The sequence below is a fragment of the Bos javanicus genome, chromosome 7 (genome assembly GCF_032452875.1).
Source record: "Bos javanicus breed banteng chromosome 7, ARS-OSU_banteng_1.0, whole genome shotgun sequence".
Taxonomy (NCBI): Eukaryota; Metazoa; Chordata; class Mammalia; order Artiodactyla; family Bovidae; genus Bos; species Bos javanicus.
Window position 1 is genome coordinate 42,098,167 of NC_083874.1, and position 144,179 is coordinate 42,242,345.

At 44.6% G+C, this 144,179-nt stretch overlaps 3 protein-coding genes, 2 non-coding genes and 1 pseudogene across 20 annotated transcripts; 3 read left to right on the top strand and 3 right to left on the bottom strand.

Annotated features, from left to right (window-relative positions):
* Positions 1-55,017: 55,017 nt before the first annotated feature.
* Positions 55,018-68,946, bottom strand: SH3BP5L (SH3 binding domain protein 5 like). Of its 2 annotated transcripts, none has more exons than XM_061423224.1 (7): positions 68,810-68,946; positions 67,759-68,367; positions 61,374-61,436; positions 61,076-61,204; positions 59,402-59,563; positions 57,429-57,602; positions 55,018-56,905 (listed from the first exon to the last, which is right to left on the bottom strand). In XM_061423224.1, the coding sequence occupies exons 2-7, from the start codon at positions 67,939-67,941 to the stop codon at positions 56,459-56,461; spliced, it is 1,158 nt and encodes a 385-aa protein (XP_061279208.1). In that variant the 5' UTR covers positions 67,942-68,367; positions 68,810-68,946; the 3' UTR covers positions 55,018-56,458. The 2 variants fall into 2 exon arrangements, with proteins under 2 accessions (XP_061279208.1, XP_061279209.1); XM_061423225.1 differs by having other exon boundaries at positions 68,820-68,923.
* Positions 68,947-70,865: 1,919 nt separating this feature from the next.
* Positions 70,866-86,807, top strand: ZNF672 (zinc finger protein 672). Of its 6 annotated transcripts, none has more exons than XM_061423219.1 (4): positions 77,859-78,185; positions 81,806-81,856; positions 82,672-82,778; positions 84,264-86,807. In XM_061423219.1, the coding sequence occupies exon 4, from the start codon at positions 84,488-84,490 to the stop codon at positions 85,883-85,885; it is 1,398 nt and encodes a 465-aa protein (XP_061279203.1). In that variant the 5' UTR covers positions 77,859-78,185; positions 81,806-81,856; positions 82,672-82,778; positions 84,264-84,487; the 3' UTR covers positions 85,886-86,807. The 6 variants fall into 6 exon arrangements, with proteins under 6 accessions (XP_061279205.1, XP_061279203.1, XP_061279207.1 ...); XM_061423218.1 differs by lacking the exon at positions 77,859-78,185 and adding an exon at positions 78,192-78,722; XM_061423221.1 differs by lacking the exons at positions 77,859-78,185; positions 81,806-81,856 and adding an exon at positions 70,866-70,968.
* A 497-nt stretch (positions 86,808-87,304) lies between these two features.
* ZNF692 (zinc finger protein 692) lies at positions 87,305-95,627 on the bottom strand. 10 transcript variants are annotated; one of them, XM_061423212.1, is made up of 12 exons: positions 95,510-95,600; positions 94,611-94,798; positions 94,296-94,327; positions 93,753-94,016; positions 93,162-93,210; positions 92,945-93,061; positions 92,440-92,661; positions 92,275-92,352; positions 92,100-92,178; positions 90,570-90,684; positions 87,933-88,032; positions 87,305-87,790 (listed from the first exon to the last, which is right to left on the bottom strand). In XM_061423212.1, exons 2-12 carry the CDS (start codon positions 94,784-94,786, stop codon positions 87,493-87,495), a joined length of 1,530 nt encoding a protein of 509 aa, XP_061279196.1. In that variant the 5' UTR covers positions 94,787-94,798; positions 95,510-95,600; the 3' UTR covers positions 87,305-87,492. The 10 variants fall into 10 exon arrangements, with proteins under 10 accessions (XP_061279196.1, XP_061279201.1, XP_061279197.1 ...); XM_061423217.1 differs by lacking the exon at positions 95,510-95,600 and adding an exon at positions 95,334-95,444; XM_061423213.1 differs by lacking the exon at positions 95,510-95,600 and adding an exon at positions 94,989-95,276.
* Positions 95,628-117,032: 21,405 nt separating this feature from the next.
* Positions 117,033-117,138, top strand: TRNAL-CAA (transfer RNA leucine (anticodon CAA)). The gene is made up of 2 exons: positions 117,033-117,070; positions 117,093-117,138. It is a non-coding gene; the product is annotated as a tRNA-Leu (tRNA).
* Positions 117,139-117,418: 280 nt separating this feature from the next.
* On the top strand, positions 117,419-117,490 carry TRNAE-CUC (transfer RNA glutamic acid (anticodon CUC)). Its single transcript has one exon. It is a non-coding gene; the product is annotated as a tRNA-Glu (tRNA).
* An 8,683-nt stretch (positions 117,491-126,173) lies between these two features.
* LOC133252038 (nucleophosmin-like) lies at positions 126,174-127,152 on the bottom strand (annotated as a pseudogene).
* Positions 127,153-144,179: the final 17,027 nt, after the last annotated feature.

The following is a 144,179-nucleotide window of genomic DNA, read 5'->3' on the forward strand; positions in this document are numbered from 1 at the left end:
AATACAAAGACCATCTCCGGAGAATTCCTGGCAACCTCCCTTCGATCAGGTTATGGAGCCCAGGTTGACACACAGCTTCCTCAGTGACAGTGGTGAGAAGTGTGGGGAGTGCCAATCCTTTCAACTATTCTTTGAGATAAGGTTGCTCTCAGCTAGGTTTGACATCTATAAGCTGGGAAAAAAGTTAACATCACACACACATATTCAGCCCAGAGAACTAAGCCTTCCCTTGGGCATTCCCTCTCAAACCTGGTGTTTTCCACAGGTTTCCAATGAGCTTCGAGTGTTGTTCAAAGCAAACATTAATAAATAACAACTGAAGAAAATCCCCACCCAGACACTCATTGACAAGACTCAAAGTCACCCGTTCCTTAGGCCCAGAGCTCTCGCTCTCCTCTCAAGCAGGATATTGATTGTTGGTAAACATTATCAATTTTTAATTTCGAATTACAATTGTTCATCGCTAACATATAGAAAAGAAACTGATTTTGTATGTAATCTTGAATCCTGCAACCGTGATATACTTGATAATTTGTTGTTGCTGCTGTTCAGTCAATAATTCATGTCTAACTTTTTGCAGCCCTATGTACTGCAGCATACCAGGCTTCCCTGTCTGTCACTATCTCTCTGAGTTTGCTCAAATTCGTATCTATTGTGTCAGTAATGCTATCTAACCATCTCATCCTCTGTTTCCCCCTTCTCCTCTTGCCCTCAATCTCTCCCCACATCGGGGTCTTTTCCAATGAGTTGGCTCTTTGCATTAGGTGGCCAAAGTATTGTAGCTTTGGAATCAGTCCTTCCAATGAATATTCAGGATTGATTTCCTTTAGGATTGACTGGTTTGATCTCCTTGCTATCCAAAGGACTCTCAAGAATCTTCTCTAGCACCACAATTCCAAAGCATCAATTCTTTGGCCCTCAGCCTTCTTATGGTCCAATTCTCATATCTGTATATGACTACTGGAAAAACCATAGCTTTGACCAAATGGATCTTTGTTGGCAAAGTGATATCTCTGCTTTTAATACACTGTCAAGGTTTGCTGTAGCTTTTCTTCCAAGGAGCAAGTATCTTTTAATTTAATGGTTTCTGTCACCATCTGCAATGATTTTGGAAGTGAAGAAAAGAAAATCTGTCACTGTTTCCACTTTTTCCCCTTCTACTTGCTATGAAGTAATGGGACATTCAAAAAGCTAAGATCATGGTATCCAGTCCCATCCAGCTAAGTTTACCACTCGAGCTAAGCTCAACCCTGACAATATTTGGCTTCTCAAACCTGTTTATTCTCCTGTTCCCTCTCCCACTGTAGGCAGTGGTACCATAATCCAGCCAGTCAGCCAAGCCAGAAACCAGATATTTGTCTTAAATTATTCCATCTCCTGCTAATCTTTCTGGCCCCTTAACTGGGGCATACAAAGTCCCAAGCTAGTTCCCCAGCCCACAGTTTTCATTTTTGTTGAGGTTTATCTTTTTTATGAGGGAAGAAGATCAAAGAGCTCTCTAGAACCAAAGGGGGTTAGCACATACCTGTTCTTTCCTTGGCTTCCGTAACCAACCTGTGGTGACCTCTCTACTCTCCACCCCACTCCCTCCACCTCCTCCTTGGCCTCACACTTCTGAATGAGCTCAGGCTTAGTTGAATAATGACAGTCTCCATGCTGGCCAGTTACTCAAATCACCGCCACTGGGGAGAGGGTGCCTGTGTCACCTGCCAAGGCTTTCAGTCTGGAAGACTAAGGTGAGACCAACAATGTTCACAGTGAGCACCTCTTACAGTCTAACAGAGGAAGGCAAATCCATGCACCATCCATAATAGAAGGCTCCACCAGAAGGGGTATCACCATAGAGCCAAACAACCTGTCTCTAGGGCCTCTAGCTCATGCTTCCCATAGCCAACACCCAAATATGGTCCTTCCTATTTGCTGCACCTACATGAGCACCCATCCATGGAAGCTCTCTACCCTCTCTCTTCCCACCAAAATTGTTCTTGGGAGCAACTTGAGATCTGCATTCACACCACTCTACGATCATGGTATCTCCCCTGCCAGGTAAGCATGCATTCACACCACTCTGAATCAGAGCCACTGAGTACCTCCCAGTCCCCAGGGACTTGCACAAGTGAGGCTTCACCTATCACTGTGGACTTCCACCTTGGAAGTTTCTAGGAGAGAGGAGCTCCTCTCTCCTGCCTTCAACAGAGACTGTTCCAGGTCAGCATACAGCAGTACTCAATGAGGTGAATACAGCTAGGACATAGCAGGTGGCCCAGGCCCTGAGAAGCAGAGGTGCAGGCTTGGTCTTGGCCCTACTCCCTGATCACAGCCTGAGACAAACTGCTCACCTGGCCAGGCAGCAGCACCCAGCGACACTGTGCAGGGAACAGCACACCCTTATGCAGAAAAAAGAGACACCGCATGTCCAGCATAGTCCTTTGTAAACTGTGGAGAACCAGAGCCATGAATGGTCTACCCTGTGGTGATAATGATAATGCTATTGTCAAGGGTATGGGAAAACTTCCTGAAATGATAAACACACAGATGTCACAGTGTTCACGTTACTTGAGCCCTTCAGTGAGCCCATGACTAATATCACTAGTGCTGCCTCCTTTGAGTCTCAGAACTGCAATGTCCTTGCTTCATAGGGGCAGGAGAGTGTGACAAATGTCATCTCTTAACAATGAAAACATCATGGTCATATTACTGCACACAGAGTGGGAAACCTATACCCAGGAGGGCCATAAGCAGAAATAAAGGCACTTGGCTTCGATATTTAAAAATAAAACAACCTGAATTCAAACTCAGCTCCTAGTTACTATCCATACAATAGGTGCTCATGATTTGGCCTTTCTAAACCTCAGTGTTTTCATCAGTACAGTGGCAATAATAGCAGTAGCTGCTACTTATTGATCATTTACTACATACCAAACACGACACTAAATATTTTACATCTTATTGGATTGACAAAAGAGATATGAGGTGGAAGCTATCACTAGGGAAATAATATCTTTCTTATGGTAATGAGAACCAAATGCAATTACAGAAGCAAACCATAGTTGGTGCTTTAAAAACTGCAACTAAATCCAGTCCTGTAAAAGACAGGGCTTCATAGATAGCACAGTGGTAAAGAATCCACCTGCCAATGCAGGAGACACAGGAAATGCGACTTCAATCCCCGGCTTGGGAGGGTCCCCTGGAATGGAAAATGGCAGTCCACTCCAGTATTTCTTGCCTGGGAAATTCCATGGACAGAGAAGCCTGGTGGGCTACAATCCATGGCATCACAAAGAGTCGGACACGACTGAGTGACTGAGCATGCATGCTCTGTGAAAGATATGGTAGGAGGTGGAGAAGAGGCAGAATAGGAGGTGCTCAAAGAAAAGAAGTACAAGACTTAGATGTAACCTTCAAGAAGATTATAGACAGTTGGGAAGTAAGTCATAAGTGCATGAACCAGAAAACTGAAACACTCTCCCTCCCATGGGAGAGTAGAATTTCTCCAAGGAGGAATACAGATAGATTTTTGAGGAAGCAAAGAATAAAGAAGAGGGAACTAGAGGAAGATGGGGGAAGCCAAGATATGAAAGCAGGTGGAGACTTTAGGGTCATTTGCTAGTGAGGGCATGAAGGAGAGTTTCACATTGTTGTTGTTTCATATTGTACTCTGCTATCTCAAGACAAACCATGAGTCATTTCCCTGGCCCATCTTGGCTCTTCACATAGTTGTAATCAGCTCTAGCTGGCACCAGCTACAGCACTTGTCTCCTCTTTTTCAGATGAGGAATCTGAGGCTCAGAGAAAATACAAAACTTAGCTGATCTGAAAGAGAGCTATCTAGATCTTCTAATTCCCTCTAATGCCCATTGTCCTCACCACTAATTGCCATCAACATCAGGAGAGCCAAAGAAGGCTCACTCTACCTTGCAGCTGCCCCACCTACCCAGTACTGAGGGGAATAGACAAGAGCTAGCTCTTACATCCAAGCAGGGCCTGGGAGAATGTACTAGTATTTCCAGAGATCACTGACCCTCCCTGGAGTAGATTATACCCCCTTGTCTCATTGATGGCACGCTTGGTCATATGACTTGCTAGCATGTAATCGTTTTCCATTCTCTCTCTCTCTCTCTAATGTTTTATTGTAGTAAAATACACATAAGATAAAATATATCATCTTAACCATTTTTAATTGTACAGTCCAGTGGTATTAATCACCATCTCTTTTCCCTCCAACATGACAACTAGCAATTCTTCAAATAGGATGTTCTTCATCAGCCTGTGTCCCAGGTTAAGATGACATGAGGAGAAATGTAACTGACTCAGATGGTGTGAGCAAGAAATACGTCTTTGACACCTCCAGCACCTTGGGGTTGCTTGTCACACCAGTAATACCTAACCTCTCCTGACCGATATACAGTATAAAACACTGTCGTCTCCAACTTGCTATCCACACTGCTGGCTAAAGACCATGAAAGTTCCATGCCGTAGCATCTACCTTGTACAAAAGTAGCAGATACTTTTCAGCTGTTTCCATTACTGGTCTGTACCCTGCATCTTGAGATTGGTAGATCAGGAAAGGAAACAGCTGAAAAGCAAGGGCAAATGCATACAACTGAACGAGAACATTTACTATCATGGCCATGTTCAAAAAGAAGGCTGCTGAGGACAGATTTTCTTCAGAAGGGAGTCTTTTGACATAGGGAGTCACATCCAATTTTCTCAATCTAAAGAGAAAGAGGAAAGCCAGGGTAGGGGGAAGCAAGTTTCTTAATGACTGGCTATTATCTCAGGCAAGGGATTTTATTGCTATCTATCCTTGATGACATGTGGTTAGACACATAGCAAAGAGATGTGATATGTCAACTTGTCCATTCCTGGCCTGAGACCATTCACCACTTGCACAAACCCTGGAAGCCTACCACCCAGGAGAACAAGGTCTTAGAACAGGGTCTTAGAACAGGATCTTAGAACAGGGTCTTAGAAGAGGTCTCAAGACCTCTGCTGCTTGTTGACAAGAGACAGATGGTGCTTGTACTTCTTTCAAGGACAGACATGTGTCAAGTGAAGGTGGAGGAGGAAATAAAACTCCACAAATACACTCAATCCCTCTTTATGGCACCCATTTATATACCTGGCAGTTGTCCAAGTCCTCAAAATCCCATTATTCCTGAGCAGGTACAAGGGTGAAAAATGACATGGGTCAAAGTTCAAAGACCCAGGGAAAGGCCCAGAGATGACAAGAGTCAGGCTGAGCATAGGCACTGTCCACCTTAAGGTGACCATGCAGCTCCCCTTAATCTTTGGGGCCCTGGTGGACCCACCAATATTTATTATGCCCTTTCTGAGAACCTGAGCATAAAGACACTATAAAAGTTTACAGTTTTCTTACCTGGAGTCTGGAGCCAGTGCGCCTGAGTTCAAAACAGCCAGAACAGCACCTGCAAGACTAGGCCTGAATAAGGTTTGGCTTTACCTGCTGCCACAGTGCTCTCAACCATTATTTCCCATGGAGTTCTAAGCCAGGAGCACAGATACATAGGACTAGCCTGAGCCTAGGACTAGTCTGAGCCTGAGGCTTGGAATAAGTGAGAGTCAGACCAGGCCATGGGTCCTCTGTCTGTGGAAGTCCCACTTCCTGGGACCAATGGGCCAACCATGAAGATCCCAACCCTGAGTCTCAGCATTTTTGTTTAGTTCAAAAGGTGGAGAGGAAATTCATCAAAAGCCACAGTTTGAGGGCCAAGAGTGAGGTGTCATTCCCAAAGCCCACCTTGCTCATCTGAGAAGTGGGTGAGTCAAAGCAAGAATGTATGCAGAGCATCTGGTGGGAAGGAGCAGGGCTGCAGGGCCTGGTGTGCAGGGCATTGTGCCCAATCCTGCAACACTCTCAGCAGCCCTGCAAGAAGACCCAAGGAAGTCAAGGTTACAGCGCAGGTCCGGGCTGGAGTCTGTGCCCCACATCAGGCTGTTTCCCTGAGACTATTCCTCAATGGAAACTAAGACTCTGGACCCAGCTGCCATGGGGACGTGAGAGGAGATGAAAAAAAGAGAAAAAATGTCACCTTTGCTGCTTCTCACTACTGACTTCCAAGCACTTTTCCCCCAATCACTAATTCACTGAACCAGAAACTGCTTTCTGGCTCCTATCATAAACATGAAAGGGGTTGGTAGGGGACTTGAATTGTGACTTGAAAGAGAGTTAGGATGGCGATGCAGATTTCCAGATGGTGGAGTAAGCCTAGATGTCAAAACTAAAATGTCTATGTGGGGGCTAGGAGTGAACTAGTCTGGGCAAGGTGGTGGGTACGTGAAGGCAGGCAGCAGGAAGGCATGTTGGGTTCAAACTATGAAGGTAACCATCTTGGTTTCCTCAGGCTGCCACAAGAAAGCTCCATCAACTCTGTGGCTTAAACAACAAAAACGTATTCTCTCACAGTTATGGAGACGAGAAGTCTGAAACCATGGTATCAACAGGGTTGGTTCCTTCTGGAGGCTCTGAGAAAGAGTCTGCCCCTGCACGTCTTGACAGCTAGTGGCTGCAGCGGCCCTTGGTTTGTAGATGCCTCATTCCAATCTTTACCTTCATCTTCACATGGAGTTCTTCCTGTGTATGTCTCTCTCCTCTTCTTATAAGGATGCTGCTGCTGCTGCTAAGTCACTCCAGTCATGTCCGACTCTGTGCGACCCCATAGACGGCAGCCTACCAGGCTCCTCTGTCCCTGGGATTCTCCAGGCAAGAATACTGGAGTGGGTTGCCATTTCCTTCTCCAAAGCATGAAAGTGAAAAGTGAAAGTAAAGTCGCTCAGTCGTGCCCAACTCTTAGCGACCCCATGGACTACAGCCCACCAGGCTCCTCCATCCATGGGATTTTCCAGGCAAGAGCACTAAAGTGGGTTGCCATTGCCTTCTCCTATAAGGATGCTGGTCATATTTAATTGTGGTTCACCCCAATCCAGTATGACCTCATCTTAGCTAAACTAGTAATATCAGCAATGAGCCTGTTTCCAAATGAGAGCACATTCTGAGGTATCAAAGGTTAGAACATCAATATATCTTTCATGGAAGGCATAATTCAACCCTTAACAGGAGCATAAGTTCCTGGGTTTTCCACTCTGTGCTCTAGGACCCTTCCCCAGATTCCTCCAGTTCTGTCCTTTCTGGTGCCGATTCAGGAAGAAAGCACTGCTCCCCTGGGGACACATTCATTCCTGTATGAACGTGCTCTCTCTGGGAATATAACTTGGTTGAGCTATTATGAAAAACAGAATGGAGGCTCCTCAAAAAAATTAAAGAGATAACTACCATATGATCCAGCAATTCAACTTTGGAGTATATATCTGAAGGAAATGAAATCAGTATCTCAAAGAGATATGTGCACTCTCATGTTCACTGGAGCGTGATTCACAATAGCCAAGACATGAAAACAACCTAAGTGTCCATGGATGGATGAATGAATAAGGAAGATTAGGCATGCAACATAATATCAAAAAGCCAAATAACTTGATTTAAAAATGGGCAGAGGCTAGTGGTTGGGAAGGAGAAGGCGATGGCACCCCACTCCAGTACTCTTGCCTGGAAAATCCCATGGATAGAGGAGCCTGGTAGGCTGCAGTCCATGGGGTCACGAAGAGTCGGACACGACTGAGCGACTTTACTTTCACTTTCCTGCATTGGAGAAGGAAATAGCAACCCACTCCAGTGTTCTTGCCTGGAGAATCCCAGGGATGGCAGAGCCTGGTGGGCTGCCGTCTATAGGGTCACACAGAGTTGGACACAACTGAAGCAACTTAGCAGCAGCAGCAGCAGTGGTTGGGATTCTGGGTTTTTGCTGCTGTGACCCAGGTTCAATCCCTGGTCAGGGAACTGTGATCCCATAAGCCACATAGCACAGTCAAAGAAAAAATTTTTAATTGGGCAGAGGAACTGAATAGACATTTCTGCAAAGAAAACCTACAGATGGCCAACATACACATGAAAAGATGATCAGTATCTCTCATTATCAGGTAAAGGCAAATTGAAACCACAATGAGATATAACTTCATACCTGTCAGAATGACTACCATCAAAAAGAACAAATAACAAGTGTTGATGAGGGTCTGGAGAAAGGGGAATCCTCTTCTCAACACTGTAGCATTGGTAGGAATGTAAATTAGTAAGCCACTGTGAAAATAGTATGAAAGTTCTTTTAAAAATTAAAAATAAAACTACCATATAATCCAGCAATCCCACTTCTGTGTATTTACTCAAAAAAAATGAAGACACTAATTTTAAAAGATACACACCAAAATGTTTGTAGTAGCATTATTTATAATAGCCAAGATATGAAACAACTTGAATCTCCATCAACAGATGGATGGATAAAAAAGATGTGGTGCATAGATATACAGTGGAATACTACTTATTGATGAAAAGAATGAAATCTTGCCATTTGTAACAACATGGTTGGACCTACAAGGTATACTAAGTTAAATGAGTAAGACTGAGAAAGCAAATACTATATGATCACACTTAAAATGAAACAAAACAGAAACAGGAAGAGAGAGAGAAAACTGGTGGTTACCAGAGGGGAATTGGGTAGAGATTAGGCAAAATAGGTGAAGGGGATTGAGAGATAAAAGATTCCAGTTATAAAATAAATAAGTGATTGATATGTAAAGTACAACATAAGGAGCATATTTGATAATACTGTAATAATTTTGTATGGTGAGAGATGGTTATTGGACTAGTGGTAGTGATCATTTCATACCATATTTGATTGCTGGATCACAATATTGTACAACTGAACTTATTATAACATTGTATATCAAGAGACACATATTTTACTGCAGTGTAGTTGATATACAATGTTATGCTAGGTGTTTCTTGACTTCCTACTTTTGCATTCCAGTCCCCTATAATGAAAAGGACATCTTTTTTTGGGTGTTAATTGTAGAAGGTCTTGTAGGTCTTCATAGAACTGTTCAGCTTCTTCAGTGTTACTGGTTGGGGCATAGGCTTGAATCACCATGATATTGAATGGTTTGCCTTGGAAACGAACAGAGATCATTCTGTCGTTTTTGAGATTGCATCCAAGTACTGCATTTCAGACTCTTTTGTTGACTATGATGGCTACTCCATTTCTTCTAAGGGATTCCTGCCCACAGTAGTAGATATAATGGTCATTTGAGTTAAATTCACCCATTCCAGTCCATCTTAGTTCGCTGATTCCTAGAATGTCGACATTCACTCTTGCCATCTCCTGTTTGACCACTTCGAATTTGCCTTGATTCATGGACCTAACATTCCAGGTTCCTATGCAATATTGCTCTTTACAGCATCAGACCTTTCTTCTATCACCACTCCCGTCCACAACTGGGTATTGTTCTTGCTTCCTGGAGTAACAGGCAAATTTGGCCTTGGAGTACAGAAGAAGCAGGGAAAATGCTAATAGAGTTTTGCCAAGAGAACGCACTGGTCATAGCAAACACCCTCTTCCAACAACATAAGAGAAGACTACACATGGACATCACCAGATGGACAATACTGAAATCAGATTGATTATATCCTTTGCAGCCAAAGACGGAGAAGCTCTATATAGTCAGCAAAAACAAGACCAGGAGCTGACTGTGGCTCAGATCATGAACTCCTTATTGCCAAATTCAGACTTAAATTGAAGAAAGTGGGGAAAACCACTAGACCATCCAGGTATGACCTAAATCAAATCCCTTATGATTATACAGTGGAAGTGAGAAATAGATTTAAGGGACTAGATCTGATAGACAGAGTATCTGATGAACTATGGACGGAGGTTCGTGACATTGTACAGGAGACAGGGATCAAGACCATCCCCATGGAAAAGAAATGCAAAAAAGCAAAATGGCTGTCTGGGGAGGCCTTACAAATAGCTGTGAAAAGAAGAGAAGCAAAAGCAAAAGGAGGAAAGGAAAGATATTCCCATTTGAATGCAGAGTTCCAAAGACTAGCAAGGAGATACAAGAAAGCCTTCCTCAGCGATCAATGGAAAGAAATAGAGGAAAGCAACAAAATGGGAAAGACTAGAGATCTCTTCAAGAAAATTAGATACCAAGGGAACATTTCATGCAAAGATGGGCTCGATAAAGGACAGAAATGGTATGGACCTAACAGAAGCAGAAGATATTAAGAAGAGGTGGCATGAATACACAGAAGAACAGTACAAAAAAGATCTTCATGACCAAGATAATCACAATGGTGTGATCACTCACCTAGAGCCAGACATCCTGAAATGTGAAGTCAAGTGGGCCTTAGAAAGCATCACTACGAACAAAGCTAGTGGAGGTGATGGAATTCCAGCTGAGCTATTTCAAATCCTCAAAGATAATGCTGTGTAAGTACTGCACTCAATATGCCAGCAAGTTTGGAAAACTCAGCAGTGGCCCCAGGACTGAAAAAGGTCAGTTTTTATTCCAATCCCAAAGAAAGGCAATGCCAAAGAATGCTCAAACTACTGCACAATTGCACTCATCTTACATGCTAGTAAAGTGATGCTCAAAATTCTCCAAGCCAGGCTTCAGCAACGTGAACTGTGAACTTCCAGATGTTCAAGCTGGTTTTAGAAAAGGCAGAGGAACCAGAGATAAAATCGCCAACATCTGCTGGATCATGGAAAAAGCAAGAGAGTTCCAGAAAAACTTTATTGACTATGCCAAAGCCTTTGACTGTGTGGATCACAGTAAACTGTGGAAAATTCTGGAAGAGATGGGAATACCAGACCACCTGACCTGCCTCTTGAGAAACCTATATGCAGGTCAGGAAGCAACAGTTAGAACTGGACATGGAACAACAGGCTGGTTCCAAATAGGAAAAGGAGTACATCAAGGCTGTATATTGTCACCCTGCTTATTTAACTTATATGCAGAGTACATCATGAGAAACGCTGGGCTGGAAGAAGCACAAACTGGAATCAAGATTGCCAGGAGAAATATCAATAACCTCAGATATGCAGATGACACCACCCTTATAGCAGAAAGTGAAGAGGAACTCAAAAGCCTCTTGATGAAAGTGAAAGAGGAGAGGGGAAAAAGTTGGCTTAGAGCTCAACATTCAGAAAATTAAGATCATGGCATCCAGTCCCATCACTTCATGGGAAATAGATGGGGAAACAGTGGAAACAGTGTCAGACTTTATTTTGGGGGCTCCAAAATGACTGCAGATGGTGATTGCAGCCATGAAATTAAAAGACGCTTACTCTTTGGAAGGAAAGTTATGACCAACCTAGATAGCATATTCAAAAGCAGAGACATTACTTTGCCAACAAAGGTCCATCTAGTCAAGGCTATGGTTTTTCCAGTGGTCATGTATGGATGTGAGAGTTGGAGTGTGAAGAAAGCTGAGCACCGAAGTACTGATGCTTTTTTGAACTGTGGTGTTGGAGAAGACTCTTGAGAGTCCCTTGGACTGCAAGGAGATCCAATCAGTCCATCCTAAACGAGACCAGTCCTGGGTGTTCATTGGAAGGACTGATGCTGAGGCTGAAACTCTAATACTTTGGCCACCTCATGCAAAGAGTTGACTCATTGGAAAAGACCCTGATGCTGGGAAGGATTCGGGGCAGGAGGAGAAGGGGACAACAGAGGATGAGATGGCTGGATGGTATCACTGACTCGATGCACATGAGTTTGGGTGAACTCCGGGAGTTGGTGATGAACAGGGAGGCCTGGTGTGCTGCGATTCATGGGGTCACAAAGAGTCGGACATGACTGAGCGACTGAACTGACTGTACTGATATATAATTATATATATTATCATATAATATATGTTATAATATAACATATTTTCATATAATATATATGATATATTGATATATATTTATATAACATATATATGTTACATATATATATTATAATATATAATTATATGTATAATTCTACTCAGCCATTAAAAGAAGGAAATCCTGGCATTTGTGTTGACGTGAGTAGACATTGAGGGCATTGTGTAACTTTATTTGGTGTCGAGGAGCACACACTTTTGAGGAGAAGGAGCTTACCCCTCCACCTTCTGACCTTGGACACAGTCTTTATCTGACACACCATAAAGCCCGGACACATCCCTGTCACAAAAGCTGTTTATATGTGGAGCTGAACAGGATGTAAAAGTCTCTGATGAGAGTGTTGCTGACTCAGGGTCTGTGCACTGTAAGGGGAGTATTCTCAACTGGTACTGACAGATGATCTAAGACTCAGACTGGATTCTCTGGACAGAAATGAATAAAGGAGGTTTGGTCCCTGCTCACCCTCTAAAGTGTCCAGAGTAGAAGAATATCTGAGTTCAAAGAAACTACATGCTCCATTCCTGATCACTCAAGGATCCTTATCTCCAGATACGTCTCCCCACTGGGAGATGGGGAACCCAGGTCCCTCTCTGCCCTGGTAGCAGCCAGTAAAATGGGCCACAGCCAGAGAAGTATCCCTGGGACCTGTAACCCTTTCCACAACTCCACCCGGCCAACAGTGGGAGAGGTTCAGGATGGAGAATGAGGGGGCTCAGCCAACTGAGGCCTCTCCTGCAGTCCAAGGTTAGGCTCCTCACTGGAGCCTCTTACACTTGACCATCCTCTATGGCCAACACAGAACAGATGTCTGAGATGACAAGCGTGGATTGGGTGACAGGGTAGGGTAGGATTGCCATGAGTTGGTATGGCTGGATGAGTCATTGTGAATACATGAGTGGGAAGAAGGAAGACGGGAGGGAGGGAGGAGGATGTGTTGCACGTGTGTCTGAGTCACCTTCTGTATCTGGGTCCGGTAAGTATTTGGAAGACTCTCCCTACACCACCCTTTCCCACATATGTAAACACAAACAGGAAATAGTGGTTTAATTCTGAACTCACATGTAATCAGCATGCCCTGGGTCCAACAGGCTCTGGGTATTTCTGACACCAAATTAAAGTGGCATGTGGGTAAGAATTTCACTAATAACACAACAGTGTGAAAAAAAAAAAAAAGCCCTGCAGACCAGTCAACTACTGAAAATTTTAAATGCCTCTGCAAATGGTCCTAAGGGCATAGAGTCAATGCAGAAACAGTTATTCTAGAAAATATACTAAAATTCAGTAAAACCAGTTGAAACATTTTTGAATCAAAATCCATGTCCGTCCCCTCTCCCAGCTCAGTGAGATGGAAATTTTATTCATCTGTTACAGCCAAGAACACAGAGCTCCTTCTCACCCCTGCTTCAGTCAGAGGACTGTCCTCCTGGAGGAGGCAGAAGTCAGCTTTTCTCATCCTCCCTTGGCCTATTTTTGGCTGAGCACTGAAGAATTGATGCTTTTGAATTGTGGTGCTGGAGAAGACTCCTGAGAATCCCTTGGACTGCAAGGAGATGGCATGAATCAATCCTAAAGGAAATCAACCCTGAATATTCATTGGAAGGACTGATGCTGAAGCTCCAATACTTTGGCCACCTAATGTGAAGAGCTGACTCACTGGAAAAGAACCTGATGCTGGGAAAGATTGAGGGCAGGAAGAGAAAGTGGTGACAGAGGATGAGATGGATGACATCACCAACTCAATGGACAATGAGTTTGAGCAAACTCCAGGAGATAGTGAAGGACAGGGAAGCCTGGAGTGCTGCAATCCATGGAGTTGCAAAGAACCAGACACGACTGAGCAACTGAACAACAACAAAGTTCTAGCAGAGTGTGGCCGAAAAGTAGATGCTTCTTCTTCACAACCAACACTCCTGTGATGGAGGCCTACCTTGAGGATACTCCAATACTGGGGCTCTGATCACTTCTTCCCCAACTTGTCGGGCAGGTATCCATGGCAAGAGGGGTAAATTGAGAAGTTCTGAGACTGATGCCTACCACTTCACTGAATGCTCAGCTCCTAATGCAGGAGTGTCACTCAGAGAGAAGCTTGACATTGTCCCCATCCCACGCACCAGAGTCACGGCTCAAAGATTTTTCCCAGTGGGGAGAATCATATCAGAGAACAAAGAAAGAAGCAGACCACAGAACAGATGTCTCCAAACGTCTCCCCAAAGAACTGATGAAGTGACTTTGTTTGCAACAGAGTGAGAAATGTTTAAACCTAAGTATGTTCCAAACAGTGAAGGTTGTGACGAAAGGCAACAGGAAAGCAACTGATGTATGTATTCATTGGAGATACAGGCTAAACTATAGATCCACTAGTTGACAGAGAGAACAGGAAAAGAGAAAACTGTGAAGAACCCTTCTGGAGTCAGAATAAATTGGAGACTTTGAGAACTGTTTCTTCAAAGGAGACAGAATTTGGTTTGGAGGAAGAGATATTTTGGGGGGGTTGGGTTTTTTAGGGGCATGAACCATCTCAAAGAATTTTAGTATTTCTAAGGGTTATTTCTAAGGACAATGATCTATAATGACTCACATTAAGAGTATCCTAAAGTATATAGGGATGTGCCTTAATTAAATAAACAAGAACTCTGTGTAACTTGAATATTATTTAACAGCTGAGTGGCCCTTGAGTGCTCTAAAACAGAGAAAAACCTCTTGTTCTCTTGAATAATCTAATTTCTAATATTTGCTTAGCAAATCTTTAAAGATTCTAAATTGTAATGAAACTAATAAATATACATGTTTAACATAAAAAAATAGTACAGAAAGTCTGATGAGAGAGAGAGTTTTTTAAAAAGATAGAGAGGGAGGGGTATAAGGACAGAGGGAGGAAGTGGTGGGGGAGACGGGAGGAAGAGGAAATGAGGGCCTCTAGAGATCTTTCCCACCTTTTAGGCTTGTCCTTGGAGGTAGCCACTTTTAACTGGTTCTGATTTCAATTCTTTCATGGTCACTTCTATATCTTTTGGCTAGGTTAAGTCACTATTTTTAATTAATTTTAGAATTGGTTATTTTTCTACTATAATAGATAAGAATGTAGGTCCTTTCACTGCTACTACCTCTGACATAGTTACACTGATATTTTAGCTGGGTTTTCAATTATATCTGACTGCAACAATAATCAACAAACAGCTTTCCACTAGCCATAGACAAATCCTCTAGCTCCTCTCTAAGCAAGTGAAGGTATCTAAATCTTGGCCCTTGTCTCTCCACCTCTACTCTCTGTTCTCTCACAAAAGGAGCCTGAATTTGGTTGGATCAATCCATGAGGCAATGTATTCCCAAGACATTATTCAAGATAATAGAGTAATCAGCCTGCAGAGTGTAATAGCTGGGCATAGTCATGAAAAAAGATAGTCACATAAAAACCACTATCATCCCAGGGAGACTATGGCCATGCATAAGGGGTATACTTTATGCTCCCTGAGGAGCATCCTTAGAGGCCTCCCCCTGTGGGGGTGGGGAAAAAAGAGGGGCAGCAGAAGTCATGAAAATAATCCAGCCAATCACTACACAAGTAAGCAGGCAAATAAAAATAGCAAACCCCTGGGATCAGAGGGTGAGTGCTCAGAGTTGCTACTGTACATTATCTAAAATGTGCAATTTCAAAAAGAAATATGAGACTTGAAGAAACAGAAAAGTATGATCCATGCGTTGAAGAAAAAGCAGGTAACAAACTGCCTGTATATACGTCAGTCAGGGTTCTCCAGCAAAGCAAAACCAATAGATTCAGTTCAGTTCAGTTCAGTCGCTCAGTCATGTCTGACTCTTTGCAACCCCATGAACCGCAGCACGCTAGGCCTCCCTGTCCATCAACAACTCCCAGGGTCCACCCAAACCCATGTATATTGTGTCAGTGATGCCATCCAACCATCTCATCCTCTGTTGTCCCCTTCTCCTCCTGCCCTCAATCTTTCCCAGTATCCGGGTCTTTTCAAATGAGTCAGCTCTCCACATCAGGTGGCCAAAGTATTGGAGTTTCAGCTTCAACATCAGTCCCTCCAATGAACACCCAGGACTGATCTCCTTTAGGATGGACTTGTTGGATCTCCTTGCAGTCCAAGGGACTCTCAAGAGTCTTCTCCAACACCACAGTTCAAAAGCATCAACTCTTTGGCACTCAGCTTTCTTTACAGTCCAACTCTCACATCCATACATGACCACAGGAAAAACCATAGCCTTGACTAGACGGCCATTCATTGGCAGAGTAATGTCTCTGCTTTTTAATATGCTGTCTAGGTTGGTCATAACTTTCCTTCCAAGGAGTAAGTGTCTTTTAATTTCACGGCTGCAATCACCATCTGCAGTGATTTTGGAGCACCAAAAAATAAAGTCTGACTCTGTTTCCACTGTTTCCCCATCTATTTGCCATGAAATGATGGGACCGGATGCCATGATCTTAGTTTTCTAAATGTCGAGCTCTAAGCCAACTTTTTCACTCTCCACTTTCAGTTTCATCAAGAGGCTTTTTAGTTCCTTTTCACTTTCTGCCATAAGGGTGGTGTCATCTGCATATCTGAGGTTATTGATATTTCTCCTGGAAATCTTGATTCCAGCTTTTGCTTCTTCCAGCCCAGCGTTTCTCATGATGTACTCTGCATATAAGTTAAATAAGCAGGGTGACAATATACAGCCTTGATGTACTCCTTTTCCTATTTGGAACCAGCCTGTTGTTCCATGTCCAGTTCTAACTGTTGCTTCCTGACCTGCATACAAGTTTCTCAAGAGGCAGGTCAGGTGCTCTGGTATTCCCATCTCTTTCAGAATTTTCCACAGTTTATTGTGATCCACACAGTCAAAGGCTTTGGCATAGTCAATAAAGCAGAAATAGATGTTTTTCTGGAACTCTCTTGCTTTTTCGATGATGGATCAGATGTTGGCAATTTGATCTCTGGTTCCTCTGCCTTTTCTAAAACCAGCTTGAACATCTGGAAGTTCACAGTTCACATATTGTTGAAGCCTAGCTTGGAGAATTTTGAGCATTACTTTACTAGTGTGTGAGATGAGTGCAATTGTGCAGTAGTTTGAGCATTCTTTGGCATTGCCTTTCTTTGGGATTGGAATGAAAACTGACCTTTTCCAGTTCATCAGGCACTCTGTCTACCAGATCTAGTCCCTTAAATCTATTTCTCACTTCCACTGTATAATCATAAGGGATTTGATTTAGGTCATACCTGAATGGTCTAGTGGTTTTCCCCACTTTCTTCAATTTAAGTCTGAATTTGGCAATAAGGAGTCCATAATCTGAGCCACAGTCAGCTCCCAGTCTTGTTTTTGCTGACTGTATAGAGCTACTCCATCTTTGGCTGCAAAGAATATAATCAATCTGATTTTGGTGTTGACCATCTGGTGATGTCCACGTGTAGAGTCTTCTCTCGTGTTGTTGGAAGAGGGTGTTTGCTATGACAAGTGCATTTTCTTGGCAGAACTCTGTTAGCCTTTGCCCTGCTTCATTCTGTACTCCAAGGCCAAATTTGCCTGTTACTCCAGATGTTTCTTGACTTCCCACTTTTGCATTCCAGTCCCCTATAATGAAAAGGACATTTTTTGGGGGTGTTAGTTCTAGAAGGTCTTGTAGGTCTTCATAGAACTGTTCAACTTCAGCTTCTTCAGCGTTACTGGTCAGGGCATAGACTTGGATTACCGTGATATTGAATGGTTTGCCTTGGAAATGAACAGACATCATTCTGTCATTTTTGAGATTGCATCCAAGTACTGCATTTCGGACTCTTTTGTTGACTATGATGGCTACTTCATTTCTTCTAAGGGATTCCTGCCCACAGTAGTAGATATAATGGTCATCTGAGTTAAATTCACCCATTCCAGTCCATCTTAGTTCGCTGATTCCTAGAATGTCGATGTTCACTCTTGCCATCTCCTATTTGACCACTTCCAATTTGCCTTGATTCATGGACCTAACATTCCAGGTTCCTATGCAATATTGCTCTTTACAGCATCAGACCTTGCTTCTATCACCAGTCCCACCCACAACTGGATATTGTTCTTGCTTTGGCTCCATCCCTTCATTCTTTCTGGAGTTATTTCTCCACTGATATCCTGTAGCACATTGGGTACCTTCCAACCTGGGGAGTTCCTTTTTCAGTATCCTATCTTATTGCCTTTTCACACTGTTCATGGGGTTCTCAAGGCAAGAATACTGAAGTGGTTTGCCATTCCCTTCTCCAGTGGACCACATTCTGTCAGACCTCTCCACCATGACCCATCCATCTTGGGTGGCCCCACATGGAATGGCTTTGTTTCATTGAGTTAGACAAGGCTGTGGCCCATGAGATCAGATTGGCTAGTTTTCTGTGATTGTGGTTTCAGTCCATCTGCCCTCTGATGCCCTCTCTTAGCGCCTACTGTCTTACTTGGGTTTCTCTTACCTTGGACATGGGGTATCTCTTCACGGCTGCTCCAGCAAAGCACAGCCGCTGCTCCTTACCTTGGACGTGGGATAGCTCCTCTCGGCCACACTCATGCGCCATCACATTCGCAACCAATAGGTTGTATATATATAAAGATTTATTTTAAAGAATTGGCTCATGATTGTGGAGGTTTGACAAATCCAAAATCTTCAGAGAAGGCCACCAGCTGGAGGCCTAAGTTATAGTTGCAGTTCAGAATTCCCTCATCTTCTGAGAGGTTGTTTTTTCTTAAAAGGCCTTCAACTATTGGATGAGATTCATCCACTTCATGGTAGGTAATCTGTTTTACTCAGTCTGAAACTGAGCAGACACTGTGGGACTCTCCCAGGTACAAAAGCCTTTCTGTGTTACCTGTTTCTTGTTTGTAGGGGAAAGGCTTCAGCTTCCTAGACCTTCTGTGAGTTAAAGTGGACATCTGCTAATCAGGGAAGGGAGGGGATGCAGAAAGGAGGAGCAGTCAAGGAACAATAGTACAGCAATAAAACAGGGTCCTGGTTCCTCCTAAAGAGATATCGTAACAATATATCTTTGAATTCTTCTACAGGTGCTAAAGCCCCCACCCAGGTTGAAGATGATAACTTCATACTGAGAATAGGATTCCTGGAACACTAGCCCTCACTCCAAATTCCACCTGTAAAAACACTTCCCTGAAAATCATCAGGAAGTTTGGATTTTTTGAGCATGAGCCACCTTGTTCTTCTTGCTTGGTCCTGCCATAAACTTTTCTCTTCTCCAGGCTGCAATATTTCAGTTTGTTTGGCTGCACTGTGCATCAAGCCCACAAATGTGCATTAGACAACAAATTTACTGATTTAAATGGTAGTGTTAGTCACTCAGTCGTGTCCGACTCTTTGCCCCCTCATGGACTGTAGTCTGCCAGGCTCCTCTGTCCATGACATTCTCCAGGCAGGAATACTGAAGTGGGTTGCCATTTCCTACTCCAGGGTTAAATGGTAATCTTACCCCAAAAAAATACCTTCACAAAAACACCTAGAATGTTTGACCAAATATCTAGGTGGTCCAGGCAAGTTGACACATAAAAATCAGACAGGGGCCTGATTCTTGAACAATAGCCTGGTAACAATAGGACAAGTGTTATTCCCCAGTGTTATTCAATAGATAATAATAAACTGCTTCAAAGATTGTAAAATATGAACTCTATAAGAAGTCTATGATAAGTCATAATGACCAATTTTATCATCCTGATTTAACATTATATATATTTATTTTATTTTTAAAATTAATTTTTATCAGAGTATAGTTGATTTACAATGTTGTTGCACTAGTTTATGCTGTATAACAAAGTGTATCAGTTACACACATATATATATTTGCTCTTTCTTACATTCTTTTCCCATGTAGATCATTACAGAGTATTGAGAAGAGGTATCTGTGCTCTACAGTAGGTCTTTATTATTTACGTATTTTATATAGAGTGGTGCATATTTGTCAATCCCAGTCTCCCAATTTATCCCTCCTCCAGCCTGACACATAAAATTAACCATCACATATCTCCCTATGGAAAGTGAAGTGAAAGTGAAAGTCACTCGGTCATGTCCAAATCTTTGCAACCCCATGGACTATACAGTCCATGAAATTCTCCAAGCCAGAATACTGGAGTGGGTAGCTGTTCCCTTCTCCAGGGGAATCTTACCAACCCAGGGATTGAACCCAGGTCTCCTGCATTGCAGGAGGATTCTTTACCAGCTGAGCCACCAAGGAAACCCAAGAATACTGGAGTGGGTAGCTGTGGGAGAGAGCAAATTAGCCAAGATGGCTCAGGCTCTCTCACCCCACGTTTTGTAAATAATAATCATGTAACAGTTGAAATCATTTATAGCACTGCACATGCACATCACAAGGTACTCACTTGGTAAGGAGTTACTTTGTGCTGTAGAGATATTTGAGCTCCACCTAGAAAGTGGCAGCATTACTGCTGTGTCACAGCTGTCTCTGTGGGGTCAGCTACAAGAGGAGGGAATACAGGTGTCTGCTGCTACAGCTGCTGCACCAGCCAAGAGAGAATAAACATGTCTGCAGTTCCTATGGCTCCTTGAGTCTTCTTCCAGCCTCTTGGCTCACGCCTTCCTACCCTGGGTTCAGTGAACAGTGTGAACAGCAAGACAATTGGTGTCACAAACAGGACCAGCAACTTGGTACCACCCCTTGACAACTTGGTACCCATACACATCTCCTTAAACCATACTACATCTCCAAATCAAGACAAACAAGGTCACACTTTGACCTAATACAACCATCTTACATACAACCAAAATCACCCTAACCCATTCTTCAGAAGAGGATGCAAAGTCCTTGGGCTATGTTTACTCTTCCCCTTGATATTCCATAATTTAAATACTATGATGTAATGTTAGCAATACTTAAATACTATTATATAAAGCCAATACATCCTATCTTATAAGAGGATAAGAAAGATAGGGAAGGAAACAAAGATATTTGTTTTATGTAAATATGTAGAGAGTCACACACACAAATTTATAACAAAATAAGGAAGAAATACTGATGACAATTACAGTCCTTGATTCTGTAACTGGTGTTAGTTACAGCTGGTATTTATAATTACCTTCTTCTATCACCCATTCAGTGTTCCCTTTGCCTTCATTGGGCACTTCAGCTGGTTGTAACTCTTTACCTGGTAGAGTGACCCAAACTTGCATTTCTGAATGGTCTGGACCATTAGTATTCCTGCCTGGTTTGACCTCTTGTATCTTCCACTGATACAAGGAAGAACTTAACCAAGGACATGTTAATACTAAGAGATGCCCCAAGAGATTCCAGACATATTCTTTGCTATAGACTGAATATGTTCCCCCGAAGTGCATAGGTTAAAACCCTAATGTTACCCAAAGACTGGGTTCATCTTTTGGCAGGTGTTATGCCAAATAACAGAACCAAGACAAAGCATGGGACAAGGAAGGATTTATGGTCACTTGAAGCTGGAGAAAGCATGGCAACCCACTCCAGTGTTCTTGCCTGGAGAATCCCATGGACACAGAAGTTTGGCAGTCAACAGTCCATAGGATCACAAAGAGTCAGATATGAGTGAAGTGACTTAACATGCATGCACACAGCAAATAAGGAGAACACTAAGACTCTCGCAAAGCAGAATCTCCCCAAAGAGCATAATTGGGGAAGTTTTAAGTTAAGGATACGTGCATATTTATGAAGGTACTTAAGAGAGAATACAACATAGAATTGGGGCAAAGGTCAACTGAGTCCAGGCTTTAGTTGATTGAAGTCTAGAGAATCAATGTCATTATCCTATCCTTCACCTGGATGAGGGCCTTAGTTCCTGCAGAACTCAAAGATATATTATTATGTATACCCCTTAAAGAGGAACTAGGACTCTATCATTGCACTGTTGTTTGACTGCCTTTTCTCTGTCCCTGCATTCTTTTGTCCCCTTAAGATTGCTAATTACTGAGACCTGTTCACAGGCAAGCATTAGGCTTAAAACAAAATGGCTTAGGCCAAATTAGGTTCTCTTATGTCAAATTTGCTGGCATATTAGGTTCTCAATATGCCAGAAAATTTGGAAACCTCAGCAGTGGCCACAGGCCTGGAAAAGGTCAATTTTCATCCCAATTTCAAAGAAGTGCAATGCCAAAGAATGTTCAAACTACCACACAATTGCACACATCTCACATGCTAGCAAAGTAATGCTCAAAATTCTCCAAGTGAGGCTTCAACAGTATGTGAACCAAGAACTTCCAGATGTTCAAGCTGGATTTAGCAAAAGCAAAGTAGTCAGAGATCAAATTGCCAACATCCGTTGGATCATCGAAAAAGCAAGAGAATTCCAGAAGAACATTTACTTCTGCTTCATTGAACTATGCCAAAGCCTTTGACTGTGTGGATCACAACAAACTGCGGAAAATTCTGAAAGAGATGGGAATACCAAACCACCTTACCTGCCTCCTGAGAAATCTGTATGCGGGTCAAGAAGCAACAGTTAGAAATGGAAATGGAACAATGGACTGGTTCCAAATTGGGAAAGGAGAACATCAAGGCTGTATATTGTCACCCTGCTAATTTAACTTATATGCAGAGTACATCATGAGAAATGCCAAGCTGGATGAAGCACAAGCTGGAATCAAGGTTGCAGGGAGAAATACCAATAATCTCAGATATGCAGATGACACCACGCTTATGGCAGAAAGCAAAGAGTAACTAAAGAGCCTCTTGAAGAAAGTGAAAGAGGAGAGTGAAAAAGTTGGCTTAAAACTCAATATTTAAAAAAATGAAGATCATGGCATATGGTCCCATCACTTCATGTCAAATAGATGGGGAAACAATGGAAACAGTGACAGACTATTTTCTTGGGCTTCAAAATCACTGCAGATGGTGACTGCAGCCATGAAATCAAAAGATGCTTGCTCCTTGGAAGAAAATCTATGACAAACCTAGACAGCATGTTAAAAAGCAGAAACATTACTTTGCTGACAAAGGTCCATATAGTCAAAGTTATGGTTTTTCCAGTAGTCATGTATGGATGTGAGAGTTGGACTATAAAGAGCTGAGCCCTGAAAAATTGATGTTTTTGAACTGTGGTGTTGGAGAAGACTCTTGAGAGTCCCTTGGACTGCAAGGAGATCCAACAAGTCTATCCTAAAGGAGATCAGTCCTGAGTGTTCATTGGAAGGGTGATGTTGAAGCTGAAACTCCAATACTTTGGCCACCTGATGCGAAGAGCTGACTCATTTGAAAAGACCCTGATGCTGGGAAAGTGTGAAGGCAGGAGGAGAAGGGGACGACAGAGGATGAGATGGTTGGATGGCATCACCAACGCGATGGACATGAGTTTGAGTAAGCTTCAGGAGTTGGTGATGGACAGGGAGGCCTCGCGTGCTGCAGTCCATGGGGTCGCAAAGAGTCGGACACGACTGATTGACTGAACTAAACTGAGGGAAGGAAATCAGTAACCTACATTCTCTCATAGCAATAAGAGGATAAAGCTTATGGCTGTTTCACCAGGTTCCCAGCCTCAGGGCACAGACTTAGATTGCTTTACATCATGGTATCTATTCCCCTCCTTGGTGGACAAACCAGCAATGAGTTAAGATTACAACCCCTTAATCATGGGCTTCCCTGATAGCTCAGTTGGTAAAGAATCCACCTGCAAGGCAGGACCCAGTTCGATTCCTGGGTTAGGAAGATTCCCTGGAGAAGGGAAAAGCTACCCACTCCAGTATTCTGGCCTGGAGAATTCCATGGACTGTATAGTCCATGGGGTCACAAAGAGTCGGACACAACTGAGCAACTTTCACTTAATCCTACCCAGAACTGGTCATGCTGGAGGCCTTGGGGATGCCCAACTCCAGCCTGGGGTCCCAGGAGGTCAACCTGCCTCAACCTGCCTAGGGATCTGGTCCTCCGAAGGTTGTCATGCCTCAACCTGCTCGGGGATCTGCCAGTCCAGGGGTCCTAGGAGGCCAACATGCCTCAACCTGCCCACGGATTCGATCTCCAGGAGGCTGTCATGTCTCAGCCTGCCTGGGAAACTCCATCCTGACCCAGGGACACCCGGCTCTTAGGTTGCAACAGTACTGGTAGGATAATCTTCAGAAAGACTCACCCCTAAGGAAGTCCACTCATGGAAACAGAAGGAAGCCTATTACTTGTGGGACCGTGCCCAGTCTCAGTAATAACTCAGGAGTCCAACGAGAACCCCACTGACTTTCTGGAAAGTCTAAAAGAGGCCCTCCAAAAGTGTGATTTTGAAGGACAAATTCCTGTCCCAATGCGCATCAGACATCAGGATAAAGTTACAACAGTTACAGCAGCAGGATTCTGCTGCCTCTTTAGATGAGATGGTCCAGACAGCCACTGATACATTTTATAACAGAGAACAGGAGAGGGAGGCCAAGGCCCAGGAAATGGAGGAAAGGAAAGAGACAAGCCATGCCCAGATGCTGGCCACCCTTTAGGGAAGCACTATGGCAAACCCCGAGTCCTTGAAGGACAAGGCATGAAGCAAATGCCTAATCTGTAGACAGGTGGGACTTTGGGCCAAAGAGTGTCCAAACCATGGCAAGTCTCCTAAAATGGCTTGCTACAAATGCCATCAATTGGGACATTTGGCTGCACTCTGCCCTCGGGACCAAGAGCCTCAAGGTCAAGTGCCAAGCCTTCCCTCGTGATGGTTCAACAGGACTGAAGCAGCCCACTCCAGTCAGCCTGCCTCTCACAGATAACCATCACAGAGCTGGAGCCAAGGGTACAACTGGATGTGGCAGGTAGGTCCCAGAATTTCTTGGCTGACACAGGGGATACCTACTCTGTCCTGACCTCCTACTCTGGAGCCTTCTCCTCCCAAGCCTGTACAATTCGGGGTGCTACAGGAAAAACAATTACAAAAAGATTCACCCAAGCACTTCTTTGTTGCTGGAATGCACAAATATTTTCCCACAAGTTTCTGGTGGTCCCTGACTGTCCGACTCCCTTATTGGGAAGAGATCTCTCCCTGCCTTTGAAATCTTGCAGCTATTGACATACTGATAGAAGATGCTTTAAAACTCTCTTTTGGGGGCAAACTATTTTTAGTGAAATAACTCCTAAATGGGAGAGGCCATTTATGGATGTCTGATCAAAGAATCCTTAGATATCAAGTAGTGCTGATGGAAAATCCAGGTCTAACTATATCCCCTTATGAGGTTCTTAACCCTGCCACTCTCCTGCCTACCCCCGAGGGCTCTCTCCCCTTTCACTCTTGCCTAGAAACTTTGGACCACTGGACAAAATCCCAAGAGTGATTGTCAGAAGATCCTCTGACCAATCCTGAGGAAATCTGGTACACTGATGGAAACAGCTTTGTCTTTGATGGAAAAAGAAGAGCCGGATATGCAATAGTCTCCAATTTTGAGACCACGAGGCTAAAAGTTTGACACCAGGTACTTCAGTCCAATTAGTTGAGCTCATAGCTCTGATTTGAGCTTCAGAGCTGGGAAAAGGAAAAAGAGTAGCCATTTACACTGACTCCAAGCATGCCTTTCTGATGCTACATGCACATGCTGCTATGTGGAAAGAAAGAGGCCACTTGACCACCCAAGGGTTCCCAATCAAATATGGTGATCAAATCCTTAGGCTCTTGGAGGCAGTCCATCCGCCCACTGGGGTTTCAGTTTCCCATTGTAAAGGACACCAAAAAGGGAACACAGAAGTGGCATGAGGGAACCAAGCAGCTGATCAGGCAGCTAAGAGAGCAGCCTTACAGAACATGCTGCAGTGCATGGGGTCACAAAGAGTCAGACATGACTGAGTGACTGAACAACATTGTGGCTGCATTTTTTATTTCAAATTCCAATTGTTCATTGTTAGTATACAAGAATGTAATTCTTTTGGGGGTTTCCCTGGTGGCTCAGATGGTAAAGAATCCACCTGCAATACAGGAGACCTGAGTTCGATCCCAGGGTCAGGAAGATCCCCTGGAGGAGGGCATGCAACCCACTCCAGTATTCTTGCCTGGAGAATCCCCATGGGCAGAAGAGCCTGCCAGGCTACAGTCCATGGGGTTGCAAAGAGTCAGACACGACTGAGTGACTAAGCACACACACAATTCTTTTTCATATGCTTTGTCTTCATTATGTTTTGATTATGGTAAAATATATAACATAACATAAAATTTACCAACTTAATCATTTTCAAGTGTTAAATACATTCTCATTATTGTGCAGCCAACCTCCTAAATTTTTTCATCTTGAGAAACAAGCTCTGTACACTTAAGCAATACCCTCTCAATTTACTTTCTTCCAAGTCCTTAGTAACAGCCATTCTATTTGCTGTTTTTATGATTTGACTGTCTAAGTACCGCATATAAGTGGAATCACAGAATACTTGTCTTGTTATGATTGATTTATTTCATTTAACATAATATCCTCTACATTAGTAGTTGACTTTTGTGTATTAACTTTAGTATCCTGTGATCTTGCGATATTTGCTTGGCTCCATGAATTGTTTTGTATCATTATATTTTTTTTGGTATGTCAATTCTTTGGAATTTTATTTATAGACAATTATATCTTCTGCAAGTAGTTTTATTTCTTTCTTTCTAATCTTTAACCTTTTTTTTTTTTTTATTTTGTTATTGCACTAGCTAGGATTTCCAGTACAATTTTGAAAAGGCATGCTAAGAGAGGACACTCTTGCTTTCTTCCAAGTCTTAGAGTATTCAATTTTCACCATTATGTATGTTATTAGCTGTAAGTTTTCTGTATATTCTTTGTCAAACAAAAAAGTTTTACTCTATTACTAATTTGCTGAGAATTTTTTATCAAGAATGAGTGCTGGATTTTATCTGGTTTTCTGCATCAATTAATATGATCATATGATTTTTCCTTCTTTAGTACGTTAATGTGATTAATTACACTGATTGATTTTAAGATGTTGACTAAGACTTGCATATCTGGAATAAAGGGCTTCCTAGGTGGTACTAGTGGTAAAGAACCTGCCTGCCAATGCAGGAGATGCCTGAGACCAGGTTCAATCCCTGGGTCGGGAAGATCCCCTGCAGGAGGATCCTGCAGGAGGGCAGGGAAATCCTCTCCAGTATTCTTGCCTAGAGAATCCCGTGGACAAAGGAGCCTGGTGGGCTACAATCCATAGGGTTGTAAGAGTCAGACACTGAAGTGACATAGCATTCTCACATGCACCTGGAATAAATCTAATGTGGTTGTGGTGTATAATTTACATTGTTGGATTTGATTGGCTAATATTTTATTGAGGATTTTTTGAATTTATGTTCATGAGAAATATTGGTCAATTATTTTCCTTTCTTGTGATGTCTTTATTTGGTTTTAATATTAGGATAAAGTTGGCCTCATAGAATATGTTTGGAAGTGTTCACAGTGCTGCTATTTTCTGGAAGTGTATATGGAGAATTGTTACATATTCTTTCTTAAATGTTTTTTAGAATTCACCAATGAAACCACCTGGGCCTGGTGCTTTCTTTTTTTTTTGAAGTTTAATAATTATTGTTCCACTTCTTCAATAGATATAGAACTATTAGTCTTATCAATCTCTCCTCTGTGAGATTTAGTAATTTGTATCTTTCAAGAAATTGGTTCTTTTCATTAAAATCATCTAATTTGTGAGCATGGAGTTGTTCATAGTATCTCTTTATTATCCTTCCAATGTCCATGGGATCATCAGTAATGTATGGCTCCTCCCTCCTCTTCTTGGTTAACCTGATTTATCAGTGTTACTGATCTTTTCCAACAACCAGGTTTGGTTTCATTGATTTTTTTCTACTGGTTTCCCATTTTAAAGTTTATAGTTTTTACACTAATGTTTATTATTCTTTTTGTTATGCTTGATTTAGGCTATTGCTTTTCTGTCCCAGTTTCTTAAGGGAAAATCTTGAGTTAATGATTTTTTCTAATATATACATTATATGCTGTAAATTTCCCTCCATGCACTACTTTCACTACATCTCACAAAACTTGACAAATTGTATCTTCATTTATTTCAAAATAATATTTTTGCTTTCCCTTTAGACTTCTTAGTGTTGTACACTGATTATTTAAGTGCTTTATGGAAATGATAAAAAAAAAAATTGGCAGACCCCTACCTTATTACCATAGCTTTTTATTTTTTGATTTTTTTAAATTGGAGAATAGTTGTTTTACAACACTGTGTTGGTTTCTGCCATACATCAAGATGAATCAGCCACAGGTATACATAGGTCCCCTCCTTCCTGGGCCCCCCACCCATCTCCCTCCCCATCTCACCCCTCTAGGTTGTCACAGAACACTGGGTTGATCTCCCTGTGTCATACATTGATACAGCCACTATGGAGAACAGTATGGAGATCCCCTAAAAGACTAAAAATAGAACTACAGTATGACCCAACAATCCCACTACTGGGCATATACCCTGAATAAACCATAATTGAAAGACAGCCATGTACCCCAATGTTTATTGCAGCACTTTTTAGCTAGGACATGGAAGCAACCTAGATGTCCATTGACAGATGAATGAATACAAAAACTGTGGTATATATATACAATGAAATATTACTCATCTATAAAAAAGAATGCATTTGAGTCAGTCTTAATGAGGTAGATGAACCTAGTGCATGACATAAAAGTTACCATCTTAATGATTTGTGTGCAGTACAGTTCTGTTAAGCATATCCACATTGCTGTGCAACCAATCACCAAAATTATTTCATACTGCAAAACTGAAACTCTGTACCTATTCAATAATAACTCCCTTTTTTGTCCTCTCTCCATCTCCTGGAAACTACCATTCTACTTTTTTTTTTTTTTAATCTGTCTACTCTAGGTAACTCATATAAGCAGAATCATACAGTACTTGTCTTTTTGTGACTGGCTTATTTTACTAACACAGTGTTCTGAAAGTTAATCTTTGTTGAAGCATGTGTCAGAATGTCCTTTTCAAGGTAGAATAATATTCCATTGTATGTATATACCACATTTCATCTGTTCATCTGTAAATGGACATTTGTGTTGGTTCTACCTCTTAGCTATTGTGAAGAGTGCTGTTTCTAAAATAGATGTGCAAATATCTCCAAGATTCTACTTTCAGTTATTCTGGTCATATATCCAGTAGTAGAGTTGCTATTAATCAGTTGCTAAGTCATGTCCAACTCTTTGCAACCCCATGGACTGCAGGACACCAGGATTCCCTGTCTTTCACTATCTCCAAGAGTTTGCTCAAACTCATGTCCATTGAATCAGTGATGCTATCCAATCATCTCATCTTCTGTCACCCCCTTCTCCTCCTGTCCTCCATCTTTCCCAGCATCAGGGTCTTTTCCAAGGAGTTGGCTCTTTGCATCAGGTGGTCAAAGTATTGGAGCTTCAGCTTCAGCATCAGTCCTTCCAATGAATACTCAGTGTTGATTTCCTTTAGAATTGACTGTTTTGATCTCCTTGTTGTTGAAGGGACTCAAGAGTCTTCTCCAGCACAATTCCAAAACATCAATTCTTTGATGCTCAGCCTTATGGTCCAACATCCATATATGACTACTAAGAAAGTCACAGTTTTGACTATATGAATGTCAGCAAAGTGATGTCTTTGTTTTTTTTTTAAGTTTGAAAAAAATTTTTTTATTATTATTTTTTTTTACTTTACAATATTGTATTGGTTTTTAGTACAGTGTCTATGTTTGTTATAGCTTTTCTTCCAAGGAGGAAGTGTATTTTAATTTCATGGAGTGGAGTTATGAGACAAGTAACTTTTATGACCCAGAAATGGTCTTTTTCACTGAATATTCCACCTAGGTTTGACATGCTATTGGATGGAGTATTTTAAAAGTACCAATCAGATCTAGCTACTTCATAGTGCTATTCAAGTCAAATATATCTTTATTAATTTCCTGCTTGGTTGATCTGTTACTTACTGAGAGCAGGTATTGGGATCTCAACCATAACAGTGAATTTGTCTATTTATTTTAATTCTATAAGTTTTTGTTTCACATATCTTTATACTACTTTGTAATATACATGTTTAAGACTGCTGTCTTCTTGAAGTACTGACTCCACTATCATTTTGTAGGAATCTTTTTTTATTCTTGAAAAATTTAATTATTCTTTGTCTAAAATGAATATAACTACCCCAGCTTTCATTTGATTAGTGTTAGCATCCTATATCTCTCCCTCTTTCATTACTTTTAACTTATCAGGGTCTTTATATTTAAAGGGGTTTCTTGTAAGGGCATAATTGGTTTTGGTTTTTTTTTAACCCAAAAGACAATTTTGTCTTTTAATTAGTATACTAAGATCAGGGCTTCCCAGGTGGCACAGTGGTAAAGAAATCACCTGCCAATGCAATAGACACAAGAGATACAGTTTTGACCCCTGGGTCAGAAAGATCCCCTGGAGAAGGAAATGCAATCCACTCCAGTATTTTTGCCTGGAAAATTCCATGGACAGAGATGCCTGGTGGGCTACAGTCCATGGGGTTGAAAAAGAATAGGACACAACTGAGCACACATACACACACACAAGAGCATTCACATTTAAAGTGATTACTGATATAATTGAATTAATGTCAACCATGTTTATAACTGTTTTCTATTCATTGTCAGAGGCTTCTTTATCTGTCCTCTCTGGTGTAAATAGAGTATTCGAAATAATTATATTTCATCTCCTCTCTCTCATTTCTACTTCCTCAAAAAATTAACTATAGAACTTACAATACACATTTTTAAATAATTTAACTCTACCTTCAATAACACTATTCCACTTTATGCCTATTTCAGGAACATGGTGGAGAAGGAAATGGCAACCCACTCCAGTGTTCTTGCCTGGAGAATCCCAGGGACGGGGAGCCTGGTGGGCTGCCGTCTATGGGGTCGCACAGAGTCGGACACGACTGAAGTGACTTAGCAGCAGCAGCAGCAGCAGGAACATGGATGACAGAGTTATCCACTTGCTAAATCATCTGATATACTGTTATTACTTTATTATTTTAATATTTATTTTATTTATTTTTGGCTGTGTCGAGTCAGTTGCAGCACATGGGATCTTTGGTGCAGCACGCAGGCTTCTCTCTACCTGTGGTGCATGGGCTCCAGGCATGTGGGGTTTATAGCTGGCAGCACATGGGCTCTCTAGTTGAGGCACACAGGCTCAGTAGTTGCAGCATACACAAGCTTAGTTGCCTTATGGCATGTGGGATCTTAACTCCCCAAGGAAGGATCAAACCCATGTCCCTTGCATTGGAAAGCAGATTCTTAACCACTGAACCACCATGAAAGTCCCCTTATTTTATTATATTAAACAAATTAGCTTTTAGAAAAATTACTACAAAAGATTTCTTTTTTAAAATATTTACTTATTTACATATTTTGCTGTGCTGGGTCTTGGTTGCGGCACACCAGACCTTCTAGTGTGGCATGCAAACTCTTGGTTGTGGCAAGGGAGACTGACCAGGGATTGAACCCCAGACCCCTGTGCTGGGAGCAGAGTCCTAGCCACTGACCTGCCAAGGAAGTCCCAAGTTTCTTTTCATTTAATATATTTCTCCTGCAGTGTTCTTGTTTTCTTCATGTAGATCCAAGTGTCATTATCCTTCATTATGCTTTATCATTTTCCTTCTACCTCAAGAAAATGCTTTTAACATGTCTGTTAGTGAATCCTCTCAGTTTTCAGTTGTCTGAGAAAGTCTTCATCTGTCCTTCACTTTTTAAAAATAATTCTGTTGATATAGAATTCTAGTGTGTTTTTTTTTTTTCTTTCACCACTTCAAATATTTCACTTCACTCTTGTTTGCATGCTTTCTGATGAGAAGTCTGCTGTAATTCTTTACCTTGTTTCGCTATAGTCAAGGTAGGTTGGTATGGCTTTTGTTTTCTTTTTTCCTGACTTCTTTCAAGATTTTCTCCTCTTTGATTTCTGCAGTTTGAATATGATGCCTAAGTGTACTTAATTTTGGTATTTACTCTGCTTAATGTTCTCTAAGATCCTTGGCCTTATGACTTAAGGTCTGCCATTAACTTTGAAACATTTTTCATCATTACTACTTCAAATACTTATTTTGTTCTGGTCTATTTTTCTTCTCTTTCTTCTGGTATTCCAAATATGCATATATTAAATGCTTTGAAATTGTCCCACAGTTCTTTGGTGTTGGGTATATTTTCCAATTCTTTTTCCCTGTTGCATTTCAATTTGGGAAGTTCCTAATGATCTTTCTTCAAGATCATATTTCCTCAACCCTGTCAAGACTACTGATGAGCCATCTTCATTTCTGCTTGATCATTTTCCCTTTTTATTCCTTCTGATATATTTTCTGTTTCATCTAGCCTTTCTTTTTTATCCTTTCTTAAGTTCCGCTCTTTTTTCTGAGTGATTCATCTGTTCCTGCATGATGTCTACCTTTTGCATGAGAACCCTTAACATGTTAATAACTGTTACTTTAAATTCTCTGATAATTTCAATGTATAGATCAGGTTTTGATGTTCACTGTACCCCTTTAGACTACATTTTTCTCTTTTTGCATGAATGTGTAATATTTTTGTAGAAATCTTAAAATGCTTTACCTAGGAATAGGAACTGAGGTAAATCTTTTAATATGAGAATTTATATTAACCTGACTAGAATTTGGGCTTTGGAGTTGGGTTTTGTTTAATGCATTCTAAATTTATAGGTACTAGAGACTTCAAATTCCACTAGTTTCCTTGATTTTGTAACCTTTGTTAGTTTGAGCTTCCCTAAGTATTCCTCCTCAGAGAGAGAGAGCCTTTGTCTTATAGTTCTCTCAACTGTAATTCATGATTAGTACATTAGAGCCACATTGGTGTCGTTGCAAGGTGGACTAAATCAAGTTTTAGTCTTTTAGTGAGCCTGTGGTCTTTACAAACATTTCTTTTAAATCTTCAAAACCCTCCCTCCTTAGGTGAGTTAGGAAAACTACACAGGGCTGGGGTGGGAAAAATGCCCTTTCCTCTGTTAGGGAAATTAAATAGTCTTGTTTAGGCTTCAGAGACAAAGCAGAGCAGGCCTCTGACCTTGCTTTTAACCTGCCTGGACACCACCCTGTGAATGACTGCGAGTGACTACCTGCTGTGAGGGCAAGCCTTGCAGTACCCTAGATAAGATGGGGGAGGAACTTTGAGATTGTTGAGCCCCTGGAGGGTGTCTGGCCAACCAAAGTCCAAGTTTAACAACATTCCAAGTTTTCCACAACAAAACAAACAATATTAACATGAAACCAGAGCTCCAATTTGCTCACAGAGTAATGTAGCTTGCTTGCATCCTGGGATGATAAACAGGAACCTTGAACTGCAATCTTTGAAGTCTCATTCATGGAGTGGAAACACTGCCTGGGACCTTTTCCCAACTGAGACTCCAGATGTACTGTGTCACTGGACTTTCCACCACCGCTTAAGTCCTGATGTTGGTCAAAACCCAATTTGGTGATGTGTCCTCTGCTGTTTCTATTTCTCTTTTCTTTTAATGTTAGTGCATTGAAAATAAGATAAGTAATTTTTAATAAATATTGGTATTGTTTATTTGTATATAATGAGTGGCTTATTTTGTTAACAAATCCTTCGAACCTGAGACAAAAGTGAAAACTTTCTGCAAAACACCCCCTGGTGGAAGAAACTCTGGTAATGTCTTTTCCCTAGATAGTAGCCTGTTATGTAGAATTCCCTGGGCAAACCTCTTGGGATTTCTGGAGGTGACACCTGCAAGAGTAAGGGGTCACCTAAGACTGTGACCCCAGGAGTTTCTCAGTCTCATACTGATCCACACTCAAATTCCAGCAATTCATCAAAATGACCGTATAAGTATTCCTACCAGGATATGGCTTCAGTGCCTTCTAGATTAACAGATCTTGGCTATGTTCTCTGTTTGCCTGTCTCTCCAGATTCCAGGTTGGAAATTTTCTCTGACGAGTCTAAGAAGAGACACTGATTTTCAGTTTGTCCAGCTTTTTCTTGATATATGGGTAAGAGTGTAAGGACTCCAAGTTCTGTACAAGTCTGAATTAACATTAAAAGTCTTCTAGGATAGAGATCTTAATAACAGTACATTACTATATGTTCAAGAAATTGGTTTTTTACTTATTTAATGACTCAATATGGTTCTAAGAATTTTATTAGTATATCAATTTGTTTTGCAATATTTTAGGCTTCTAAATCAAAATAGAATTACTAGAAGAACATACCTCTGATATGTATTTTCTTCAACACCACTAAGGAATTAACTCAGTTCTGACATTATCGACCTGAAGATAGCATCAGATCCCACAGGTTAAGGGCTCAGTCCTACAAAACTGCCCTCACCTCCTCTTCAGACACCAATCCTAAGTCCAGGTTGTCACCCATGCTTTTGAACTACCAGCTGTAGATGGGTTTCCATGGTCCTCCTTGGGCTCAATTAGTTTGTTAGAGTAGCTCACAGAACTCAGATAAATACTTTATGTACTGGATCAGAAAAGGATGTAATTCAGGAAATGTCATATGGAAGAGATGCATGGGACAAGACATGTGGGAAGGGGTGCAGAGCTCCCATGCTCTCTGGAATCTTCATTCTCCCCCAAACTCCACATGTCCACCAACTTGGAAGTTCTCCAAACATTGTTTGCTTCTTATGGAAGCTTCATTACGTAGGCATGGTTGGCCACTGATGGTTGAATTCAATCTCCAGACCCTTGAACTCAATCTCCAGACACTTTCTCACAGGTTTGGCGGGGGGGCGGTGCGGGGGGGGGGTGCGGTGTGGACCAAAATTTCCAATTCTCTAATCACATGGTTGGTTACCCGGGCAAACAGTCTCCAGCCTTAGGTTACCTAGGGGCTTTCCAAGAGTCACCTCATCAATATAACAAAAGACACCTTTATAGTTCATATCATTTAGGAAATTCCAAGAGCTTTAGGAGCTCTGTGCCAGGAATAGGAGGAAGACCAATGTATAGGTAGATAGATAGATAGATAGATATCACAATATCACAAAAACCAAAATCAATGTCAACTGAAAAAAATGCACAACCTAAAAGCTGAGAATTATGATTTATTCAGTAGACTTACTGAAGACTTTAAGTTCAAGATATAGCCCCTCAGATAGCTCTGAGGAGCTGTTCCAAAGAGGTAAGAAAGGAGCCAGGATACATAGGAGTTTTTGCTGGGGGAAAAAAAAAATGTAGGTTGAAATCCAAAAATTACTGCTAATGGCAAAAACACAGACATCTCAAGTTAATGATTTTACTGCTTTTCTATGTATGGGAAGATGCAAGAGCCTGGGCTCATTGAAATTATTCCTTTGATATGCACCTTAACTATCTGGGGTCATTATCCTGTTTTTCTCCAGTTCCCTTCAGTGTGCATCTTTGGGGCAACTGTGCTAGCTGATGGCTTTGTGGCCACAACATCTTTTGTTTATTGTTGTTCAGTTGCTCAGTTGTGTCTGACTCTTTGTGACCCCATGGACTGCAGCATGCCAGCCTTCCCTGTCCTTCACTGTCTCCTGGAGTTTGCTCAAACTTACGTTTGAGTCAAGGATGTCCATTGAGTTAATGATGCCATCCAACCATCTCATCCTCTGTCACCCTCTTCTCCTCCTGCCCTCAACCTCGCCCTGAAAAGCATCAGGGTCTTTTCCAATGAGTTGGCTCTTCGCATGAGGTGGCCAAAGTATTGGAGCTTCAGCTTCAGCATCAGTCCTTCCAAAGAATATTCGGGACCGATTTCCTTTAGGATTCACTGGTTTGATCTCCTTACTGTCCAAGGGACTCTCTGAAATGGTATTCTTTGTCCACAAATATATTTCCCAGATCTGGGTCTTTTAAATAACATAAACCATGCAGTACAGTTAGGTGGAAGTACCTCGCTAGCAGCAGTTTTGTTGCACACATTGCAGTGGGGTTCTGGAGAGGATGTAGGACTCACTCCTCCAAGTGTGCACAGATGCTCAGGGACCCTGGCTCCAGATCTACTAAGTCAGAATCTCTGTTGTTGACAAAAAGTTAATCAATCTACAAAAGAATGTAGCAACAGCATCTCAAAAAGTTCCAAGAACTGTTCTGCCCAATAGAAGTCAAAGCACATTTATTTAAGTTTTTTGAGACAGGGCTGTACATCAAATGATGTATTACTGACAATTTACACAATTCAAATCCACAAGTATAAAGTAGTGGGCCATGTGACCCCTTACAAAATCGACAAGTTAGCCTTTTTAAAAAAATAATATTTAGGTTTTTTTGTTTTTTTTTTTGCTATGCTGGGTCTTTGTTGCTGCATGGGCCTTTCTCTAGTTGCAGCTACTGCTAAGTCACTTCAGCTGTGTCCAACTCCATGCGACCCCATAGACGGCAGCCCACCAGGCTCCCCTGTCCCTGGGATTCTCCAGGCAAGAACACTGGAGTGGGTTGCCACCTCCTTCTCCAATGCATGAAAGTGAAAAGTGAAAGCGAAGTCGCTCAGTCATGTCCGACCCTCAGCGACCCTGTGGACCGCAGCCTTCCAGGTTCCTCCGCCCATGGGATTTTCCAGGCAAGAGTTGCAGCAAGCAGGGGCTACTCTCTAGTTGTGGTGCACCAACTTCTCATTGCAGTGGCTTTTCTTGTTGTGGAGTACAGGCTCTAGGATGTGAGGGCTTCAGGAGTTGTGACACATTGGCTCAGTAGTCGTGGCTCCCGGGCTCTAGAGCACAGGCTCAATAGTTGTGGCTCATGGGCTTAGTTGCTCCGTGGTGAGTAGAAGCTTCCCAGACAGAGGATCAAACCTGTGTCTCCTTCATTGGCAGGCAGATTCTCTAACACTGAGCCACCAAGGAAGCCTGGTAGTTTATCTTTTAAGTAGTTGTCTTCTTGATGCTAAGAGAATGGTTGCTCTTTAGGGTTGAGCAGGTATTTCTGTGGATGGGAGAGTTTGGTTGATGTATAAGTCAGATACACAATGCACAGTGACAGGAGCCATAAAATACAAATTTTATTTCACAGTGTGTTAATACTGTCCCCCACTTGATCCTTGGAAATGACAACCTCAGAGACATAGACCACACTAAAGCCACTTAACATCCCCAATGCAATGTTTGGACCCTGAAGACCACCCACTAATTTGGCCTAATTAGTGTTTCCCTAACTGCCTCATAAATGCCCCACTTAAAATAAATGCCTCTGCAGTTTTTTCTTAATAAATTGATCTCTGTCTTCTCCCACTTTCTCACTCGGTGCTTCCAGAACACCTTCTAGGTGGAAGATACTGCAGCAGTCCTGAGGATCCAGTGATGGGTGACAAACGGCTTTGCCCAGAGGAGAGACAGACATGATAAGACATAATGTTTCAGACATAGCATATGGCAGAAGGGATGGTGGGAGCACTTTGGAGGAGTTCAGTTGGAGAAGTCTGCAGAGAAGGAAAACCATTTGCCCTGCGTCTTGCAAGATAAATGAGTGGGACTACACCAGCCAGGTGAGTGGTGAAGGCCATTCCCAGGGGAGAAAACACCTTCTCTACTTGTCTCTGATGGTATCATAAGACATACGGCTATATACGTGCTTTGTAAAACAGCAAATGCAGAAGGTTACTGACAAGCTAACCAGGGTGCCTCTGAATTTGCAAGAACCCTCTGAACCCTGCTTTGGGACTCACCACCATATCTGAGCTATTCTATTAACAATACTATCCTGAAGCTTTATGCCTAGGACTAGGCAGCCTTCCCTGGCTGAGGGATGCCAGTCAAGGGGATCTGTTTGCTTTTGTTTGTTTATTTTTTTAAATTGAAGTATGTTTTTGTTGTTCAGTTGCTAAGTCATGTCCAACTCTTTGGACTCCCATGGACTGGAGCACACCAGGCTTCCCTGTCCTTTACTATCTCCCAGAGTTTGTTCAGATTCATGTCCATTGAGTTCCTGATGCCATTCAACCATCTGATCCTCTGTTGCCCCTTTCTCCTCTCGCCCTCAGTCTTTCCCAGCATCAGGGTCTTTTCCAATGAGTCGACTCTCTGCATCAGGTGGCCAAAGTATTGGAACTTCAGCTTTAGCATCAGTTCTTCCAGCGAATATTCAGGGTTGATTTCTTTTAGAATTGACTGGTTTGCTCTCCAGGGGATACTCAAGAGTCTTCAACAGCACCACAATTCCAAAGCATCAATTCTTTGGTGTTCAATCTTCTTTATTGTCCAACTCTCAACACTACTTGCTCCCATGGCTTGGTCAGTGGGCTCAGAGGTGTTGGGAATGACACTTAGGGCTCAGTGGTTCCCAGCATGGGCTCCTCCATGACAACCGAGGTTTCTGGAATGGCTGTAACAGGAGCTGAAAACTCTTTCTCAAGTGTGGAGACAATCATACCCTGACTCAGGAGCCCTCCTGGAGCACTCAGCATCAACCAATTTTTCTCTGGTTGTCACTGTGTCCATTCTGTAAGGCAGCTCCCAGGGACTCAGTCCCATCAGAAGCCCCAGCATCCATTTTCCTGTATTTTGATGACTGAAATCACCCAGTTAAATGTGAGCTGGGATTCAAGCTAGATGTGTCTGTCTTTGTGGCATCTATGGGGTCACATTTCCCAGAAGCTTCAGGAGAGACGGCGTCCCTGAAAGCCCACCAAAGTGAGGTGGAGGTATTTCAGCTTGTTTGGCCAGGATGGGGAGGAGGTGGGATGGAGGAGCCAGCCAGATGTCACTTAGGCTGGCTTTGACATCTTTTGACATCTTTTACATCTTTTAACATATTTTCACATCTCAGGTCAAATGAAGCCCAATTCCTTCTCAGCTTGATTTCACCTAGAACTGGAAAACAGATGGGTCCAAGCCGCCTGAGGGTCTGAGGGCCAGGCTGCAACCCTTCTGTTCTGAGGGCCTGGGGCTGGAGTCTGTGTGAAAGTGAAAGTGAAGTCGCTCAGTCATGTCCAACTCTTTGCGACCCCATGGACTGTAGCCTACCACACTCCTGGGATTTTCCATGGGATTTTCCTGGATTTTCCAGGCAAGAGTACTGGAGTAAGTTGCCATTTCCTTCTCCAGGGGATCTTCCTGACCCAGGGATCAAACCTGGGTCTCCCACATTGTAGGCAGATGCTTTACCATCTGAGCCACCAGGGAAGTCCAGGGAACACCAAAGCTCTAGCATGGACGTTTTGACTTAGAAAAGAATTCAACTGTGGGGCTAAAGGGCTCATCCTTTTGGAGGGCAGCAGACCCAGGGAGACCCAGGGCAAATCCAGGAAGATAAGGCAGATGTCAACAGATACCTTGTAAACAGTGTAGCTACTTGCCAGAAGAGATAGCCAGGAAGATAAACAAGGGCCAAGGAAAGGTGCCTAATGGACTTAATGCTCATTCAACAGGGAAGACTCATCCTTTTGCAATGTTGAGTGGTGGGGCTGTTTGGAAGAGATGCTGGGCTCTGTAGAAATGAATCCATTTACCACAAACCTGCCCCTTCCCCTCCTGTTACAGAAATGCCCTGCAGAGGGACGAGCATGGGCTCAGTTCACTGAGTCTTACAATAAGTATGTTGAGTGACTTGGGCATTTATTCATTCACTACCACACTAACAGGGGGACAAATAGTCCTGGTTTGCCCAGGACTGGGCTATTTCTGGGACGTGGGACTTCCAGTGCTTCCAGGACTGTCTTGGGCACACTAGGGTTAGCTTGTCCCCTACTTCCTGAGAACACATGATGGACTGGGCCCTGGGCCCCCATGGAGCTCTGTTCTTTTTTTAATATTTTTTTTTATGACATTTCACATGTTTCAATGCCATTCTCCCAAATCCTCCCACCCTCTCCCTCTCCCACAGAGTCCATAAGACTGTTCTATACATCAGTGTCTCCCCCGCTGGCCCGTATACAGGGTTATCGTTACCATCTCTCTAAACTCCATATATATGCGTTAGTATACTGTATTTATGTTTTTCCTTCTGGCTTACTTCACTCTGTATAATAGGCTCCAGTTTCATCCACCTCATTAGAACTGACTCAAATGTATTCTTTTTAATGGCTGAATAATACTCCATTGTGTATATGTACCACAGCTTTCTTATCCATTCATCTGCTGATGGACATCTAGGTTGCTTCCATGTCCTGGCTATCATAAACAGTGCTGCGATGAACATTGGGGTACACGTGTCTCTTTCCCTTCTGGTTTCCTCAGTGTGTATGCCCAGCAGTGGGATTGCTGGATCATAAGGCAGTTCTATTTCCAGTTTTTTAAGGAATCTCCACACTGTTCTCTATAGTGGCTGTACTAGTTTGCATTCCCACCAACAGTGTAAGAGGGTTCCCTTTTCTCCACACCCTCTCCAGCATTTATTATTTGTAGACTTTTGGATCGCAGCCATTCTGACTGGTGTGAAATGGTACCTCATAGTGGTTTTGATTTGCATTTCTCTGATAATGAGTGATGTTGAGCATCTTTTCATGTGTTTGTTAGCCATCTGTATGTCTTCTTTGGAGAAATGTCTATTTAGATCTTTGGCCCATTTTTTGATTGGGTCATTTATTTTTCTGGAGTTGAGCTGTAGGAGTTGCTTGTATATTTTTGAGATTAGTTGTTTGTCGGTTGCTTCATTTGCTATTATTCTCTCCCATTCTGAAGACTGTCTTTTCACCTTGCTAATAGTTTCCTTTGATGTGCAGAAGCTTTTAAGTTTAATTAAGTCCCATTTGTTTATTTTTGCTTTTATTTCCAATATTCTGGGAGGTGGGTCATAGAGGATCCTGCTGTGATGTATGTCAGAGAGTGTTTTGCCTATGTTCTCCTCTAGGAGTTTTATAGTTTCTGGTCTTACGTTTAGATCTTTAATCCATTTTGAGTTTATTTTTGTATATGGTGTTAGAAAGTGTTCTAGTTTCATTCTTTTACAAGTGGTTGACCAGATTTCCCAGCACCACTTGTTAAAGAGATTGTCTTTAATCCACTGTATATTCTTGCCTCCTTTGTCAAAGATAAGGTGTCCATATGTGCGTGGATTTATCTCTGGGCTTTCTATTTTGTTCCATTGATCTATATTTCTGTCTTTGTGCCAGTACCATACTGTCTTGATAACTGTGGCTTTGTAGTAGAGCCTGAAGTCAGGTAGGTTGATTCCTCCAGTTCCATTTTTCTTTCTCAAGATCGCTTTGGCTATTCGAGGTTTTTTGTATTTCCATACAAATTGTGAAATTATTTGTTCTAGCTCTGTGAAGAATACTGTTGGTAGCTTGATAGGGATTGCATTGAATCTATAAATTGCTTTGGGTAGTATACTCATTTTCACTATATTGATTCTTCCAATCCATGAACATGGTATATTTCTCCATCTATTAGTGTCCTCTTTGATTTCTTTCACCAGTGTTTTATAGTTTTCTATATATAGGTCTTTAGTTTCTTTAGGTAGATATATTTCTAAGTATTTTATTCTTTTCGTTGCAATGGTGAATGGAATTGTTTCCTTAATTTCTCTTTCTGTTTTCTCATTATTAGTGTATAGGAATGCAAGGGATTTCTGTGTGTTGATTTTATATCCTGCAACTTTACTATAATCATTGATTAGTTCTAGTAATTTTCTGGTGGAGTCTTTAGGGTTTTCTATGTAGAGGATCATGTCATCTGCAAATAGTGAGAGTTTTACTTCTTCTTTTCCAATTTGGATTCCTTTTATTTCTTTTTCTGCTCTGATTGCTGTGGCCAAAACTTCCAAAACTATGTTGAATAGTAATGGTGAAAGTGGGCACCCTTGTCTTGTTCCTGACTTTAGAGGAAATGCTTTCAATTTTTCACCATTGAGGATAATGTTTGCTGTGGGTTTGTCATATATAGCTTTTATTATGTTGAGGTATGTTCCTTCTATTCCTGCTTTCTGGAGAGTTTTTATCACAAATGGGTGTTGAATTTTGTCAAAGGCTTTCTCTGCATCTATTGAGATAATCATATGGTTTTTGTTTTTCAATTTGTTAATGTGGTGTATTACATTGATTAATTTGTGGATATTGAAGAATCCTTGCATCCCTGGGATAAAGCCCACTTGGTCATGGTGTATGATCTTTTTAATGTGTTGTTGGATTCTGATTGCTAGAATTTTGTTAAGGATTTTTGCATCTATGTTCATCAGTGATATTGGCCTGTAGTTTTCTTTTTTTGTGGCATCTTTGTCAGGTTTTGGTATTAGGGTGATGGTGGCCTCATAGAATGAGTTTGGAAGTTTACCTGCCTCTGCAATTTTCTGGAAGAGTTTGAGCAGGATAGGTGTTAGCTCTTCTCTAAATTTTTGGTAGAATTCAGCTGTGAAGCCGTCTGGACCTGGGCTTTTGTTTGCTGGAAGATTTTTGATTACAGTTTCAATTTCCGTGCTTGTGATGGGTCTGTTAAGGTTTTCTATTTCTTCCTGGTCCAGTTTTGGAAAGTTGTACTTTTGTAAGAATTTGTCCATTTCTTCCTCGTTGTCCATTTTATTGGCATATAATTGTTGATAATAGTCTCTTATGATCCTTTGTATTTCTGTGTTGTCTGTTGTGATCTCTCCATTTTCGTTTCTAATTTTATTGATTTGATTTTTCTCCCTTTGTTTCTTGATGAGTCTGGCTAATGGTTTGTCAGTTTTATTTACCCTTTCAAAGAACCAGCTTTTGGCTTTGTTGATTTTTGCTATGGTCTCTTTTGTTTCTTTTGCATTTATTTCTGCTTTAATTTTTAAGATTTCTTTCCTTCTACTAACCCTGGGGTTCTTCATTTCTTCCTTTTCTAGTTGCTTTAGGTGTAGAGTTAGGTTATTTATTTGACTTTTTTCTTGTTTCTTGAGGTGTGCCTGTATTGCTATGAACTTTCCCCTTAGGACTGCTTTTACTGTGTCCCACAGGTTTTGGGTTGTTGTGTTTTCATTTTCATTCGTTTCTATGCAAATTTTGATTTCTTTTTTGATTTCTTCTGTGATTTGTTGGTTATTCAGCAGCGTGTTGTTCAGCCTCCATATGTTGGAATTTTTAATAGTTTTTCTCCTGTAATTGAGATCTAATCTTACTGCATTGTGGTCAGAAAAGATGCTTGGAATGATTTCTATTTTTTTGAATTTACCAAGGCTAGCTTTATGGCCCAGGATGTGATCTATCCTGGAGAAGGTTCCATGTGCGCTTGAGAAAAAGGTGAAATTCATTGTTTTGGGATGAAATGTCCTATAGATATCAATTAGGTCTAACTGGTCTATTGTATCATTTAAAGTTTGTGTTTCCTTGTTAATTTTCTGTTTAGTTGATCTATCCATAGGTGTGAGTGGGGTATTAAAGTCTCCCACTATTATTGTGTTATTGTTAATTTCTCCTTTCATACTTGTTAGCATTTGTCTTACATACTGCAGTGCTCCCGTGTTGGGTGCATATATATTTATAATTCTTATATCTTCTTCTTGGATTGATCCTTTGATCATTATGTAGTGACCTTCTTTGTCTCTTTTCACAGCCTTTGTTTTAAAGTCTATTTTATCTGATATGAGTATTGCTACTCCTGCTTTCTTTTGGTCCCTATTTGCATGGAAAATCTTTTTCCAGCCCTTCACTTTCAGTCTGTATGTGTCCCCTGTTTTGAGGTGGGTCTCCTGTAGACAACATATGTAGGGGTCTTGTTTTTGTATCCATTCAGCCAGTCTTTGTCTTTTGGTTGGGGCATTCAACCCATTTACGTTTAAGGTAATTACTGATAAGTATGATCCCGTTGCCATTTACTTTATTGTTTGGGGTTCGAATTTATACACCATTTTTGTGTTTCCTGTCTAGAGAATATCCTTTAGTATTTGTTGGAGAGCTGGTTTGGTGGTGCAGAATTCTCTCAGCTTTTGCTTGTCTGAGAAGCTTTTGATTTCTCCTTCATACTTTAATATTTTTAAAATGTATTTCATTTATAGTTGACTTACAATGTTGTGTTATGTTTCTGGCATACTGCAAAGTGATTCAGTAATACATGCATGTATAATAGTTTGTACCTGCTAATCCCAAATTCCTAAGCCATCCCTTCCCCTCCTCCCCTCCCCCTTGGAAATCACAAGTCTGTTTTGTATGTCTGTGAACCTGTTTCTGCTTCATCAATAAGTTCATTTGTCCCATGATTCCACATGTAAATGATATCATATGGTATCTGTCTTTCTGACTGACTTCACTTAGTGTAATTAATCTCTAGGTTGCTGCAAGTGGCATTATTTAAAACATTTTTTATAGCTAAGTAGTATTCCATTATATATACATATATATACACACACACCACGTCTTCTTTATCCATTCATCTGTCAGTGGACACTTACGTTGTTTCCATGTCTTGGTTACTGTAAATACTACTACTGTGAACATAGTGGTGCACGTATCTTTTTGAATTATAGTTTTATCTGGGTATATGCCCAGGAGTGGGACTGATGAATGATATAACTCTATTTTTAGTTTTTTGAGGAATCGCCATACTGCATTCCATAGTGGCTGAACCCATTTACATTCCCACCAACAGTGTAGGAAGGTTCCTTTTTCTCCACACACTCTCCAGCATTTGTTACTTATAGACTTTTTAATAATGGCCATTCTGGCTAGTGTTAGGTGGTAACTCATAGTTTTGATTTGCCTTTTTTCTTTTTTTTTTTTTAAGAATTAGCAATGTTAAGCATCTTTTCATGTGCCTATTGGTCATCTGTATATCTTCTTTGGGATTCCCTGGTAGCTCAGCTGGTAAAGAATCTGCCTGCAATGCAGGAGACCCCAGTTCAACTCCTGGGTTGGGAAGTTCCCCTGGAGAGGGGATATATACTTAGTTGTTCTATTTTTTGCTTGCATTTGTTGTTGTTGTTGTTGCTGCTGTTGAGTTGTGTGAGTTATTTGTATATTTTGGAAATTAAGCCCTTGTCAATCTCATCGTTTGCAAATATTTTCTCCTAGTCCATAGGTTGACTTTTCCTTTTATTTATGACTTCCTTTCCTTTATTAGGTCCCATTTGTTTATTTTTTGCTTTTATTTCTATTGCCTTGGGAGACTGACCTAAGAAAACATTGCTACAATTTATGTCTAGAGAATGTTTTATCTATGTTCTCTTCTAGTTTTATGGTGTTGTGTCTTTTATTTAATTCTTTAAGCCATTTTGTGTTACTTTTGGGTATGGTGTGATAGTATGCTCTAACTTCATTGATTTGCATCCCACTGTCCAGCTTTCCCAACACCACTTGCTAAAGAGACAGTCTTTTCTCCATTGTATATTCTTGCCTTCTTTGTCAAAGATTAATTATCCATAGATGTGTGGGGTTATTTATGGGCTCTCTGTCCTGTTTCATTGATCCATATGTCTGCTCTTATGTCAATACCACATTGTTGTTTTTAAATTTTTATTTATCTATTTATTATTTTTGGCTGTGCTGGATCTATATTGCTGCATGCAGGCCTTCTCTAGTTGCAGTGAGCAGGGGCTACTCTTCATTGCAGCACACAGGTTTCTCGTTGCAGTGGCTTCTCTTGTTGCAGAGCACAGGGTCTAGGTGTGCAGACATCAGTGGTTGTGGTGCATGGACTTAGTTGCTCCGAGCCATGTGGGATCTTCCCAGACTAGGAATCAAACCCATGTCCCCTGCATTGGCAGGTGGATTCTTAACCACTGAACCACAAGGGAAATCCCAATACCACATTGTTTTGATTACTGTAACTTTGTTGTATTATCTGAAGTCTGGGAGGGTTATGCCTCCTATTTTGTTCTTTTTCTTCAGGATTCTATTGGAAATTCTGGGTCTTTTATGGTTCCATATAAGTTTTAGGATTATTTGTTCTAGTTCTGTGAAAAATGTCATGGGTAATTTGACAAAGATCACATCAAATTTGTAGATTGCTTTGGGTCAGTTCAGTCACTCGGTCATATCTGACTCTTTTCAACCCCATGGACTGCAGCACACCAGGCCTCCCTGTCCATCACCAACTCCTGGAGCTTACTCAAACTCATGTCCATCACGTCAGTGATGCCATCCAACCATCTCATCCTCTGTCATCCCCTTCTCCTCCCACCTTCAATCTTTCCCAGCATCAGGCTCTTTTCCAATGAATCAGTTCTTTCCATCAAGTGGCCAAAGTATTAAAGCTTCAGCTTCAGCATCAGTCCTTCCAATGAATACTCAGGACTGATCTCCTTTAGGATTGACTGGTTGGATCTCCCTGCGGTCCAAGGGACTCTCAAGAGTCTTCTCCAACACCAGTTCAAAAGCATCAGTTCTTTGGGGCTCAACTTTCTTTATAGTTCAACTCTCACATCCATACATGACTACTGGAAAAACCACAGCTTTGACTAGATGGACCTTTGTTGCTTTGGGTAGTATGACCATTTTAAGAATATTAATTCTTCCAATCTTGGGGCCCCTTGCTGCCTGCTAGATGAGATGCTGAGTGATTCACGAATCGTTCAATAAAGCCAATTAGATCTTGGAAATTTACCCAGTTGAATTTTTGCTATTTAACACTATCTATGGCCTAAAATTGGAGAAGGAAATGGCAACCCACTCCAATATTCTTGCCTGGAGAATCCCATGGACAGATGAACCTTGTGGGCTTCAGTCCATGGGGTCGCAAGAGTCGGACACGACTGAGTGACTTTGACTTGACTTGATGGCCTAAAATGGGCTTCCCAGTTGGTGCCAGTGGTAAAGAACTCACCTGCCAATGCAGGTAGACATGAGACACAGGTGTGATCCCTGGGTTGGGAAGATCCACTGGAGGAGGGCATGGCAACCCATTCCAGTATTCTTGCCTGGAGAATCCCATGAACAGAGGAGCCTGGCAGACTATGGCCCATATCACAAAGATTAGGATACAACTGAAGCAACTTAGCATGCACTCACACACATGGCCTAAAACACCCAGAACTCCCACTTCCAGGGCACATTGTAAGTTGTACTTCCCATGCCTTTAAAGTTAGGCCAAGTTACTCATTTTGGCAAATAAAAGGTAAGTGAAGTGCAATCTTAGGGCCCCCATATGCATTTACCACAACCCCAATACCCGCCTATTCTCAGGCTCCAGTGAGCACCAGAATCATGTGGAGGGCTTGTTTAGCAGGTCCTGGTGCCACCCCCAGAATTTCTGATTCAGTACGTCTGGAATGCTGCAGCCTGAGAACATGCATTTCTAACAAGTTCCAGGTGATATTTATGCTACTGGTCTGACAAATCTACTTTAGGAACCAGGGTTCTAGAACAATCCTCTTTGGGCCAGAGTCTCTGGGTGATATCTCCCTACTGAGGTATGTTTAAGATGAAGGACAGGTGAGAAGAGAATATTTTTTCTGTTCTCAGTGCACTGACATTTTCATGCACAAAATTCTTAAATCCCACAAGAACTCAAGAAAACAACACTGTTTTGATTAAAAAGTGGCTTGTTCAGCTTTGGCTGGGTTCCAGCATACAAATCCTCAGGCAATTAAATCCTCTTGGTGCAGAACTGCCAAGAGGTCCTTGGGCATGTCCTAAGGAACATCCCCCTTGGTCCTCTTCCGGTAATAGGATAGCTACTTCCAAGAAAGAATTCAAGAATTTCCTGGGATGGCAGCCTCTCTCCTCTACGTCTTCCATGGGCTCTGCCTATGTCTTGAATTCATCCTTGGATAGCAAGAAAACAGGCCCAAAATGTAGTCACTTATGCTAAGCCCCATGGACTCAATGTTTAATGTAATTATAGTTTCAGCCTCTCCCAGGAATGGAATTTTAAACCAGTCAACCAGGAATTATCTGGTCATTAGTGAAGTAATCTGCACTATGAACTTCCACAGCCCCCTAAGGAAGGTGATCTTGCTACAACCAGTCCATTTTTGCCAGTATGTCTTCCCTTTTCCCGCTCCCTCCTGCCTATAAATGTCTTTCATTTGTACAGCTCCTTGGAGCTCCTTTTCATCTACTAGGTAGAATACTACCTGATTCATGAATCATTGAATAAAGCCAGTAAGATCTTTAAAATTTACTCAGTTGAATGTTGCTTTTTCACAGCTCACAGGATCTGCTTTTCCATTACTGGATATCAAACACTGCTGGAGCCAATGGAGGGCAGGGCATGTCTGAGACAAGATTTATCAGTGATTTCCCTGACATCAGAGTCATAAATCTGGCCAGCACAGCTGCAGTAAATGTACAGAGCTCCAGGAATGGTCCCACCCCTATAAAACTTAAGCCAAGTCAAGATAAGGGAGGGCTATAAATCTGACTTGGCTCAATTAGTGTCCAGGCACCTCTGAGCACCATATCTGCTACCAGCTCTGTCACCTGGGGGTGTTGCCCTCTTCTTATCTCTGAGGTCCCTCCCTCCAGCTGAGTGCACACATATATCTTTGTCTTGCTTCCTCTGTTCTATTCCACTTCTTTCACTTTCTCCAATTCTTGTGGTTTCTCTAGTTGCAGTGTTTCCTCTTACCTCTCTCCATGTATGTGTTCAGATCAGTTTGCTATCTTTCAGATTCTGCCTTTTTACCTGTCATAGTCTCTCTGCATGTATCTTTAAAATATGTGTGTGTGTGTATATATATATATATATATATATAAACCAATTCAGAAAAAAAATAAATAGTATACTGAAGATGACAAGTTAACTAAATACCTGGCTGCAATTTTAACCTTGAGTTTGGTTTTTGTTGGTGCTGTGAATACACAGCCTTGCTCTCTAAGGGTGACCATCCTAAGGCCTCATGCCTTTCTTGACAGGTCCCTTCCAACTGGATAGCCACAGTCTATGCTAAGTGCAACCATTTGAGAGAGAAGCACTAGCTTGTAATTAGAAGTTTGGGAAATCCTATCCAACATGAAAGCAGGGGTTGCGTAAGGATCAGCTGGAAGAAGGCCAAATGGGAGGAGAGCAGGAGTGCACACTCCCACCCAGGAGTTTGGTCTTCCCAGGTGGCGCTAGTGGAAAGAACCCACCTGCCAATGCAGGAGATGCTGAAGACAAGGGTTTGATCCCTGTGTCAGGAAGATCCCCTGGAGGAGGGCATGACAACCCACTCCAGTACTCTTGCCTAAAGAATCCCATGGACAGAGAAGCCTGGTGGGCTATGGTCCATAGCAATGAAAAGAGTCAAACACAACTGAAGCAACTCAGCATACATACGCACACCCAGGGGTAAAGGGGCAGGTGGGCTTCTGGCTTCTCTCTCCAAGAGTGGGAGGCTGAAACCACAGCAGCAACACTGAGGTTAGAAGGAGGGAGAGGTGATGTTAGGTGAGGGCCTCTCATTTTCCCCCTAAATAGCAGCAAGTCCTAAAAGCCAGGAAGCCTTTCAGGCCAGGAGCTTCCACAATCACTCCTCCCACAGAATTCCTGCACCACCTCTGGAGAAGGCAAGAATGAAATTCCCTCCTGTTGGATATGGAGCAGACCCTGCCCTTCTAATGTTATCATGGAAATCATAAGGAGGGACAGGATGGCACAGAAAGCATGTGAGATGAAGCAGCAGCTGAGGAAAGAAGAGTTTGCCTTGTCTTGCCAAACTCCACAGCTCTGACCTTTATTCCATCCTAGATCACAATGTTCCTCTGTCCTAAATGGGGGAAAAAACTCATTTTTAAACCCTCTCTTCTGAACTATATCAATGAATAAGCGGATTCATCCCTTTTGGGCTGCAACCACCACCTGCCTCACACGGGGAAGGAGAAGCCACTGCCCACCATTCCAAGTTCCTTGACCACAGTGGACAGTCATCACCTCAAACCCAAAACAGAAATGTCCGGCATCTTTCCACTAACTCTGGGTTAGGCCCTAATCAACCCTAGTCTTGCGTTCTCATGCTGACCCCAACACATTCACTGTATCACATTCTCCACCAAAATATCTCTGACAGGCCCAATCTCCTTCACTGGCCATATAATTTCATTGTTTTTGATAACCTCAGAGATTATCTACCCAGTTCAGACCCACTTCTTGCAGACTGGAACACCAAATCCCAGAGAAGCTAAGTTGCTCATGCAATGTGCACACAGCCCCTTCTGGCAAAGGCAAGTCAATGACCGCCCTCTGTGGACAGTGTGGTCAGTGCCTCTCAGTATTGGGTTACATCTTCCCCCCTTTCACACTCAAGTCTCCTTTTTTGTGGGGGGGGGGGCGGCATGTGGCTTTCAGGATCTTAGTTCTCTAACTGGGAATGAAACCCGTGCCCCTTGCAGTGGAATCATGGAGTTCCAGCCACTGGACTGCAGGGAATTCCCTCAAGTATCCCACTTTAGACCATACATGACATAGAATCACTGTATTGAGTAACATATAATCACAATGTCTATTGTACTGTTACATACTGAGTAAGACGGAGTCAGGAAAGACCCCAGGGGTGACACTGGACCAGTCCTGCATTAAGTCATAAGAGTCTTGCGGAACTTGGGTGGTGGGATTAATTCAGACCTGGCTGGAAAGCTGGGAAATCAGAAAGGCCTTTGGTCAAAATTCCACATGAGCTGGGCCTCAAGCCACAGGCAGAAGTCTAATAAGTTAAGCAGGGTGGAAATGTATGCAGAGAATAGCAGGAGTATAAGCAAGCCTGTGGGGCAAACGTCTGGGGAAGAATGCCATGAGCCAGGCCCTGAGAATACCAACATGGGGGTGACACAGGCCCTGGCTAGAAGAACTCAGGCCAGATTCCAGAAGACTGAAGCATAGGGACAGGAGGACTGGAAGGTGGGGGCATGGGGGTGCGGTGGGTCTTCCTGCTACCACCTCCAGCCAAAGGCCAGAGGCTGTTTCAGAACTTGAGTATCCTCAGCTCGAATAACCTCCCAGAGCCTTCTTGACTGCATCCCTCTTTAATGACCTATTTTTTACTGCCCTGCACCACCTATTAGCTAAGTGCACCCCTGTCTTCCTTACCTGGATGTCTGACCCATGGTATATTTTCTGTGTTCCTAACAAGCCCTACCAGTGTTTGGCAATCTGAAAGATCCTGGTAAATATTTATTGTGCTAAGTTGCTTTACTCGTGTCTGACTCTTTGCAATCCTATGGACTGTAGCCCACCAGACTCTTCTGTCCATGGGATTCTCCAGGCAAGAATACTGGAGTGGGTTGCCATGCTCTTCTCCAGGGGATCTTCCCAACCCAGGAATTGAACTTCCGTTTCTTACATATCCTGCATTGGCAGGTGGGTTCTTTACCACCAATGCCACCTGGAAAGCCCAAATATTTCTTAATAAACCACATGTACTTTCGCCAACCAGTGAAATGGTCCCCTTGTTCCCTTAGTTCAGGCTATGGCACAGTGTGGGGGGAGAAGTCAATGGGATTTCCCAAGAGGGTAATATGGAAAGAGGGTAAGGGAGGGAAAGGGACAGGACACTAGAAAGGAAAATAAAAGAAGAGAGCTCTGAGCAGAAACACTAGTATTTCAATAGGCACAGAACATGTGGTCTCAAACGACAGGCCCATAGCAGACTTGGCCCAGCTTTCACCCAGTTGCTGATTCCAAGACAAGCCAGAAGGCAAGAGGCCCATGTGGGGACAGCCAGGGTTCAACTCGTGGGTATGGACCCAAACCCACACCCCACTGCTCCCAGTCCCTGCTGCCCAGTGCCCAGGAGGCGAACGTCATAAAGCTGCAGGACTAAATATAGTAATGCTGACAGAGCTGGAGACCCAAGAGCTCACTTTGCTGGCTTCCTGGTGGTTGCTGCCCCCTACTGACAGAGAAGGACCATAACAGCCCAAGAAGCCCATCTCCCCTCCACATGCAAGGCAGAGTAAGGAAGACTACGAAAATTATATCCAAATAGGGAAATCCAAACTTCAGTGGGATCTTTATAAAGGGCCTCCTGGTTTAGCACAAGATGGGAAGAGGGTTCCTTTGAGAATTTCATTGCATTATGAAGCTTCAGAGAACTGCTAACATGGATCACTGACCTGGCATTGTGCTGAACACATTTGATTTTCTCATCATACAGGTCATAAAATTGAAGCATAAATTTGAAAACTACCCCCTGGAGATGTGGAGTTTTTAGGACTATAGATACAGATCCCTATCTCCTAACTGAAGTATTAACAAAGAATAGATCTTCCTAGACCTACAGTGGAGGGTACATCCTGACAAACCCATCATACTTAAGTAGAAAATATCCTAAGTCAAAAAAGCACTTAATATGCTTAGTGCATTGAACATCATAGCTTAGACTAAACTACCTTAAATGTGCTCAAAACACTAACATTAGCCTACAATTGGGCAAAAATATCTAACACAAGACTATTTTATAATAAAATAGTCCATGTAGTTTATTGAACACTGCTGTTGTTTAGTCACTAAGTCATGTCCAACTCTTTCCAACCCCATGGACTGCAGTCTGCCACTCTTCTATCCATGGACTACCCAGGCAAGGATACTGGAGTGGATTTCCTTATCCAGGGGATCTTCCCGACCTAGGGACTGGACCCACATCTCCTGCATTGCAGACGGATTCCTTACCGCTGAGCCACCAGGGAAGCCCCTACTGTGTACTGAAAGTGGAAAACAGAACGGCCGTATGAGTATAGAATGGCTCTGTGTGTATCCGTCATCTACCCTCACGATCATGCAGCTGACTGGGAACTACAGCTTGTGGTCGCTGCCCAGCATCACAAGAATATTGTAACTCACACCACTAACCCCAGGGAAAAAAGTCAACAAAATTCAAATTTTGAAGTGCAGTTTCTACTGAATGTGTATAGCTTTCTCATCATTGTAGTCAAAAAATCAAATGAAATTATTGTAGGTCAGGGACCACCTATAACCTGGTATAGATTTGGATCACGGCTGCTGCTGCTGCTGCTGCTAAGTTGCTTCAGTCATGTCTGACTCTGTGAGACCCCATAGATGGCAGCCCATGAGGCTCCGCCGTCCCTGGGATTCTCCAGGCAAGAACACTGGAGTGGATTGCCATTTCCTTCTCCAATGCATGAAAGTGAAAAATGAAAGTCAAGTCGCTCGGTCCTGTCTGACTCTTAGCGACCCCATGGACTGTAGCCCACCAGGCTCCTCCATCCATGGGATTTTCCAGGCAAGAGTACTGGAGTGAGGTGCCATTGCCTTCTCCGTTGGATCACGGCAGGGAGACACAAAAGCACATTTATTAGGTGCTGGGTGCCAGGGAGACTGAGGCCCCATTGCCCACTTGAGAAGGCCAGAACTCCAAAGTCATTATCACTATGACCATGATGTAACATGGTACAAAAATGGAGAAGACTCCAGATCCCCATAACTTCATCTCTTGCTTACTTTAATATTCTTTGACCATCCTGATAGTTCTCAGCTTTTTCTTTTCACAGTAAAACTTCCTAAGAGTTGACTACACCTACACCCTCCACTTTCTCACCTCTAGTTCCTTTTGGCACCTTCAAAGGCTGAAGAGTTTGGACTTGAGAGCAATGATCCCCCAACCTTTTTGGCACCAGGGGACCAGTTTCATGGAAGACAATTTTTCCACGGACTGTTGGAGAGGTGGATGGTTTGGGAATGATTCTCATAAGGAGTACGCAGCCTAGATCCCTCACAGGCACAGTTCACACTAGGGTTTGTGCTCCTATGAGAATCTAATGCCACCACTGATCTGACAGGAGGTGGAACTCAAGCAGTAATGTGAGTGATGGGGAGCAACTGTAACTACAGATGAAGCTTTGCTCATTCACCTTCTGCTCACTTCCTGCTGTGTGGCCTGGTTCCTAACAGACCACAGACGGGTACTGGTCCATGGCCCAGGGGTTGGGGACCCCCACTCTAGAGTCCAACTGCCTCCATTACCTTCTATAAGGCTAAGGGCAGACTGGGCACCTCTCCTATGCCTGTATTCTCATCTATGAAAAGGCAATAGTGGTGATGTCTACCCCTTAATGTGGTCGTGGTGCTAAATGGGTCAGTGCATATGCCTGGTACATGGGATACACAGTGCACTCCACTACTGTTACCATAGGGCTGGGGGCACATTTGCCCTGCTCAACCGTTAGCGTTAACCTTCCTGTTCTCTTTCCACTATTGCCTCATCTGGTAGGTGATCTTGCACAAGAAAACTGGTAGGCAAGGCCAGCCCTTCTTTTGGGGGCTCCTTTGAATGAGGAGCCTTACAGGTCCCACACTGCCATAGACTGCACAGGGAAGCATGACCCTGGACCCACACAAGCCATATACTCAGAGCAGCTTTTCCAGTGATAAAGCAAGTGTTTGGCACCCAACTACCTTATCGAATTTATTTCTCAATTAAGTCAGGTCAGGAAAGGCAATCTTATCAAAGGGTACATGGAGGCCCCTAATGGCCCATCTACCATCTGAGAGCACCAGGGTCACTCCTCTGCCCTCCTGTCCCTTTAACTGCTGGCCTTCATCTTGCCACTTAAAGGTCAAGATACCCATTTCCCAGTCTCTCCCCTTCCTCCTCCCTGTTAGCATCTTCTCCATCCCTCAGTTGACTTGCTCCTCAGCTGGCTATGCAGGCTCACTTCTGGTAGGGCTCAGTTGAAAGCCTTCATTCACTCCACCTCCGCAGCTTTTGAAGTTCTTGTCTTTTCTCCAACCTGATTCCACTCGATATTTCACAGGCTGCCGGTCCAAATGTACTCAAACTCCTCCTGACCACAACAGGTCAAGCCCTGACTTGAGAGTCACCTTTTACCTATGTTAAATTTTAATTTCAGACAAATGACAATGTATATGTCCTAAACACTGCAGGGAGGCAAAAATACTGTTTTATCTGGAATTCAAGTTTAACTGGGCATCCTGTGCCACTACTGCTAAGTAGTTTCAGTCGTGTCCGACTCTGTGCGACCCCATAGACGGCAGCCCACCAGGCTCCCCCGTCCCTGGGATTCTCCAGGCAAGAACACTGGAGTGGGTTGCCATTTCCTTCTCCAATGCATGAAAGTGAAAAGTGAAAGTGAAGTCGCTCCGTCATGTCCGACTCTTAGCGACCCCATGGACTGCAGCCTACCAGGCTCCTCTGTCCGTGGGATGTTCCGGGCAATAGTACTGGAGTGGGGCATCCTGTATATTTGCTTAATGCCACAACCCTACTTGTCCCTCCCCTTTATGCTCATGTTCAGGATTGGCATCATCATCTCATCTACACCATCAGTGGCTGACACACCCACACCACCCTGCAGAGAGCCCTTCCTGGCTAGCAGATTGGTGGTTGTGGGGGTGGGGGAGAGTGTTGCCAGACACCACTGACCTGGTGTGCATTCACCCCAGCCCTGTGGCCATAAACCTTCCCTCCTCTCATGGCTGGAAATTTGATCCACCTCATCCTTCACCTCCCAAGAGATCTTCCCTGACTACTCCATCAAAATGCACCTCGCTTCACCCTGCTCCTCCCTTCTCTTCATCTTCACCCCTTTCTCCTCTTCCCTCCCCTGAAAGGGACAATAAACATTACTGTTACATAAACTATTTTATTTAAATAAAATCAGGGGCAGATCCTTTCCCCCCATACACACAGGCACATGCATGCACGCACGCACGCACGCCCACGTCCTCCTCCATTTTCCCTCCACCCATGGCCACCTCAAACCTGGCAGTTCTCATCATGACCATCCTGTTTTAACCCTGGGACAGAGACACAACCTCTATTTGAAGGCCCTGCCCCACCCCACCCCTGCCCTCCTAGTTGATGGCAGCAGCACACAGGCCTAGGCACAAATTCTCCTGTCCAGAGTCCAGCTCTCAGCCCTCCTGGGGTGGGACAGGAGGATCGGTTCCCCAAGGCACCCAGATCCAGTGTAGCTTCTCTGCCTTTCCCCCACACAGCATGGGAGTGCCATCAGACACCTGAAACTGCTCCCTATGGAGGGTGGGTTCCCTCACTGCAGGCCAACCCTGCCCTGTATCAGCAGAGGCTCTCCAGCCAAACCTGAGCATACCCCAAGGGATTCTGGACTAGGTATGGTTTGGTTTCGGGAAGAGTGAGGGAGAGGAATTGAGCACCAAATTCCCTAACTCCACCCGATAGAAGAATGCCAAGATTTGGTTCAGCATCCTCTACCCAGAAAAAGTAAACAGACCTAACTCCACAGCAGAAATGGGAAGAGCTTCAGCCATCAGAACCTCACTATATCTCCACCCCCTAACACGGACCCACTAGCACCTTGGCAATGTTGGACACAGCCCAGCTGGGAAACACAATGCACACGGGAGCCTGTTTGGAGTTGGTAGTGTTGGTTGACAGTGGGATTGGCCTTCACCTTCCCTGACACCAGTATCCCTAAAGTCCTGCTTTGAGGCACAGGTGGCTTCGGTCGTGAGGAGGGAGCACTAAAGGGATGGGTGGTGTCTTCCAGAGGCACACAGTCCCGCAGCACTTCTTACGTGTTACCCATGAGCAGGCTGGGACAGAGGATGGGCTGCTGGGCTGCTGGAGGGTTCCGCAACATCCCAGGAACCACCTGGGAGATGAGTAGGTGGGAGGGGGACCCATCCATTCACTCAAGCTGGGGGAACCAAGATGCTGGGACCCAGATCCAGTGCCCATCTTCTCTGATGGCTTCCCTGTGCTGCCCAGACAAATTTCCCTGAGGGGAAAAACCAGACAGAAGTCAGAAAGAGGGCAGCAGACAGACAGACTGTGAAGGACCAACACGGGGAAAGGAGATGTCAGAGCCAAAGACAAGCCTTCTGAAAGGGTAAGGCAAAGAGAGCTGCCACCTGTGGGGGGCAGGGCAAGGTGAGAAAGCCAGGACATACACAACAGACTCAAGACACAGCCAACCTGACCTCTCTGAGGGAAGCAAGGACCTGAGGAGAGGGAGCTAGGAACCTGCAGGGCCCTCCTTGGGCCAGTGGTGGTATGAATGCATCAGCCACCCTGAGTACCGGGCTACAGGCTGATACTGCGCTGGTGGCGACCTCCACGACCCCCACTCCGGGGACCTAGCTCCTGGCCATCGAGACTGGTGTGGTCCGAGAGACCCCGCAGGTGCTCCACGGAATCACACTTCTGCAGGTCCGAAGCCACAGTGCGCAGGCTCAGCAGGCTCAGCGTGTCGGTGTCCGGGGCAGTGCCAGGCCCCAGGCTGACGCCTTCCTCCAGCCCTCCACCCTCCGCCCCCTCGATGATCCCGCTGTCCGCATCCTCGCCACCATCAGGCCCAGCCTCCGCCCCTACTGGAGAGGAGCGCCTCTGGCCCGGGGTATGAGCAGGCTGGCCCCGGCGCCGCGCATGAATCTGCTCGCTGATCTGCTCCAGGTTGCGCAGGGCGACTGAGTAACGGGTCTTGGCCTGGGCCACCTGCTGCTCCAGCTCTGTCACCTTGGCCTTGTGCTCCTGCAGAGGGAGGGTCAGAGTCAGGTGACCCTTTGGGCAACTGTCTGAGGCCCCTGGAGCTACCAAGTCCTCTCAGACCCACTGAGATGTTCCTTCTCCAATCTTGGCTCTGCTCATCCCCAACCACTAATCTGCAGTGCGGAACCAACGCTACCCAGCCCCTCTCCACTCTTCTTCCTGGGATCCTCCTTCCCCAGCAACCTGCCCTGGTCCTACCTGGCATTCCAGGGTCTTTCTCCCAGGTCTTCTTTCCCACCCACTGCTCCCGTTCCCTATCTGGCCAATTCCTCTCCCCTTTCTCTCTGGTTTCCCCCAATTCTCACTTCTCCCTTACGTCCCTTCTCTGTCAGCATCCATTCCCCACCCCCACCTCCCATTCCTGTGGAGTCATTCTGAGCATACCTGCCCCTCAACACCGGCCTGGTGGATAGCCCAGAGAAACAGACTAGTGTCCCCTCTACCGGCCCTCCCTTTCTATGCCTGCCCCCTCCCATCCTCCGCCCCTCCCCCCACACTCAGCTACCTCCAGGATCTGGCTGAACTGGGCCTTGAGCTCAAAGTAGGGCCGGCTCTTGCCAATGGCGCGGCGGAGGGTCTTCTGCAGGGCCTGAACCCGAGCCTCAGCCTGCTGGCACAGCCGTGTCACGCGCTGGTGCTCCCGCTCACCACGAAGCCGCTCTTCCTCTGCCTCGTTCACCTGGGCCAGGTGGGGCGGAGCACACACACCACTGAACACGGACCCACACTCCTGCCCCTATAGCCTGCCCAGTCTGTCACTCCAAATGGTAAACTGTCTACAGAGCCCGGAGAGGGCACTGAGCTCCCAAGGCACAAGAGAACTGTGGGTCCTCGCGCCTGCCTGTTGTTACCTGCACCACCCGCCACCTCTCAACTGTGTTGCTGCCAGGAAGTGCTGAGGTCCTTAGCCCACTCATGAGCGTGCAGGAAATGTCCATCCATCTGTGACACATCTGCCACATCGTGGTCCTCAGAGCTCACCCTTGGGGGTTGGGGGGAGGGAGGAACCTCACTGGGAGAGCCACAGCTCTGCACTGGGTTCTCCAGGTTTCCATGTCCAAGCAGATAACAGGCAAGGGCTCCAGCCACCGCATCCACCAAGACCAAGGAGTCGACCTCACACACACACAGCTTCAGCAACCCCTCCCCCAGTGCTGTGTGAGTTCCAGAGAAGTGGAACTCCTGCTCTCATGTGACCCATAGGCCTGGACTAAGGAGCACACAAAAAAGCTTGAGAAATGACCACTCCCCAGGAGCTGACACTTACTCCTACAGAATAAATGAATGTGTCCCCTCAAACTTTTTTTTTTAGGTTTTTTTTTTCAATGTGGACCATATTTAAAGTCTTTATTGAATTTGTTACATTGTTTTATCTTTTGGTTTTTTTTTGGCTACCAGCCATGTGGGATCTTAGGTCCCCCAACCAGGGATCAAACCCACACCTTCTGCACTAGAAGGTGAAGTCTTAACCATCAGAGAAGCCCACCCCCACCCCCCGCCCGGGCCCCACAAAAAAAATTCTTGTGTTGAAACCCTAACCTTAATGTGGGCCCTCTAAGAAGTGATTAGCTCAAGAGCGGAGAGCCCTCACGAATGAAATTATCTGCCTTATAAAACAGGCTTCAGAGAGCTCCCCAGGTCCTTCAGCCATGTAATAAAATAGTGAAGACAGCTGGCCATATGGGAAGCAAGAAGCAGGCCCTCAGCAAACACCAAATCTGCCTGTGCCTTGATCTTGAGATGTCCTAGCCTCCAGAATATAAACTTTTGACGTTTAAGCCACCCAGTCTGTTATTTTGTAGTAAAGCCAATGGACTAAAACACTTGTTCTTTACAAGGTGAAGGTGGGAGACTACAGCTGATGCCAGGGATCACCCCACTCCCCAACCCCCACAGAAGCAAAGCGAAAGTCTCTCAGTCACATCCGACTCCAGGCCAGAATACTGGAGTGAGTAGCCCTTCCCTTTTCCAGAGGATCTTCCCAACCCAGATATAGAACCCAGGTCTCCCACATTGCGGGTGGATTCTTTACCACCTGAGCCACAAGGGAATCCCCATAGGAAAGACTGGAAATAATACACAAATTATACTTTGAAAACCAAGGTACGCTGGCAGAGCTTAAAAGCAAGAAAGGAAGAACATTCAGAAAATAGAAACAAAGGGTCACAGCTAAACATAACAAAGGAGAGTTGAATCCAGAGCATTCAGGAATGAACTTGAGTCACTCCCACATCTGGAGGCAAAGATTCAAGAAGAGCCAAGAAGGGCCTTCTAAGTCAAAAGGAAGTATGTATGGGACACACAGGAGGCCAAACAGAGCAGAGAGCTAGGACCAGACTTTTCCTAAAACAGAATCAAAACTGAGGGAAGGCAGGAGCAGGAGAGAGACAGAAAGGAGTGAGGAAGGTGACAGGATTCAGGGAAAGCAAACGAAGTACCAGAACTGGCAGAAGGGACCAGTGGCACTGCCTGGCTCACCTTGCAGGTGGCGTGGTTGAGCATCTCCTGCCATGTGGGGTCCAGCCGGTTCTTGTCAGCCATGACGCCCTGCTCAGCCACAAACACCATCTCCCGGGCAGCGTTGTGCATGCTCACAGCCCGCTCATATCGCAGTGCTGCCTTCTGTGTCTCCTGCTGGGCCTGGGAGGGGGCGTGGGGAAGGACCATCAGGAGACTGAGCTGCAAAAGACCCCTGGCTGCCCATGGAGACCCTCCCTGGGCAAGGACAAGAGAAGGAAAAAGGCCCACTGTAATGCTGGCTTCACCTCCCAAACTGCACTAAGGATAAGTGCTGAGGAAGCAAAATTCTACAAAGAATATGTTCCAAGGGTAAGTAAGAGAAGAAATATATGTAGAAATAGAAGGATACTGCCAGTGGAGGGCAAAGCATATAAAATCCAGCACTCTCCAAGGCTGCTGGTCTTTTGCCCTAGGAAGAACAAAGAAAAATCCACATCTTTTAGTTGGAAGGTGGTTAGTTGATGGTTCAGACCATCAGCTCCAGTCCAGCAGATAAGCTGAATGAAATAACCAGACAACTGCTTGGAGATATTCATCATAACCATAGTTACCAAACAAAATACTAGAAACAAACCTAAGTTTTCAGTTACAGGAAACTGGTTAAACAAATAATAGTACATCTAACATAAGAAAATCTTAAGTTCCTAAAAGCAATGGCATGGATGGGTAATTCTTGGCATGGAATCATGTCCTCAAAAAATAAAGAGATAAAAACAGTACATGTATGATCCCATTTTGGCAGGATATTTTTTTTTTTTAATTTTTTTTTAGAGATTATCTGTGCTGTATTAATTGCATTTTTATTTTCTATGTTTCATGGTGTTTTGATATCTTGGAGGCCTTGCTGGCCCTCCTAGGGCTGCCTAACTTCGAGAGACAGTGAACTACTCTGTGAGCACACTTTTTATATGCAAATCCACCAATCTGAAGCCCATCACCTCCTTTATCTAACTCTCTTAAGCCAGTATTTCCCCTGCTCTAAATCACTGAAAGGCTAGGTACCAGAAAACTAGAGACCTTCCCCATAGTCCAGAGCCTGCCTCTGTTATTCAAACTGGCCAATCCTAAATTTGCTCAAAGCTGCTTACACTGTCTTACCCACTCCTTCCCGTGAAAACAACAATAAAGGCTCTACAATAAAAGCTCTGAAATAAGCTTTCCCCTCACATTTTCTGCCTCCTCACCCATTCAGGTGCTTCCCCATGTAGTCCTGAATAATCTGACAGGCTCTATTCTCTTAGGAACTAAGTAATAAACTTTTTTAAGGTAGTTGTCTCTGTGTCTGTCACCTTACCACATTGACTAAAACAACTTTCAGGTACAAAAATCACAAAACATGCATGTGGTTGGATCTGGGGAGATTCTGGTTCTCTTATCTTGTTTTATAGTTACAAGTTATACTTATAGCCTTCCAATAGTGACCCCATATTATTTATACAAAGAAAAATTTAAAAAGAAGGAAATGGGGTAAATGAGTGGAGAAGCAAGCAAAGAGAGCATGAACCAAAGGGGATACAAGAAGAAAAGATAACTAGAAGGTGCTCTGTCTCACACCCCATACAGAGACAGGAGACTTCAGGGCCAGGCTCTGCATGCAGCCCCCACCCCAGAATGTGGGTCAGCTGGCCGCACCTCCTTAGCCAGCCGCCGAGCTTCATAGTAGGGCCGGGCCTTCTCGATGCAGCTCCCTAAGTGGGAGCCCTGCGTGTTGAGCTTCCTTGCTGACTCCTGCAGGATCCTCCGGTAGGTGGTCCTGGCCTCCTGGCAAAAGGATAGAGACACGGGCAGAGGGAGGCATGTGCCTGGGTCCTAACCCCTCTTGTTTTTCATACATGCCCCTTCCCCTGCCACTGTACTGAAAGAGGACAGAAAATGATGAAAGCACCTCTGGAACCAGCCCAAGAGTGTGAGGAAAAGGAGCATCACTCACATCCAGCTGCAGCTCCACTTGGTTGATTTCCTCACTGGCCTGGTTCAGATGCTCCAGCTCCTCCTGCCACAGAGAGAGGCAGAAAGTTAGAGCAGCAGAGGAAAGCAGCCTCAGATGAACCAGGCAGGGCAGGAACATGGGTACAGAGGGAAAGCCCAGCTAAGTAGGGAAGGGAAGAAATGGAACAGGTCATTGTCAAATGCCTTCTTGTCAGAGATCTAATAACATACTGCCTCTTGTAATCCTCACAATTCCACCTCTATATCATGCAGTAAATCCCCATTTTAAGGACAAGAGAATTGAGGTTCAGTATGGAAAACTCCTACACACACAACACAGTGGCAACAAGTCTGCGGCCATCAGACTGCACCACCACCTCCTCCTCGTACTCCAGCCAGGAGTCTCCTCAGAGCTAATGGTCTCTGTCCCAGGCAAGGAGAAACCCCTGGGCCCTACTCACCCAGCACATTTTTACTACACACTTATACACTCAGCACCATGAAACCTAGAATTTAGAGCACAAAGCAGCAGCAGCTCACAGCCCAAGAGTAAGCAACAGGCCCTTGGTCATGTGAGGAGCCACAGGAGAGGAGGGCATGGTAAGGGCTGGGAATCAACAGGAGAGCAGGTGACCAGGGCAGGCAGGATGTCAGGAGAAGCCAGAGAGGCTGGGGCACAGGGACAGGATACTCGGACTTCTCCCAATGGCAGGGGCAACCCCTCAGAGCTTGATGCCCCCAGTGGTTTAGGAAGGCAGACTTGGGCAATGTAGGGAAAGCTTGGAGGGGCCAGAGAGACAAAAGTGGAGGCTGTCTGTAGTACTCCAGGTGGGAAAGGAGACGGCAGATCCCTGGGAAATCCGGGATGCAAAAATCATTAGGACATCGTGAACAATTAAGGTCACGGGAAGAATACATGGTTCAAGAGACCTCTAACTGCTTGGGCGGTGGTGACAGGACCCCAGGTCCCCACATAGTAGATCCTATGGCAAGGAGGGAGAGCCTCAGGAAGAAGTTCACCAGACACACTGGCCTGAACTCCTCACTGGCCCCAAGCGCTGGCAAAAGAAGCAAAAACCACCCGTGCATTTCAGTGGCAGGGAGGGTGCTGGCCTTGAGTATCCTCCCCTCCCCTTGGTTAAGTTCCTGGGGCCCAGGGAGCCAATGACACTCCCGAGGAGGAGCAGTGCCTAGAGAGATGCCTGGTGCTCAGCTACAGCTTCCTCCTCCAGGCCCTGGGCAGGCCCGCAGTAGCCAGCCTGCTGTCTGCCTGCGCCCATGGCCATGCCCTACACTCCACCTGCACCTGGAAGTGAGGAACGCCGCCATCACTGCTCCTGCATACTTCATTTGGCCCTTTCAAAAGCCCATTGTGTGATCTCCCTTTAGTCCTTTTATTTCTGTACCTCACCTCAAGCTCTGAAAGATTTGAGTCAGCAAGTAAGAATGCAAGAAATCAAGTTATGTGCTCTAATTACAGTATAAGATAGAACACAAAGGAGGAAACATACAACGAAACCAGGAACAATGATATGAAAATACGCATACTCACAACAATGTAGACTCTGCCTCAGAGAGGACCACAAACTTGTTGTCTCTCAACTTTTCAGAACAGAGATATCTGACAGAAATATAATATGAGCCTTATCCGGAATTTTTAGTTTTATAAAAGCCACATTTGTAAAAGAAAGAAAACCACCAAGATAAAATTTTAACAGTACATTTCATTTAATTCAATATATCTAAAATAATAACAATTTCAACCTGTTATCAACATAAAATAATAACTACCAATATTGTAACTTTTTTTTTAAACCATGGCTTTGAAATCCACATGCATCTGACCTTAGAGCACACCTTAACGTGGACAGTTGGATGTAGCTCCTGTACTGGTCTGGGTAGAGCTAGAAGTGCACAAGATCCACTGATTAGTCACACAACTCAGTGCTCATAAGGTAACAACTGGCCACTGTGGAAAAGAGGCCGCCGGCATGGCTCAGAGGACCCCAGAGGAAGCCTGGGGCAGTGCCAACACCACCCTACATGCACACAGCTTTGAGTTTCACAGTGCCTTCCTGACAGGGATGTCCCCTTCGGCTAATGAGATCACCACAAAGAAACTGTCAGAAAAGACAATTCCTGTCTGGGTGAGAGGAACCAGGCCCTCTTTGGGCTCTGCTTTCTGTGGCTGAACTTGGTCCACAGGGAGTTTCAGATAATCTAAGGGAGGAGGTGACCAGTCCTTTCAGCAGTTCCCACTGGAATATTCTCTATCTCAACCCATTCACATTTGATAGACAAGAAACAATGGGGCAGGGAATCAGAAATGGAGTTAAGACCCAGGACCTGACCTATGATCTGGCTTTCCTGCTACTATTGATTACATTCCTAGGACTAATGATGTCCTTAGATGGATGCCTCAAAGACAGGAGTACCACCACCTAAGAAAACCTACAGTCTTGGTAAGATAGTAATAATTTGGGGGCAGAGGAGAAAGAGGTTAATAAAAGGCACCCTGTAATGTTCCTCTGAGCGAACCAAGGTCTAAGACAGGATCCCATTTGGTTCCACAGCCCAAAGCACTCCCAGACCCTGACAAGATCATCAGAGGAGTGAATGGCAAGTCATCGTCACTGAAAAGAAAACGGAAGACTTTGATTCTTGGTCTACAGAAGCAGGCATGTATGTCTTTCTATATCGAAACTTGTACCCACAAAGCACCTCCAGCAATTTAAAAAGGCTTCCTATTGACTCTGAGGTCTGCTCCTCAAAGTCACAAGGCTCTAACAGGACAAGAAGACTGGGGAGAGAGCAGGCTGGAGGGCAAAGGGTTAGGGGATGGGGGTAGCCAGGCTGAGGCAGACCCAGGGCAAAGCACAGCAGGAAGCCAACAAGCACCCAGGGCTCTGCTTTGGGTCACTAGCAACACATTCCATTTGGCCTGCTGCACCACGGACTCCTGGCCTGACTGAAATCGAATTCGAGGAGGATGAAGTCTGAGTCAGCATTCACCATCCATCAGTGAGCCTGCAGCCCGCAGGGAGGGTGACCTTCCCGGAGCACACCAGGCTGATGCCCAGGACGCCAGGCCACTCAATCAAAGGCAGTTAGGAGACAGATGCTCTTCCCCAACTTGTGCAAGCCATTAAAACACTCAAGCTCAAAATGAAGTATAATCTTATAAACTGTGTTGTACACCCGAAATTTATAAAATATCCTAAATCGAATATTGATATTTCTTGATTTAAAAAAAAAACCAAATCCACAGTCAGTCAGGAGGATTAGGGTGATGCAGGACCTAAAGACTTGGAAATAAAGTAAAAATGACCTCCAGAGCAAGCTAAACTAAACATTTCAGACAATCCAGAGATTGCAAAGTCACTCTGAGGAGGAAGAGGTGAATGAAAGCATCTACTTACCTGAGAAAAGAAATGTGTCCATCACAAAGAGGGCTGAGAAAGGTCATAGGAGAGAAGACCCAGGCCCATCCCAGTACTACCCTCCTCTATTCGTTCCTGCCACTGGGACCCTGCCTCTCAGAAAGCTAAGGCCCAGCCTGGATGCCTCAGAAAAACTGTGCTGAGGTCAAGGCACAGAGAGACATCCAGTGGACTTCCCTGGGATCAGCACACTTCAGGTAGGCCTACAGCTGGCAACCACCTGGTTTCCCTCCAACTTCCAGAGGATTCTAGACAACTTCCAGACAAGAAGGCACAAGCTGTCTGTTTGCCAAGAATCCCCATTCCCCACACCAGAAAGAGCCTAGCCCTAAGGGACCATTTCTGGGAATTCCAGAAAATACCTGAATAGGGTCTCCATCTTTGGGCTATCCTTGGATCCGTGGATTCGCCCAGGCCACCAGTCATAACTTCTCACCCCAGACAAGAGGGGAATATACACATCTGGCCAAAGCTCAGGAACGAGTGTTTCTAAACTTCCCTGGTAGGTATTGATGGATTTGTGGGTAGACAACCACTGAACGCACCAATCTATTTAAAGTGCTAAAATACAGGATCAGGATAACATGATCTTGCACACTGTCAACACTACAAAGAAACTCAAAAGACGCATACCCAATGTCTTTCTCATCTAGAAGAGCCCAAACCCAGATCTGAAGGCTACCAGCCTTCACTATGAAAGGCGTTCCTTACATCAAGCTGCCTCTCCCACACAGCAAGAAGATGCTGCATCTCTGCTGAGGCCAGAGCACTAGACCAGTCTCATCAGCGAGGGAGGCCTCTACAATAAGACCTTGCCTCCCTACATAACCTACAACATTCCACAACGTGCCTCCTGGTTTAGCAACAGAGACTAGGGTCCTCCTGTCCCTCTTGCTTCATTAACACTGCAAGCTCACTCAGGGCAAAGTGAATCTTACTCTTGCTCAGTATTCTCTGATCCTCACAGAGTTCACCCAATACAACTGTCGATGATGATGGAAATGTTCTACATCTGCCCTGCCAGCAACACCTGAGGAACTGCAATTTTTTTTTTATTGATTCTTAACTGAATTTAAGTATCCACATGCAGCTAGGGGCTACTTTATTGGACAGTGCAGCATGAAAGTTGCCCTTTAACACCACCACCTTTGCCTGTGTAGGCAATGGAAAAATACACAGGAGCAGAAGCGACTGAGCAAAGAAACCACAACTTATTCTCCTCTGCAGTTGAGCAAGGAATGATGCAAAGGGGAATATGAAGAATATCAACAGGCCCTCCTCCCTGACAAACAGAGATCTCTTTCTCAAAGCAAGACCTACAAACTTTCATCAAAGATAGGCAAGAGAGTTTGTGAAAGAAAAGAATCACAGGACAGGGTCAGAGCAGAGCGGCAAAGAGCTGTGCAAATAAGCTAGACCAAGCTTTCATCTTACAAATGAAGAAAAGGAGGCTCAAAAAGGTTATGTAACTTACATGAAAATCACAAATCATAGGGCTAGAGGATGCTTGAATCTCAGCCCAAGGCTTTTTTCACTACAACTTGTTTCCTAGGTGGACAATAAATCTATATAGAACTAGCAGGAGAAATTGAGTTGTTTTCAATGCAGTGCCCATGAAACAGAGCCGAAATAAATTACTGACTCATGCCAGTAAACAAATGGCTCACCACTGCTACACTATCAGCACAGACAGTTTCCCCACACATGTCCCAGGAAACTCCACCAAGAGAAAGAAGGAAGGATGCTAGGACTAGCTTTGAAACCTTCCTGACTCACTAAAGTAACCTAATAAAGGTCTGTTGACAGAGAAGCCCAGGAATGAGAGCGCTGGGAGGCTCTTGCTCACCTGCAGAGGTGTGAATCACTGCCACATCAGAATCTGGGGGATGCTACCATACCAAACAGCAGACTCAGGCCCCAAACATACAAGAGCACCCTGGCTCTCACCTGCCTAAACAGCTTCTCCAGGGAACTCTTCCCTGCCACTGTCCAGAAACACCACAATCCAGCCTCAGCCAGTCACGCATCTACCACGTGTGCTGCCTGTCCTCCTCCTCCTCCACTGCCTCCTTCACAAAGTTCTGCCCCTCTACCAACAAGTAAATGCCCCAAGGCAACAGATCAGCTCTTCCACTCATTTGATTGACCCAGCATCCTCAAAGCAAGAAATTTGTGTTATGAAGGATTGACCGTACCTGATATAACTCTCTGCATACATCAGATTTCCTTACAGGTCTAAGCCTGGTGCCACCTTTATAGGACATGAAAAGTCTCACCTTTCACAAATAAGAATGTCCCTGGGAGGCACTGATAAGAAAGCAGGAGAGGAAAAAAGATTCAAAACTGCCTCCAATCTCAAAGCCATCTTCTTTCACATCCCATTGACGCTGCATCTCTGAGTCAACAGCCCCTTGGCATATTTGGAAAAGAAACAGTTCTACTTTCTTCTGACCTAAAGTGTGCGTCCTACACCTGCTGCCCAATTTATCAGTAAAGCCAGAAGCAACACATCCCAGGCACTCAGGCCCAGCCTCTCTCTGTACTCCCACCGTACACAACTCTTTTAGCACTTGTGACAGTACACTGCGATGATTTGTTGACAATCCTTTCCTGCCCCAGTGCACTGGGAAAAGAGTAAGTCTAACTCCTCATTTATCTGACAGTTCTTCAGAAAAGCTAGAATCTAATTTCCCTATCCTCCCCCAACTCAGTCTTCTCACCTGTATTTTTTTTTTTTTAACTTTACAATATTGTATTGGTTTTGCCATATATCAAAATGAATCCGCCACAGGTATACATGTGTTCCCCATCCTGAACCCTCCTCCCTCCTCCCTCCCCATACCCTCCCTCTGGGTCGTCCCAGTGCACCACCCCAAGCATCCAGTATCGTGCATGGAACCTGGACTGGCGACTCGTTTCATACATGATATTACACATGTTTCTCACCTGTATTCTAGGATCCAGTTCTTCTTCTTCTCTTGGGGACAATTTGGCTTCACTGCTGTTGCTTCCACCTCCTCCAGGCTCCTCTGCAACTGGGCTCCGAGGGACTTCATCCTCTACAACCTCAGGCCGAAGCTCCCCCTGTGGGGTCTCCCGCCCCCCTGGAATCTGCCTGAGTTCAGCCATACTGGCAGGGAGAAGGCACAGCCCTAAGCATAAAAGAGGACTGACATGCTGGGACCAGGGCCCCAGCTTGGGGCTTCTTGGGCTCTGGGTGGCAAGAAGGGATTCTCTTCTCAGGGTGGAAAACGAGGGCACAGGAAGAACCTCACACTCGGTTAGAGGCCGAGATTCAAGCGGCCAGCGGGGTCCCAAGAGCTATAGCTTTGTATATGCAAAAGTCCTTCCCTGCCCGTCACAGGGAGTCCACCAGGAGAGACCCGGAGCAATAGCTCCGAGGCGGGGGGCAAAGGGGGCCTGGATCCTGGGCCGAGGCCTGCGAGGAGGAGCACCATTCGGGAGGGCGGAGGCAGGCGCCTCCAGGCTGTGGTGGCAACTGGAGAGAGAAGGCTGGGCCTGAGCAGAGGCTGCTGGCTAAGAGTCTCTGAGGAGCTGCAGGGGAAACAATGGCCAAGTACATGGTCAGAATTAGAACGTCGGCTACCAGCCTCCTTCCACCCCTCAGCCTCCCAAGGACTTTACTACCTTCCTCCCACACCTCCACATTCCGACCAACCCCCTCAACTTCTTTCCCGCGTCCCAGCATCTCTGGCCTAAGCCCCTCCCCCACCAGCGCCTTCCAGACTTCCCTCCGCATCCTAATCCTCTCCATCATTTCCCCCAACCCTTCCCCAGCCCCGCGTCATTCCACCCCAGTCTGGCTTTGCAAATCACCTTTTAACCCCCAGCCCCACCCCACCTCCTCTTCTCTCTCCAATTCTGCGGACAACCCGAGCCTCGCATCTCCAACCCCCGCTCTTCCTAAATCACAAGGACCCTGGCCGCAAGCCTCCTACACGGCCAGGCGCAAAGCCCGCCCTCTGTTCGACTTTACCTCAGTTTACCTTCCCGTGCGCGGATCTCCGCTGCAAACAATCTTCCCCCGCCCTCCCCGCAACAAGCTGGTCCAACCAAATACAACGAGGCCGAAAGGAAGCGGAAATACATCATCCTGTAAAACACTGCCCTTCTTCCCTTTCGCCCCTCCCTCTCACGCTCTCCTGCTAACCAGGTCACGTCTGGATTCCTCAACGCTCATCTCCGCCTGGCCTTCGGTTTCCGTACAAAATGGTGTCTCACAGCTCTGACTCTCACCTTACATTGCTTCCAGCCCATCCTCTACCACTGATAAATGAAACTTAAATATGGGAGGGTTGTGCAGAGAAAAACTACGGAGGATAATGAAAGTCGAGAGACCCTGGTGAGTAGGGAAAGGTTGGAAATAAAACGGAGAGTAGACAATTGCCTCAAAAAGAGTGCTGCCATCTTGCTTTACGGCGACGGGTTCTGGCTGCACCCAAAACCGTTTCCGGCCTCTCCCAGGAAGTCGGAAGTGGGCTTGTGGGCATCCGGCAGCTGTGGTACTTGTCTGTGGGAGTCCGGCTTCAGCGGACTGCGCTCCGGGGGAGAGGGGTTGTTTTTTTCAGAAATGACTCCCCTTATTCAAGTGAAGTCAGTGGTTCCCTTAGTTAGTAACAAAGTGTAAATGGCAGCTCTGATACGTAAATCTCTCTTGCCGGCGTCCTCCCATGGCTCCGGCGCTGCACTTCGCCATCACCTCCCCGAGCCAGGCTCTGTCCCGCTGAACATCGTTGCAGTGGTATCGCCGATTAATCCGTGAGCACTGATTAGAAGTTTAGTTATCTGAATTCAGTGCTCTCGTGCACTCTGTTCGAAAACCCACGAGGAAGAAGAGTTTGTTACATGGTTTTGTGTATCAATGAAAGGACCTGACCTAAAGTCACCACTTCCCAGTGTCACCAGGAGAGACCTGAAATGAAGGCTTCAGATTGGAAGGTTTACTTTTACTAAAGACTTAACTTCCTCTGAGGTGAAGAAATCAAATGGGCTGAATTTTCCTTCTCACTTGTGCACCCCTCCCTCCATCCCCTCACCCCATGAATAACCATGTTAAAAAAAAAATTTTTTTTAAGTAGACCCAAATATATTTTTAAGTAAAAGTTATTTTCTTCCCCCCAAATTGGAAATATTATTTTTTTAATTCCAGAATTGACTTTTCTCCAGTGAATCAGCGAGACCCTAAGTAGCAATTCTAAGTAGATAAATCTGATAGATAATAATGTCTCATATCATACTCCTTTTTGTTATTAAGGTGCCATACAAAAACCATGAAAATTACATATAGAAATCAGGAATTATTGTCTGCTAGTTTCTTTAATTTTGTAAAACTGGAGTTTCACTGTAATAATTCAGTTTTACCTACCATCTTATGTGTGTGCTATCCTGAATTTTCTGAACCTTTACTATTCAGCACTGCTATAATATCTATAATCTTTATATCTTGTTCCACAACTTCTTTTCCCTGTGTGTTCATTCCTTAGCAGTCATGAGTTTCAAGTTGTCATATATCTCTTGCGTTTGGTGGGAAAACACCTTGAACACACATAGTACCCAGACTGTCCCTAGATCACATCCTGAAGTTCAGTTGCCTCCCTGATGTCTCCACTGGCCTACCCTTGGGTTAACTCTCACTCACCGGGAGCAAAAGTGATATATCATCATGTATATGTGGTTGGTAAATCACCTCTGACTCTTTGCTACCCTATGGACTATAGCACACCAGGCTCCTCAGTCAGTGAAATTCTCCAGGCAAGAATACTGGAGTGGGTTGTCATGCCCTCCAGAGGATCTTCCCAACCCAGGTATGGAACCGGTGTCTCGTCTCCTACTTTGGCAGGCAGGTTCTTTACCATTAGTGCCACCTGGGAAGCCCCTCATCATGTATGGATTGTAGTGTAATCCGCAGAAGTTTTTCTGCTAGGTTTGGATAATGTTTCAGGTGGGAAGAGGTTAGGGAGCGCTGTGCACTGGCTTGTTTTATTGAGGCTGGTATAAACATTATGAGGTTTTTTTTTTTGTTTTTTTTTACAGCAGCACTATCCAATAGACCTACCTGCAGTGATGGAAATGTTTATATCAGCTCTGTGCCATATGTAAGCCACTGAGCATTTGAAATGGACCTAGTATTATTAAGTAAGTGCATTTTTAAGTTTAATTTAGATAGCTATGTGTAGCTATTGATTCCATTATTAGACAGCACAGTTTTAGAGCATGCCTTTCCTATGTAATCTTTTCCAGACAGGTAGTGAACCTCTGTCTATAACAAAACAAATGTCTCTCAGTCTCCACTCTCATTTGTCTCATCTCTATTTCCTCACCTCTTGTTTACTTCTGTAGTCTGACTTCTGCTCCTGCCACAGAAATATCAGGGATAAGCTCTGAGTATAACCAAGTGACTGATGTCTGACAATGGGTTGTTACTTCTCTCTCATCCTTTTTTAGCTTCTGAGTCACCCTTGTCCTGAGTTTCCTCTTTTTCTCTGACCTATTGGTTAATTCCTTTGAATAGTATGTTTACTGAGTGTCTGCTACATGCCAGGAGTTTGTTTGTATGTAGCTTATAGTCTGTGGTGTCATTTAATAAATTGGTGATATTCAACCTAATCAACTCAGAAATATGTTTTACCTTGCAACTTGGTATACATATATATATATATATATATATATATATGTAAATATATTCATAACAAAAGTTTCAAAAGAATTTCAATTTTCAAAAGAAGATTTTTGTTTGTGGTTGCAATAGGTCTTTGTTGCTGTGCATAGGCTTTCTCTAGTTTCAGCAAGAGGGGGCTACTCTTCCTTGAAGTATGCAGGCTTCTCATTTCAATGGCTTCTCTTGTTGCGGCGCATGGGCTCTGGGTGCATGGGCTTCAGTAGTTGCGTCATGCAGGTTCATTAGTTGTGGCACAGGGGCCCAGTTGCCCCATGGCGTGTGGAATCTTGCTAGAGGTGAAGTGAAGTCACTCAGTCGTGTCTGACTCTTTGCAACCCCATGGACTGTAGTCCACCAGGCTCCCCCATCCATGGGATTCTCCAGGCAAGAATACTGGAGTGGGTTGCCATTTCCTTCTCCAGGGGATCTTCCTGACCCAGGGATCGAACCCAGGTCTCCCGCATTGCAGGCAGACGCTTTAACCTCTGAGCCACCAGGGGATTCAAATCCATGTGCCCTGCATTTGCAGGTGGACTTCAAACCACTGGACCACCCAGGAAAGCCCAGGAAAAGGTCTTTACTTAATATGCAAAGCATATTAATATTTGTTTTACTATTTTCTTTTTAAATGCTGGTGAAGACCTATTCTGTTAATTTCATGAGCCACTCACAGTTTGGAAATCCTGCCCTAAATGTCAGTTCTTCCCAGGCCCTGATACTAGCCTCTGACCTTCTTATGTAGCCTAATTTCTCTGAAAGCCCTCACCCAAGTACATGGCTCTCCTACCCATGACTACTGCTCCTTCCTTGCAACTCTGTCTCTACCTAGAATCCCCACAGATCAGATTCTGAGATCCAGCAGCTTCTCAAACCAATGGCCAGCCCATGGCTGCCTCTCACTCACTGCACACAAGTCTGATGCCATCCCCTTTTCCCAAATCCTGCTACTTCTCCTATATTTAGTTGGTTGGTGAATAATTTTAATCATCAACCTATTTACTCCAAACCTAGATTACATCCTAAATGAATCCCACTGTCTTCACTCAGCATCACATTAAGTATCTCAGTATCTGGAGAAGAGACACCTCTCCATTTCATTGCCATTACTTCAGCTTAGAACCTCCTCACCTCCCATATAGATAATATACTCAAGAATCTTCTAAATTAGCTCTATAGAGTAGAGCTTGGAGCAATGATAACTAATTTCTGTATCCACACTGTTCAGTATAGTAGCCACTAGCCAGGTGAGGGGTGCTTGAGAACTTAAAATGTGGCCAGTGCAACTGAGAAACTGAAATTTTAATTTAAATTTCGATAGCCATATGTGATTAGTGACTAATACATTGGACAGCACAATTTCAATGTTCTCCCCATTACAAGTGTACCCCCTTCCAGTCCCTGACACAAATAACTAACCCCTGTTGTCTAATGAATGAAATATAAAAATATGAAAGTCATATAAAGATGTCAGTAACACCACCAATTACTAGGTAGTATCACAAGTCATCTATTTCTCAATGAAGTAAAGTTTTCTCATAAATTACTTTTAATTTCTTCAAATACTGCTACCTTCATGTTTAAAAACTACCCTTTTTTAGTTTGTTTTTTTCACCAATAGAAACTACCTTCTATGTTGATTTTTTTCTTACTATAAGTCAAATACTTAATAAATAACACCATCAATTGCTAATTGAATGTTTTAGTTGACTGATGTGTAGTGATAGAAAGCAGATCAGTAGTTGCCTAGGGGAGTGGTGGATTACAAAGTGGCACACAGAAACCTGTGGGTAGTGGATGTGTTCTCTATCTTGATTGTTGTGAGGATATAATTTGTGTGTCAGAAGTTTTCAAACCATACATTTCAATATCTGAAATTTTGTATGTCAATTATAAAGCTGTTTTATTTATTTTTTTTTTAAATCTGGCTGAATACTTGCTGCTCTTAGAAATACATAGTGTAGCATCCACTAATACAGATAGATAAAAGGGAGAGCCTTTACTCAAATCCCAGAATTATTTCTACCCTTGTTAAATCTACTGGGTCTTCCAGAAGTAAATTATTTTCCCTGACTTGCTCATATCACTTGACAAAAAAAACATCAAACACTTATACAATGTTTATCTTGTACCAGGCACCAAGTTCTGAGTAGTTTATGTCTATTCATTTGATCCTCATGACAACCAACTGAGGTATATTGTACCTCCATTTTTACAATTGAGGGACTAGAGGTTAAATAACTTGATCGAGTTTAGCAGAGAGTTGGAGAGAACAGATTGGAAAGCCAGGTTGGAACAGATAGGAAAGGGCATTAATGTCCTATCAGGAGAGTAAATTTTATGTAATGGTTAATACAAACCTTTGACAGTTTTTTATTAGGAGTATGACACAGCCAGAGATTATTTTAGGGAAATTCACCTGGCAGTTCACAGCTGTATTCCCCAGTGTTTAGAACACCACTTGGCATATGGTAGACCCTCCATAAATATCTTGAATATTTATGGAACCATGTTGGGAGTTGTCCCATTTATTGATATAAATTTGTAGGGAAAGACAAACATTTGGATTCAATATTTTCAAACTGACAAATAATGCCCATAACTTCATTCTTGACCTTCTAACTTTCTCTCACTACATTCATTATTATGGTTCCAATTATCATTTCCATCTATAATGACTCCCATAAGAAATAAAAATATAGCTTCCTGTATTTCCCTTCATTGTTTGAGTTCTTCCCTCCATAGCTACACAAAAGAAAGTTATGTAATCCAACTCTCTTTCACATGACAGTGTGTCAAACCTGTGTACAGTCATCATGTACAGGTTTCTCTTTTCCAGGTTAAATAGTCTCAGCCCATTCAATCATGTATTGTATCTGTCACCATCTTAGTTACCCCTCTGGAACTGACCAGTGTCACTTAAACACATGACATCAATACTGACCAATGAGTCCAGAAATATCCTAATTAGTCCATTTCCTTGTCTTGAAAAGCTTTGGAATTATCCTCAGATGGTAAAGAATCTGTCTGCCTTGCAGGAGACCTGGGTTCAATCCCCGGGTGGGGAAGATCCCCTAGGGGAGAGCATGGCAACCCACTCCAGTTTCTTGCATGGAGAATCCCATGGACAGAGGAACCTGGGAGACCACAGCACGTGGACTCACACAGAGTCAGACACAAATGAAGTGACTTAGCATAGCACGCAGTCATCCTCAACACAGTGCTACCTTAAAATGTATGGTACCTTACATCAGGCACATTTTTCATTTCTGCATCTGCCGCCTCTGTTCCTTCTGGTTCAGGTTGTCATCACCCTAGGCCTGTGTCTGTTTTCCACTTCCTTGCATCCTGCTGCCAGACATGTACTCCCTAATCCATGCTGCTCTACATGTATCAGCAGACATTCATTGAGTATTTGTGATGAGGAGGCCCTGTGCTCATGCTTCAGGGCATTGTTTTCAGGGCAAAGCCTTTCTCTTAACGATGGGGAAGAAGGGCATTCCAGCATAGGCATCTCCAGGTATATGGAGATGGCATTTCACTAAACTTTTAAAAATGGGTGGAATTCAAAGTAGAGTTGAATAGCATTCCAAAACCACCAGAACCTAGGGGGAGATGCATGGAATAGATTCTTCTTCGTATCCTTCCAAAAGAACCAACCTTGCTGACACTTGATCTCAGACTTCTAGACTCCAGAACTGTGAGAAAATAAATTTCTGTTGCTTAATCCACTCGGTTTGTGGTACTTTGTTAGAACTACCCTAGAAAACTAATACAAGCCCCAAACTAGAAATAACCTAAATGTTAATCAACTTTATTTATTTAGTGGAACAGGTAAATAAATATGGTATACTTACACAATGGAATACTATACAGCAACAAAAGTGAACTAACCACAACCACACTTAACAATATGAATAAACCTTACATGTAAAGTTAAGCAAAATGAATCAGATTCCAAAAGGGCACCTATAATATGATTCTATGTATCAATGAAAAGTGAAAGTGTTAGTTGCTCAGTTGTACAGGACTCTTTGTGACCCTATGGACTGTAGGCCACCAGACTTCTCTGTCCATGGAATTCTCCAGGAAAGAATACTGGAAGATTCCCTTCTCCAGGGGATCTTTCCCACCCAGGGAAAACCCCAACTGGGTCTCCTGCATTGCAGGCAGATTTTTACTGTCTGAGCCACCAGGGAAGTCCAAACTATAAATTAGCCAAAACTAATTTATGTTCTCAGAATTATGGTTACTCTTTACATGGGAGGAGAGACAAAAAATGAGCCAAAGCGTTTTGGGGGATTCTGGAAATATTCCATTTCTTTTTATTTTGAAATATTCCATTTCTTAATACGAATGCTGGTTGCATGGGTTTATTCAGTTGTTAACAAGCAATGGGAAGGGCTTGAAGGATCTAAGTGTACACAAACGACCGCACAGTTGCACTTTCTCACACACTAGCAAAGTAATTCTCAAAATTCTCCAAGCCAGGCTTCAACAGTATGTGAACCAAGAAATTCCAGATGTTCAAGCTGGATTTAGAAAAGGCAGAGGAACCAGATATCAAATTGCCAACATTCACTGGATTGTAGAGAAAACAAGGACATTACAGAAAAAATATCTGCTTTATTGACTACACCAAAGCCTTTGACCGTGTGGATCATTAACAAACTGTGCAAATTCTTCAAGAGATGGGAATACCAGACCACCTTACCTGCCTCCTGAGAAATCTGTGTGCAGGTCAAGAAGCAACAGTTAGAACCAGATATGGAACAATGGACTGGTTTCAAATTGGGAAAGGAATACGTCAAGCCTGTATATTGTCTCCCTGTCTTTTTAACTTACATGCAGAGTATATCATGTGAAATGCCGGGCTGGATGAAGCACAAGCTGGAATCAAGATCGCCAGGATCAATAACCACAGATATGCAGATGACACCATCCTTATGGCAGAAAGCGAAGAACTAAAGAACCTCTTGATGAAACTGAAAGAGGAGAGTGAAAAAATTGGCTTAAAATTAAACATTCAAAAAACTAAGATCATGGCATCCAGTCCCATCACTTCATGGCAAATAGATGGGGAAACAATGGAAATGGTGACAGACTTTATTTTGGGGGGCTCCAAAATCACTGCAGATGGTGACTGCAGCCATGAAATTAAAAGACGCTTGCTCCTTGGAAGAAAAGCTATGACAAACCTAGACAGCATATTAAAAAGTAGAGACGTTACTTTGCTGACAAAGGTCCATCTAGTCAAAGCTGTGGTTTTTCCAGTAGTCGTGTATGGATGTGAGACTTGGAGTATAAAGAAAGCTGAGCACCGAAGAACTGATGCTTTTGAACTGGTGTTGGAGAAGACTCTTGAGTGTCCTTTGGACTGCAGGGAGATCAAACTAGTCAATCCTCAAGGAAATCAGTCCTGAGTATTCATTGGAGAGACTGATGCTAAAGCTTCAATACTTTGGCCACCTGATACTAAGAACTGACTCGTTGGAAAAGACCCTGATGCTGGGCAAGATTGAAGGCAGGAGGAGAAGCAGACAAGAGAAGATAAGATGGTTGGATAGCATCACCGACGTGATTGACGTGAGTTTGAGCAAGCTCCAGGAGTTGGTGATGGACAGGGAAGCCTGGCGTGCTGCAGTCCATGAGGTCGCAAAGTGTCGGACACGACTAAGCGACTGAACTGAGCAGAGGAGAGGGGCAGAAGCTCTGGATGGGTGACAAGATATGTGGCACTAAGTGACCATGAAAGGAAGATTAGAACTGGTAAAGAATGATCCTGAGTGGCATCATCCGGAGCCTGATAGGCAGCCCTGAGGGCAGAGGGTCACATTCCCAAATGCTTTTCTGGAAAACAACAATAACAGCACATCTCAGTGGAACAAGACATTGAACAGAGAGCTCAGCCAGTATGCTTTTGTAGAGATAACTGGAAAGCCGTCTAGGAGTACCCCCCAATATTGGTAGTGCAATATTGGACGGGTCATCAATTCCTTGGCAGGGCTGTGGCAGGGATTAAGGTAACAGGTATCAAGTGTGGCCTCTTTGTAAGAAGTCATTAGCTAACTAACGGGACTTTCGGGCGGTGGCCCCCAAGGTCACTCCACCTCGGGGCACCCCTAGCCAGGCTGCGGCACCTGCGGGGATATCTTTCTGCGTCCACGCCTGCCCCTGTGAACCGCAGAAACACAAAAGTATACACCCGGACTCCGCCACTAGGCCCTGAGGCTGTGCACGGGGCTCAGAGCCCTTTCCTCTTGATTGGGCGGGAAGAGACCCCGGTGGGACGTAGGCAAAGAAGGAGGCAGGGATTGGTTGAGCCCAGGAAGAAGGTGGGGCCTTGACACGGAGGGAGGTGGACCGGGAGTCTCCTGGGGCTCCGTCTATTGGTCCCGCCCCCTTACTGGAATTCTGCCCCGTGCTGCTAAGGCCGAACCGTTAGTGGAGCCGTCTTACGTCTCGTAGTTTTCCCAGCAACCGGTGACGCACCGGCGTGAGGCAGGCCACTGGCCAACCCGGGAGAGCGGGGCTGGAGCGTGATCCTCAATCCCGAGGCACCTCCCAGTTCCCCCCACTAGGCCGCCCCGCGCTCCTTCCCTCCTTTCCCCGCCCCAGTCCCGCAGTCCGGGAGGCGGGGGTCAGCGACCCAGCTGAGTGGGAGCCGCGCGGTGTCCGAGGAGCCAGTCGGCGACCGGTGAGGGGACCGAGGGGCGGGGGGGAGGGCTGGCGCGGGGCAGCGATCCCCAATTGTCGCCCGGCTTTTTCACTCAGCTTCGGGCGGCCAGCGTCTGCCGCCGTGAAGAACGCCTCCGTAGCAACTAGTGACGCAGAGGCCCAGCGGAGCAAGGGATTGGCCGGCCCGTGTCCGCTGCTGCCGCGCGGCCTGCTCCTCCCAGGCCTTACCCTCCGTCTGTCCTCGCCAGTCTAACCGCTGTGACCTTCGTTGCTGGCGGCCACACGACGCAAATGTCGCCAGGCTGAGTCCGAATAAAAGGGCAGCGGCAGCCTCCGGGTCCCGACCATATTAAACGCCCCCTACTCTACACTACGTTTTTGGTGCCCTGTCTTGCCCTTCGGGTGGGCTGGCTCCTAGGGCAAAGAGTTGAGGTGGGCCCAGGGATGGGAAATTTCGTCCAAGGAGAATCTGACCAGCAACTCATGACGAAAACTAACTGAGGCGCCCGGGATTGGCTGCGCTGCGGAGAGGGGCCGGGGAAGGCGACCTGCTCAGGTGCGGCGTTCCTCATTCCTCGAATAGTTGTTTTCAGCTCCCGTTAAGTACTAGACACCAAGCCTTAAAATGAGTAATCAACGTCACTACTTACTCTAAGCCCACGGTGTTTGTCGAGGGTCTGCGAAAGCGCCACGCTTCTCTAATCCCATTAAGTAGGGTTCTTTGCGGGGTTGGGGAGCAGTCGGGGAGGGGAAGGACTTAAAGGTTTTGCAGAACGTTTAGGATGCTTACCAGGTAGGAGTCAAACCCCTTTTTCAGAGTTCCTCAAAACTGTCCTGGGAAGAGTAAATCCTAAAAACTCAGCAACTGCCGTTCTCAGACTTTACACCTACCTCTTTTCATAGGAGACGTTATAATAGTTTCCTCTACTGAGTTTTCTCAGGCAGGAGTGTTAGGCACACGACTTCCCTGTCCAAGGTCACACAGCCAGCCATGGAAGACCCAGAACTTGGATACTTGCCTCTCTAGTTCCCCTACAGAGGTTGCAGTTCCCACTTAGTAAACCAAGGCAGAGTATTTGCAGTGTATGCAGTGGATAGGGCTATGGAGGATAAGATGTCTAGAGAGAGGCACTCTCCTCCAGGAACCTAATGCTTGAAAGAATAGCATTCCAGATTAATACATCATTTTTAAAAAGCATTAGGTGCCTTATGTGTGCCCAACTTCTTGCTAGGCCCAGGAAGAATGCGAACCACCTTATAGTCCTTCACCTCATCCCGCTTCTGGGCTCCTCTGGCTCTTCTGAGCTGTAGTCTTGACCGTGTGTCAAAGGAATATAGAGAATAAACTGTACTGCTATGTTCTCTCCCTGTCAACATACATACCTTCTCCACACTTCCCAGATTTCACAGAAAAAATCTTTGTGGAAAAAAGTTGCAAATGAATCCGCTTGGATCATGATCAGGCTTGGGCAGTTGAGGGGAAGAGGGAACTGTCGTTTCTGTTTTCACCAGTTCTTTAAACATATCTGGATCTGAACGGACTGGATCTGAAGCTGGAAGAGACAAGGTCTTTTAAAATACTGGACCTTGTTTCTGTTAAGGGAAAGAGGGAAGTGAGGAGTGGCCACTTTGCTGCTCTGGATTTCATACCTCATCCTCACTTAGAAAAGAGACTGAAACCTTTCCGAGTGGACTGGGAATCAGTCTTTAATGTTACTTTTACTGACTATTCAGAGTAAAGCCAAGGAGGGGGCTGGAGGAGTGGAGGTGCTCAGTAGGATTTCTGCGGAGGGATTATTGGGGCTGAGTACTGAATGAAGAAGGGAAAGGGCTTTCAGGTAGAAAGACCTACAACTGGAAAAGACCCATATTAGGCTCCAGAGGGCAAGGGAAACTTTTCCATCCATCCAATTCCTCCCCCCTCCTCCTCCCAGCCGTGAAAAGTGTATCATTTGCCTCTTAATGGATGTAAAATTTCGTCTGCCTCTAAGGGTATCTCAGAGTCCTTGAGACTACACTTTCATTAAGCCTGGGGCAACAGAACAGACTTTAGAGCTGGGACTAGGGTGGAGTTTAAGTATATAGAGAGAGGCCAGCAGAAGAATCTTCTCTCCCAAATGCAGCTACCACTCTCCAAACCTCTTCTAAGGCCAACAGTTTCCTTTCTCATTACCAGGATTGCAAAGAATCAAATGCAAGGCACAAGTGAGCCCCAGTCCCATGGCAGCCTGTGAGGTCGCCTGGGACTTCCTGATCTGCTACCATCAACTGGCCGGGGCCAGAAGGGTTGGAGACTATCAGGGAGAATCAGACAAGCCTCCTGGCCTGCCATCCCTTCCCTGTCCCTGGACCCACTTGCCGCCCGAGTGGCTCTAGAAAAGCTCACACCGCAGGGGAACCTTAGGTCACACAGGGGTGCCCAGTAGTACCCACCTCAAAGGACTGGTAGGAGGAGGAAAGTGGTACATACACAGGAACATACGAGAGCCATTCCATATTGATGCTAGTAACAACTAGGAAAGTAGCAGTAACAACTAGGAGAGTAGCTTTGCACTAGTCACAACCCCAAGTCCCAAACAGATCTACATGGCACTATAGATATTCACTTTCCCAAAGAGCAGATGGACCCTCTGGAGCGTGTGGCCAGAGCCCTTCATCTTAGGAGATGAGAAGAGTGGCCATCTTCTCTGGTTCTAAGGGTCCGGGAAGTTAGTGACCTTTCCATGCAGTCCCCTCCAGGGATTGTGAGGTGGGGTAGCCTCCCTTTGTATGTGTTCCAAGCCATTTGGCCACATTTGTAATCATCACTTATCTTAAAAACAGGTGAAATAAATTATAAAATATATTTCATTATTTCACTTAACCCAATACATCTAAAATTTTATTTCAACATACAGTATTAAACATTATTCATGAGATATTTTGCATTCTTTTTCATACTAAGTCTTTGAAGTTAGGACCGTACTCGACCCTTATAGCACATCTCATTTGGAACCAACCATATTCAAGTTTCAGTTGCCTCATGTCACTTGTGGCACAGCTGAGGCAGCCCTCAAACCCACATCTGCATCCAACTCTGGTTGAAAGAGTCTTCACAATGCCCCAGAAATGTTGGCCTGGTAGAAAAGATAACCAGGGAGGAAAATCTTTATTCTGACTGAAGAGTACAACTCAGAAGAAAAAGAACTACACATCTCTCACAGAAGATTGTTAGTAAATGTACCAAATCCTGATTTAGTCCAACACTCATGTGAACCATTAGATGTGACATGAAATGCTGGCAATATCTATTAAGAAACAAATACGTTTTGTGGTAAACGAAACTCAGAAATGTATTGTGATGTTAAGTTTTGCCATTAGCTTATCTTCTTAGTACTTGTCTTTTATTAGTTACATATAATAAATCTGTAAGTATTAAATGCTTAAAAGCTACTAAAATTGAACAACTATGATTTTTTGTAAATTCACACATAATTATCCCCTTCCCTCTTTAAAGCCTCCCTCATACTTATTTTTTTCCCGAAAGTCAAAGAAATTTGGTGGTATAACACTTCAAAATTCAATCAGGAAAATGATGGTTAGGACAGTCTGGAAATTGTTCTGTTGGCAGGGTAATACTTTTTTTTTTTTTTTTTCCAGATTTTCTTCCAGGCATAGACCCTTTCCTTCAAGGGCAAGCTCCAGTATGGGGTAAGGTGAACAGAAGTGAAACTTGAAGGATATACCCTGACACTCAAGCACCAAACCTGCACCCTAGACCGGGGTCTCTTATTCCATGTCTGTAATGGGGCAAAATGGTATCTTTGTTTATGTCATTTATGTGTGTGTGTTTATGTTTGTGCATTTGTCTTACCTTCCTTGGACATGTACCCTTGAAAGTGGTAGCCTGGTAGAGGGTTCGATCCCAGAAATTTGGTCTGAGAGGTGCCAGGGTCTCCAGAGACACTCAGGTGAGGGGGAACACTCACTAGGACATAAGCCCTGCTTTCCTTGGCATTTGGGATCAACCACTGACCCTTGAGAGGTTTTATTCACATGAGAGCAAACATTCCTTTGATTTTGACCAGTTAGAATCAGCAACCCAAGCAAGTGTCTGGGCTGAAAACTCCTTCTGGAAGAACCAAGAGACTCCCTCTAAAGTTTGCTCTCAGGTCTGCAGAGGTCTCTTGCTCCTAATTACAAATTTTGTTTAAAACTCTTTGAATAAGATGACCAGGATTTAAAATATTCCAGTGCACCCCTCCCTGACCCCATCTCCAAAAACAAGTATGGGCTGGGGCAAGCTGGGGGGATGTCATAGATGAAACATAATTTAGAATGTAAATAAGTGCTGAAGGTGAGTGAGTAATCTGTGATACTCTTCTTGTTAAGTTTTTTATACTTGAAAATATCTGTTTAAAAAATACTTCTCTTTCAGGAAATGTTCCCTTCTTCTTTCTTCCTGCATTTGTCCTCTCTGCTCAGTTTAAAATCACATTGTTCCTCTTATTTTATCCCTCCTGCAGGGCACAGCACACCCTGCTCCAGAGGCACAGAGAGAAAACATCCTACATCAGCCACTCCTGCCTAATAGTACCGAGGGGAGCAGAAGCTTCAGAGCCCACTCCTGCAGGTCTGTAGCTTTAAAGCCTTCTTTAAATTGAGTCCATTTGCATCCAGAAGATTAGAACCCCATCTGTGGGGTGTTTTAACCACAGCTCTGGAAATTTAGAGTTGCCATCTGCTGATAGGAAAATGACTGATGACTATTGTTTACTTCCTATCTCTGATCTGTTGGGTGACATGGCTGTAGTTGATAGTGACTACACCTGTCTCCTATGTCCCACTGAACTGAACTGGGGACAGAGCCGTGGGTCTTGAGGCAGTCAGTGGTGAGGCCAGCCAGGTTAGGAGAGCAGCCCCATTTGTGCTTTAGATAGAGGGCACAGGAAGTTCTGTGCACAAATGCTGATCCTGCTCATGGACAGCCATCTGGGCCAACTTGTCAGAAGGATTCAGGGATACCATTTGAGATAAAGAGAATAGCAGAGCAGATTTCATCCCCATAAAGGGGCTTCTTTGCTACTTCAGGTTCTCAGATCCTTGGAGCTGGGGTAATGAGGAAAGTCTCCAGAATGTTTGCAAACAACTTGGATGCCCTGAGAATTAGAAAGGATTTTCCTTCTTCCTTCCTCGCCCTCCCTAGAAATTTGAAAGGCACTTCTTCAATAATGGGCTGCCCTTGTGGCTCAGCTGGTAAAGAATCTGCCTGCAATGTGAGAGACCTGGTTTGATCCCTGGGTTGGGAAGATCCCCTGGAGAAGGGAAAGGCTACACACTCCAGTATTCTGGCCTGGAGAATTCCATGGACTACAGTCCATGGAGTCGCAAAGAGTCGTACATGACTGAGCGACTTTCACTTCACTTTCTTTAATAATACCATCAACTTTTGATAATATTCTTTTATCCCTTTCCTGGGTCCTGAGTTGCTTCACTTTCTCAAAGTTAGGCCAGGGAACTTGAGACTGTGCCCTGGCGTGGAGTGACTGCTTATCAGGTGCTATCCAAAGCCAAGGAGCAAGACTTTAGTTTTCTCAAATACCTTCCCTTGCTCAGGTCCCAGCCATTCCTGAGCCTGTTGCCCTAGCTGCTGCTGCTTGAGGGGGTTATGCTTCACCACTTGCAGTCTAGGCCTGGCTCAGTTAACATTGGTTACTCAGGAAATCCTGAGTCTTTGGAAGAAGACTTTGATTGGTTTAGGCCTAGGGGACTTCTCATTGCCCATCCCTCCTTAGTCATTTCCTAGTGCATCACCAGGCCAGGATCCCTGGTCCAAAGCTATAAAACAAGCTGGACACTCTTCCTCTTCTGAGCACTGTACTGGAGGCAAACTTCCCTCTGAGTCCCTCCTGCCCTTCCTAGTGGCACAAGGACACACCCCTCCCTGGCCTATATTTCTCAGACTCCCATGGTTTTGCCTCCTCTCTTGAGAATGGAATTCAGGGATGACCTAACTGAGGGAGCTACAGAAAACAGGGAGCCTGTGCTTGACCCTCCATTCCCCAAGGTGTAGCTGTCATAGATGTTGCTGGAGCTCACAATTACCTTCTGTCTGCAGGGCTCATGATACATGGTAAACCTGGCTGCAACCCACCTCTGAAACAGCCACAGCACCTGCCATGAGAGAAGGAACCCTGGAATCTACAAACCAGTTTTTCAGGCCTCTCTCCCTTCCCTTTGCTACTGCTCCCTTTCTGTGCCTTAAAAATAACTCAGATGAAGGTGGACTCCAGAGTGTGAGTGGCACTCTGCACGCTGAGGGCTCCCGACCTGGCCCTCACCATGTTCGCTGCCTCAGAGGTGGCAGCAGGCAGACCTTATGGGTGCAGTGAGTGTGGCAAGAGCTTCCGCTACAGTTCAGTGCTGCTGCGGCATGAGCGCGTCCACAGTCGTGACAGCAGCTTCCGCTGCCTAGAGTGTGGCGAGCGATGCGCAGAGGCCTCTGACCTCCGTGCACATAGACGCGCTCACGCGGGCCAGACGCTCTACATCTGCAGTGAGTGTGGCCAGAGCTTCCGCCACAGCGGCCGCCTTGACCTGCACCAGAGCGTACACAGGCGGCGCATCCGCTCCTGCCGCTGCCGAGCTTGTGGTGGATGCTTTCCACACCTCCCGGCTCTGTTACTGCACCGGCGCCGCTGGCACCCTCCCGAGAGGCCCCACCGCTGTCCGCTGTGCCCTCGAGCCTTCCGCCAGAGTGCGCTGCGCTTCCACCTGGCACGGGCGCACCCATGGGGAACACCTACTGTGCCTGCTGACACCCTCCACCGCTGCACACAGTGCTCGCGGGCCTTCCGCAGCGTCGCTGGACTTCGGAGCCATTTGCGTGTTCATGCAGCCAGGAGCCCCAGTGACTCCACACTTCGGCAGCCAGGTGCTCCGGACACACACCAGTGTGGTGTGTGTGGCAAGAGCTTTGGCAAGAGTTCCACACTAACGCGACACCTGCAGACGCACTCGGGTGAGAAACCTTTCAAATGCCCGGAGTGCGGCAAGGGCTTCTTGGAGAGCGCCACACTGGTGCGCCATCAGCGCACACACACGGGCGAGAAGCCTTACGCCTGCGGCGACTGCGGGCGACGCTTCAGTGAGAGCTCCACCCTGCTGCGCCATCGACGCAGCCATCAGGGAGAGCGGCCACATGCCTGTGCCACATGTGGCAAGGGCTTTGGGCAGCGCTCTGACCTGGTGGTGCACCAGCGCATCCACACAGGTGAGAGGCCCTTCCCATGTACTGAGTGCGGCCGCTGCTTCAGCGACCGCTCAGACCTCACGAAGCACAGGCGCACACACACAGGTGAGAGACCCTACCGCTGTGAGTTGTGCGGCAAGTGCTTCACATGCGTCTCCAACCTCAATGTGCACCGGCGCAACCATGCTGGCCACAAGCCCCACAAGTGCCCTGAGTGTGGCAAGGCCTTCAGTGTGGGTTCCAAGCTGGCACTGCACCGCAAGACGCACCTGGGCGAGCGGCCAGCGGAATGTGCAGAGTGTGGCAAATGTTTTAGCCACAGCCGCTCCCTGTCACAGCACCAGCGAGCTCACAGGCGTGCTCGTGCCTCCACTGCTCCTGCTGCCACTGCCACTCAGCCCAAGGCAGGCACTGCACTCATCGTTGCTGGGCAAGCAGGACAGGAAAAGCCAGGGCTTTTTTTGTCTCAGTTGAGAGAGACTTGTTGAGACTTCTCTGGGGTGGGCTAGACAAGCACTCATACAATGCCACAGGGACGGTGGGACAACTCGCAGACAGAGGTCTGTGGAAAGACAGCATGGCCTATCACCTTTCTCCATCTCTCTCGGTAGAACTTCACCTGGCTTCTCGCCGCACCCCTACGTCTATGTCGCTTGTCAGCTCCTTGCCTGTCCTCAGCCCTTCCTTCTTCCCCTCTGAGGTGTAGGTTTAGGGAAAACCTCTCAGACCCCACGAGTAGAACAGCATCCAAGTATTGATGTTTCACATCCCTGCTGCTGTGCTCTCAGGTCTTGTCTGTCTTCCCATCATTGTTCTGTCTTCTCTTATTCCATCTCCTTTTTGCAGCCTGAGTCCCCTCTACCTTTTCTTTCTGGGTACTTTTGGTATCCTATCTCTTCAGGTAATGACTATAGATGTGGCTAGAGTCACATCCCACCAGTGGTCTTCTTGCCTCTTCCTTTCACTTGGCTGTTAGTCTCTTGCCGCTTTTTCCCTCAGCTACTGAGAGATGGGAAATTTGCAGAGAAATAGTGGGAGAGCTCACTTTTCTCAAAGATATCTCCACATCAGAAGCACTCAGAGAAGTGCTTCACAGCATGTAAAGGTGGGCATGAGCCCTCAGCATAGCTGCCCACCTGTCTCATGGGACAGACCTGTTGGTGTACAGATCAGGGTGCTTCTCAGGATAGTGTTCTCCAGGTAGGGGACAATAGCCTGGGACCTGAGTCAAGACCACATGGGTCCACAAAGCTAGGCACTGCCAAGTGGAGTGAGAATGCTATGTACAAATCACGCTTGGAACCATAGGAAAACAGCTCCACAGAGGCCACAGTGCAGGGCTGAAAATTCCCTGGAATTGGCCTTTTTTTTTTCTTGCAGGTGGTGAAATAAAGAATTGTTTGAGTTCTAGATGCCAAGAGCTCCCTTTGTTAAACCTGAGGCTGCTGTATTCACAGACACCAAGTCACCCAAGAAACAGGCCCTTTCAAAAATCAAGGTCTCTGGTCCCTTCCCAGGCTACATCAGCAACCGTGGATGTATAGCCCCCTCATTTTTTCACTGGAAGGCAAGACTCTTCAGGGGCCCCTATACATCTGGTTGTCTTGGTTAACAAAGAATAGAAATGTGGCCCCGAGTCACATACCTCTAATCCTTCTCCAGCCCATCCCTCTGGAATGACCTAGTGATCACACCCTGCCTTGCTTGAAGGCAAGAGTGTGTGTGACTCTCCACAGAAAAAAGGGAAGCCCCAAAGTGAATTGGAAAAGAAAGCTGGGTCCTCACAGTGGGGGCAGGTGGGGGACTGCACTTAGGGTACACTCAGGCACATTCCAGCAGAGCCTGTTTCTAAAAGAATCAAGATTTCTGTACCTCAGGTGCCAAAATACTCACTCTGCCCACACAGGTCTATGTAAAATACTGGGTTTATTCTGTCCTTTAGGAAGACTCAAGTAGCCTGGCTCCCCTAAAATCTGGTCTTGCCCCTGCCCTGCATTCCCCATCACCCTAGTTCCTGGACACCAGGCATCTTGCCCTTCTTGCTCCTTTCCAGTCCCTGTGACCTGGATCCCCAAATTCTGAGGAATGCTTGCTGCTAAGGGAGCAGAATGGGAGCCTGAGGAGCCAGAGTGAACCTGGATCCTTCACTGGCCCCCAGGGATGCAGAGGCCAAGATGCTGGAACAGGACTCCACTGGACCGGATAGTTCTTGTGGGGCCAGGAGCAAGGCCGGGTGGCTTTTGCTGCGATGAGCTGCAACACTGTCGGGCTTCTCAAAGCGCTTGCCGCAGAACTCACAGGGGAATCGCAAGGCAGCCACCGTCTCTGCATGCTTGCGCCGGTGCCAATTCAGGGATGCCTTCTGGCGGCAGGTAAACCCGCAGATCTCACACCTAAACCAGGAGGAGAAGAGTGAGGGCAGGTGCCTCAGCCCATCTTGACCTCCCCAGGGGCTCCTCCTGGTCCCAGCTTCCCAGGTGTCCTTCCAGCACCTCCCCACTTCACCCCACACCAGGCTCCCTTCCCCACACTCACTGTAGGGGTTTCTCTCCAGTGTGGATGCGCCGGTGGATGACCAAGTTGCTGCTGGTGCGGAAAGACCGGGCGCAGAACTCACAAATGTAGTCTCGGGTGTCTGTGGGCACACAGGGGATAGCCAAGCATCCATCCCCAAACTGAGGCCCTCCTTGGCCCACCCCTTCCAGTCCTCCAAAGGAGTACTGTCCCTATTTAGTCTGCATGTCACTCCTCCCAGCCCCACAACAGTGCCCTGTGACCTGACAGACACCCTGTGGGTATCAAGAGCCAATCCCCTCTCCTTTCTCCCTGAACCTGACCGCCAGCCTGGTACATTTCTCCTACACCTCCTGCAGCAGCAGAGATAGCCATCCTTTTCAATGCATCCTGTAGTCTTCTGCCCAACCACTGCTCTGTATACCCTGCCATCAGACCACACACACATGTACCTACAGCCTTCATCCCCATCACTAACTTGCACTCCACACAACTCCTGCTCCAGGCTCTCTCCTCAGTCACTACAACTGGTGTCAATTTGTTCTCTACATGTCCAGCCCTCCACTCTCCTGGTTCCCAGACCCTCACTAACCTGGCCCCCCTACACTCCTCAGCCACCACTCCCAGGTTATGCACCATCACTGCACCATGTAGAAATCACAATTTCAAGCATCCTAGTTCCAGTCACATCCTTTGTCCTGTTACAGTAATCCTACAACTCCAGGCTGCCAGTTCAGTGGCCCACTGTCTCCCTGCCTTCTCTGACCAGTCCATTTCCAAGGCATCTTCATGGCCTTCCTTCACTTTACCTGTCTCTCTCTTCCTTAGCTATATTTTCCTGGTTAAAACCCAACTCAGGATAAATACAACACTTGGTTGCTCCAGGCCTGCACATACATGTGTGTTGAGCAGGGCAGACAACCGACAACTCCCCACTACCCCACCTTAGGCTCTACTTTCATACACAACTGCAAGCCTCGAGCCTCCCCACTGCCCTGCCACAGTACCTCTGCATCTCCTTGGTCAGTTCACTCCCACTTTCTAGAGTCCAGAAGGGCATTTTCCACATGACCTCCTCTTTCTACCAACCTCACTCAACAATGACCTCATTTTATAAGTCACCCAGAAGAAAAGAGCAAGGAAAGAAGGCCCACATCCTCCCCTCACGTAATCCACCAGGCAACTTGCTTTCTGTGCCCATATATGTGAATAGTCCCTGCTTCTCTGTGGCTGCCTTCCAACTGTGCCCAGACACACCCCCTCCTCACTGACTTGAGGTTGCCCAACCCTGGCATCAGCAAGCCTTTCCTCTCTGTGGGATCATCTCTGTATGATCCTGCCCTCCAGCTTATACCTACTCCTCTGCTTGCCTTCACAGCAAAACTCCAAAGAGTTGTCCGTACTTGCTATCTTTACTTCCTCAGCTCCTCTCTGCTACAGACCCACCCGCTGCTGGCTGTTATCTCCCTTGTCACATGCCATTTTGTCATCTGGTCAAGGATAGCTTTCCACTACCCTGTCTGGTGGCCTGTCCACATCCTCATCTCACACAGCTCGGCAGCACTGGCATAGGTCACCCCTCCCTCCTCCCTAGAGCGCTTTCTCCACTTGGCTCCTCGGATACTGCTCTTCAGCTGCCTCCCTGGCCCCTCTGTAGCTGACCTTCCCACCTGCCCTGCTCAGACCTCTTCTCTACCTATGTTCACTCTCTCCCTGTAGAAACACTCCACTCACAGCTCTAAACACCATCCAAGTGCTCATGATGAACAAGTTTTTCTTTTTTACCCAACATCTCTGAACTTCAGATTCATGTTTTCTGGGACACCTGATTAGCATGTCCCAAATAAAATGTCATGTCCCTTTCCTGAAACCTGCTTCTCTGTCATTTTCAGGGAATCACATCACCTTCTACCCAGTTGCTCAGGTTCAAATCTTTTTCCAAGTCTTCCCTGACTCTACAGTCCTACCCATGGACAATCTGTTCTACCCACAGTAGCCCTGGCTCCATCTTCACTCGTCAGTCTCCAGCCACTTCTCACCAACTCGACTGTCCAGGTCGTCATTACTGTGCTGCACATTTCTGCCGTCCTATTCTTCACATGGCTGTCACAGTGCTCCTTTTAAAATCAGTTGTGTCCCTCCCTCCAACATACTGGTGCCCATCACATGTGGCCAGGAGCCAAGCCATCATGAAGATGGTCTTGGAGGCCTCTACCACCTATTTGACCTCTCTTCCTTCCTTTCTAACCTCGTGTCTTCCTCTCCATTCCTGGATCATGCTTGGAGATGCCAGTTTAGGGTCCTCTCATGAGCTGCTTGTGGGTGTGGCTAAGCCTCCATTCTCTCTTCACTTAGGTCTTTGCTCAAAGCACTTTTCACAGCTCTTGTGGCCCAGTGCCAGTAGAGTGGACATCTTACAAGGTGAGTACTGCCTGCTTTATTCACTGCCAAATCCCAGCACTTAGAACAGTTTAAAGCAGGCAAGATCTCAACAAAAAGAGAGGGCAGGATGAGTGTGTGAATGAAGAGTTATCCCAGAGCAATGTGACAAAACCTGCAGATAAGAGGTGATGGGCCTCGTGGGGAAGGTGAAGGTACCCACAGGGGGAGGTGACAGGACCCACAGTGGGGAGATGAGAAGGCATTTCTACCACTCACCACTGTGCAGCTTCACATGCTCCTTCAGGTGTTTCTTAAAGTTGAAGGACTTCCCACAGGCTGGCTCTGGGCAGGAGAAGGACTTTTGGTGGATGTGCTGGTATTTCTTGTGGTGCTAGGGAAGGAAGCACATGGCTTTCTCAGGGAGACCACCAGAGCTGACCCAGCAGGCAGGCTCTTCTGCCCTCTTCCTTAACAATTCTTGTCACTGCCTCACCTATACTCCAGTCCTCACCTATACGTGAGCACCCCAATCCCATCCCTTCCTGATCCCACCCTGTCCTTACTCTGCCCTGCCCTCAAGTTCTATTATCTCACCTCCTTGTCACCTCACCCTGCAATGCCCAGTTCCCTGAACAAAATGCAGTTCTGCTGACATTCCTGGTTCCTAACTATATATTTGCCATCTGCCAGGGATGGGAACACATTTTAGGTGGTTATGATTATTCTCCTTGATATCAATATCAATGCCCAACAGTGTCTCTCAGATGGCCTACATTTTACTAATAGCTCACCATGGGGTTATATAATTTTCTCCTAAATGTGCTTTGGAAACACGCACTCTGTCAATTTGGAACACTTTTAAGGGTAGTGTGTTCTTCAACCTTAACTTCCCAAGTATTTCTAGGAAGTATTTCTCTTTTTATCTGGTCTAATTTTCACATTCTGGCTCACTAAGCTGCATGAGCTCGTTCCCTTTCTCCATAATCCCATTTCCCCATATTTAAACTACTGCTGGGAGCTACTTCAGTCTCCTTCATTAACAGAATCAAATATGTCTGACCAGCCCTGCTGTTCTTATCAAAAGCCTAGAGCTTTGCAACCACATGGGGACCTTCCCCTTCTCCCAAATCCCATCCACCCAGGCCTCACCATCCCTCTGGTCTAGGGTCCCCCAGCCTCAGAACCCTGTGAGAGCTCTCGCTGAGTGTGGGGCTTGGACTCTTCCCGCTCTGTGCCTCACCTCTCCTGTAGTAAGGCTGAGGACAAGACTGTCTCCTAAACCTTCTAGTGCAGGACCACCCACATAAGCCAGCAGAGCAAGGCAGTCCAATGGACTGAGGAACCCTAGCACCAGGACACACTAATGAGAAGCCTTGGGCAATGCTTAATCTTTCTGTGTTCCTTGTTTTCCTCATCAGAAAAGCAAGAATAGTATCAGCGCCCACTCCACAAGAATGTTGAGAAGATCAAAAGACTCAACACATATCAAGTACTTAGAACAGTCACTAGCACCTCAAAAGCCTGAGGAATGCCACCATTATCTCCATGTGGTCAACAGAGGGCTTGTGCAACAAGCAGTAGTGGCAGCAGCTGTGCACCTGAGGCTTGGTGTCCTGCCTTATCTACCAGTCATCTGGATTAGTGATTATAACTGTAGGCAAGCTCTGCACATCCATCCCAACCCTTCTCTCCTGGGCTCTGAATTCCCCCCACACCCCAGGTTTCTTTACCTCAGTTTCTCCTTCAGCCCTCCTCCTCCACCCATGAGGCTACACAGAATCCAACCTGTACCCCTCACATCCTCACATTCAAATACTGCCGGTTCGAGAAGATCCTTCCACAGCCAGGGAAGTCACAGGGCAGCAGCTCTCTTTTGGCAGCTTTCCTGAGGAAGGAAAACAGGAAGCGGGAGGACTTGTGCAGGCTCTCCTCCACCTCCCTCCTCACCCTTCCCTACCAGGGCCCCTTTCCCCAGTCCTACCTAATTCTCTTGGGGCCAATCTGAGCAGTGTCCTCATCCCATGCCGAGGCCAGAGCAGACTGAGCCTGACTCCCAGGGCTATGGGCAGCAAAGAGGGAGCAGAGGGCCTCGAGGGAGGGCCATGTCCCAGGATGCCCCTGCCCTCTGTCTCAGCCATCAGGTTACCTGGCCAGGGGCTCAGTCTGCTGGTCTGCTTGAGGGGTCCCCCTGAGCTCTGGCTGGATCCTGACTTCTACAGGCCTGGGAGCTCCAGAACCCAATGAGGATGCTGATGAGGATGGCGAAGCAAGAGGAGCTGGGACAGCTGCAGGGGCCGGGGCTATCTCCCCATCCTTAAGTGCATGGGTGACAGGGGAAGGGGGTGGTTTGGGGACATCTGGCTCACTGCTGAAAGGAGAATGAAGAGGAGGAGGGCATTATCTCATGGATCCTCAGCCAGCCCCAGCCCAACCCCAATCCCTAAATTGCAAAGATCCCAAACTCACTTTCCACCCAGTTCAAAATCTCTAATTCTTTCTGCCTTCCCCAAAGCCTACCCTGCCCTCTCCACCAACAAGCCACTCCCTGAAGTCTGCAAAGCAAAGCTCCAAGAGCCCCCTGCCCCAGCCACCCCCACCCTGCCCCGCAACTAGCCCACTCTGTTCAGAATCCTCCCTCAGCCCCAACTTGCTCATCTGGGGAGGAGCTGTAGGTCCAGGGACTAGCATCACTGAGCATTTCCTCTTCATCCTCCTCTTCCCCATCTTCTCCGAGGGATGGGAAGGTCTCCGGTGGGGGTCCCGCCCCCCTGCAGGTCCAAGGAAGGCAAGTGTGAAGTCCTGCTCCCTCACTTCCATTGTCCACCCAGGTCTATCTTGTCCCCCGCTGTTCCCCAACCCCAGACTCACCTGGGCATCCTGGCCTCCTGAGCCCTCTCATCACAGTTAGATTCCAAACCTGTTGGCATGGGTAGGGTCAAAAGGGAAGGAATTCTGTACTGGAGGGATGAGGACAGGTGAAGTTCTAAGGCCTGAAGTGGTGGGAAGACTCTTAGGAAGAAGGAAGAGGGGGAACAGGCTACTGGAGTGGGAGGGATTGTTTGATTTTAGACATGGTACATTTCACATGGCCCCAAAAAAGAAACAAGTATAAAAAGGTACACTGTGAAAAGTCTCCTTTCCAATCTGTATTCCAGCCACCTCAGTCTTCCTATAGGTAACCTGTTTTCCTATATGCCCTTCCAGAAATTTTTATACATTCATAAGTACATACAAATAAATTCCTTTTTTCTCTTATTTATCCACCAGTGGTAACATACAATACATCCAATTCTGTATTCTGCTTTTCATACCTAAAAATATATTGAGGATATATTTCCTTATCAGCAGAGTTTTTCCACTGAGAAAGGATAATTTTTGAAGAATGGGATTCTGAGTTTCAGAATAGGGTTCTGAGTTCCCCTCTTTTTTTCTCCATAACTCTTCTTTCCCCCAGCCTACCTGCAGGCTCCTGCCCACTCTTGGCCTCTGGGCACCAGCTCCTCTCATCAGTACTTGGAAGAGGGGTCAGATTTGGCTCCTCTGGAGATTTGGGGCCTGAAGAGGGGCCCCAGGAGAAGGTGTGGCCAGCTGAACACTCCCACACAAGCCCCCCATCTTGGCCCCCAGGTCCCCGCAGCCCAGGAACCAGGCTGCACTCCCGGCTGTGAGCGTGAGATAGAAGCACCAGATACTGCAGTCCCTTGGGGGCCACAGGCTCAGGACCTAGAGCAGTAAAGGCAACAGTCAAGGGTGAGCTGGGAGGCCCTCTCGTCTCATCCTGGAGAGCCACATTCAGACAGCCCTGTACCCCAACCCCCTACTCCCTTCTCCACAGGTGGCCCCTCTCAGCTGTCCAACTCCCCCCATCTCTTCCCAAACTCACTCAAGGCTCCCTCTGATCCAGTCCCCATAGGGAGGGTATTTCTAGGTCACACCACTCCCTGTTGCCCCCTCTTCCCTCTCTGGCTCCTAATTCTCTACCCCAAGCCATTCCCTACCCACCTGCACAAAGCACACAGCCTGAAGAAGTGTACCTGCCAGGGGGACAAGAGGCAGGTCAAGTGAGGGCCCATGTGACCAACTGCCCTCAGCTCTAGCCACTCACACACTTAAGGGGTCCTCTATCCTCTGGGAACCAAGAGGTGGGGGAAGACCGTGGGAGGTCACAAACCACACTGGCCTTGCTTCTGAAATGAGAAATCTGCCAGTGGGAAGGAGCAGCAGGACTATACTTGGTGTCGGGGACAGGGGACGGGTAAGGTGCTGGGTGTTGTAGCCTGGGTCCCCTCCCTCAGAACCCCTGACCCGGGCCCTAACCGGTCCAACAGGAACTTGGCCAGCTGCGAGTGCAAGGAGAAGCCCAGCTGCTCCTTGAGGAGGCACCACTGTTCCATATGGCCACCCAGGCGGATGCGGCACTTGCTGCGGCGTGCATCCAGCTGCCGCCGCTTCTCCCGCCGCCTGCGGGACGCGTCCGCAGGGGAGGCCGCCATGAGTACCAGGGCCTGCGGGGTGGAGGAGATGCTGATCGGATACGGGTCCAGAGGCCCCGGAGGAGATGCTGATCGGATACGGGTCCAGAGGCCCCAACTCCACCCTTTGCCGGGGCCTCAGTTTCTTCATCGGTGAATTGGGGCAGAACCAAACCACTGCAACAGCATTCGCCACCACCGGGTCCAAACCACATCTGCTTACCTGTCAGGGCGTGTAAACTAGTGCTAGGCGGTGGGTATCGTGGGGGTGGGAAGTAAGGGGACAGCATCAAAGTCAGAATGGCCTGATACCCGGCACACTGAAGTGCAGAACTGGAGCTATGGGGTAAGAAAATTTCAACTAGAGCGGGGTAAAGGGTAAGGTAACAGTTTTATATTGAAAAAGGCCTGAGTCTTTACTGGTAAATGAGGGAAGAGGTCGTTTGCACTGGAAGAGCTCCTCACAGTTGGGACGACTTGGGTAGAGCCGGGGCGGGGGGCGGGGGGAGGGGCGGGGGTCTGGAGGGCACCCCCCACTCCGTTCTGGGCCGCCCCACTGAACACTCACACTGCGTCGGATGGACCAATTCCTAAGGCAGCTCCCCGGCCGCCCAGAGCTCCCGCCGCGACCCACCCCCACCCCGGCCTTACCTGAGCGCCCCCACCCGCCCTCATCCCGACTGCGCCTGCGCCTCCCCCGTGTCGCGCGCAGGCCCGGAGAGCGGCGGGAGGACAGGGGCCCACCTCGCGCGCGCCGCCGGTGTTTCTCTTTTAAGAGGAACCCGTCCCCCTTCGCGTCGGTGACTCCAGCCTGGAACTGGCGCCGGGGTTTGGGGGAAGGGGAGAGTCGAAGGCTGCCTGCGCGCGCCTGCGCATTGGCCACTCAGCGCAACGCCTGCTGGGAGCCGTGGTTCCCATACAAACTGCTCACGCTCCTGGCTGAACAGTGCAAAGGCTATAGAAGGGTCGCTGCCCCGGCGAGCTCCTGTGTTTGGTGGCCAAAGGCTTAGGGAAATGGAGTTCATAGGTCCTCCTCCCGTGCGCCGATCCCAGCCCCTTCAAACAGCCCAGGGATGTGGCCTCTGCAACTGTTCCTACTTTGTAGTTTATCTTTTATTCTCCCTCCCAATTCCCTGTTCTCCGACAGAAGTGACCTGGAGAAGGGAATGGCAACCCACTCCACTATTCTTGCCTGGAGAATCCCATGGACAGAGGAGCCTGGCAGCCTGCAATCCATGGGGTCGCACAGAGTCAGACATGACTGAAGTGACTGAACACGCACGCACTACAGAAGTCATCTGAAAAGTTGCCCAGATTTGCTGTGGACTGGAATCAAGATTGCCGGGAGAAATATCAATAACCTCAGATATGCAGATGACACCACCCTTATGGCAGAAAGTGAAGAGGAACTAAAAAGCCTCTTGATGAAAGTGAAAGAGGAGAGTGAAAAAGTTGGCTTAAAGCTCAACATTCAGAAAACGAAGATGATGGCATCCGATCCCATCACTTCATGGGAAATAGATGAGGAAACAGTGGAAACAGTGTCAGACTTTATTTTGGGGGGCTCCAAAATCACTGCAGATGGTGACTGCACCCATGAAATTAAAAGGCGCTTACTCCTTGGAAGGAAAGTTATGACCAGCCTAGATAGCATATTCAAAAGCAGAGACATTACTTTGCCAACAAAGGTCCGTCTAGTCAAGGCTATGGTTTTTCCCGTGGTTATGTATAGATGTGAGAGTTGGACTGTGAAGAAGGCTGAGCGCCAAAGAATTGATGCTTTTGAACTGTGGTGTTGGAGAAGACTCTTGAGAGTCCCTTGGACTGCAAGGAGATCCAACCAGTCCATTCTGAAGGAGATCAGCCCTGGGATTTCTTTGGAAGGAATGATGCTAAAGCTGAAACTCCAGTACTTTGGCCACCTCATGCGAAGAGTTGACTCATTGGAAAAGACTCCGATCTGGGAGGGATTGGGGGCAGGAGGAGAAGGGGACGCCAGAGGATGAGATGGCTGGATGGCATCACTAAGTCGATGGACGTGAGTCTGAGTGAACTCCAGGAGTTTGTGATCGACAGGGAGGCCTGGCGTGCTGCGATTCATGGGGTCACAAAGAGTCGGACACCACTGAGCGACTGAACTGAACTGATTCCGCACTTCCGTTCTCTCTTCAGTTGACTCCAATGGAGCTTTTCTGTCTTCCAAGCCACTGAACGGCTTATGTCAATGTCACCCGGGGCAGTCACTTTGTTAAAGGCAGTGGTCTGTTCTCTGCTTCTCTGCTGCTGCTGCTGCTGCTAAGTCGCTTCAGTCCTGTCCAATCTGTGCGACCCCACAGACGGCAGCCCACCAGGCTCCTCTGTCCCTGGGATTCTCCATGCAAGAATACTGGAGTGGGTTGCCATTTCCTTCTCCATCTCTGCTTCTCTACCCTTAAAGCAATATCTGACAATGTAGATATTTCCCTCCATGACCCCTGTCCCCTCACAGAAGTTTGGCTTCTGTGACTCCACACACACCTGGTTTTCCTCCCTCCTCACTGGCTCTTCCCTTCCTTTGTTGGATCCTCTTCAGAGAATCAGCTTGGGGTCTTTCCGTGGACCAAGTCCTCTCTCTTCTGGACTTTTTTCTTCTTGTTTGATTTATTTGGCCCCTTGGCTTTAAAGGGCTTCCCTGGTGGCTCAAATGGTAAAAAAGTCCACTTGCAATGCAAGAGACCCAGGTTCCCAGCAAATGTTACCATCGTTCACCCACTTGTTCAGAACAAAAACCTCAGAATCATCCTTGACTACATCATCTAGTCCTGCTGATACTATCTGCAAAAATTTGTTGTGAATCCGATCATTTCCAGCTTTTTTCACTGCTAAAACCTTACTCCAGGTCACCTGTATTAGTTTTCTGTAGTTGCTGTAACATCTCCACAAACTTGGTGGTTAAAAACAACAGACATTTTTTTTACTCATAGTTATGAAGGCCTCAAGTTAGTATGAGGCTGTCATCAGAGCAATATTTCTGCTACAAGGATTCTAGGGGAAAATCCTTTCCTTGCCTCTTGTAGCTTCTGGTGATGAACTGGCAATCCCAAGCCTGTGGCCACATCATTCCAATTTCTCTCTAGTCATGTTGCTACCTTTCCTTTTGTCTGCATCAAATCTCCCTGTACTTCTCTTTTATAGGGACATTTGTGAAACTGTTTGGACCCACCTAGAAAATCCCCAAAAAATAAAATCTTAAGACTCGATATTAAAAAAACTAAGATCATCTGGGCCCATCACTTCATGGCATATAGAATGGGGAAAAGTGGAAGCAGTGACAGATTTTCTTTTCTTGGGCTCAAAAATCACTGCAGATGGTGACTGCAGCCATGAAATCAGAAGATGCTTTCTTCTTGGAAGGAAAGCTAAGACAAACCTAGACAGCATATTAAAATGCCAAGACATCACTTTCCTGACAAAGGTTCGTATAGTCAAGGCTATGGTCTTTCCAGTAGTCATGTAAGGATGTAAGAGTAGGACCATAAAGAAGGATATGTGCAGATGAATTGATGCTTTCAAACTGTGGTGTTGGAGAAGACTCTTGAGAGTCCCTTGGACTGCAAGGAAATCAAACCAGTCAATCCTAAAAGAAATCAACCCTGAATACCCATTGGAAGCACTGATGCTAAAGCTCCAATACTTTGGCCACCTGATGTGAAGAGACAACTCATTGGAAAAGACCCTGATGCTGGGAAAGATTGAAGGCAGAAGGAGAAGAAGGCACAGAGGATGAGATGGTTGGATGGCATCACCAATTCAATGGACATGAACTTGGGCAAACTCCAGGAGATAGTGAAGGACAGGGAGGCCTGGCATGCTGCAGTCCAGCAAAGAGCTGGAATCGACTTAGCAACTGAACAAAAATAACAAAGATAATCCAAATAATCTCTCCATCTCAATATCCTAAAACAATCACATCTACAGAGTGTTTGCTAGATTGATCTGCTTCCTTCTGCTCTCACCCACACAAGGCAGGAAGGAGGAAATCTCCTGCTTAAAACATTTCATGGTCACCAGTGCAATCCAAAACCCTTACTATGACATCAAGGCCTGTGTGGTCTGACCTTTGGCTGTTTCTCTGGCCTCCCCGACCTTTCATTACTTTGTCCACTCTGTCCTACTAGTCCCACTTTTTTTTTTTTTTTTTTTTTTTACTATTTTTCAAATGTAGCAAACACGCTGGAGAGAGTCCCTTCTCTCTGGAATACCCACTCTCCATCTCTTCATGTGGTTGTTTTCCTCCTTATTATGTAAATCTCAGCTCCAAGTTCACCTACTAAGATCCTTTTTGTCATTCTCTGCCCACTGTGTCTATTTCCTTCACAGCACTTCTAGTTCTCTGAAATTATTTGCTTGTGTGTTTGTTGTTGGTATATGATGATTGTTGGCTATCTCAGGCTTCTCCTGTGTGGCCTAGACAGTCAAAATAACATGGTATCCAATCATAAACTACCCCTTAGGATGAATCCAGTATGTCCTGCCTATATCATACTCTTGAATTATGATACCAATGACTCAACATGGTATTTGTCTGCCTAATATAAGATTGGAGGAAAGATCACTCACATATTCCAGATACTTTACTAATTAAAAAAGATCCTTCATTAATCCAAAGAATAGGACTCCACAGGGGACAAACAGAAAAAAAAATATTTTCTTTCCCTTCATGGTCCCTTAGTAGACATCTGTAAAATCCTATTTTCTCTTTCCCATGGATGAAATTACAAACAAGTTTAATAATTCTTGGTTACTCTTAGATAATAATAATAATAATAAAAAGTCCCTTACTTGATTTGAGACTCAAGCACACTCTTGGTTCTCTCAATCTGATATGGTTCAAAATTACAAAGCTCTAAACCCCTTAATCCTCCAATAACCCTCTCCAAACAAATCCCCCCCTTTTTTTTTTCCCTCTCAATCTCTCTTCAATTTCTTACATCACTGAAGTAAGGGATGAACCAAGCCTCTCAATAGTCACCTTCCTTTGTAGGTACTGAAGACAAGCCCTAACTTCTTTGGCATGGATGGGAAGAGGAAAAGTGAAAGTGAAGTCACTCAGTCGTGTCCAACTCTTTGCGATCTCTTTGTCCAACTCTCCTCTTTGGGAAGAGGAGATTCTCTATATTTATTTTCTGCCTTTAGTTCTTAGCCCAAACTGCCTTCATTATTTAGCCCAATCTAAGAATTCCATTTTATCACCCCATTTCAAAAGTTATTATTAAATTTGAGCTTTTTGTTGCTTTAGCTCTGTTGAGTTACACAGACTTTACAGCCTCTTGAAACTGCCAATTGCTTTTTTCATGTTAAGTTCCTAAGTCTCCCCATGAAGAACTTGTGAGGAGGCTTAGGGGTTCATGTTGGGGGACATTTCATTTATCCTCATGACATTTATTTTTTCTGGATTCTAGATGGCACCATAGCTTCCTTTTTATCTCCTGCTTTGGGAAAAGCTCTATCTGATATTATTACTGTACCCTCTGAGTTCTCAATATCTTCTTTCTAAATAGAAAAATCACCTACCACTCCCCTGGTTCAAAGAGAGCCAAATTGCTACAGCCTTGATCTGAAATCCTGACTCAAAGTGGAGAAGGGGGACTTCCCTGGTGGTCCAGTGGTTAAGAATCCACCTTCCATTGTAGGGGATGTGGGTTCCATCCCTGGTCAGGGAACTAGGATCCCACATGTCTCAGAGCAACTGAGACCACATCCTTCAACCAGAGAGAAGCCTGCACACGCAACTAAGACCCAACGCAGTTTTAAATAAATAAACTTTAAAAAATAATAATAATAAAGTGGAGAAGGAGCACTCCACAGGAAGTTTATGCCCTAAATTCCAGGAGACCCACCGACACTATTAGCTCTATTCAGGCCCCAAGTCTATGCAAGAGACTTACACCCCACCCTTTGTCTCTCACCCAATCAGCGTCTGTCATCTGTTTTCTTCAGCCAATTAGCTTCTCTGGGAGCTCTGTTTGTCTTCTCCTTGATCATCAGTGGGCGGTGCCTTTGTTCTGAGCCCAATCACACCAGAGAGTGGCCCGCCACTATCTTCTGTGCCGGCAAGTGGGCGGGGCGGAACGATTTATAAGAAACCAACCGGTTGTCTGGAAACCTAGGTCACAGCCCAAGAGGGCTGAGGACATGTACGGGAAGCAAGCTGGCACCCGGGAGACTTATCCTCCGGAATGTTGCAGCAGCACGGGTGCTTTCCGCCGCTGTGACAGGGGGTGCGGCAGAACACACAACGCCGGTCGCGGGGAGACATTGTGTTGCAGATACTGAAGAAGCCCCTGTCCAGGGACGCCGTGGTGATACTGCACGTGGTGGAGCGGGATCTTTTCAACCAGATCGCGTGCGAGGTGACCCGACTAAGTCAGGAGGGTGCGGACCTACGAGGCGATCGCCGGGCAACCGGGACTGCTGAGATCGGCTCCACCCTCCGGTCGCTCCTGTCCTCGAGAGTTACGCTTCGTGCCCACACCACCTCCTTCCTGACGCGTGGCCGGCAAGTGGCCCGCGGGCTGCCAGCGCTAGTCCGAAGGAGTGGGCTCCTCTTGGGGTCCCCCTAGGACAGGCCCCGTTGCCAAATGCTTGCGGAAAATCGTGGATTTACAGACATAGCTAGCTTATCATCCCGGCTGTAGCTTTGGTGTGTTGCTGAAGAAATGAAAGTGTTTCCAGAGTAAATACCAGGAAAGGAAGAAACATTGGAAAATCAGGCAAAAATGTCATGGACTCGGGAAAAGTTCCAAGCAAACGTGAGGTTAGAACACCGGCACCTGGACCAACCTTATATACCTCACCCCCCGATGAAGATGGAAATAAAGGGAAAATCTGAACCTGGCGTCTTACATGCTGCTTTGTGGGGTGGATGTGATGGATGAGGAAAACTCAGATAAAGATAGGGTTCCTCTAATAGAGGAAATGTCCTGTCTCCTCCTCTCCATCCCTAGAGGGGCTCCCTTTAGTTATCTTCATCCCTCTTAGTTATCTTCATCCTCTGTACCAGGATGAGCTGTTGCACTTGTGTATTCAAATGTAGATGAGAGATGAAGAGCCAGAATGGCAAGTAGAGGGTACTGATAAAACACTAGCCATCCAAGTCAAGCATACTAGCGGAAGAGGAGCCTAAAATTAGAGGGTAAGGAAGAGTCTTTCCCCACCCCTAGACAGGCCCCCTGCATGTTTCTACTGTTTCCTGGCAAGGTAGGACTCAGCATTTAGAATTCCCTTTTGCTTTTCTCTTATCCTACTTCACGTCATGGGTTTATTCTTTCTCATCTCTGTCCTCTTATTCCTATTTTTTCTCTCCACTCACTGTCACTCCTGTTTTACTTCTAATTACCCATTTTCCTTCCTTTCTGGCCCTCAGCTTATTCTTGCCCCATTTTTCTTTGTCTTTTCACCTTTTCCTTGTCTGTCTTTCATCTATTTTCTCTGTACCTAGAAAGTTTTACATTTGGGCTGAAAATGTAAAGCCCCTATTTATCTAAAAGTCCTGGTAAATGAGGAAGAGAGGTAACTTGCTAATAACCCCAGGAGTAAAATAATGTGAGAAGTGTGTTTGGTAGGTGAGGATATGTGTTGAGAAAAAATTTAGTTGTAAGGCCTGTCTCTGTTTATTCCAACCCTTTCCCTGGGGTATACAGACACCCAGCATGATGTCTAAAACAAAATGCTTGATCCTCAGCCCTCTCCACCAGGAAAACCCAAGTCTGGCTACAACATTTGTTGAGATGACTAATTCAAGATAATTAGTTAAAGTCTTGATATTCTGAAGACATTAATTTCAGGAAGGCAAAACTGAGCTCCTGGTGAACACTGGAAAAAGCAGATAGGATCCCAAAGCTGCTTGGCAGCAAGAAGTGAATGGTGTTCAAGGAACATACATGAAAATTTTTGGAAACAAATGAGGTGGTTCACATCTCCACTGAGACTTAAAAATAAGTCTATATTTTCTTGGTACACTTTAAGATCATGACAACAGAATGAACAATGACATGGGGGTGCTGTTGCTCATGGGGAATGGCTTGTAGCAAACATGCCCTTGCCATGTACCCCACACTAGTACAACATGGAGAGAGCAAGAGAGATGGCAGAGCACTGTGAAAGGCTTTTTAGAAGTTATTATAAGACTCTCTTCATAACCTGAGCATCTAGACCTACTGAGTCCCCTTTGTTTTTCCATTGCTAAGTCATGTCCAACACTTTGTGACCCTATGGACAGTAGCCTGCCAGGCTTCTCTGTCCATGGGGTTTTCCAGGCAAGAATACTGGAGTGGGTTGCTATTTCCTTCTCCAGGGGATCATCCCGACTCAGAGATCAAACATGCGTCTCCCTCATCTCCTGCATTAGCAGGTGGATTCTTTACCACTGAACCACCAGGGAAGCCCACTGAGTCTCCTACTCCCTGCCTACACCATATACTGGGGCCTAGGAGATAGCAGATGTGATAGTGGTGAGTTCTCCAGGATCTCCAAAGCCATTACTAGCTGAAGGTCTGGGCCTTGCTGATATATTAAAGCTCAGTTTATCTGGGAAGAATCTTGTCTAAGAGTGGGCAGGATACGGGAAAGAAATGTCAAAGGAGAGCAGAGAAACAACGGGGAAGCTTGAGGGAAGGACCCTAAGGCATTAAGGAGACAAAGTTCCAAGATCAAGAAGAAAAGACTCCCTCTAAATCGGATGACTCTGACCCTTCATTACTGTTCCATCCTTCACCCCATAAATCCTACTCTGACCTATGCTGGCACAACCTCCTCCTTAGCCTGGCCCCAATTCTTGCTCTGCCAATCAGCTCCACTTAACCCAGCTCCCTAAAACAAGGTAAGAAGACCCCATAAGTCCCATGGCATTGTTATCTTGTATTTGTGTATCTACTTCTAGGAGGTTAAACAGCAAGAATGCAGCCAAGTGAAGCTAGAACCAGAGCCATAAAAAATTTAAATACAAAAATAAAACCAAATAAATCAGTGCTTTTTATTTACAATTATACCCTGTCAATCTTAAACAATGTCAGTGATAAAACACTTCTCCAAGTAAAATCTCCTAGTAGTCTAAATTCTAAATAACTGTAGATTTACAGTTCAGTTTGTCTATCTCAAGATCCTTATGCGTCAAGCTTTTGAGTTTCTCAGTCATGTCTGACTCTTTTGTGATGCCATGGACTGTAGCCTGCCAGTCTCCTCTGTCCATGGGATTTCCCAGGCAAGGATACTGGAGTGCGTTGCCATTTCCTTCTCCAGGGGATCTTCCTGACCTGTGTCTCCTGTATTGGCAGGCAAATTCCTTACCACTGAGCCTCCAGGACTTCAAGTAGCACATTCTTATTTGTCCTTTAATAAACATATTGGGCTTCCCAGGTGGTGCTAGTGGTTATGAACCCACTTGCCAATGCAGAATTTAGCCAAATAACTTTAAAGCTTTTCTTAGTCCTGCCCAGACAGTCTTTAAAAATGTGTCTTCTTGCTACCTGGTAACATTTCAGCTCCTCTCAGAAGGTATTCTAGGTATTTTAAGTATCTTTCTCTAACACCACCTCTCTTTCTAGTTCACTCCTGATCCACTCTTGACCCTACTGGAACTCCAACCAACACCTTGTCACTGACCCACTCCACTTCTATCCTCCCTTTTCTCTTTGCCCAGCTTCCAGTCCAGGTTCTACCATTGTAGCCATTCCCTGGGCACACACACTTATTTATGTCCCTGTCCCCTTTCTTTCAGACTTAATCATTTGGCAAGAAGCCTTTGCTACTGTCCTTGTAGCATTTATATGGAAATGTGAGACCAACCCTTTCCTGAGCACAACAGCTTGCCACTTCCCTACACCTCCATCCCAGCCATGTCCATCTTTTTTATCACCAATTTTCTCACAACTTTAGGGATTCTTAAGCTGAGATTAAGGGGTGGCGGCTGGGAGGAGCAACCCCACATCCAAGGAGTGGTGGCTGCGTGGGTGTAGGAGGGCCAAGAGGAGCCACTCCATGTTCAAGGTCAGGAGGGGCGGCAGTGAGGAGATACCCCTAGTCCAAGGTAAGGAGCAGTGGCTGCCCTTTGCTGGAGCAGCCGTGAAGAGATACCCTATGCCCAAGGTAAGCGAAACCTAAGTAAGATGCGAGAGAGCATCAGACGGCAGACACACTGAAACCATAATCACAGAAAACTAGTCAATCTAATCACATGGACCACAGCCATGTCTAACTCAATGAAACAAAGCCATTCTGTGTGGGGTCACCCAAGACTGATGGGTCATGGTGGAGAGATCTGACAGAATGTGGTCCACTGGAGAAGGGAATGGCAAACCACTTCAGTATTCTTGCCTTGAGAACCCCATCAACTGTATGAAAAGGCAAAATGATAGGACCATGAAAGAGGAACTCCCCAGGTCGGTAGGTGCCCAATATGCTACTGGAGATAAGTGGAGAAATTAACTCCAGAAAGAATGAAGGGATGGAGCCAAGGCAAAAACAAGACCCAGTTGTGGATGTGACTGGTGATAGAAGCAAGGTCCGATGCTGTAAAGAGCAATAATGCATAGGAACCTGGAATGTTAGGTCCACGAATCAAGGCAAATTGGAAGTGGTCAAATGGGAGATGGCAAGAGTGAACGTCGACATTCTAGGAATCAGCAAACTAAGATGGACTGGAATGGGTGAATTTAACTCAGATGACCACTATATCTACTACTGTGGGCAGGAATCCCTTAGAAAAAATGGAGTAGCCATCATAGTCAACAAAAGAGTCTGAAATGCAGTACTTGGATGCAGTCTCAAAAATGACAGAATAATCTCTGTTCGTTTCCAAGGCAAACCATTCACTATCACGGTAATCCAAGCCTATGCCCTGACCAGTAATGCTGAAGAAGCTGAAGCTGAACGGGTCTATGAAGACCTACAAGACCTTTTAGAAATAATACCCAAAAAAGACGTCCTTCCATTATAGGGGACTGGAATGCAAAAGTAAGAAGTCAAGAAACACCTGGGGTACAGGCAAATTTGGCCTTGGAATACGGAATGAAGCAGGGCAAAGACTAATAGAGTTTTGCCAAGAACGCACTGGTCATAGCAAACACCCTCTTCCAACAACACAAGAGAAGACTCTACACATGGACATCACCAGATGGTCAACACCGAAATCAGATTGATTATATTCTTTGCAGCCAAAGATGGAGAAGCTCTATATAGTCAGCAAAAACAAGACTGGGAGCTGACTGTGGCTCAGATCATGAACTCCTTATTGCCAAATTCAGACTTAAATTGAAGAAAGTGGGGAAAATAACTAGACTATTCAGGTATGACCTAAATCAAATCCCTTATGTTTATACAGTGTAAGTGAGAAATAAATTTAAGGGCCTGGATCTGATAGAGTGCCTGATGAACTATGGACAGAGGTTCATGGCATTGTACAGGAGACAGGGATCAAGACCATACCCATGGAAAAGAAATGCAAAAAAGCAAAATGACTCTCTGAGGAGGCCTTACAAATATCTGTGGAAAGAGAAGTGAAAAGCAAAGAAGAAAAGGAAAGATATAAGCATCTGAATGTAGAGTTTCAAAGAATAGCAAGGACAGATAAGAAAGCCTTCTTCAGCGATCAATGCAAAGAAATAGAGGAAAACAACAGAATGGGAAAGACTAGGGATCTCTTCAAGAAAATTAGAGATACCAAGGGAACATTTCATGCAAAGATGGGCTCGATAAAGGACAGACATGGTATAGACCTAACAGAAGCAGAAGATATTAAGAAGAGGTGGCAAGAATACACAGAAGAACTGTACAAAAAAGATCTTCATGATCAAGATAATCACGATGGTGTGATCACTCACCTAGAGCCAGACATCCCGGAATGTGAAGTCAAATGGGCCTTAGAAAGCATCACTACGAACAAAGCTAGTGCAGGTAAGAGAATTCCAGTTGAGCTATTCCAAATCCTGAAAGATGATGCTGTGAAAGTGCTGCACTCAATATGCCAGCAAATTTGGAAAACTCAGCAGTGGCCACAGGACTGGAAAAGGTCAGTTTTCACTTCAATCCCAAAGAAAGGCAATGCCAAAGAGTGCTCAAGCTACCGCACAATTTCACTTATCTCACATGCTGGTAAAGTAATTCTCAAAATTCTCCAAGCCAGGCTTCAGCAATACGTGAACCGCGAACTTCCAGATGTTCAAGCTGGTTTTAGAAAAAGCAGAGGAACCAGAGATCAAATTGCCAACATCCGCTGGATCATTGAAAAAGCAAGAGAGTTCCAGAAAAACATCTATTTCTGCTTTATTGACTATGCCAAAGCCTTTGACTGTGTGGATCACAGTAAACTGTGGAAAATTCTGAAAGAGATGGGAATACCAGACCACCTGACCTGCCTCTTGAGAAACCTATATGCAGGTCAGGAAGCAACAGTTAGAACTGGACATGGAACAACAGACTGGTTCCAAATAGGAAAAGGAGTACGTCAAGGCTGTATATTGTCACCCTGCTTATTTAACTTATACGCAGAGTACATCATGAGAAACGCTGGGCTGGAAGAAGCACAATCTGGGATCAAGATTGCTGGGAGAAATATCAATAACCTCAGATATGCAGATGACACCACTCTTATGGCAGAAAGTGAAGAGGAACTCAAAAGCCTTTTGATGAAAGTGAAAGAGGAGAGTGAAAAAGTTGGCTTAAAGCTCAACATTCAGAAAACGAAGATCATGGCATCTGGTCCCATCACTTCATGGGAAATAGATGGGGAAACAGTGGAAACAGTGTCAGACTTGATTTTTGGGGGCTCCAAAATCACTGCAGATGGTGACTGCACCCATGAAATTAAAAGACACTTACTCCTTGGAAGGAAAGTTATGACCAACCTAGATAGCATATTCAAAAGCAGAGACATTACTTTGCCAACAAAGGTCCATCTAGTCAAGGCTATGGTTTTTCCCGTGGTCATGTATGGATGTGAGAGTTGGACTGTGAAGAAGGCTGAGCGCCAAAGAATTGATGCTTTTGAACTGTGTTGTTGGAGAAGACTCTTGAGAGTCCCTTGGACTGCAAGGAGATCCAACCAGTCCATCCTAAAGGAAATCAGTCCTGGGTTTCTTTGGAAGGACTGATGCTAAAGCTGAAACTCCAATACTTTGGCCACCTCATGCGAAGAGTTGACTCATTGGAAAAGACTCTGATCTGGGAGGGATTGGTGGCAGGAGGAAAAGGGGACTACAGAGGATGAGATGGCGGGATGGCATCACCGGCTCGATGGACATGAGTTTGAGTGAACTCCAGGAGTTGGTGATGGACAGGGAGGCCTGGCGTGCTGCAATTCATGGGGTTGCAAAGAGTCAGACATGACTGAGCGACTGAATTGAACTGAACTGAACTGAAAGCTGAGATTCCAGTGGAGGGAATTCAGATACCTATGAGTTTTAAAGGGAAACATTCCATTTATCTGTCTTCCAAAAACTCTGACTAAAATCGAGCCTCTCCTTCCATCAATAAAGGAGACAGCAAACCACAGTAGTATTAGTAGGACCTATGTCATGAGAAAAAAATCATAGATACTTTCATACCACATTACAGTTGCAGGTATTTCAGAATGTCATTTATACTTATCACTAACTCAAAATGCTCTGTATCTTGTTATTTAATGTGTTAATAAATAAGCACACATAGTACTATAGCACAAATTAATTTTAGTATTTTTATAACAATTTCAACATAATTAGTTTCCTTTGTAAACCCATGTATTTTGTCTTATGTATTTAAAAACAATGTGAGGGATCTTTCTTGACGTGATCAAAGGCACATATGAAAATCCCACAACTAAGAACATAGCCAATGCGGAAAGACTGAAAACCTTCCCAGTTAAATCAGAAACAAGACGAAATGTCCATTCTCACCATTAGTATTCAATATTGCACTAAAAATTATTGCAAAAACTCTTAGGCAAGACAGAGAAATAGAAGGCATCCAAATTGGAAAGGAAAAAGTAAAACTTGCTCTCATTACATATGACATGATCCTGTAGGTTAAAAATCCCAAATACACACACACACACACAGAGACACTACTAGAGCTAATAAAAAATTGTAATTGTTCAGCAAAATTGTAGAATACAAGATCAAAACACACAAAATTCAGTTGCATTTCTATATACCAGCAATACCATTTACAATAACCCCAAAAGAATAAAATATCTGTACATAAATTTAACTAGAAAGGTCAAAGACTTTTTACATTGAAAACTATAAAACATTGCTGAAATAAACTAAAGGCTTAAATAAATGGAATGATACCCCATATTCATTGCCTGGAACACAATATTGTTAAGAGTCAAAACCACCCATAGTGATGTAATCTGTAAGAAAATTTCATTTTTTTTTTTCAGAAATAGAAAAGCCAGTTCTCAAATGCATCTATAATTACAAGGGCCCTCGAATAGCCTCAACATTCTTGAATAAAAAGAACAAAATTGAAGGACTCATACTCCCTGATTTCAAAACTTATTACAAAAATATAATAAAGGTCATCAAAAGAGGAGTGGTACTAGAATAAAGGAAGACATATAGACTGCTGGAATGGAACTGAGACACCAGAAATAAGCCCATCTACCTAGGGTCAATGAATTTTGAGCCATGGGGAAAGAATAGTCTCTTTTTTTTTTTTTAATTTTATTTTATTTTTAAACTTTACATAATTGTATTAGTTTTGCCAAATATCAAAATGAATCCATCACAGATATACATGTGTTCCCCATCCTGAACCCTCCTCCCTCCTCCCTACCCACACCATCCCTCTGGGTCGTCCCCGTGCACTAGCCCCAAGCATCCAGTATCGTGCATTGAACCTGGACTGGCATCTCGTTTCATACATGATATTGAAACATGTAAAATATCATGTATGAAAAGAATAGTCTCTTAAACAAATGGTGTTAATACAGCTAGACATCCACATACAGAGAATGAAGTTGGATCCCCTACCGCATACACACCAAAATTAATTTAAAATAGATCAACAACATAAATATGAGATAAAATAATGAAACTATTGGAAAAAACTAGGGATAAATCTTTATGACCTTAGATTTGGCAGTGGATTCTCAGGGTACCAAAAGCATGAGCAAAAAAAGAACAGAAAAATTACATATAATCAAAATGAAAAAATTTGTGCATCAGGGACGTTATGAAGAATGAAAAGACACGGCTTCCCTGGTGGTCCATTGGTTAAGAATCCACCTTGTAATTCAGGGGACACTAGTTTGATTCTTGGTCTAGAAAGATCCTATGCCATGTAGCAACTAGGCCCATGTGCCACAACTGCTGAGCCCACACTCTGGAGACTGTAAACTGCAACTTCTGAGCTCACACACTGCAGCTATTGAAACCTACCTAGAGCCTGTGCTCAGCGACAAGAGAAGCCATGACAACGAGAAGTCCACGAACCACAATGAAGAATAGTTCTTGCTCACCACAACTAGAGAAAGCCCATGTGCAGAAAATAAACAAATCTTTTTTTAAAAATGAAAAGACAACCTATAGAATGGAAAAAAAAAACTTGCAAATCATATAAATAATAAAGGTCTAGTATCCAGAAAAGACAAAGTACTCTTACAACTGAATAATAAAAGACAAACAACTCAATTCTTTAAATGGACAAAGGAATACACATTTCTCCAAAGAAGACATACTAGTGAAAAACAAGCACATGAAAATATATTATTCTTTGAAAGTCACTCAGTGGTATCTGCCTCTTTGCAACCTGACTACACTCTGTGGAATTCTCCAGGCCAGAATGTTAGAGTAGGTAGCCTTTCTTTTTTCCAGGGGATCTTCCCAACCCAGGGGTTGAACCCAGGTCTTCCACACTGCAGGTGGGTTCTTTACCAGCTGAGCCACCAGGGAAGCCTGAAAATATCAGAGTGGGTAGCCTATCCCTTCTCCAGCAGATCTTCCCAACCCAGGAATCAAATCAGGGCCTCCTGCATCACAGGCAGATTCTTTACCATCTGAGTTACCAGGGAAGCCTATATTAAGCTTTATGGAAATGCAAATCAAAACCATAGGAAGAACCACTTCATACCCAGTAAGAGTGGCCATACTTTTTTAAAAAGGCAAGGGGGAAATAGGAGAAATTGGAACTCTCATACATGGCCAGTGGGAATGTAAATTGTTCAACAACTGTGGAAAATAGATTCCAATGACCCAAACAGAATTACCAGTGACTCAGCAATTCTATTCCTAGTTATTTAGCCAAAGAGTTGAAAATAAGTACTTAAGCACATGTACACACAAGTTTATGGGAGCACATTCACAAAGGCAAACATTGCTCAAATGTCTGTCAATGGACAAATTGTGATATTTCCATACAATGAAATATTATTCAGCCATAAAAAGGGAATGAAGTACTGATATATGCTACAATATGGGTGCATACTTCCTTGGTGTTTGTGCTCAGTGAAAGAAGTCCTGCATAAAAGATCATATATAATATGATCGTATATAAATTCCATTTATATGAAATAGAAGAGGCAAATTCACAGAGATATAAAGCAGATTGGTTATTGCCAGGGGCGAGAAGAAGGGAGGAATAGGAAATGCTGAGGACTGAATTGCACAATCCCAAATTTACATGTTGAACCCCTACTGCCCAGTGTGATGATATTTTAAGATGGGGCCTTTGGGAGCTAATTAGATTTAGATAAGACCATAAGAGTGGGCACTCAGAAGCATAAGAACATAAATTTTTATTATGCCACCCAGTCTTCAGTGTTTTATTACAGGAGCCCAAGCTGACTAAAACAGGGAGCAACTGCTTAACAGGTACAAGGTGTCCTTTTGGAATGATGAAAATATTTTGGAACTTAAACAGAGATCGTGGTTGTACAACATTGTGAATGTATTAAATGCTACTTTGAATAGTTAATTTTATGTTATTTCTATTTCTTTTCAGTTGTTTTAAAAAACCAAACCCACGGGAAGTAGACCTCACCACATGGCCAGAGAGGTCCAAAGAAATGCTGAGGAGAGAAACAACACTGGATCATTGCCATCAATACAACACACCATGTAATGTCTGTTTTCAAATAAATCAAAACCTTGATTCTGTGGTCTCCTGCAGCCAGCATTCCATATTGCTGATCCCCGTTAAGGCAGAACACCTCCCACAGGGCATCAGTATGTCCTGTCACCATCTCCAGTCTCTCCTCCAACCTCACCAGAAGCCTGACCCTCTGGGTTCTCGACTTACTCCCCTTGGCAGCATTGGACTTCCGATCACTGCTTTTGTCCTCTACCTTCTGCAAATCACAGTCTCTTCTTTTTCTTTCTTTCTCAGTGGCCATTCTTTCTCAGCCTTCCGTGCAGCTTCCTCTTCTTTCTCAGCTTACTGGAATGATCCAGGGCTCAGTCCTTGGCCTCACTTTCCAAGTGACCTCATTCTATTTTATGGCTTTTTTTTTTTTTGCCCTTTGCATATGCAGTATCTTGGTTCCCTGACCAGGGATCCAACCCATGTTCCCTGAAGTGGGATCACATAGTCCTAACCGCTGGACTGCCAGAGAATTCCCTGTTTTATGGCAGGGATACAGATAAGTACAATTTATTGGCTAATGAGTTTCCACTTTTATATCTCCCACAGTACTTCAGATGCTTGTATTTATTTGCTACTTGACATCTCTAATAGACATCTTAAACTTGAAGATCGAAAACCATACTCTCTCTCCACAATCTGCCTCCTCCCTGGCTTCCCTACTGGCCAGTTAATGGCAACCCACTCCAGCATTCTTGCCTGGAGAATCACAGGGACGGATGAGCCTGGTGGGCTGCCGTCTATGGGGTCGCACAGAGTCTGGACATGACTGAAGCGACTTGGCAGCAGCAGCAGCAGCAAACACCTCTTATTACATGCCACTTCTTTCTTTCTTGTGCATCAACAAATCTTATTGACTCCAGCTTCAAAATAGATCCAGAATTTGACTGTCTATCTCCATCTGGCCTGCTGCCCCATGGTCTGTCCAAGGGAGCTTGCAGTAGCCTCTCGACTGTTCTCTCTGCTTCATTCTTGTGCTCTCCCATCTACTCTCCATGCAGGCCATATCTTACCAACCTCAGCTCTCCTCTTCACTCAGTGTCAATATACAGGCTGGAACCAAGCCAAGCAGTCCCTGCCACGCTGTTTTGCATTCTTTGCTGGACTTTGCATCTGCTCTTCTCTCTCCCCACAGATATTCTATCTGGTCATTCACTGACAGTCTACTCAAAAGCCACATCCTGAAAGAGCTTCTGAACCACCTACCTCTCCCTCTATCCTTCTTTCTCTATTTTTCTTCATAGCACTTATTACTCCCCCACATAGAATTATTTTGTTTACTTTCCATCTTTCTTTGCTGGAACATGAGCTTCTAAAGTACAGATAAGTATTTTGTGTTCTTCTCTGCTACATCCACAGTCCTTACCCCCCAGGCTCTCACGACTTTCTGGGTGAGCTAGAAGGAATGAAGGCTGATTAAGCATGTTGAGGAAAATTCAGCTAGCTCACTGGGGTACATGAGAGACTTGCGGTAAGGTCAGACTGGCCAGAAGTTCCTAAAGGCCAAGTAGACCACCAGAGAAATTAGAATATTATTGTCAGGGTTGTGGAAAACGCCCCTCCCCTTCTCCCAGTGCTTATGTCCTCCCTTCAGTGAAGGCTCCAATGTGAAAGAAAAGATTATCTAAAACTTGGAAATAGAAAAGAGATTATTAGTGACAAAAATTCCCACTTTGACCAAAATTTAGTCAGGCTCCTCTGAGCCCTCTTTTCAACTAAACCTTGATCTTGGGCTTCCATGCTCTGCCTTGTACGGTCTAATTTTCATAAGAATCCTGCTAGGGTTCTAGTGAGAATCCCCTTACCTTTAATATCTGCTCACCCCCCACAGCTAAACAAATTCCTCATCCCCCTCCCCATCTTCCAGGTAAAATAGGATGACCCTGGCCTGCCTTCAGCAGAAATTTTATTATATCAGTTTAGCAAGAATCTCCGGAGAAGGTAATGGCACCCCACTCCAGTACTCTTGCCTGGAAAATCCCACGGACGGAGGAGCCTGGTGGGCTGCAGTCCATGGGGTCGCTAAGAGTCGGACTCGACTGAGCAACTTCACTTTCATGCATTGGAGAAGGAAATGGCAACCCGCTCCAGTGTTCTTGCCTGGAGACTCCCAGGGACGGCGGAGCCTGGTGGGCTGCCGTGTATGGGGTCGCACAGAGTCAGACACAACTGAAGCGACTTAGCAGCAGCAGCAGCAGCAGCAGCAAGAATCTCTCTACTCTTGATGTCTCCTCATAGCCATTTTCCATCCACCAACCCCACCCTGCTCCTTAGCTATAAATCCCCACTTTTCCTTGCTGTATTTGGAACTGAGCCCAGTTCTATTCGCAGAAGGCAATGGCTCCCCACTCCAGTACTCTTGCCTGGAAAATCCCATGGACGGAGGAGCCTGGTAGGCTGCAGTCCATGGGGTCGCTAGGAGTCGGACACGACTGAGCGACTTCACTTTCACTTTTCACTTTCACGCATTGGAGAAGGAAATGGCAACCCAGTCCAGGGTTCTTGCCTGGAGAATCCCAGGGACGGCGGAGCCTCATGGGCTGCCGTCTATGGGGTCGCACAGTCGGACACGACTGAAGCGACTTGGCAGCAGCTATTATATAAGGTCTCTTTTCTCCTACTACAATAGTTCTTGGATAAAATGTGTTCTTACAGCTTTCACTGCTGTTCGGTTTGATTCTCTTGGACACAAGGTATCCTTACAGTGGAGTACTTGGCATTGTCTAGCACTTCTTTGGGGGATTATCTGATTCCATTTGCACCTTTGCCTGGCTTCTTTTGACTATTTTAGAGTTCTGTATGGGTAGAAATTAACCTGTAGAAAATCGACAGTGATGCAAAGGGCTTCTGTGTGGGAGCAAGGCCAAAAGATTCCTATGTATCACAATACAAGGTGCACAATACAGGTGAAGAGAGGCACCTGATTTATTTCTGGTAGAAAAAAAGAGCCCCAAGGTAGAAACCATACCTTAAATATCATACTCTTGATAAATTAACCCATCTCACATCTGTTAGCAATCTCTTTTCAAATCCCCTTGTCTATTAAAAAAAAAACAACCCCAAGGTAGAAACCATACCTTAAGTATCATACCCTTGATAAATTAACCCATCGCACATCTGTTAGCAATCTCTTTTCAAATCCCCTTGTCTATTTAAAAAAAAAAAAGAAAAACCCTTCAAAATCTCCTTTGAATTGGTTATAACATCGTACAGGGACCCTCATTAATGAGTTGAGTAAAATCTTGATACGTGCATCACTTATATATTTGCATGGGAATCATGTGTTTTACTTTTTGAAAATTATTTTTAGAAAAAGGCAGTGAGATCTTACTTGCCAATCACAGTCTAAAAATAGACCTCCACCATGTCATTGCTCTGTTTTTGTTTTGTCCTCACAGCCTGTATGTTCCTTTGGGCTGACTATCCCCTTCACTAGCAGTCAGTTTGCCAGGGTACAGACCTCCTCCTTGTTCACTGTTGTATCAATTTCCAACAAAGGATTGTCTAGTCAAAGCTATGGTTTTTCCAGTAGTCATGTATGGATGTGAGGGTTGGACCATAAGGAAAGCTAAGTGCAGAAGAATTCATGCTTCTGAACCGTGATGTTGGAGAAGACTCTTGAGAGCCCCTTGACTGCGAGGAGATCAAACCTAAAGGAAGTCAATCCTGAATATTCACTGGAAGGACTGATGCTGAAGCTGAAGCTCCAATACTTTGGCCACCTGATGCAAAGAACTGACTTATTAGAAAAGACCCAGATGCTAGGAAATATTGAAGGCAGGAGGAGAAGGGGGATGACAGAGGACAAGATGGTTGGATGGCATTACCAACTCAATGTACACGAGTTCAAGCAAGCTGCAGGAGATAGTGAAGGACAGGGAGGAAGCCTGGGCGTGCTGCAGTCCATGGGGCCACAAAGAGTGGGACAAGACTAATCAACTGAACAACAAAAACGTATCGATTAAGACTCAGTGAATAAATGAATGAATGAATGATTGAATGCATGTGGTCTGGAGCACAAGAAGCAGGACTTTCCGGTTGATGCTAAAGCACACTTGCTATCTTTGCACTCTTTTGTTAAAACTGCCCCCCCTACCCCGAAATCTTTTTCAACGAGGCCTGACTTTGGACTTTCATGCTTGTCTCTATAACGTTCAATTTTAGCAAAAATCCTGCTAAGTATGTTTAACCAGAATGCCCCATCCTTGATACATTATCACTCTGAATATATAATGGGGTTCCTGGTCCTTTACCAGGCGATATCTAATATCCTGGTCCACCTTCAGCAAGAATCCAGTTAGATATCCTTTAGGACAGAATCCTCCCCGCTCCCCCAGCCCCGCGCCCTTAGTAATTTTTCATCCACTGAATGCACCCTACCTCTGTCTTTGGCTATAAATTTCCAGTCTCACTTGTACTCAGAGTTAAATCCAATCTCACCTCTCCCACTGCAAGACCCTGGTGCAGTAATAAACCATACATATCTTGATTCCCATCCCCCACACCACCCATTTAATAAAGTCTTCCTTACAGTGCTTTAAAGGGTGTCATGAATGAGCAATGTTTTTCTTTAACACTGATAGCCCCCCATTATCTCTAGCCAGGACTGGGTGACTTGGCAGAGGAAGAGGTGTGGGTCTTAAAAGGATGGGTATGCCAAAGACAATAAGGCAGAAGCCCTAATAATTTTGAAACAACAGCAGCAATCACTGTTGCTTCCTCTGTGGCAAGCTATTTCCATATGATTTCCTTGTATTCACTCAACTAGCCAGTTTTCCCCAGCTAGGGCCAGGCACTTGCGGCGGGAGCCCGGGATCTGGCAGTAGCGGGTCGCCCGGTGGGCAGACACCTGGCACTTTCTTTTTGCTTTTGCTACTGTAGTTTCCTTCCTTTGCTGGGTCGGATGGTCACTAAACCCTCTGGTTTTCTAACGGGATTGTCCTTGCTTCTTGACTCGATTTTCCTGCCAACCTGAGAGCCTAGGCAGTCGGCAGGAACTGCAAACCTGGCATTCTCCAAGAGCTCCTCCGCAGCCAGCCGCAGGCGCCCAGCGCAAGGTTCTCCTCCGCCCTGACCTGGTGGATCCGCCGACAGCCTGCCCAGGAAGGCGGGACAGCGCATCAGCCTGTCGCAGAAAGCAGGCCGTTCAGGAACATCCTCCGTGCAGCGTGTCAGGATGGCCGAGTGGTCTAAGGCGCCAGACTCAAGGTGTCTACCTTCCCCTAGGGCATTCTGGTCTCCGAATGGAGGCGTGGGTTCGAATCCCACTTCTGACAGGCGCGTTTTTGCAACCTTTCGCGAACATACCCAAGAACATTTCCCGTTAGTGCTGGTGGTTTTGTTTTCTGTTTCTGAGACGGCGGCCATATTTAGACTTCACAGTTGCTTCGGTTCTCCATTATGTTTTCTTCGGTTTTGCAGCGGCCGAGAGACCGGTCAGGTGGAAGAGAGAGGCGGTTTGAATACCGGAGGTTCAAGCAACCGCATTCAGGAACCCAGTTTACGTCACCTCTTTTACAGTTTGTCTAGCTTACTGTAGAGGGCTCTCTTATGTGTTCCCTGGTGGTCTAGTGGTTAGGATTCGGCGCTCTCACCGCCGCGGCCCGGGTTCGATTCCCGGTCAGGGAAAGCACCTTTTTGTTTCGTTTTTGTTTCAACTTGACGCCAAAAATACAATATTGGCTACCTTTCTGTTTAGGAGAACCAGAGGTTAGGAGTATTCTGGTTAACGAGTGCCGGCTGTCTGTGAATCACTGTCCTATACCTGCTGCTTCTGCAACTGCTGCTAAGTCTCTTCAGTCGTGTCCGACTCTGTGCGACCCCATAGACGGCAGCCCACCAGGCTCCCCCGTCCCTGGGATTCTCCAGGCAAGAACACTGGAGTGGGTGGCCATTGCCTTACGATACCTTAATTAAGAAAGGAAGAACAAGGCAGACAGCATTAAATGATCCCAAAAGAAAACACTGGTGCTGCCGCAAGTGCCAGGTCTTCCAAAGCCCAGGGTTAAAAAAAAAAAAAAAATCTCCCCGAATACTCAAAATGATTAGAATGACCGATGTCACCTAGAGGGGGCTCACTGCTCACAATGACTCAGGCAAGTTTTACTATAAAAAGGAGTCAGGAAATTCTTCCCACCCGAACACGTAACTTTTATTTTGAAAGTAAACTGAAATGAGTAAAATAATGACACAACGAACACCGGTGTTCTTTCTACCTCGATACGACATAGGTTAATATTTTGCCACATTTTCTCTTTCTCTCCAAACATAATCAGAGCTTCCTCAGTCTCCCACCCGTTTGAAAGTTGCATACATTATCACACTACTCCATGTCACACCTGAGAAAATCAACATTAACTTGTCATCAGATGCCAGTCCACATTTGAATTTCCCGTAATTGTTCCCAAAATATCTTTTATAGCTGCTTTTAAAATTTTTTTATTCTAGAAATTTCCACTGCTCGTTTTCCTGTTGTGACTCCTGTGGAAAATAATCTATTTTAATAATAAAAACTCTTCAGCCACATTTAAGTTCTATCTTCTTAGTATTTGTATAATATTCTGACCCTCTATGCTTAATTTGTTGTTTTTGAAAGTATTCATTTCTCCCTGGGTATCTTTTCTAAACCTCCAGGCCAGGCTGTTAGGATATAGCCTACCTCCATATTAGTTACAGCTTGGCTCACCAAACTACCCTTGAACAAATAATTTTGCCTCTGCTTTTCTCTTTCCTAGCTGTTGGCTTTTTTTTTTTTTTTTTTTTTGGTAACTCAGCCTTGTGTGGAGTATAGCATAGCAAGAGATGATTGGTGGTCAGGTTGATCTGAGTGCAAGTCCTGACTGGACTTTTCAGAAGGCAAGCTGTCTATTCTGTCTAAGCTTTAGTTTTCTCATCTGTAAAGCTGGCCAATTAAAGGATGAATAAGAAAGAGAATGAAATTTCATCTAACCTTTAAGTTTCATTTTGAAATTTTCCCTCATCTTCAAAAGGAATTGGAAGGAACCTAAGTGTACATATATATATATATATATATATACACACACATATATATTATATGTATGTGTGTGTGTGTGTGTGTGTGTGTGTAAAGAATAAAAAAAAGCTGGGAAGACATATACTAAATGTAACTGATTTTCTATAAGTGGTAGGATTACGAAAATTTTAAATTTTCTTTTTCCTAATGTCAGGCGTTTGCTTATTTTTCTACCATGAGTATATACAATTTATTAGTAGAAGAATAATACAATTTATTTGAAAAATTGCTCACATGTTACACAAAAATCAATTTAAAATGAGTCATAGATTTAAATGTAACACTTAAAACTATGAAACTTTATAAGAAAACATAGAAAACCTTTAAGACCTAGTGCTTAGTGATTAGTTCTTAAAAATGACATGTAGGAAAACATTAAATTGAACCTCATCAAAATTAAAAACTTATTCTGCAAAAGGCCTTGTTAAGATGATGTAGCTTGTTAAGACAAGCTACAAACAGAAAAAAAAATATTTGCAAACCACATCTCTGACAAGGGCTCGTATCTAGGACGTATAGAGAACTTTCAAAACTCAGTGATAAAAAAGCAAACAATCCAATTAGAAAATGAGCCAATGGCATGACAAGACATTGATGTTCAATGTTGTTGAAGTGCAAATTAAAATCACAATGAGATATCACCAGAAGCTTTTCAGAATAGCTAAAATAAAAAGCAGTGGTAACAGCAAATGCTAGTGAGGATGACGAGAAACTAGATCACTTGTTCATTGCTAGCAGAAATGTAAATGGTATGGCCATTTAAGAAAGAGTCTAGCAATTTTTTTTACAGAACTAAACATGCAGTTACTATATGACCCCACAATTACATTCTTAGGCATTTATCCCAGAGCAATGAAAACTTATATTTACACAAAAACCTGTACACAAATGTTTAAAGCACTCTTATTTATAACAGCCAAAAAACAGGGAACAACTGAAATGGCCTTCAACAGGTGAATGGTTAAACAGGTGGTAGTACCACCATACCATAGAATGCTGCTCAGCACTAAAAATAAATGAACTACTGATGCAGGATATAACTTGGATATACCTCAGGGAGTTATGCTGAGTGAAAAAGTCAATATCAAAAGGTCACATACTTCATGATTTCATTCACATAAAAATTATAGTGAATGAAAAATTATAGTGATAGAAAGATTACTGATTGATAGGACTTGGAGATGTTGGGAGGTAAGGAGTGGGGCAGAAGTGACTGAAGAGGCATAGCAAGAGGGAAATCTTTATGTTGATGAAATAGTTCTGTATCTTGTTGTGGTTGTAGTTAGAAGAATATGCACATGTGAAATAATAAAATACCTAGGAATAAACCTACCTAAGGCGACTCAATGGACATGGGTTTGGGTGAACTCCAGGACTTGGTTTGGACAGGGAGGCCTGGCGTGCTGCAGTTCATGGGGTCTCAAAGAGTCGGACACAACTGAGTAACTGAACTGAAAACTGAAGGAGGCAAAAGAGGTGTATACAGAAAACTATAAGACACTGATGAAAAAAAACTAAAAGACAACATTAACAAATGGAAGATATATCATGTTCTTGGATTGGAAGAACCAATATTGTGATATGACAATATTACTCAAAGCAATCTACACATTTAAGGCAATCCTTATCAAATTGTCAATGGCATTTTTTCACAGAACTAGAACAAAAAAATTCACAATTCGTATGGTAAAATAAAAGACCCCAGAATAGCCAAAGCAGTCTTAAGAAAGAAGAATGAAGCTAGAGGAATCAACCTTCCTTGTTTCAGACTGTACTACAAAATTACCACACTTACCTTGTGGCTCAGCTGGTAAAAAATGCGCCTGCAATGCGGGAGACCTGAGTTCCCACTCCAGTATTCTGGCCTGGAGAATTCCATGGACTATAGTCAATGGGGTCGCAAAGAGTCAGACACAACTGAGCGACTTTCACTTTCACAAAACTACAGTCATCAAGACAGTATGGTACTAACAAAAAAACAGAAATATAAACCAATGGAACAAGACAGAAAGCCCAGAGATAAACCTACACACCTATGAGCACCTTATCTTTGGCAAAGGAGGCAAGAATAGAAAATGGAGAAAAGACAGCCTCTTCAAGAAGTGGTGCTAGGAAAACTGGACAGCTACACGAAAAAGAATGAAATGAGAATACTCCCTAACACCATACAAAGATAAACTCAAAATTGATTAAAGACCTAAATGGCTTCCCAGGTGGCTCAGTGAGTAAAGAATCTGCCTGCAGTTCAGAGGATACAGGAGATGTGGGTTTGATCCCTGGGTTGGGAAGATTCCCTGGAGAAGGGCATGGCAACTCACTCCAGTATTCTTGCCTGGAGAATCTTACAGACAGAGGAGCCTGGTGAGGTGCAGTCCATAAAGTCACAGAGAGTTAGACATGACTGAAGCGACTGCACACACAAGGATACTGTAAAACTTAGAGGAAAACATAGGCAAAACACATTTTGACATAAGTGGCAGGAAGATCCTCTATGACCCACCTTCTAGAGTAATGGAAATAAACGATACGTAACTAACTAAACTCAAAAGCTTTCAGATAGCAAAGGAAACCATAAACAAGATGAAAAGAACCCTCAGAATGGGAGAAAATAATTGCAAATGAGCAACTGGCAAAGGATTAATCTCCAAAATATGTAAGAAGTTCATGCAGCTCAACATGAGAAAAACAAACAACCCAAACAAAAAATGGGCAGAAGGCCTTAATAGATATTTCTCCAAAGAAGACATCCAGGTGGCTAATAAACACATGGAAAAATGATCAACATAGCTTATTATTCAGTTCAGTTCAGTTCAGTCGCTAAGTCATGTCCAACTCTTTGTGACCCCATGAATTGCAGCATGCCAGGCCTCCCCGACGATCACAAACTCCCGGAGTTCACTCAGACTCACGTCCATCGACTTAGTGATGCCATCCAGCCATCTCATCCTCTGGCGTCCCCTTCTCCTCCTGCCCCCAATCCCTCCCAGCATCAGAGTCTTTTCCAATGAGTCAACTCTTCGCATGAGGTGGCCAAAGTACTGGAGTTTCAGCTTTAGCATCATTCCCTCCAAAGAAATCCCAGGGCTGATCTCCTTCAGAATGGACTGGTTGGATCTCCTTGCAGTCCAAGGGACTCTCAAGAGTCTTCTCCAACACCACAGTTCAAAAGCATCAATTCTTCGGCGCTCAACCTTCTTCACAGTCCAACTCTCACATCCATACATGACCACTGGAAAAACCATAGCCTTGACTAGACGAACCTTTGTTGGCAAAGTAATGTCTCTGCTTTTGAATATGCTATCTAGGTTGGTCGTAACTTTCCTTCCAAGGAGTAAGCGTTTTTTAATTTCATGGCTGCAGTCACCATCTGCAGTGATTTTGGAGCCCCCCAAAATAAAGTCTGACACTGTCTCCACTGTTTCCCCATCTATTTCCCATGAAGTGATGGGACCAGATGCCATGATCTTCGTTTTCTGAATGTTGAGCTTTAAGTCAACTTTTGCACTCTCCACTTTCACTTTCATCAAGAGGCTTTTTAGTTCCTTTCACTTTATGCCATAAGAGTGGTGTCATCTGCATATCTGAGGTTATTGATATTTCTCCCGGCAATCTTGATTCCAGCTTGTGCTTCTTCCAGCCCAGCGTTTCTCATGATGTACTCTGCATATAAGTTAAATAAGAAAAAAAAAAAAAAGTTAAATAAGCAGGGTGACAATATACAGCCTTGACGTACTCCTTTTCCTATTTGGAACCAGTCTGTTGTTCCATGATCAGTTCTAACTGTTGCTTCCTGACCTGCATATAGGTTTCTCAAGAGGCAGGTCAGGTGCTCTGGTATTCCCATCTCTTTCAGAATTTTCCACAGTTTATTGTGATCCACACAGTCAAAGGCTTTGGCATAGTCAATAAAGCAGAAATAGATGTTTTTCTGGAACCCTCTTGCTTTTTCAATGATCCAGCGGATGTTGGCAATTTGATCTCTGGTTCCTCTGCCTTTTCTAAAACCAACTTGAACATCTGGAAGTTCATGGTTCACGTATTGCTGAAGCCTGGCTTGGGGAATTTTGAGCATTACTTTACTAGCGTGTGAGATGAGTGCAATTGTGTGGTAGTTTAAGCATTCTTTGGCATTGCCTTTCTTTGGGATTGGAATGAAAACTGACCTTTTCCAGTCCTGTGGCCACTGCTGAGTTTTCCAAATTTGCTGGCATATTGAGTGCAGGACTTTCACAGCATCATCTTTCAGGATCTGAAATAGCTCAACTGGAATTCCATCACCTCCACTAGCTTTGTTCGTAGTGATGCTTTCTAAGGCCCACTTGACTTCACATTCCAGGATGTCTGGCTCTAGGTGAGTGATCATACCATCTTGATTATCTTGGTCGTGAAGATCTTTTTTGTACAGTTCTTCTGTGTATTCTTACCACCTCTTCTTAATATCTTCTGCTTCTGTTAGGTCCATACCATTTCTGTCCTTTATCAAGCCCATCTTTGCATGAAATATTCCCTTGGTATCTCTAATTTTCTTGAAGAGATCTCTAGTCTTTCCCATTCTGTTGTTTTCCTCTATTTCTTTCCATTGATCTCTGAGGAAGGCTTTCTTATCTCTTCTTGGTATTCTTTGGAACTCTGCATTCAGATGCTTATATCTTTCCTTTTCTCCTTTGCTTTTCCCTTCTCTTCTTTCACAGCTGTTTGTAAGGTCTCCCCAGACAGCCATTTTGCTTTTTGCATTTCTTTTCCATGGGGATGGTCTTGATCCCTGTCTCCTGTACAATGTCATGAACCTCCGTCCATAGTTCATCAGGCACTCTATCTATCAGATCTAGTCCCTTAAATCTCTTTCTCACTTCCACTGTATAATCATAAGGGATTTGATTTAGGTCATACCTGAATGGTCTAGTGGTTTTCCCTACTTTCTTCAATTTCAGTCTGAATTTGGCAATAAGGAGTTCATGATCTGAGCCACAGTCAGCTCCCAGTCTTGTTTTTGCCGACTGTATAGAGCTTCTCCATCTTTGGCTGCAAAGAATATAATCAATCTGATTTTGGTGTTGACCATCTGGTGATGTCCATGTGTAGAGTCTTCTCTTGTGTTGTTGGAAGATGGTGTTTGCTATGACCAGTGCATTTTCTTGGCAAAACTCTAGCCCTGCTTCATTTGTATTCCAAGGCCAAATTTGCCACAGAGCGCAGCAGAGAGGAACTACTCCATGTTCGAGGTCAGGGGCGGCGGCCAGGAGGAGCAACCCCATGTCCAAGGAGTAATGGCCGCACGGGCACCAGAGGGCCTAGAGGAGCTATTCCATGTTCAAGGTAGGGAGGGCCGGCGGTGAGGAGATACCCCTCGTCCAAGGTAAGGAGCAATGGCTGCACTTTGCTGGAGCAGCCGTGAAGAGATACCCCACGTCCAAGGTAAGGGAAACCCAAGTAAGATGGTAGGTGTTGCAAGAGGGCATTAGAGGGCAGACACACTGAAACCATAATCACAGAAAGCTAGTCAATCTAATCACACTAAGACCACAGCCATGTCTAACTCAGTGAAACTAAGCTATGCCCGTGGGGCCACCCAAGACGGGCAGGCATGGTGGAGAGATCTGACAGAATGTGGTCCACTGGAGAAGGGAATGGCAAACCACTTCAGTATTCTTGCCTTGAGAACCCCATGAACAGTATGAAAAGGCAAAATGATAGGATACTGAAAGAGGAACTCCCCAGGTCGGTAGGTGCCCAATATGCTACTGGAGATCAGTGGAGAAATTACTCCAGAAAGAATGAAGGGATGGAGCCAAGGCAAAAACAATACCCAGTTGTGGATGTGACTGGCGATAGAAGCAAGGTCTGATGCTGTAAAAAGCAATATTGCATAGGAACCTGGAATGTCAGGTCCATGAATCAAGGCAAATTGGAAGTGGTCAAACAGGAGATGGCAAGAGTGAACGTCGACATTCTAGGAATCAGCGAACTAAAATGGACTGGAATGGGTGAATTTAACTCAGATGACCATTGTATCTACTACTGTGGGCAGGAATCCCTTAGAAGAAATGGAATAGCCATCATGGTCAACAAAAGAGTCCGAAATGCAGTACTTGGATGCAATCTCGAAAACGACAGAATGATGTCTGTTCGTTTCCAAGGCAAACCATTCAATATCACAGTAATCCAAGTCTATGCCCCAACCACTAATGCTAAAGAAGCTGAAGTTGAACGGTTCTATGAAGACTTACAAGACCTTTTAGAACTAACACCCCCCCCCCAAAAAAAAGCTTATTGTTAGAGGAATGCAAAGCAAAACTACAATGAAGTACTGCCTCACATTATCAGAATGGCTATCATCAAAAAATTTACAAATAGATAATCTTATGGGAGTTCCCTTGTATGTTATTTATTGTGTTTCCCTCGTTGCTTTTAACATTTTATCTTTTTCCTTATTTTTTGTCAGTTTGATTACTGGGTGTCTGATGTGTGTGTGGGTTTATCCTGCCTGGGATTCTGTACTTCCTGGACTTCATTGACTATTTCTTTTCCCATGGTAGGGAAATCTTCAGCTATTTTCTCTTCAAATATTTTCTCAAGTCCTTTCTCTCTTCTCTTTCTGGGACCTTTGTAATGTGAATATTGGGGCCTTTAATGTTGTCCCAGAGTACACTTTTTTTTTCGTTCTTTTTTCTATATTTTGTTTTGCAGCAGTGATTTCCACCATACGACTTCTAGGTTACTTATCTGCTCTTCTGCCTCAGTTATTGTGCTATTGAATCCTTCTAGTATGTTGTTCATCTCTGTTTATTCTTTCGTTCTTCTAGGTCTTTGATAAACATTTATGGCACCTTCTCCATTTTTTTCCCCCAAGATCCTGGGTCATCTGCCCTATCATTATTTTGAATTCTTTTTCTGAAAGATTGCCTATCTCCACTTCATTTAGTTATTTTTCTGTGATTTTATGGTGTTTTATAGTCCTCTGAACTTTCATTTTGATTAACTTTCTGTGGTTGTGGTTTTCATTCTGGAGGCTGCAGGATTGTAGTTCTTCTTGCCTCTCCTGTCTGCCCTCTGGTGGATGAGGCTGATGAGAGGGACTGCTGTTGTTTAGTCGCTCAGTTGAGTCTGACTCTTTGTGACTCCATGGACTGCAGCAGGCCAGGCTTCCCTGTCCTGCATCATCTCCCATAGTTTGCTCAAGCTCATGTCCATTGAGTTGGTGATGCCATCCAACCATCTCATCCTCTGTCATGCCCTTCTCCTCCTGCCTTCAGGAGGAGAACATTTATCAGACATGATAGGGAAAGTTCTCATTCTGCATTATAAAAAGGACAGCCGGATATCAACTGTTACAGAAATGAAATAAGACGGAAAATTTTTAACAAACTGTTTAAACTATTTTCTTAGAGAGACTTCTTTCACTGCCAGAGATCTTGAATAGCCTCCTGGTCAGTCATCTGGAAACAATTCATCACGTAATTGATAAACTTGGCTTCCACTTTGGGAAGGGAACCACCTCTTACTATATTTGCTTGCATTTTTGCTTTAATGTCTTCTGCAGAGCTAGGTCCTTTCAGTGTTTTAGGTGTTTTTTCCTGTTTTTTTGAAGGATTCTTGACCTTTTGATCTTGGTGTTGACAGTTTTGAGTCTTTTCCATTCTGGTTCAACTTTTGTGCATTTTTGGCTCGAGTATCTCATACAGATTTCTTTACTGGGGCTTTTTCTTCAACTTCCTCATCAAAATCGTCATCATCATCATCATCATCACCTTCTTCATCTTCATCAGCAGCAAGCTTTACTTTTTTCTGGAGAATCTTGCTACCACAGAACACCTTCCAGATATACTTAGGAGTTTCGTATCGTCCTTCTCTTTATCTTCTGACTGTGCATCTTCCTCCACAGCTACTAAGTCCTGGTCAGTCCTGGTCAGCACCAGCTGTCCACTGATATGCACAGGCCCTGAACCACACTTCAACTGTAAGACCACAGGTGGTATAATTTCAAAGCCCCCAAGGGAAACTATTGGCTGTATAGACATTTTCAAAGTTGCCAGTGTTACTTTAATTGGACTGCCTTCATAATTCATTGCCTCTGCTTCAACAATGCATAATTCATCCTTTGCTCCAGCCCCTAAACTGACCATTCTTAAAGATAACTGGTGCTCATTTTCATCATTATCCACCTTGAAGTGATAATCTCTGTCGGCCTTTAGTTCACAACTGAAAAGATAGTCTGGGGCCTCGGGGTGTTCATGTCCATCTTCCCTGAATCCTCCATGGGTTGGTGACACACACTTCAGTGGGAAAGAAGCTGGATGGAATTAAATGACTACTGTTTGAACGAGCAGTCATGCAGGATGCAACCACACCCAGTCCCAGGAATCTTGATTTCAACTTGTGATTCATCCTGCCTGGCATTTTCCATGAGGTACTCTGCATATAAGTTAAATAAGCATGGTGACAATATACAGCCTTGACATATTCCTTTCCTAATTTTGAATGAGTCCATTATTCCATATGCAATTCTAACTGTTGCTTCTTGACCTGCATACAGATTTCTCAGGAAGCAGGTAAAGTAGTCTGTTATTTCCATCTCTTTAAGTGTTTTCCACAGTTTGTTGTGATCTACACAGTCAAAAGCTTTAGCGTAGTCAATGAAGAAGAAGTAGATGTTTTTCTGGGACTCTTGCTTTTTCTATGATCCAGTGGATATTGGAAATTTGATCTCTGGTTCCTCTACCTTTTCTAAATCCAGGTTGAACATCTGGAAGTTCATGGTTCATGTACTGTTGAAGCCTAACTTGAAGGATTTTGAGCATTACCTTGCTAGCATGTGAGATGAGCCCAATTGTATGGTAGTTTGAACATTCTTTGACATTGCCCTTCTTTGGGATTGGATGAAAATTGACTTTTTCTAGTCCTGTGGGCACTGCTGAGTTTTCCAAATTTGCTGGCATATTGAGTGCAGCACTTTGACAGCATCATCTTTTAGGATTTGAAATAGCTCACCTGGAATTCCATCACCTCCACTAGTTTTGCTCATAGTGATGCTTCTTAAGGCCCACTTGATTCTAGGATGTCTGGCTATATGTGAGTGACCACACCATCATGGTTATGAGTCATTAAGACCTTTTTTGTATGGTACCTTTGTGTATTCTCGCCATCTCGTCTTAATCTCTTCTGCTTCTGGTAGGTCCTTATCATTTCTGTCCTTTATTGTGCCCATTTTTGCATGAAATATTCCCTCATATTTCTAATTTTCTTGAAGAGATCTCTAGTCTTTCCCATTCTATTATTTTCATCTATTTCTTTGCATTGTTCACTTAAGAAGGCTTTCTTATCTCTCCTTGCTATTCTCTGGAACTCTGAATTTAGTTGTATATATCTTTCCCTTTCTCCTTTGCGTTTCACTATTCTTTTCTCAGTTATTTGTAAGTCCTCTTCAGAAAACCATTTTGCTTTCTTGCATTTCTTTTCCTCTGGGATGGTTTTGCTCACCACCTCCTGAACAGTGTTATGAACCTCTGCTCGTAGTCCTTCAGACACTGTCTATCAGATCTAATCTCTTGTATCTGTCACTTTCACTGTATAATCATAAGGGATTTGACTTAGATCATGCCTGAATGGCCTAGTGATTTTCCCTACTTTCTTCAATATAAGTCTAAATTTTGCAGTAAAGAGTTCATGATCTGAGTCACAGTCAGCTCCAGGTCTTTTTTTTACTGACTTTACACAATTCCTGCATCTTCGGCTGCAAAGAATGTAATCAATCAATCTGATTTCGGTATTGGCCATCTGGTGATGTCCATGTGTAGAGCTGTCTCTTGTGTTGTTGGAAGAGGGTGTTTGTTTTGACCAGTGTGTTCTCTTGACAAAACTCTTTTAGCCTTTGTCGTGCTTCACTTTGTACCCTAAGGCCAACCTTGCCTGTTGCTCCAGCTATCTCTTGACTTCCTACTTTTGCATTCCAATCCCCTATTTAACCCCCAAGTTGTAAGTAATTATTTTATGCATGCTAAGTCACTTCAGTCGTGTCTGACTCTCTTTGACCTGAATCTTTGTGACCTAACTCTTTGTGACCCTATGGACCACAGCCCTCCAGGCTCCTCTGTCCTTGGGATTTCCGAGGCAAGAATTCTGGAGCGGGTTGCCATTTCCTTCTCCAGGGTAATCTTCCCAACCCAGGGATCAAATCTGCTTCTCTTAAGTCACCTGCATTGGCAGACAGGTTCTTTACCTCTAGCACCACCTGGAAAGCCCTGTTAAGTTAATCATATTTCCATTATGGCTTGCAATTATAATTATCTTTTATTTTTTGACTGCTATTAATTGTGATAGCTGATGAACATCTCTTACTGTTGTGATTATGTATCTTTGTTTTAATACCATTGTATCATGACTGGTCAACAGAAAATAATAGAATTCTATATCACTGAAACTACCATTTAATAGAAAAATTTGTAATCAGTTTTTAAAATCCAGATGCAGATTAGAATTATCTTGGATATTTTTGAAAAAAAAAAACAAAAAACAAATTGGCCTGGTATTTTTTTCCCTCCAAACCTCCAGATGTGATTCTAACGAGCAGTCTTGTTTAAAAGCAACTGGACTATGATTATCTTTTATTTTTATCCAGTCTGTTTTTGGTTTCCCAGGTGGTACTAGTGGTTAAGAACCTGCTTGCCTAATGCAGAAGACATAAGAGACGTGGTTTGATCCCTGGGTCAGGAAGATGCCCTGAACAAGGGAATGGAAACCCATAGCGTCAAAAACAGTCAGACACGACTGAGGCAATTTAGCATGCACTGTATAGGTTTTGTTCAAATTTCACAAAATATTTTGCTAGTGTCCACGATTTGTTTTCATATCATATTCAAGATTCCACGTTGTATTTAGTTGAAATGAGCAGCTTTAGCTGCATGCAACAAATTCTGATAAATTCTCTTTTCATTTTTATTTTTACAAATATTTTCTAATGTTTCTTGTTATGCCTTCTTAGATACACCCATCATTTAAAAGTGGACATTGAACTTCCAAATACATGGAGTTTTTAAATTAGTTTTGATATTAATTTTTCATTTTGACATTAGTTTTTCACTTAAATGCTTTCTTCTCTGCAATCACCTCTGTGTTATTTCAGTCTTTTAATCTTCTTGAGGCTTTCGATGGCTAAGTCAAAGATTTCTCTTGGTAACTGTCAGATTACAGTTGAAAAATATGTGGGTTATTTTCAAATAATTTTGATATTGTATTCTACCATAGTTATACAGTGATAGAACAGATTCTGTATGATTTTAATACCTTTAGACCATGACATTTTTGCATCTTGTTTTATGTCCCTGGATATGTTCCAGTGTCTCCTGGTTATAGCCTATGGGAACTTGAATAAAATTCATACCCTGCTGTTGTGTGAAAATTGTATAAATCTTAATTATATTGAATTGGTTAATAGTGCTTTTCAGGTCCACTATGTCCTTCTACTTCTTTTCTGTCCATTCTATTAATTTTTGAGAGTTTGATATTGAAACTCCAACTAAAAACCTTAATTTATGTACTTAAAAATAATGTTAATATATAATGGAGCTATATGTAACTTTGTTCTGTATTTTCCAAGTCCCTTGTAAATATGTTATCATACTTTCATAATTTAAAAAATTAAAATTAAAAAAATCTGCAAAGAATAAATGCTGGAGAGGCTGTGGAGAGGCTTGTACTATTAGTGGGATATAAATTAATAGCCATTATGGAGAAGAGTATGGATATTTCTTTAAAAGTTAGAAATAAAACTACCAGATGACCCAGCCATCCCACTACTGGGCATATAACCTGAGAAAAACATAATTGAAAAAAACACATGTACTCCAATGTTCACTGTAGCACTATTTGCAATAGCTAAGACACACAAGCCACCGAGATGTCCATTGACAGATGAATGGATAAAGGACCTGTGGTGCATGTACACTAGGGAATATAACTCAGGCATAAAAAGGAACGAATCTGAGTCAGTTCTAGAGACATGTATAGATCTAGAGTCTGTTATACAGAGTGAAGTAAGTCAGAAAAAGAAAAACAAATAGCATATATTAGCACATATGTATGGACTCTAAAAAAATGGTACTGATGAAACTATTTGCAGGACAGGAGTAGAGACTCCAACATACAGAACAGACTTGTAGACACAGGGAGAGCAGGAGAGGGTGGGACAAATTGAGAGAGTAGAATTGAAATAAATACATTACCATGTGTGAAATAGATAGCTAATGGGAAGTTGGTGTACAGTGCAGGGATTTCAGCCTGGTGCTCTGTGACAACCTAAAGGGGTGGGATGGGGTTGGAAGGGGGAGGGAGGTTCAAGGGGGATGGGACATGTGTATACCCATGGCTGATTCATGTTGATGTATGGCAGAAACCAATATAACATTTTAAAGCAATTATCCTCCAATTAAAAAGCAAATAAAAAAAATATGCACATGCAATAAAACTACAAACACACATTGTATTAATGTCATGTTCTGATATTCATATTATATTACAATTATGTTAAGTGCAACCATTGGTGAAAATTGGATGAAAGGTACGCAAGGACCTGTCTGTACTGTCTTTGCAACTTCCTATGAATCTATAATTACTTAAAAACATTACTTGCTCTCTGCATAATGAGTGACATCAGCCCTCAGTCAGGAAGAAGCCCACTTCTGGCATTATGCCTTATGAACACCATCATCTGTCAGTTATCATACTTATTTAAACATATAGTCCCTGCTATGGACTGAACATTTTTGTTGCCCCAAAAATTCTTATGTTGAAACCTAATCCCAATATGGTGGTATATAAGGTTTTAGGTTTGTTTCCAGGTTGATTAATATTCCCTCCCCCACCCCCTTCCAGCTACTGCAATTACTTCAGTTCAGTTCAGTCGCTCAGTCGTGTCCGACTCTTTGTGACCCCAAGGACTGCAGCACACCAGGCCTCCCTGTCCATCACCATCTCCCGGAGTTCACTCAAACTCATGTCCATCAGGTCAGTGATGCCATCCAGCCATCTCATCCTCTGTCGTCCCCTTCTCCTCCTGCCCCCAATCCCTCCCAGCATCAGAGTCTTTTCCAATGAGTCAACTCTTCACATGAGGTGGCCAAAGTATTGGAGTTTCAGCTTCAGCATCAGTCCTTCCAAAGAACACCCAAGGCTGATCTCCTTTAGAATGGACTGGTTGGATCTCCTTGCAGTCCAAGGGACTCTCCAGAGTCTTCTCCAACACCACAGTTCAAAAGCATCAATTTTTCGGCGCTCGGCTTTCTTTATGGTCCAACTCTCAAATCCATACATGACTACTGGTTATGCATGGTTATGCCTTCATCTACTCAGCTAGCATGTGCACTACATGATATCAGGAACTTGCTTGTTTATCTAGGATGCCTAGTGGAGGGTGGGTATGTAGTGGTGCTCAAAGAGTGCTACATCGGTGAATGCAGGAATGAGGCATGCATTTGTGTGCCCATTGTGGTCAGCAGTGAGGCCAGAGAATCTTTACACATCCCTTCTCTGAATTCAGGCAGTGTTCTTGCTCTCCTTTCCACCTCTCCTTAGACTTGGATCCTCCCATAAGGGCCCCCTTGTCACCCCCTATTCCTGTACTTCAGGATTTTCATGTTAGATTTCCCCACTGGGGTTTTACTCTGGGTGTGAAACTTGCACTTCCTCCTCTTCTGGATTCCTAATGTATTTTTGTTTTTCATGCACACCTCCGCGCTTCTGGGACTCAGGCCTGCTATACTTCCTATAGTCCTCTCATTCTGGGAACTGTCACCCTCTTCTGTCCTGCCCTTTGCTGAGTGGTGAGGATTCAAGATTGCCTAGGTTATAGTAGGAAGACGAAGGTCAGGTGCTGTCTGGGCTGGAGAGAAGGGGTGGGATTTGACTGGGTAGAAAGTAGAGATTGGTGAATGGTAGGGAAATGTGTAAATTTGTCAGTACCTGTTCCTGGCATACCTCCCTGTCTGTTCTCTGAAACCCAGAGCCATGAAGGGGTGCCTCAAGCTTGGCAATATTTAGCAATATGCTTGCCAAGCTTTTCAGCTGGGAAGCTGGCATCCTGTTTCAGACCTTTCTAATCGCTTCCCAAAGTGCCCTAGTTCCACCACAACTCTCAGGCATGTAATCAAAGGATCTGTTGCTGCTGCTAAGTCACTTCAGTTGTATCTGAATCTTTGTGTCCCTATGGACTGTAGCCCACCAGGATCCTCTGTCCTTGGGTCTTTCCAGGCAAGAATACTGAAGTGTGTTGCCATGCCCTCCTCCAGGGGATCTTCCTGACCCCGGGAGCAAACCTGCATCTCTTACATTTCCTGCTTTTACAGGCATGTTCTTTACCACTAGTGCAACAGGAAGCCCAACCAAAGGAGACAAATCTGCAAAGTGCTGGCATAGTGGCAGCCAGTGGTGAGGGTAAGCCTCTTATTCTGGTGGATTTTATCCATTTGTTGATTCATTTTTTACCCATTCATTCAGCACATCTTTACTGAATACCCTACTAAAGGGCCTGGGATCCCTTAGGAAAAAACACAGGACTTTCACAAGAGGATATGCAAATGAACAGGCACCATCATTAGTCATCAGGGAAATATGGATTAAAGCCCCAGTGAGATTCTTCTTCATATCCAAGAGCCATTAGAGATAGTTGAAATTAAAAGCCTGACAGTAGAAAGTGCTGGCAAGCATATGGAGCAACTGGAATTCTCGTATGGCATTAGTAGATGTGTAACTTGGTACACTTTTGAAAACCGTTTGTCATTATCTACTAATGCTGCATATATGTATACCTTATGATCTGGAAATTTTACTCCTTGATATATATCCATAAATGAGTACATATGTCCGCCAAAGACACAGAAATGTTCATAATGGCCCCAAACTCACACAGATTATATATATATATATATATAAAGTACATATTCATACAATACTACACAGGAGAAAAAAGCAATTAAACAAAGAAAACAAAACAAATGACTGATAACACTTCACAACCAACATGGGTAGATGTCACAGACATAAAATTGAGCAAAAGAAATATGCTATATTATTTCCTCTGGGCCTCCCTGGTGGCTCAGTGGTAAAGAATCTTCCTGCCAAAGCAGAAGAGGTGGGTTCAGTCCCTGGGTCAGGAAGAGCTCCTGGAGAAAGGAAAATGGCAACCTACTCCAGTATTCTTGCCTAGGAAATCCCATGGACAGAGGAGCCTGGTGGGCTACAGTCCACGGGGTTGCAAAGAGTCAGACATGACATAATGACTGAGCAGCAACAACAACAACAACACTATTTATGAAAGTGAAGTGAAAGTTTCATACATGTTTAAAAACATGCAGAACTAACCACTGGGAATAAAAGTAACAATAGGGATAACTTCTTGAGGGTATTGACTGGAAAGTAGCACAGGAGAACCTTCCGAGGTGAAGGAAATGCATTAAATCATCACCTGGATGGTTTTCACTCAACTGTATAAATACACACAACTTCATCAACTAAGGTATCTGCACTGTGCTATATATAAATTATACACTAGTAAAAATGTAAACAAATTTTAAATCATGAAGTACCTATGTGCTAAAATTAATTTCTTTTTTCCTAAGCTAGAAAAAAGGAGGAGAGAGGCCACAGAAGATGAGAGAGGAAAATAAAATAACTGTGTAGTATGTCAAGTGATGAAAAGCCTTCTGGAGAAAGAGAGGAGGGTACAGGGCAGGAGGAGATTTGGGAAGGGGCTAGAATCCAGAGGGAAAGGGTGAACGAGAAGTCAGGGGCGGGGCTGATGGGAATTCAGGCTGACATCTACTGAGAACCTCCCTGTCCCACAGTCCACGTGAGTCACTTCTTGGACCTGACGAAGGCCTTAGAAGCCCTGAAGTGAAGTGAAGTGAAAGTCGCTCAGTCGTGTCCAACTCTTTGCGACCCCATGGACTATACGGTCCGTGGAATTCTCCAGGCCAAAATACTGGAGTGGGTAGCCTTTCCCTTTTCCAGGGGATCTTCCTAACCCAGGTCTCCTGCATTGCGGGCAGATTCCTTACCGGTTGAGCTACAGGGGAATCCCAAGAACACTGGAGTAGGTAGCCTATCACTTCTCCAGCAGATCTTCTTGACCCAGGAATCGAACTGGGGTCTCCTGCATTGCAAGCAGATTCTTTACCAACTGAGCTATCAGGGAAGTCCTTAGAAGCCCTAGGCACTGACAAGTGAAATTATCAGTATAACATTGCCAAACTGCAACAGAAGAAAGTTCAACAAAATTCTGAGTTTTGTTTATGTTTTAAAAATATCCACTGTTGTAAATAGTGCTGCAATGAATATTGGGGTACATGTGCCCCTTTCAATTCTGGTTTTGGAGTATATGTCCAGCAGTGGAATTGTTGGGTCATATGTCTGAGGAGGCTTTACAAATAGCTGTGAAAAGAAGAGAAGCGAAAAGCAAAGGAGAAAAGGAAAGATATAAACATCTGAATGCAGAGTTCCAAAGAATACCAAGAAGAGATAAGAAAGCCTTCCTCAGAGATCAACGCAAAGAAATAGAGGAAAACAACAGAATGGGAAAGACTAGAGATCTCTTCAAGAAAATTAGAGATACCGAGGGAACATTTCATGCAAAGAAGGGCTCGATAAAGGACAGAAATGGTATGGACCTAACAGAAGCAGAGGATATTAAGAAGAAGTGGCAAGAATACACAGAAGAACTGTACAAAAAAGATCTTCATGACCAAGATAATCATGATGGTGTGATCACTGAACTAGAGCCAGACATCCTGGAATGTAAAGCCAAGTGGGCCTCAGAAAGCATCACTAAGAACAAAGCTAGTGGAGGTGATGGAATTCCAGTTGAGCTATTTCAGATCCTGAAAGATGATGCTGTGAAAGTCCTGCACTCAATATGCCAGCAAATTTGGAAAACTCAGCAGTGGCCACAGGACTGGAAAAGGTCAGTTTTCATTCCAATCCCAAAGAAAGGCAATGCCAAAGATTCCAATCCCAAAGTAGTTTGAGCACAAACTACTGCACAATTGCACTCATCTCACACGCTAGTAAAGTAATGCTCAAAATTCTCCAAGCCAGGCTTCAGCAATACGTGAACCGTGAACTTCCTGATGTTCAAGCTGGTTTTAGAAAAGGCAGAGGAACCAGAGATCAAATTGCCAACATCCGCTGGATCACGGAAAAAGCAAGAGAGTTTCAGAAAAACATCTATTTCTGCTTTATTGACTATGCCAAAGCCTTTGACTGTGTGGATCACAATAAACTGTGGAAAATTCTTCAAGAGATGGGAATACCAGACCACCTGACCTGCCTCTTGAGAAATCTATATGCAGGTCAGGAAGCAACAGTTAGAACTGGACATGGAACAACAGACTGGTTCCAAATAGGAAAAGGAGTACGTCAAGGCTGCATATCGTCACCCTGCTTATTTAACTTATATGCAGAGTACATCATGAGAAACGATGGGCTGGAAGAAGCACAAGCTGGAATCAAGATTGCCGGGAGAAATATCAATAACCTCAGATATGCAGATGACACCACTCTTATGGCATAAAGTGAAGAGGAACTCAAAAGCCTCTTGATGAAAGTGAATGTAGAGAGTGCAAAAGTTGGCTTAAAGCTCAACCTTCAGAAAATGAAGATCATGGCATCTAGTTCCATCACTTTATGGGAAATAGATAGGGAAACAGTGGGAACAGTGTCAGACTTTATTTTGGGGGCTCCAAAATCACTGCAGATGATGACTTCAACCATGAAATTAAAAGACACTCCTTGGAAGAAAAGTTATGACCAGCCTAGATAGCATATTCAAAAGCAGAGACATTACTTTGCCAACAAAGGTTCGTCTAGTCAAGGCTATGGTTTTTCCCGTGGTCATGTATGGATGTGAGAGTTGGACTGTGAAGAAAGCTGAGCAGCGAAGAACTGATGCTTTTGAACTGTGGTGTTGGAGAAGACTCTTGAGAGTCCCTTGGACTGCAAGGAGATCCAACCAGTCCATTCTGAAGGAGATCAGCCCTGGGATTTCTTTGGAGGGAATGATGCTGAAGCTGAAACTCCAGTACTTTGGTCACCTCATGCGAAAAGTTGACTCATTGGAAAAGACTGTGGTGCTGGGATGGATTGGGGGCAGGAGGAGAAGGGGATGACAGAGGATGAGATGGCTGGATGGCATCACAGACTCGATGGACGTGAGTCTGAGTGAACTCCCGGAGTTGGTGATGGACAGGGAGGCCTGGTGTGCTGCGATTCATGGGGTCGCAAAGAGTCGGACACGACTGAGTGACTGAACTGAACTCAACTGATAGCTGTTCTATTCCCAGTTTTTTTTTAATATAAATTTATTTATTTTAATTGGAGGTTAAAATTTACAATATTGTATTGGTTTTGCCATACATCAACATGAATCTGCCATAGGTATACACGTGTTTTAAGGAATCTCAGGAAAGGAGACACAGATGTAAAGAACAGAATTTTTGACTCAGTGAGAGAAGGTAAGGATGGGATATTTGAGAGAATAGCATTGAAATATGTACATTATCATATGTAAAACAGATGACCAGTGCAAGTTTGATGCATGAAGTAGGGCACCCAAAGTGCTCTGAGTCAACCCAGAGGGATAGGGTACAGAGGGAGATGGGAGTGGGGTTCAGGATGGGGGGGACATAAGTATACCTGTGGCCGATTCACGTTGATGTATGGCAAAACCCATCACAATATTGTAGAATAATTATCCTCCAATAAAAATAATTAATTGAAAAAACATATATATTAATTGATTAAATTCAATTCTTGCTTATAAACCAACAAAAGGATAATATCCACTATTGGATTGGTGGGAAACCCTCATCCTCTTTGGCAGGGTGCCTCCGTGTTGCCAGGGCCCAGGGTGTGGGTTTAACATCACTCTTGCTAATCTAGCTTTGAGGTTCTTTCACTGACTTGCCACCCACACACCTGGAGGCAGGTCCTTGTTACTTTTGTTTCCCCGTGAGGAAGCCAAGGCTCACAGGAAGGAGTCAGGGGCTTAACTGAGGCCTGATTGTGTTGGCTTGCATGTGTCTAAACTGAGGATGATTCCAGCACTTCCTGGCTTCTGAGTATGCACTGAGCTGTGTTTCCTCGGGGAGATCCTTGCAGGTCTATAGCCTGGAAGAAATGTGACCACCATTTGACTCAAGCCCTCATACTGCATTGACTGAACAGGTGTGCACACAGACACCACACACAGGAACCCAGCCAAGCAAGACAAGCAAGCAAATTAGCTTTCGAGAGTAATCAGCACAGAGGCAGTGCTGCCACAGAACCCTAGGCCTGAGAGGTGGACTTCCCTTCAGAAAGGTGGGGATCAGGCTTGTAAGGTGTGTCTTGGTACCCATGTTCCCCAGAGCTGGGGCCTGACTATGAAGGCTAGGACTGCCAGCTTCCTAGGCACTTGAGCCTTTGTTGGGGGGTGAGGTCTGCTTGTAGGGATTCTCTTAACCTTGTCAAGCATCCTGGACTTGTTCTCCAGTTTACTCAGAGCTGGGAGTCTGTCCTGGAGAGGGGCTTCTTCTGGGGGGAGGTCTGTGCTAGAAGAATCTATGCTGAGAGGGTACCCTGGGGGCCCTAGCCTGGGGGAGCCTGTACTAGGGGACCTGTGCTGGGGGACTCTGTTCTTGAGGGGACTGTGCTGGGGGGATACTTTCCCACTTGCCATCTTCTGCTCAGGGAAAAGGCCCCTCAAAGTGTGGGCTGAAGATGAACTGTTCATAGTCTCCTGAGGATTTAACCTGCTCACTATGAGCAGGGCTTATGGAGGCTGGGAGATTATGAGATCAGGTCAGGGAGGATTCAGGAGCTAGAAGGAACAAGACATTGAGCCAGAGAGACATGGGGTAAGGGAGTCCTGCCTGCAGTCCTATCCTTAACCCCCTGCCCTTTGCCCTCCTCTTTCTGTACCCGCTCAGTCCCTCCTCCACCCCTTGCCTTGGGGTGTGAGAACCACCTGATAGGAAAGCTCACACCTTCTGCATCCCACACAGTAGTAGACAATCACGGAGCCATACCTTCATGCCCCCCTCTTGGTGGAGTTCAGAGTGAAACAGACATGGTGGCTGGGCTATATGGGCCTTGCACCTACCTTCCCACTCTCCTCTGCAAGCGTAATACAGAACTTCAAAATCTGCCTGCAATGTGGGAGACCTGGGTTCAATCTCTGGGTTGGGAAGATCCCCTGAAGAAGGGAAAGGCTACCCACTCCAGTATTCTGGCCTGAAGAATTCCATGGACTGTATAGTCCATGGGGTCGCAGAGTCTGACACAACTGAGCGACTTTCACTTTCAAAAACTGCACAGAGACCTTTGAATGGGTAGGACAAGCAGGGGAGGTGGAGAGGAAAAAGAACACGGAGTCAGGAGGAGAGCATTGCACTAAGCACAAACCCTGACTCTGTACAGCTCCAGACCCACCCGCCTTGGACACTTGTGCAGGCTGACTGGATAACCACAGGTCATGCATGCCTCTGAGACATGTCCTTCTCTGTCTGTATCAGCACCCAGGAAAAAGGTAGACAGACTGTTCTTGAGGACACCCCAGGATCATCTCACCCTTGTGAGATGAAATGATGGGCTGCAGGGAGAGGGGTCCCTCCTTTTGTCACAGATGAGGGATCAGTCCCATCCCATCCCAGCCCTTGTACCAGCTCATGAGTGTCAGCCTCAGGAAAGACATGGCCAGGAAGGCATGTTGGTCCAGACAGTAGAGGACCAGGCCTCTACTGGTGAACACATCCTCTTTGGGGGTGGCAGGCTGGTTAGAGGAGGTGTTACTTACAGGGTCTGCCAAGTTCATCCTAAAAGGCTGTGCCATGAGAGAAGGTGAGGGACCACCCACCTGAGAGTCTGCTTGAGGTAGGTCATGTAGGTGCACAAGGTTAGGGCCTGAGCCGAGCTGTCAGCGTCTGAGAGAATGGATGGAATAAGAGTCTTGGACAAGGATATACCCATTGTGTTATCATGCCACTGGGCTTCCTGGTCTCACTTCCCCCTGCTTTTTCAGGTCTCCACTGACAGGCCCTACTGGAGTGAAGGCAGAAAAGGGTGGGATTTAAGGGCTGTTGGCCAAAACTAAATGCTAAGGCTTGTTTCCCTTCTCTCAGCAGACACCTGGGAAGAAATCCTTTTGAAGCAATAGGTGCATCAGCAAGAGTGTGCCAATCAGTGACCCAGCAAGAGCAGGCCACCTAAGGCTGAGTGGGTGGGGCAGGCCCTTGATTTCTACCTCCTACCAACTCTCTCCACCTAGCTTCTGTGCTCATTTCCCAGCAAATCTTGCTGGGAGTGGGTTGGGCTCCCATGCATGGCTTCTCTCTCCATCTTGAAGCCTGGTTTTCCTTCTCCCAAGAACTGAACGTGGAGGAAAAGTTCTGGTTTGACCAGCAGCTGTTAGGAGCCCCTTGGAGGAATGAGGGGGCTCAGTGGAAGGTCCAGAAGTTGAGTGGTTCCTGTGGCCCAAGCTATATTCCGCCCTTGCCTGTGAGTCTTCATGCTGCTCTCTTCCTCCTGGAAACCCATATCTCTTGTGCTTTCACCCCATCTGTGCTTCTGGGGTTAGTGTCGTCTTCCCCATTATGCAGGAGGAGGGAGGGGTTGGAGGAGATGGCTGGAGCACATGCCCATTGTCTTGCTTGACTCTGAGCTCGGCTCTGTTTGGGTTCGCTGTGTGTCTTGGTCATCACACATGTACAGTCTATTGTTTCTGAACCCCATTTTGCCTTGACATGAGACGATCCATGTCCCCACACACTTTGAACTTCTATTGAAAACTGCCAGTGAGCTATCATAGTCTACGAACCAGCTTATATATTTGGCACAGGTTTTCTACTTGGCTCCATTGATTCTAAAATACCATCTCTCCCATGTGGAGTGGCATTCCTGACCCTGAGGTTCTCAGGCAGCAAGGCTGTGCCTGTGTCCTATAAGGTTCTCTGTGCACAGAGGTGAAGGCTCAGAGAGGGAGACAGAGGAACTGGGAGGTGAAGGAGAAGGGCACAGGGAGGGAGGGCTAGAGAGAGGAAGGAAGAGCATTAGAGAGGAGAGAGGGAAGGAGAAAGGGGACAGAGGGAGGGAGGAAGTGAGGAAATGAGAAAGGAGGGAAGGGGAGACAAAGGGAGGGAAAGAGGGGGGAAATGTCAATATGGATGCCAGGTACTTTCCAAATTTGGACACATGGGTTCAAAGGGCAGGCACATAAGAGAGTTTATTAAATCACTGAAAAGAATGAGGAAAAAAACTCCTGCCTTTGCATAGCTCCTGTTTGCATACCGTAGATAGCTGTATTGAACAATAGCACCATTCACATTCCTTCGTTTCGTCACTCTCAAGAATGCCTGCTCACCTGTGGAGGACAGGCCCTGTGAGTAAGGTGGTGAATAAGGCAGGCAAATATCAGGGGTCCTATGGAATTCACAAAGCAAGGAGGGGACAGGAGGGGTGATTCCAATTTTACATGAAGTAGCCATGCTGGGTGGCTACCTGGAGTGTGTGGTGGAGGTGTATGTAGTAGAGTTGTGGAGTGATGGAGGTGCGTGGTGGTGGATGGTGGAGGAGGTGTGGATGGTGGAGGTATGTGTGATGGATCTGTGCATAGTGGAGAGGTGTGGTGGTGGAGATGTTGTTTGTGGTACTCAGGTGCCCATGCAACAAATACCCTTCCTGGTGCCTCTGGTGGTGGTCCCATCCTGAATCAGTGACCTTCAGTGCTGATTCATCCAAGCCTGAGATGAGCCCAGGGCCATTTTTCCCACCTTCCTCCACTTTCCTGCCTGTTGCTCCAATGGTCAATTTTCTCCCCAGGCTCACCCCAAGCTTGTCTACCTTACTGTGCTTCAGAACACCTAGCCTGATGGAGTCAGTACTGATTTTAAACCTCAGGGCTACCAGAGGGATATTTTCAAATATAAGTCAGAAAAGGGCCCACTCTGCTTGCCTCCCTAACCCCATGCCTCTTCATTTTGATCAGAGCTAAAGCTAAGGGCTTAGAGCCCTCCAAAGCCCACAAAGCTCTGCCCCTGTTACTCTTCAACCTGGTCTATATTCTCCTCCTCTTTTGCCTTTAGTTTCAAGCACACGGGCCTCCTGCAGGTCGCTGAATAGCTCAGGCTGGCTCCAGCCTAAGCCTGTGAATGAACTGTTCTCTCTGCCCGAAATGGTCTTCCCTACATTAGTTTCCCAGCAGTCCTTACCGTCACACTTTCTATGACCACCCACCTGCTCCACTGTTCACCTGCCTCCTGCTTTATTTTCTCTAAAGTACTTGTCATCTTCTCATAGCCTGTATATTTATCATCTCCCTATATAGAAAATGGAAACTCCACAAGGTCAAGGAATGCCATTTTGGTCACTGTTGTATCCCAGTTCTTGACACCTAGTAAGTGCTCAGTAAATTCCTGTTGAATGGGGACCTCTAAATATTCATTCAATTTGAGACCACAGAGGAGCTTTTATTTTCAGAGCCTTCAAGACAGAGGGGGCTGAGTTGTGGGGACCTTCCCATTTCTCAGTGACCTTCCACACCTGAGATTCTCCTGCAGAAGGAGATAGCATTACATTTGCTCCAGTTTGGCCCATCCTTCTCTGGCCAGGCTGCCACTTGGAATTCCCAGAACACAGGGTGTTCTTCTTGCAGTGTTCCCCTTCTCCATCACACGACCCGGTCCTTGGAGCCCAGGCACTTGAGTATCTCTGGTTCTTGATTAGCAGCTCTGTTTGGCTAGGTGTGGGTGGTGAAGAGAGGGAGTGGTAGGTAATTATTTCTCTGGGGTGAGCAGGAGTAACATAATATTACCATCGTGTTCTTGGTTGTGGGTGTGAGTCTTTATTGCTGGAGGCAATTATTGTGCTTTTTATGTTGAGTGGAGAGATGGCAGATTTATGCAGCCACCCGTCTGTTTCATGGTATGTGGGTGTGTTTGTGGAACTAATGCAGAGATGTATGTGGTTGTCTCATCATTACACCTGGGAGCATGTGCCTTCCTTTAATCTCTGACTGGATGTAGGTCATAGGATATACAGACGAGTGCACATGGATGGGATGCACCTACTAAATTCTGCTGTATAAAGCCAGAGCTTTGGAGTTTATCGCCCAGTCCATGGAGGAATCCTGGCAAAGGAGAGTTTTTCTCTCTCTTCCCAAATTCTTCCTCTCATAATATGTGAGAGTATTGTATTTACAACTAATGTAAAATATAAACATATGGACAATTAGCATGAAAAGTGAAAAGTGAAAGTGAAAGTTGCTCAGTCGTGTCTGACTCTTTCTGACCCCATGGACTATACAGTCCATGGAATTCTCCAGGCCAGGATACTAGAGTGGGTAGCCTTTCCCACAATTAGTTTACTAGGTGATTATTCAACTTATCAGTTAGCTTATTATCTCTTGGACAAAGTAATTTAGTTAATTTATTTTTTTATTGAAGGATAATTGCTTTACAGAATTTTGTTGTTTTCTGTCAAACCTCAACATGAATCAGCCATAGGTACAGATATATCCCCCTGCTTTTGAACCTCCTTCCAATCTCTCTCCCCATCCCACCCCTCTAGGTTGATACAGAGCCCCTGTTTGAGTTTCCTGAGCCACACAGCAAATTCCCGTTGGCCATCTATTTTACATATGGTAATGTAAGTTTCCGTGTTACTCTTTCCATACATCTCACCCTATTCTCCCCTCTCCCCATGTCTATAAGTCTATTTTCTACGTCTGTTTCTCCACTGCTGCTCTGTAAATAAATTCTTCAGTACCATTTTTTTAGATTCCATATATATATGTTAGATATTTATCTATCTCTTTCTGACTTACTTCAGTCTGTATAATAGGTTCTAGGTTCATCCACCTCATTAGAACTGACTCAAATACATTCCTCTTTATGGCTGAGTAATATTCCATCGTGTATACGTACAACAACTTCTTTATCCATTCATCTGTCGATGGACATCTAGGTTGCTTCCATGGTCTAGCTCTTGTAAATAGTGCTGCAGTGAACAATGGGATACATGAGTCTTTTTCAATTTTGGTTTCCTCAGGGTATATGCCTGCGAGTGGGATTGCTGGGTCATATGGTGCTTTTATTCCTAGTTTTTTAAGGAATCTCCATACTGTCTTCCATTGTGGCTGTATCAATTTATATTCCCAACAGTGCAAGAGCATTCCCTTTTCTCCACATCCTTTCCAGCATTTATTGTTTGTAGACTTTTTGATGATGGCCATTCTGACAGGTGTGAGGTGATAACTCATTGTAGCTT

Bases quoted from the DNA above. Each gene is read 5' to 3' on its own strand.
- SH3BP5L (XM_061423224.1), bottom strand. From the start codon at position 67,941: ATGGCTGAACTCAGGCAGATTCCAGGGGGGCGGGAGACCCCACAGGGG. The intron at 57,603-59,401 runs GTGAGCCAGGCA...CACCTGGCCCAG, and splicing joins TCAACCACGCCACCTGCAAG to GTGAACGAGGCAGAGGAAGA. The intron at 56,906-57,428 runs GTAGCTGAGTGT...CTCCCTCTGCAG, and splicing joins AGTTCAGCCAGATCCTGGAG to GAGCACAAGGCCAAGGTGAC.
- ZNF692 (XM_061423209.1), bottom strand. From the start codon at position 95,055: ATGCTGTCCCCTTACTTCCCACCCCCACGATACCCACCGCCTAGCACT. The intron at 93,211-93,752 runs GTAGGCTGGGGG...CCATGCCAACAG, and splicing joins GAGTGGGCAGGAGCCTGCAG to GTTTGGAATCTAACTGTGAT. The intron at 92,353-92,439 runs GTAACCTGATGG...TGCTGCCCATAG, and splicing joins CAGACTGAGCCCCTGGCCAG to CCCTGGGAGTCAGGCTCAGT.
- ZNF672 (XM_061423221.1), top strand. From the start codon at position 84,488: ATGTTCGCTGCCTCAGAGGTGGCAGCAGGCAGACCTTATGGGTGCAGT.